General features: G+C 36.6%; 9 protein-coding genes across 27 annotated transcripts in view; 5 read left to right on the top strand and 4 right to left on the bottom strand.

The window, feature by feature from the left end:
* Positions 1 to 3,103: 3,103 nt before the first annotated feature.
* lrp3 (low density lipoprotein receptor-related protein 3) lies at positions 3,104 to 21,738 on the bottom strand. Of its 2 annotated transcripts, XM_083550860.1 has the most exons (9): positions 21,294 to 21,708; positions 20,952 to 21,083; positions 18,451 to 18,589; positions 15,903 to 16,108; positions 14,083 to 14,477; positions 12,694 to 12,915; positions 11,599 to 12,071; positions 7,335 to 7,467; positions 3,104 to 6,157 (listed from the first exon to the last, which is right to left on the bottom strand). In XM_083550860.1, the coding sequence occupies exons 2-9, from the start codon at positions 21,028 to 21,030 to the stop codon at positions 5,363 to 5,365; spliced, it is 2,442 nt and encodes an 813-aa protein (XP_083406986.1). In that variant the 5' UTR covers positions 21,031 to 21,083; positions 21,294 to 21,708; the 3' UTR covers positions 3,104 to 5,362. The 2 variants fall into 2 exon arrangements, with proteins under 2 accessions (XP_083406986.1, XP_083406985.1); XM_083550859.1 differs by having other exon boundaries at positions 20,952 to 21,738.
* An 856-nt stretch (positions 21,739 to 22,594) lies between these two features.
* On the bottom strand, positions 22,595 to 31,235 carry LOC310731009 (WD repeat-containing protein 88-like). The gene is made up of 11 exons (XM_083550289.1): positions 31,048 to 31,235; positions 30,181 to 30,291; positions 29,981 to 30,069; positions 28,120 to 28,183; positions 27,866 to 28,004; positions 26,608 to 26,737; positions 25,923 to 26,107; positions 25,373 to 25,455; positions 25,181 to 25,249; positions 23,734 to 23,832; positions 22,595 to 22,895 (listed from the first exon to the last, which is right to left on the bottom strand). The coding sequence occupies exons 1-11, from the start codon at positions 31,150 to 31,152 to the stop codon at positions 22,782 to 22,784; spliced, it is 1,188 nt and encodes a 395-aa protein (XP_083406415.1). The 5' UTR covers positions 31,153 to 31,235; the 3' UTR covers positions 22,595 to 22,781.
* A 1,660-nt stretch (positions 31,236 to 32,895) lies between these two features.
* On the bottom strand, positions 32,896 to 42,391 carry gpatch1 (G patch domain containing 1). Its single transcript, XM_083549718.1, has 19 exons — positions 42,257 to 42,391; positions 41,279 to 41,413; positions 41,108 to 41,193; positions 40,787 to 40,947; positions 40,318 to 40,415; positions 40,115 to 40,167; positions 39,716 to 39,958; positions 39,471 to 39,621; positions 39,207 to 39,286; positions 38,885 to 39,089; positions 38,136 to 38,465; positions 37,456 to 37,634; positions 35,542 to 35,669; positions 35,100 to 35,373; positions 34,508 to 34,787; positions 34,317 to 34,430; positions 33,559 to 33,668; positions 33,327 to 33,475; positions 32,896 to 33,224 (listed from the first exon to the last, which is right to left on the bottom strand). The coding sequence occupies exons 1-19, from the start codon at positions 42,324 to 42,326 to the stop codon at positions 33,197 to 33,199; spliced, it is 2,874 nt and encodes a 957-aa protein (XP_083405844.1). The 5' UTR covers positions 42,327 to 42,391; the 3' UTR covers positions 32,896 to 33,196.
* Positions 42,392 to 43,553: 1,162 nt separating this feature from the next.
* cln6a (CLN6 transmembrane ER protein a) lies at positions 43,554 to 50,311 on the top strand. The gene is made up of 8 exons (XM_083550945.1): positions 43,554 to 43,751; positions 44,018 to 44,132; positions 45,547 to 45,645; positions 45,829 to 46,017; positions 46,190 to 46,245; positions 47,676 to 47,795; positions 47,953 to 49,377; positions 49,423 to 50,311. The coding sequence occupies exons 1-7, from the start codon at positions 43,702 to 43,704 to the stop codon at positions 48,218 to 48,220; spliced, it is 897 nt and encodes a 298-aa protein (XP_083407071.1). The 5' UTR covers positions 43,554 to 43,701; the 3' UTR covers positions 48,221 to 49,377; positions 49,423 to 50,311.
* Positions 50,278 to 60,636, bottom strand: tex9 (testis expressed 9). Its single transcript, XM_083550937.1, has 13 exons — positions 60,569 to 60,636; positions 59,292 to 59,419; positions 59,041 to 59,104; positions 58,444 to 58,511; positions 58,296 to 58,335; positions 58,076 to 58,149; positions 57,792 to 57,958; positions 56,671 to 56,753; positions 56,421 to 56,594; positions 55,266 to 55,400; positions 54,514 to 54,648; positions 54,334 to 54,435; positions 50,278 to 51,890 (listed from the first exon to the last, which is right to left on the bottom strand). Exons 1-12 carry the CDS (start codon positions 60,599 to 60,601, stop codon positions 54,358 to 54,360), a joined length of 1,179 nt encoding a protein of 392 aa, XP_083407063.1. The 5' UTR covers positions 60,602 to 60,636; the 3' UTR covers positions 50,278 to 51,890; positions 54,334 to 54,357.
* On the top strand, positions 50,431 to 54,081 carry calml4a (calmodulin-like 4a). The gene is made up of 5 exons (XM_083550989.1): positions 50,431 to 50,537; positions 50,637 to 50,667; positions 50,821 to 50,961; positions 53,223 to 53,411; positions 53,539 to 54,081. Exons 1-5 carry the CDS (start codon positions 50,535 to 50,537, stop codon positions 53,634 to 53,636), a joined length of 462 nt encoding a protein of 153 aa, XP_083407115.1. The 5' UTR covers positions 50,431 to 50,534; the 3' UTR covers positions 53,637 to 54,081.
* A 2,171-nt stretch (positions 60,637 to 62,807) lies between the features above and the next one.
* On the top strand, positions 62,808 to 88,552 carry rfx7a (regulatory factor X7a). Of its 8 annotated transcripts, none has more exons than XM_083550822.1 (9): positions 62,808 to 63,917; positions 74,826 to 74,859; positions 79,997 to 80,085; positions 80,282 to 80,407; positions 80,691 to 80,807; positions 82,088 to 82,172; positions 82,533 to 82,740; positions 83,803 to 84,080; positions 84,193 to 88,552. In XM_083550822.1, the coding sequence occupies exons 1-9, from the start codon at positions 63,799 to 63,801 to the stop codon at positions 87,598 to 87,600; spliced, it is 4,464 nt and encodes a 1,487-aa protein (XP_083406948.1). In that variant the 5' UTR covers positions 62,808 to 63,798; the 3' UTR covers positions 87,601 to 88,552. The 8 variants fall into 8 exon arrangements, with proteins under 8 accessions (XP_083406948.1, XP_083406946.1, XP_083406944.1 ...); XM_083550820.1 differs by having other exon boundaries at positions 83,803 to 84,101; XM_083550818.1 differs by having other exon boundaries at positions 62,809 to 63,917; positions 80,285 to 80,407; positions 83,803 to 84,107.
* Positions 88,553 to 91,711: 3,159 nt separating this feature from the next.
* nap1l4b (nucleosome assembly protein 1-like 4b) lies at positions 91,712 to 104,303 on the top strand. 6 transcript variants are annotated; one of them, XM_083550941.1, is made up of 15 exons: positions 91,713 to 91,836; positions 93,389 to 93,440; positions 94,391 to 94,487; positions 94,803 to 94,944; positions 95,352 to 95,435; positions 96,101 to 96,238; positions 96,542 to 96,613; positions 98,568 to 98,707; positions 98,839 to 98,984; positions 99,097 to 99,116; positions 101,161 to 101,280; positions 101,402 to 101,437; positions 101,527 to 101,574; positions 102,088 to 102,120; positions 103,491 to 104,303. In XM_083550941.1, the coding sequence occupies exons 2-14, from the start codon at positions 93,413 to 93,415 to the stop codon at positions 102,091 to 102,093; spliced, it is 1,077 nt and encodes a 358-aa protein (XP_083407067.1). In that variant the 5' UTR covers positions 91,713 to 91,836; positions 93,389 to 93,412; the 3' UTR covers positions 102,094 to 102,120; positions 103,491 to 104,303. The 6 variants fall into 6 exon arrangements, with proteins under 6 accessions (XP_083407064.1, XP_083407066.1, XP_083407069.1 ...); XM_083550942.1 differs by having other exon boundaries at positions 91,786 to 91,895; XM_083550938.1 differs by lacking the exon at positions 102,088 to 102,120 and having other exon boundaries at positions 91,712 to 91,836.
* An 8,395-nt stretch (positions 104,304 to 112,698) lies between these two features.
* igdcc4 (immunoglobulin superfamily, DCC subclass, member 4) overlaps positions 112,699 to 122,499 on the top strand; it is a 63,174-nt gene continuing 53,373 nt past the window's right edge. For 3 of the 6 annotated variants that reach the window (XR_014535144.1, XM_083550832.1, XM_083550831.1), the window contains exon 1: positions 112,877 to 113,213. Coding sequence is in view for 4 of the 6 variants with exons in the window: in XM_083550832.1 (XP_083406958.1) it covers positions 113,144 to 113,213 (70 nt within the window). In the remaining 2 variants the exon portion in view is untranslated. Of the gene's footprint in view, positions 113,214 to 122,499 lie in introns of all 6 variants that reach the window. The other 3 variants (XR_014535145.1, XM_083550833.1, XM_083550834.1) reach the window with 2 other exon arrangements.

The raw sequence follows: 122,499 nt of genomic DNA, 5'->3' as shown, positions 1-122,499 counted from the left end.
AAGAAATGTAATCAATATTCTTGAGTGTCAAAAGGGACATTCCTCTGAAACATACTTCACATCTTAACATTCACTCTAGTCCTGATACTGCTTTTGAAATGTGCATCATGGATCATTTCATTTTGTTCTGTTTATCTTCTAATTTGTGCTTAGTGTCATGTTCAAGATTTTATGGAAGTATCTTGTATACAAGTGTGAAGACAGACAGACATTGAATTAAATGTGGACATTAAAAAACAGGCCTTGAATTGTATCTTAAGTGAAGCAGAGCATAAACCCTGCCTGGTGAGGAGACAGGAAGTCAATAGTGTTCAGTGCTCTCTTAAGTGAACTGCTCTCATGCATGCTCATGTCACTCCTTTACACCCGTGAATAACTTTGTATGCAATTCACAGTTCATTTTAAACACTGCTACTGCTCTGTGCACTCAGGTTAGTCAGCCTCCTCACTGTCACTATCAAAGTTAATATGGGACAATTTCAGATATTGTTGCCGTTGCATGCTTCTCAACTATGAATAAATCAGCAAGATATCCTTAATGGAGCATCTGTGATCTATTCCCAGAGCCTCCTGACTCACATCAGCACTTAGACTGAACTGTTTTATGACTGTACACACCAGTTTCATCCTATACCCAACTAAAGCTCTTTTATATATATATATATATATATATATATATATATATATATATATATATATATATATATATATATATATATTTTTTTTTTTTAGAACAATGATATAATTATTGGCCATTGTAGAATTTATTTAGTTTTCATTTTCAAAGGGCGAGATGCTTCTGACACCAACTCCTGTTTTCTCTGCCTCAGACACCAAGTGCTTCATTCAGACAAATAGAAACATGTAAATATTATTCCTGAAAGAGAGACAGCATTCCTGTTGCCAGCTGAGTTACACATTGAAAGTGTGTGCTATATATATGTACTTTTCCACTGTAAAAGATGGGTATGTGTAACAAACATAGCACAATAAATTTAATTCAAAAGTTTAGCTGTTGTTTGGTTATTATTGACTATAGATACACATCAATAAACTTAATATATATCTGAGAAGCATGTTATTATGAATTCAAAGTATTGCTTACAAAGAAGATTTGTTCTAATCATTTTTATTAGTGAAAACACTTTATTTGGAGCACACTGTGTCAAACAGGATTTCTTTTTAATGTAAGCACATGATTATAATCTAATTTGATTTTTATCTATTTACATGGAAATCAAAATTCAGTATTTGGATCTGAATAAATAAATTATGTGAATCAGTGCTCTTTTCCTAAATAGATTGCAGAGAGCACAGACTTATTGACACACTCCCTCTTTAAAAGGTTTACATAGGATCCATAGCCACTTTTATTTTATTGAGTTGTATGTCTGAGTGACTCATTTATTTAGGAAATGAAAAATCCTGGTAAATTTGTCTGGACATTTCACATTAATCTCTGCTGCCCTCTGCTGGCTTTTTATTTTTGTTACATGTAGTGACCCAGTGTCTATTTATGTGTGATTTGCAACTTAAGTCACTGCTGGATATTAGTTATAATTCAACAGTAGTATATTAGTAGTATAGTAATATTTTACCCTAATACAAAATATAATACACTTTTCTTTAATGGGAAATACACAATTACCTCAAAGGTAATTATTTCATTTCAGTAAAAGCTGCATAGATCAGTATCAGCATTAGATGATATTGTAACTGTTTTTGAGTGTACATTTAGCAAAAATAGGTGCTTAGCATAAATGCTAATTCTAACTAAAGAGCTCCATTATTAAAGAATACGTTTTAATTAATTTAGATCATTTAAATTTTGAGGCACCTGTAGTATAGTGTAGTGTATTGTAGTATATTTTAACAAGCATTCGATTTAACAAGATTTGCCTCTGCTTTAGAACCAGAATGAGTTTATCACTTTAAATTACCTCAAACGGTATAACAGAGATTGTTATTTTTCTTTTATCTTCATTTCGTTTTATTTTGATCGAACAAAATATAGATTTAAAAAGGAAATGTGATTAAGCATCATTAAGTTTTATCTATCAGAGGTATCATGCTGCATCAAAGAGGTCCCGCAAACATTATCTATTTAAACATCGAATTAAACTTCCGACTTCTAACAAACTGACAACTGCTTAATTATCTGAACTCTTAATTATGTTTTTCCAACTGAAGATTAAAGACTTTGTAGATTGTGTTGTTGATGATGGGTTTTTTCTAAACTTGGTGCCAGATGACAGCTTTGTTTTTAGCAATTGTTTCATCAGGACAAAAACAATCAGAAGCCTCTAAGAACACAAAATATTTCCTATTTTCCCCTCTTGCTTACTGACAGATCTGTTTTAAGTATAAAGGTTGATTTTTACAAAACAGTATCTTTACACAAGAAATAAAAGGATTTTTTATGAACTTGAAAGATGTGAAATCTGAATCAGATGCATTTGGAAATGCAAAGCTTTCAGAATGATGTGAAATCACTACCAGTCCATTATTATTGCCATCTAATTACAATTTTTGATTATTGACAATTTATATTAGAAGCATAACAAAAACGTCTAGACAATTATTTAATATGGCTAAAATGTTCATCCACTGGAAATACACACACACACACTTTTCTTGTCTTCATTCTTCTTGTAACTCCAGGATAATTTAACTCAAAGGAAGGTTAGCTCTCATCTCTCATCTTTTCTTGTCTGTTCCTCATGAAATTTTTATGAATTATTGGCACTTAAATAACCTAACCTTCCCTCCATTCTGTGTAATTATAATAATGTTGTTTTTTTGTTTTGTTTTTTTTTACAAGGTGACCTTCTGAATATTAAGAGCAACGGGGAAGTTTTTCTAGTTTATTTTTTTATTTTCTATTTATTTTAAAATCGGTTTCACTTGTAAGAATGGACTTTATAAGTGTTATCATTTTATACAATAGATTTTTGCAATAGGGGAGTAAACTGCATTTACATAAGTGTATCTTTGCTGTCATGCAAATTATCCAGACACTTGATATGCGTGATGACAGATGAAAATAGGTGAACAACAGAAAAGACAAGAAGTCTTGATGAAAGACAACTTACAAGGACGTTGGTAAAAGGCCTCGAACTCTTGAAAAAAATGTTTTAATTACATTTTTGAGTAGAATCTACGTAAAAGAGCCAAGGACAAAAAAAATCCACAAAAGTAGAGGCTTGGTCTTACGTAACTTAGCAGCAGTGGTTTCTCCAGTGGCACATCAATTCCAAAAATCTTTTCATGCTCAAAACATTCAGTATTTGGTCTGATCATTCTGTCTGTATTGGCACTTCATCTCACCATCTTTAAATTAGTAAAGGTATCATTTAACAGACAAAACAATAAAAAGAGATCAGTAATCATTAATGGCTTTCTGGATCTGATAAACAGTTCAATGTTTTCATTTAGACTAAATAGCCATGTAACTTAAAGATTCCCAGCAGATCCCCAAGATATGGCCACAATAACAAACCCACATAAAAGAGGAAACAAAAATGAAAAATGTTCCTCTCACAGTTTCAAGTCAGTCCCTTATTGCTCAACCTTTCACACTTTTTACTTCCAGAACGGTCCGGGTGGAAGAAAATCAAATCCGAGGTATATTTTTTATAGAGGGGTAACAAATAAAAAAAACAGTATAGAGTCCATCAGAACAGCTGTGATGCTCCTCTGCATCAATTCTTTGTCCTGGAAGTGTTGAACAGCATTCTTCCAAAAGATTTTCCAAGGGTGTGTTAATGATGATGATGTTGATGATGATAGTAGAGGTGGTGGAGAGTTCGAACACTAAATCTCAGCATGTTCTACTGGGTTGTAAAGCAGTAATTATGAAGACCATAGCATATCATATTCCATCATTTTAATCCTCACAAAGTGAGACTTTAGTGAGCCATCATGCCATGTATTTAGTCATCCAGACAGGGGCCACATCCATTCAGGGAGGATTGTTTTTCATCAAGCACAAACTTGGTATTGATTTCCAGTGATTTTTAATTTATTTTGAGCCAAAATGTGAAAAAAATAATAAAATACCCTCCTGAATATACACAGGCATTTTGGGACACATTTTCTCTCAAGCAGCATGTGTTGGAATGAATACTTAATAAATTAAGACAGTGTGCCAAGTTGTGTCTGCATGTCCAAGTCTGTATTTTTTGCAACAGATTCTTTTTTTTCTTCCCTCTGTGATATATGGAATTTGTCCTATTTCTAACTGCTGCTTACAAAAAAAAAAACCTGCATCCTCAAATCACCACATTTTAGCCACAAGCTGATCAGAAACACATATTGATATAAATATACATTCTTCCAGAAACCAGCACATACATCCCTGAGATCTCTGCTCCCCTAAAGAGAGTCTTACACACCACTCTTAGCCATGACTAAGCATTTTTAGAAAGATTCAGTCCTGAAACATCACTAATGGCACACGTAGTTAATCCACTTTATACACCTTTTAATAATATTCTAGATTTCAATCCTAAAACTCAAAGTGTGACCGATATAATGGCTTGTGAAAAGAATGAGCACTGCATTAAATATAATTTTTTAAGCTAATGTGCAAATTTTATTAGATTTTACTAATGCTCATGTTCCTCACACGTTCAGGTTCATGTCTGTAAACTGACGCACCTGGAGATAATTTATCTGCATCTTCAAAAACATGGTAAGCACGGCCACCTGAAACAATGATCGTGCCCTCGTATGCTTCTGTAGAAACTTTGATCCCACCATCATGCATCTGTAAAATCTATACACACTTTCTCATAAAGAAACTGTAACCACACACCTCGATATCCCTGCAGAATCAATCACCACACCCACATGCACCTGTAAAAACGACTGCACCCACTTACTTCTACACAAACAACAAACACACTCGTGTCTTGTACAAACTGGGACCACACCCACAGGTCCCTGCAACAACAATGACCACACCCAAAAGCCCCTATAGAGACATTGACCATGCCCCCCATACCCCTACAATTCTAACCATGCCCACATGCTGGAACTGTGACCCACCCAGTAGCTTCCATATTTTGTAAACACACCCCACATGCTCCTGCAGAACCAATTCATACAATCCCACACAATTCTACAGAAATCATGACCACACTCGTACTGTATGTTCCATTTTCCCCAGCACATGCCTGCACACACCTTCGACTCATCATGTCTTTACAGTTTCTGTTTGCAAAATATAGATTCTACATTGTTATGTATCTGATAAAAACAATGCCATGATAGAATTCTGCGTTGGTATGATCATTTTTTTGCACAAATTTGTTTAAGCTGGATTCCTGTGAAAGGTTTAAAAGCAGATGAAGACGGCCCTTCAACGCATAAACAGAACATTGTCCTCGTCTTCGTCATTGCTAGAGTGTCTGCTTTGTATCTCATTGTGCATTATACTTTTATCTCTAACTGCTAAATGTGTGCAGGCAGACTGTGACTGAGTGTTAAAGCAGGGATCGGTGTGTGTAGGTGAAGTTATATCCTCCTCATTCTGGCTGCTGGATGACGTCAGAGACTCAGGCGTGGACAGAGGAGATATTCCCAGTATGGAGTAGTGGGTAACTGGTGCAGCTCCCAGTTCTGCCACGAGTCCCTGGACAACCCTCCTGGATGTTTGTGATTGAAATGGTAGACGTGAGGGTCGTCGTAGAGCTCCACGTGACCTGCGCTCATCTCTGGGTCTAAGATACGATGCTTGGTTACGATCCTCATCGTCGTTACCATCATCTTCATCTTCCAGTGTGTCAGAGGTGGAGTGTGGCAGTGCTGGTGATGTGGGTGATGACTCTGGTGACCCGTTTTCAGCTAAGCACAAAGCCTCGGTGTGAGCCTGCAGGTCCACCCACTCTCCGCTCTGCCCCTCTACAGCAAACTGGTAGCTATTCCCAGTCCGAGAGCTGACGTTTGTGTGACCAGACATCAGAGGGTGTGTCTGTGAGAGAGTGTGTGCGCGCCCAGGTGGGGTAAGGAGGAGGATATGACCACGCAGCCGACTCCCACGCTGGAACAGACGGCTCCAAAGGCGACCCAGACGACGGCGCGATGCCATCCGGCGGGAAGAATGACGTCTCATCTGTCTCCGCATGGCCGATCGAAGACTGTGAAGAACGGATGCCTGAGACAGAGGGAGAAAAAGTTTACATACAAATATTTGTAAATAGCTAATTATTAATTTCAGAAGCATAATCAAGCAAACTAATAAAGATAAACAGAATAGATTTGTGTGCTTATGTTCATAATAATAAGTGTCAAATCACCTGTTTTAAAATTTCTTACAAAAATACAAATTTATCTAAACATGTATCCTCCATCCCACTATATGATGCGAATTGGACCTGAAGGCATGCAAGACCATACAGTATTGCTCCAATGAATCATCTAAGTGTTCTAACTGCATTGAGCAGGGAGATGGAAGAGTGTAAAACCAACAACATGGCTGGAGGACACTAACAAGCACCAGCTGGAACACATGAGGCCTTGTTAGCACTGTACCATGAAAAAATGAAACAAGTCTGAGGAAGTAAAATCGACTCAGTGAGAACTTGAAGTCCATGTGATGAACTGTAGGGTGCTAATTATGCTAAGAGAGATCTTCTCAGTGCAGAACTGTTGCACGCAAACATGACCACTACTACTTCCAGCTGAACCTCTTCATTAAGTCAGTTAAAATATATATAAATATATATACCAGTATAAAAACTGGTCTTTGAGCGTTGTCCTTTCATGATCCAGACACACATGTTTATGTGTCTTGACTTAACACTATGGAAAATTTTTGTGTCCATTAGTCACTCTTCTGTCCACTGAGAGAACCTGTCAATCAATTGGCAATACATCTTCCGTTTCCATAGAGACAGTCTCTGCCTACTCATCGTGAATGCAAATCAGTCAGTAAGGAGATAAATGTTCAATCCTGCAGCATTCAGAGGTGATACAATTTGGCACTATAGAAAGCTCTGATGGCTGTAACTTAATAAAACACAATTATAAGATTACATCATTTAATTTCTTTGACCTTCACCACTCTTTCTCTTTCACAATAGCCAGTCGGAGTTGGTGTTTATGTTAGTACAATGGCAGCAAACATTAATTGCTGTTTTTTTTACTTGCCAAAAATATTTAATTAGAATGTTGGGCAATTTCATTTCATATTTATTGTTTACCTTGATGTAGTTTAGTTAAACTGCTAACTGCTACTATATAACCCTGGAGGGTTTTGGTTGTCTAGATGCATGTGTTTGTGTGTGCATTTTGAACATGTAGATGTGTGTAGCTGGGTATAAATTATTTACCTGAGCAGGATTATAAGCAGGAAAATCCTCTACAGGTGGGATAAGACCCTGTGCAATCAGCTGACCATATGAGGGTGGAGCTTCCCTTTGAACAAATTCCGCCTCCAACTGAGTCATTTGGGTTTCAAAAGCTCTGTGGAGATACATAGACCCATGTTTTATCTAGAAATTAGTTCATGAAATGCAACAGCAATTTTTTATTCAGGTCTCAATCTTCCATTTTCCTTACTGAAACTTATATATTACAGCTTATATTTACAACTCTTATCTAAATTACAGAGCTTGACAGGTTGATGGACGAGGTCAGACAGGAGTCTCCATGGACTATGATGTTTGTGGATGATATTTTAATTTGTAGTGAGAGTAGGAAGCAGGTTTAGAAGAACCTGGAATGTTGGAGGTACGTGTAAAAGAGTGTCAGGAGTGATTTGTGATAGAAGAGTATCTGCAAGAGTGAAAGGGAAAGTTTATAGGACTGTGGTGAGACCTGCGAAGTTGTATGGTTTAGAGACAGTGGTATTGAGTAAAAGACAGGAGGTGGAGCTGGAGGTAGCAGAGCTGAAGATGTTGAGGTTTTCGTTGGGACTGACAACGATGGACAGGATTAGAAATTAGTTTATTAGAGGGACAGCGCATGTAGGACGTTTTGGAGACAAGATGAGGGAGGCGAGATTGAGATGGTTTGGACATGTGCAGAGGAGGGACATGGGGTATATCAGTAGGAGAATGCTGAGGATGGAGCCACCAGGAAGGAGAAAAAGAGGAAGACCAAGGAGGAGGTTTATGGATGTGGTGAGGGAAGACATGCAGGTAGTTGGTTTGAAAGAGGCAGATGTGGAGGACAGAGGGGTATGGAGATGGATGATCCACTTTGGCGACCTCTAATGGGAGCAGCCGAAAAAAGATCTAAATTACAGAGCCTGCACTGGTTAAAGAAATAAATGCCTCTAATCAGGGCAGTGTCTCTTTACTTGTGTTTCTTAGTGTTGCTTCTGACACCACCGATGAGAATATTCCCTTTGATAATATAGAAAATATTGTTGGAGATAAGGGAACAGTCCTGAATCAGGTCTTATATGACTGATCAATCAGTTTGTACATGTAAGTGCTGACTTGTCTACAGTTACTAAGGTAAAGTTTGATGCTCTGCAGGGATCTGTTTTATGCTTCATTCTTTAGTCTATAAATAATTTTATTAGATTCCACTGTTGTGCTGATGATACACAGTTGTATATTTCAGCATAGACAGATGATAGACACCAGCTTATTAATGTTGAGGAATGTGTAAAGGATATTTGACAGTGGAGGCTTGTTAACTTCCTTTTATTTCATTTTGATAAGTTTCCTTTCTGATTAGATAATATCTCTAGATGGTCTTTGTTTCATGTGCAGCAGTAAAAGACCTTGATATGATTATGGACTTCAGTCTCTCCTTCCAAGCACATGTAGATCTATTTTATTAGGATATCATGTCAGAAATGTTGCTAAAAATATGATGTCATCACATGCTAAAAAAATTGTTCATGCTCTTGTTAGCTTTAGGTTGGAAATGTAAATAGTAATACCTTTCTGCCTGGATATTCTAGTAAGTGCATAAACAAGCTCCAATTAGTCCCGAAAGCAGCATCAAGATTCTTTACTAAAACCAGAAGATATTACCATTGCCTTGGTTTTTTAACCACTCTACATTGACCCCCAATGTAATTACACAAGATATAAAATGCCTCTAAATTTATTTTTAGCATTGAAATCCACAGAATTGTTTATCTCTTATGATCTGCAACACCTACTTTAAGATGAAGGTGCAGGCAATTTGTTGGTACCTCAAATAGGAGTTTCTAGAATGGATTTAAACTAATGAATATAAATGATTTGCCTCGTTTGACCACAATTGCCATGAACCATTTTGCATTCAAGTGTCCATCAGGAAACAGTTGATGATGGAACTATAATGAACGGACATTTATTCTCACCCAGATGAGGATGTGTTCACTTTTGAATCGGTTCCTCTCAAGGTTTCTTTCTCATAAATTCTCACAGAGCTTTTCCCTGCCACTGTTACATCTGGCTTGCTCATTATAGATAAACCTAAGGTCTAATTTATGAATTAAAAATGTATATTCACAATTTATTTATTTATCTAAAGCTGCTTTGGGACAATGTTCAGTGTCAAAAGTGCAATACATAAATTTTTTTTATTGAATTTATTTATCCCATCATTTGGACCTCCGATTATTCATATAAATATCCTTTACTAGTTTATGCTGTGTTCACATTTAGCGGTTGCTTAGCAACGGTGCTCTCAGGACATTAACCAATTGTGTTGTTGCACTGTGAATTAGTCTTTCTGTTTCCATATGAAACCAAAAGACAAAATTTTATATCAATGTCCAAATTCGCAGTGAATTCAATCTGTGTCTCAGGCCACATTTTATTTTGTGTGTGTTTTTAGTCATGTTTGACTTCCTTCTCTGTCTCTTTATTTCCATCTCTCATATGTTCTATGTTTCTAAATTTTTTTTATAATTGTCTCTCTCCATATCTCACTCTACCTCTCTCTGTTTCTCAGTCTGCCAAGAAATCAATGTGTGCTTCATTGGCATGACAGTTTTGTATTGTGATTGCAACATACAACTACAGAGCAACAAAAATAGAACAAAACATAAAATTAAAAAAAAAAAAGCATATGGTCAATAAATATGTAATAAAACTTTCTTTCGGCTTCTCCCATTAGGGGTCGCCACAGCGGATCCTCCGCATGTTTAATTTGGCACATGTTTTTACGCTGGATGCCCTTCATAATGCAACCCTCCCCATTTATCCGGGCTTGGGACCGGCACTGAGAGTGGCTGAGGTTGGTTCCCTGACCGGGGATCGAACCCGGGCCGCAGCGGTGAGAGCGCCGCATCCTAACCACTAGACCACCAGGGAACATTGATAAATATGTAATAAAAAGAATAAATAAATAAAACATCATATACAATAATGGGAGAACAGGGAGTTCTCTCTCATTTATTTTTTGTGTTTCTCACTGAGATGAGTGAGTGAGTGAGTGAGTGAGTGAGTGAGTGAGTGAGTGAGTGAGTGAGTGAGTGAGTGAGTGAGTGAGTGAGTGAGTGAGTGAGTGAGTGAGTGAGTGAGTGAGTGAGTGAGTGAGTCAGAGGGAAAAAAGAACTTGTGTGTATTTTTTCTCTCTTTACACAAATTGAATCAACAGGAAAAAAAGGATGATGAAAGAGGAGAGGTGATGTGAACAGATGGTAAGAAGAGAGAAGAGTGATGTAATGATAGAAAGAGAGCGGAAGAGAGTGGGAGATGAGAGTGAGTGTAATTGTGAGATAGAGAGACAGAAACAGACTTTAGACACACTATACAAGTTAAATGTTTGAAACTGCAAATACAGCCTATTATATTGAAAAAAAAAAAGTCATAATTAAATGTCTATCAGTCAAATCTATTTTTTTAGTTGTGATGAGTTACCGGTCACATGTCACCTGACCTTATCTAAAATAGTCTGGTGCTTAATATTACTTTTTACTGATTTATTTATTTATTTATTTATTTATTTATTTGTTTGTTTGTTTGTTTGTTTGTTTATTTATTTATATTTTTTACCCTTTTCTCAATTCTGGTTATAAGTCCTTGATTAATTTGTCCCTATTAGCAACTCAGACAGTATCTCCCACTGCAAATCACATGATTTGTATTTATGAATTCACTCAAATTGTTGCTTTCATAGAGAGATAAGAGATAGGCATTGCTTGTAGATGCTATAACATAAGTGATAACAGGAGCTAACTTGTTTTTCCTATTGTTCCAGAATACTAAACTACCAGAAATTGATAAAAAATGAGTAATGTCATTTTTTTTTAAATAATTCTAACATTACAGTTCTAACAGCCATTTTTTTGGTCATGGTCATAGAGAACATCATGGTCTGTTCTCTATATGTGATGCTAATCATCAAATTTAAATAACAAAGCAATAGACTGGCTAATATGTATAATAGTTTGATCACATAACAGTCCTCTTGCTGTGGTATATGAAGACGTCAATAGAACACATCAGGATGTGCCATTATAGGAAAATAATCAGATGTAGTAACAGAAACTTGATTAATCACACTTTGACGACATTAAGTTAATTTATATACAGTATCTAAATATACATGTTGGTTATGTCACTTTATGCATCTTCATAAGATTTGTAAATGGGAACCTGACTAAGAGCCTAAGAACTAAGAACTGAACAGATGGTGTCTCACCGATACTCCCTCGTTCTGAGTGAGTAGAGTTTGAAAGCGCAACCGAGGGCGATGACGAGCAGCAAGCCACACGCGAGGCTTCCGATCAACGCTGCCGTGATCACTTTGCGTGGCACTGCAGCCTGGCACTCGTGTTCGTCACTGCCATCAGCACAGTCCTCCTGGCCATCACAGCGCCATGTCTCCAGGATGCACAGGTTAGTGGCACAGTGGAATGTTCCCGGCTGGCAGGTGAAACAGTTTTTCTCATCCGAGCCATCTGGGCACTGCTTCTGATTGTCGCAGCGCTCGTGAGCCGAGTAACACACACCTCCGGCCCCCTGGCATGGGTACTGACCTGAAGCACACAGAGCACACCCTTCCTCATCTCTGCCACTCGGGCAATGCCAGTAACCATCACAGTGCTGATGCTGAGAGTAACAGCCCTCGTCCGGACCACACGGGAATTCACCGGGGAAGCAGTAACCTTTCACCTGAAGGACAGAGAAGAGTCAAAGTTCAATAACAGGTTATCATGGTCTGTTCTCTATATGTGATGCTAATCAAATTTAAATAACAACGCATTAACGTAGACTGTCTAATATTTAAATTAGTTTGATGATCTGAAACATTGAAGAAACATGCAAAAAAAATTACAAATCAGGAAGGGGCAAACACTTTTTCACACCACTGTATGTGAATCTAACAAAGTGACAACAAAACGGAAAGAGCTGCAAATATTTTGGCTTCAGGAAGACAGACATACTTCTACCTCTGGCTGCTAAATGTGCCAAAAAACCTCTTGTGGTAAAAACACAAATTTATACCACCATCTCAGAACTTACAACAAATCACAACCTGATACATTTTTAGCTAATTAGAAATCCAGAGCACAGCCCTGAGCCTGTAATCACTCAGGAATAAACGTACATTTAGAGTTTAAAACTTTTATGTCTATGCATTCTGCCAAGTTAAATGGCTTTCAACTATAGATTTTATTATTACCTAACCCCTCCTCCACCACAGTCTAAGAAAAACAATACATTCTTTTTTTAAATATTTCCCACACACTCGTTTATCTCCACAGTTAAAGAGGAAGGTGCCCCTGGATGTCACCTGGTATGAGGCGTTGAAGCCATGCCCCTGGCTGTGTGGTTTGGCATGGTACAGGACACTCATCTGCCCCTGCGAGGACTCCAACACAGCTGAACGTTGGTTGTTGTGGTGTGTGAGACTCTGCAGCAGACGCTCGGCTCGTTCCCCGAGACCGTCATACACACGCACAGAGTCTCCTGCTCCCAACTGCAGGTCCAACCGCAGCAGCAGAGGCTTTGGGTCCTGCACACAATGTGTGTGCGCATGTGTGTATACACAAGAGTGAATGAATACTAAAAGAGGTGAATGTAAGAACACGTGATAATAAATAATTGTCTGAAAAACAGCTAAATTTATAGTAAATGTGTATCAAAATGAACTACAAGATACAGCATCCACACCATGTATCAAAATTAAAACTACTTTTCGTATTTAAAAAATAAGAAAAACTTGTACATAGGAGAATGAAATTTTTTGGTAAACCTTCCATCAATTGGAAATTTGCTCTATTCCTTCACCATTACACAGATAGCAACAACTTTTCTCAGGCAGAGTCACGCACATATGCAACCAGTTAATGGATCAGAAATTTACATACATTTCCCTGTGATCTCCCAGATTAGGGTTAGTTTTAATGTAACCAACAGTTTAATGTTGAACAGTTTGCTAATGACTCATAATTGTATACTAATTCAGTTACTTTGGTGTTTGGCAACAAAGAGCTACTTCGCATCAGCAACACTGAGTCAATGACAAACAAGTCATTCACAAGAAGGCATCTGATGGCATCTGCATTCATAGCAAATAGTTTCTAACTAATTAATCATTTGACTGTTAATCATAAATATAATAATATATTTGGTGTGATTAATGAAATGGTGTGCAAAATCATGATCCTACTAAATTGCTACTTTAATTAGGGTACAATATTCGACAGTTAAAAAATGTATTAATGATTGGACATCTATTTAAAAGCTGGCAGCCTGCACGTTTCTTAACTTCGCCATCTTTTTCCATATGGATCAATTTCCTGGTTTGATCTCAAAAGTCTGAGTATGCAGCAATCAGAGGCCAATTTTTTATGATGTCATCATGTGGACATTTTACAGTAATTTAAAACTATAAAAATAAAAAACACTACAGTATTTTGATACAAAAAGCTATTTTTGTCAACCCTATTAAATACAAATTACAAAATCCTATTTTATATTTGAAATACGTATTTGAAATACATGTATCATAAATACTGCCCATCCCTGGATACATAGATACATAGGAGAAGATTTATATATAATTCCTATTTATTTTAGGGTTTAGTCCCCAAATGTCCCTGATTTATATAAAATAAACATAAATGTAAAATATTTGTTACATTCATGTGATTATTTTGTGATGTATAATTAAAATAACCTGTGTGTCCAGGAACCAGGTGCAGTAGAGGTCTGTGCCAGTGCTGCGGTTTGCCCTGAAGAAATCAGGTGAGGCAAACATGCCATAGAAGTTGGCTAGCCGTTTTCCACACACCATGTCAGGACACTGAGCTTCGTCAGAGCCATCAGGGCAGTCATGTACACCGTTACAGCGCAATGCTGAGGGCAGGCAACGGGTCGACTGGGCGAGGCTGCACTCTACCGTACCCGGGGCGCACAGGCTGGTCCGTGCAGGTGTGGGTGGGCCAATGCAGTTTCTCTCATCTGTGTTGTCTCCACATTCGTCCAGACTGTTACAGCGCCAGGAACGTGGCACACATTTCCCATTACCACACAGATACTCATCACTCTCACAGCTGCTCTCTCCCAGACGACCTGCGCGCGCACACACACACACACACACACACACACACACACACACAGTAAATACACTGCATAATCTGTACACCACAAAGTCATTTCAATTCAGCAATGCTTTATTTGTACAAAAATAACCTGGTAATTAAACTGTTTCACAAGATCATGGCACGTTTTACAAGAAGCAAGGTACAGTGTTTCAGCTGAATGTTTGGAGAAACAAACTGTCTGGATGCCAAGAGTGTGTAAAGCTGTTATTCGTGCTAAGGGAGGATTTTTCAATAAAAATACTTTATACCACATTTATATTAAATGTGTTTGTTCAAAGTAAATATTTATACCTTTGAATGGCTTTGTTGTGTAAAAAGGAACATCTCTCAAAAATGGTACAGTCTAGGCCAGGGGTTACCAACCTTTTTGAAACTGAGAGCTACTTCTTGGGTACCGATTAATGTGAAGGGCTACCAGTTTGATACACACATCTGAAATAACAAATTTGCTCAATTTACCTTTAATTATATGTTATTAATAAAAATTAATGATATTCATCTATGTGAAGACACTAAACATGTTAATGATTTCTCACAATAATTATCAATAATGATTTAACAAGGTAGGAAACAGATCAATATCAATATGCAAAACTTTATTTCTATAAATCTCTGCAAGTATTTACATTTTCAAATGATCACTTCTACAACATGTTCACTAGCCACTACAAATTTTTAACAAATCATGCACTACGTTGCATCATATTTGTACAGATGATAAATTTTTTTTATTTTTATTTATTTTATTTTTTTTAAGTTTTTTTATATATATATATATATATATATATATATATATATATATATATATATATATATATATATATATATATATATATATATTGTCATTTTCTAATTCACACCAATGCAAGTGTGATTTAAAAAAGAATAGCAACAAAAACAATTTGTTGCAGCTCACTGGTAAGTGGCGCTATGTTGAGCTATTTTTAGAAAAGGCCCGCGGGCGACTCATGTGGTCCTTGCGGGCGGGCACCATGTCGGTGACCCCTGGTCTAGGCATTTCCAAAACTTTTTCCAGTAGAAGTCACGACTAAGGCTATGTATAAGGCATGGCTTTATGTACATTCATTGTAAAAAGAAAAGAAATCACTTTAATATGTTTGTGTATAAATTAAATCCAATCATTGTGGAAGGAATAATATGTAGATATAATGTTTTGGACACACGGATTTTGAACACAATACAGATTTCTTTAGCAATTTTTGAAGTTTCTTTTTGAATTTTACTTTGAACATTCCTATTGAAGTGTTGGTCATTTATACAAATATAAAAATTAAAACCTTTACATTTTTGGGTTTACTCTGTTGAACCTTTTAAGCTAGTTTCCTCTAACTAGCTTTTCTATAACCTATAACTAGCTAATATGTTTACTTACTGCGTATGTAGGAAAGTCGGAAGCCTTGTGCCTGTCCAGAGCTGTTGGTCTGCGAGTGAAAGTGGAGCCACACTGCACCTCTGGAGGAGATGAACGGAGGGGGCAGGGCCGAGCCACATACACGATACTCCTCTTTCCACGTAGGGCCAAGCAGCAGCCAGTCTCCTCGGCATCCCCCCGACTCCTCCACATCAAAACTGTGGAAGCTGCACCACAACAGAAAACAGATCCTTTATCCAGTGAAAGAAGGACCTAGCAGTACAAACCTAAATCTGATGAATCTTAACGACATGAGATGCACCAAAAAACTACAGCTAGCATAATTTTTAACAAATACATTTTCCTAGGATGCTATAACGATCTATTTAACACCTTCTATCAAGATCGATGTGTATCTATACATAAAAAAAATATTTATATATTGACATGCTGAATGAGCAAAAAGCCACATCTACAGTAAGCACTATCATGATGTTTCAGTTGTCAAGATATAAATTACAATGCGTTGTTTTTAATGGCTGAAGTAAAGATCTGATGAAGAATGATGAAATTCAATTTCTTCCACAAACATTTGCTACATTTCAGTTTAAGGCTTAAACTGAAACAAGCCTAAAATCCCTGCTGTCCTCCTCTGTGTCCATGCTTGCGTTCTTGCACGCTGAAGCACTGGCGGCCGAGCCAAGTCCATAACAATCCATTTAACACCTTCTATCAAGATCAATGTGTATCTATACATAAAAAATATATATATTGACACGCTGAATGAGCAAAAAGCCACATCTACAGTAAGCACTATATCAGTTGAAATGGAGTATACCCTGTTAACACTGAGCATGGCGCAGGAGAATACACCCTGGTTGGGATGTCATGGAACCACACACACACGCACGCACGCGCACACACACACACACACACATTTACACGAGTACAGTAATATGGAGTCACTGATCGATCATTTAAAACATAGGAGATAACTGAAAATCTGTCTGTCTGTCTGTAAAAATTACAGCTGATTTAATGTTTAAAAAGTTCTATTATTTTGAATATTCTTATGTATAAAATTGTCAGATATTAAACAGCATTTTCAAACAAAATTAATTGTTTTTCTCTTTTTTAGTGCTAGTTAATTGTTTGTAGCCATTTAGTTTAAAAATCCATCTATAAAAAGATTTCAACTTTTATTTTTCAACAGAACAGTTATTGATTTCAGTCTTTAAATTATGTCCTCAATAAGTACAAAAGAAAACATTTTTACTGTTAAAAATAATAATAATAAATGCACATAAAGCATGAAGTTTAATGTATTAATTGCAATTAAAGTGATTAATTGTACTTACTGTGATTGTGTTTAAGGCTTATATTTACACTTTATTTTGGAAATTGTAATAAATAGAGTTATCACAGCATATCATATGACATTCAAATTATTATCTGAGTATAATTAAGGAGCTTATTAGAGTTAGTTCTAAAATTGTGACATTGATCTTGACTCCAAGGTTATACTGAAAGAGAAAAAAAGGGTGTATGAGCGTGTGTGTGTGTGTGTGTGTGTGAGTGATTGAGAGAGAGAGAGAGAGAGAGAGAGAGAGAGAGAGAGAGAGAGAGAGAGAGAGAGAGAGAGAGAGAGAGAGAGAGAGAGAGAGAGAGAGAGAGACTATAAAAAATGTGTCTGTAGTGCAGTAAAAACCAGTAATCCTATCAAACAGCTCAAAGAAAGTGCTGAGTGAACACACACACACACACACACACACACACACACACACAGGAGTTCTGCTCACTCTCCGATAAAATCACTGCTCAGCAGCAGAGCCAAAACCTTTAACAGCCTATAAATCCACACTTATATATCATTTGGAAGTGCTACATCATACACAAAAAAGAAAGAAAAAAACTTTCACAAATGTCACAATTGTATAAAAATAATTTGTATTTGTAACTGTTTAATGTTCCAAATATCCATATCTGGATCTAAACACAGGATGACAATGCTGCCTTAATAATTGCAGACTTCTAATTAACACCTCATGCCTAAAGAACATTACAATGTCACATGATGTTTCCTGGTCTAGGATCCAAGTGTCTCCATCTATGAAATTTCTAATTTGCATATTCGAAGAGATTATGTCAGCTCAAGTCTAGAGATTAAGTCTATTTCATACATACCCTCCAGATATACTCACTTGCTCTGTCCTGTATTTTGCATGTTTGATTAGAAACACCACAGATTGTATATTCATTAAAGCAAACCAGCAAAAAGATCCAGTACTTCCTACATCCAGTTAGTAAATCAGTTTGAACCGTTTTCCAGTTTTTTTAAAAACATGATTTTGATAGATGAGATCATAGTCTTGTGGTGGGCTCCAGTAAAGAGGGCATTGGCAAATATTAATTTGTAATTCATTTTTTAAATAAATAAATACATTTAAACTTGTAAACGATTACCAATTACTTATGTTATTTATTTGTATTTAATAGTTTTTGCTCATTTATATGAAAAGTGCCAAAGAGTGCAAGAATGCTGGCGTATAAAGAATTTTGAATGTGTTACCTTATAGTGATGACCTCGCCACGGTTTCCCTGGATGTTCCAGGAGCAATTGACTCCGGCAGGATAGTTTAGAGGCCAGGATGGACTGTATATCACACCTCTTCTCTCTGTGTGCAGCTCCACCTTTCCACCACAAGCAGCTGATACACACAAGAGCCAATGTTTACATTAAGCAGGCTCTTCTATCCAGCATCATAGTCAAAATAACATACCCAATTCACACTGCAGTAAAATTATTAAGTGTTAGATATTATTCTCATGCATTAGGATTAACAGGTTTATGTTTATTTATGATGTTTCAGTTGTCAAGATATAAATTACAATGCGTTGTTTTTAATGGCTGAAGTAAAGATCTGATGAAGAATGATGAAATTAAATTTCTTCCGCAAACATTTGCTACATTTTAGTTTAAGGCTTAAACTGAAACAAGCCCAAAATCCCTGCTGTCCTCCTCTGTGTCCATGCTTGCGTTCTTCCACGCTGACGCACTGGCGGCCGAGCCAAGTCACGCTTTCATCTGCGTCTGTGCATCTTTTCAGACAACATCACACTGGGATACTGGCTTTACCATTCGTTCTTTAATTCACTCTTCAGCTGTAATTAAGTGCACATTCCAGTACAAGTCGAAATTTCACGAGTGATAAAACAGTATGATGCATGCAGGGTAGCTGTATTTTGACAAATTGTGTTGTGTTTTGTGAACAACAGAGTGAAATAATGTAAAGAGCTAAAATGAGAAACTCTATTTTTTGGTCAATAAAGCAAAATGTTTGGTTTTTAATTTGTCAGATAATGCAAATACATTATAATTGTAGTTAATTAGTTAGATTTTAGTCTGCCGGTTATTGTAAGTTTTCATTAGTTCTTTTTATTTAATTTATTCTTTAAAAATCATTTGCAGTGTTTTTCGCATTTCCATTAAGGGCCTTTACTACAAACATAAATAACCTAGGTCAATTATATTTACATATATACACATATAATTATATATAGTGGTCTTATCTGTAAATATAAATGACCTAGGTTAAGGTTTAGATACAGATATATATTATATATATATATATATACAGATATATATTATATATATATACATTATATATATATATATATATATATATATATATATATATATATATATATATATATATATATATATATATATATGTATATATGTATATTTAAGGTAAGTAGGTTCTAGCACAAGAGATTTGCAGCTATGTAGACATATGTTTTTCAACCGACATGTCTAGACTAGAAATCCACTTCGTTTTTTTTGTCTCTGTGTGTGTGTGTGTGTGTGTGTGTGTGTGTGTGTGTGTGTGTGTGTGTGTGTGTGTGTGTGTGTGTGTGTGTGTGTGAAGGAGGGGGTTGAGTTAGATAAATGGTCTATTGTGTTTAAGACTCTGTGTAGGTCAGTCAGAAGGAACACTGCATCTCAGGTGTGCCACTGACATTTTTAAGGACAGACCTGTAGACACAGTTTGCAATGTTTTTTTCCAAACCTGCCCAATTGACCATGAAAGCTTTAGACAAAAATGTAGGCATCATTAAAGCTACCACATCCTACACTGTTGCCCCCAACAGTCCCTGGTGTATGTTTGTTTGGTTGTCTGACTGACCTCAGCATCTCATGTAACCAATGAAAGAGCAGCAAAAAATTTGAGGCTCGGTTTCCTCCTTGTCACAACAGATCACAGTCACCAGCCAACAATCTGGTTTGATTTCATTAACAAATTAAATCAGCCAACACCAATGTTGACTATTTTCTTATAACAGCACATCTTAAATTATGTATTCCTCTTATACCACAGCACTTTACACACAATCAATAATTTGTATTTATCACAAAATAACACATTGAACTTTTTAATCACAACAAATACAATGTTCTAAACCTGTGATTTGCCTTGAAGTAACATCACAATATCATTCCTCTGCAGCAAACTTAACTATCTTAGCTACTGTAAACCATAAATTCCTAACTTCTTATAATGCCAATAATGATGAAGTAACTGCATAACTTTTTTATCAAAACATGCAACATCTTGCATAATTTCCCAAACTAATTTAATTTGTATTACATTTACTAAATATAATTATATAAATAATTATTATAATTAATTGCAGCATGCACATTTTTTTATCCAAACATTTCAATTGATCCTAATAAACCAAAATAGCTTCATTATCTAATTAACAGCCTTCACAGCTCCAGGATTCTCTATTCGATCTGTTTGGTGGTTCACATGTTCACTTTGACCAGAGTTACTGAAAGTGCATGAAATGATTAAACTCCCAATTGTTTAAACTCCAGTTCACACTACTATAAACTCACATTCACTTCTGTGTCCTTACCTGTTTGGTCTCTTTCAACTTTTCCCTCCTTATCCTTGAGATCACTAGAGATCAGATGCCAAAGACCCAGACCTGGACCTGGGTGTCTGTAAAATCTGGTTTGATTGTGCCACGGAAAGAATCCGGATCGGATTTAAAGGTACTCACCCAAACAAAGCCATGTCCAGCGCTGGAATAATAAGCACTTCATTAAGAACAGCTTCATTCCTCCGACCTTCAGTATCATGTGGGAAGCGCAGGTGATTCCTTGGATCACATTGCAGATGTTTGCTTACACATCTGGCAGTGTGTTTGTCAACAGACCGGATTAGAAAAGTCAGATGTGTTTATTTGAAATCTCCATTTACGAAAGAACTCAGAGACACATAGTAATACAAGCTGTGACACCGGGTCGAATTAAAATGTCCAATCTTTTGCATAATTTTTCCAAGCTTCAATTTACCGTGGAATACATTTTAAAATCTTTATATTCTTCTCTGTCTTGCTCACCTTCATCCGCGTTTTTATGGCCAGTCAGCTCGCGTTTTAGTGATGCAAGCCATTGCTCCCATTCTGTCTTTATGCAATCAAACTAAAACCAGAGCAATTCATTATTGTCAAATAAAGAATCACATGCATGAAAGAAAGATGCTGATACTCTGCATTAAAGTCATGCAATGATTACTGCAGGAAAGGAAAAGAAAAGAAAATAGCAGACAAAAGCAGCACTAATCAGTCGCAGGCTGAGTGCAGAACACAGCTGAGCTCTGATTTCTCTCTCAACTCGCTCCTCTTTTTCCACTTATGCATTTGAGGGAAAAAAAACGTTCAAATGTGTCTCCTGGATGAAACGCTTCATTGTTTCCAGATCCCTTCACGTAGACACGGTCAGGTTGTTTGCACGGGTTTCATTCTGTTTAAAGAAGCCTCTCAGACCGGAGGTCAGTTTATGAGTGAAAGGGCGCCCTCTAAAGGCGGGAGGGGATTTCATACACAACAACACACAGCACATCAATACACAACATAATTATTTACAGCTAGAAAGTGCAAGAGTACCAGCAATGGCATACAATCACTTGTTACCATACCGTTTGTGTTGTAATAATAAAATAATGAGTTTTGTTCCTTTTATACAACAGCACGTTGCTAGAATACGTATTGTACAAATTGTCATCTAGTACTGAACAAAACATACATTTTATCTGCTAATAGTTACGTTTAATGTTGTCAAATGTGTACACATGTTGCAGACAAAACCATTAACTTACTACCAGTTACGGCTTTACCTCTGAATGCTATGAAGTGTTACACGGGAGACAGTCTTTATGCAAATATTTATATTTATTCTTTCATCACAGTTTACACAGGATAAAAATAAAAAGGGTGGATAAAAAGTCCTTAGTGACAGAGTGCCAACAAATCCAGACAGATATATACAAATAGAAAATACAAAGGTATAAAACAAATTACTAAATAGAATGTAGAATAACATGGTATTTTGTAATGTGAAAACATACATAATAATCATAAATTGGCATTGAATTTGTTTGTTCTTTAAATAAAATCTAATATACAAATTAATGTATTTACCTGTTGCAGTAACTATTAGGAAAATGGAACTGTATGTATTTATTTATATATATGAACCAAATTAAGAGTTGTGATTTATAGAAACATTTCTATTTGTACAACTCGCATAAATGTTGGTTTATTACTTGTAAATTTAATAAACTGGTTTTTTTAATAAAAAAGACAAAAGGCACCGCTGGGATTCGAACCCAGGATCTCCTGTTTACTAGACAGGCGCTTTAACCAACTAAGCCACGGCGCCGCTGAGTTTGAAGCAATATATTACAGCTGAAATATGACTGTCTCCCAAAAGTACAAACTACATACAAGAGTTTGTATTGTCGGTAAATTTCTCCGATGGCTCAAGAAACATATTTTCTACCTCTATTGTCTTCGTTAGCTACATTAGTTTGATCCGCTTCCTCAATGCTAAATAGGAGGAGGTGATGGTAGAGTTCTGCGAGGAGTCTTCAGTCTACAGAACACGCACACGGTGATGTTCTCCAGACGAGATCCTGAAAACGCTTTTCCACATTCCTCACACTAAAAGCAGCACAAACATATACATACAGAGTTACAAATCTAGTTTAAGGCTTTAACTCACAGGTGAAAACGGTTTCTGTTCAGAATATTGTATATTCATGAAATTGTGTATTTTGTCGTCTGCCTAATAAATTTAATGTAATGTAAAATAAATTAATAGAAAATATTACAAATCTTAGAAAACAATCTACATATAGAAAAAAAAGGCTTTATTCATAACACCACAAACACATACTGATTACATATTTATTAAAAAACTTACAAGCTGATTTTCAATAAAAGTGCAGTCAGGAAACAGACACAAAGTAAATGGTTATGAATACATTGTAAATAAAATGTAAATATTGCCCAAAAGTGAGCTCAAATTGTAGAAAATATTCAGAAGAGAAAATAAAGAAAATGATGTTCAGAGGTAAAGAAACTAGTGATCAGTGACTGATTTTTTGGAACAATGGTGATTAGTGATTTTTTTTAGAAACACTGGTGAAAAGTTATTGGGGGTTTTTTAGGAACAATGGTGATTAGTGAAAAGTTGTGAAATAATGGTAATCATTAATGGGTTTTGAGGGACAATAGTAATCAGCAATTGCTCACTGAAAAACAACTGTGATCAGTGATTGGTGGTTGGGAACTATGGTGATCAGTGATTTGTCGTTGGGAACTATGGTGATCAGTGATTGGTCGTTGGGAACTATGGTGATCAGTGGTTGGTTGTTCGTAACATTGGCTCAGACAAGAACAATTTTATCCAAAATTACATACTGTTCATAATTTGTTTGTTTTTTATGATGTGAAAGTTGACAGCACTGGCGAGACCAGAGCATTTAGGAGGCTGTACCTTAAGTATATGAGTTTCATGCCCATGCGCTCTCCTGCTCTGCCTGACTGCAGGAATGCTTTCATGCTGCTCAATGTTCCACAGACGCACTGTACAGTCCTGCAAACACACAACAAACACACCACAATTCAGAAGCAACCAGGTTTTACAGTTCTTCACAAGATCCTGAACAAAAACTTTTTTGTCTTCCTCAAAACATCAATACTTTAAGTACATTTACATTTGGATTTATATTTAAGGCATGTGTCAGATCTTCTTATCAGAGTTGCTACAAAAAATGCTTTGAAATCTTTATCAGTAAATAAATTTTTATTTTGGTTTACACAGACTATACCAGCAATCTAAACACTTTTGGAAGGCAATATAATTAGAAAAGCAGGGGGTTATTCTGATGAATATCAGAATATCTGAGAAATGCTGTAAAAGTTCGGTCTTTAGATGTTGTTTGAAGACTTCTACTGACTCATTTGTTCAGACATTAGGTGTAAGTATGTCTTCCTTGTAATCTGAGAGATGATGGAACAAGTCTAGCAGTGGTTGAGGATCTGAGGGAGCATGGTACAGTGCAGGGTATGATAAGTGCTCTGTGGTAGAGCAGTGCAGGTCCATTTTTGGCTTTGTAAGCAGGCATCAGTATTTTAAAACTAATGTGGGAAGCTGCAGAAATATATGCTGTATATATGCTGAATCGGGTGAATTAGTAGTTTGTTTACTCCATAATTAATCATCAGTTATTAAACTTTCTCTCAAAAGAGGAGGAGGTGATGGTAGAGTTCTGCGAGGAGTCATCAGTCTACAGAACACGCACACGGTGATGTTCTCCAGACGAGATCCTGAAAACGCTTTTCCACAATCCTCACACTAAAAGCAGCACAAACATATACATACATTTAGTTTCATAGAGTTACAAATCTAGTTTAGGGCTTGAACTTACAGGTGAAAAACGTTTTTTGTTCAGATGTTTGTTTAATTTGCATATTGTATATTCATGAAATTGTGCATTTTGTCGTCTGCCTAATAAATTTAATGTAATGGAAAATAAATTAATAGAAAATATTACAAATCTTAGAAAACAATCTACATATAGAAAAAAAAGGCTTTATTCATAACACCACAAACACATACTGTTTACATATTTTTTTAAACTTACAAGCTGATTTTCAATAACAGAGCAGTCAGGAAACAGACACAAAGTAAATGGTTATGAATACATTGTAAATAAAATGTACATATTGCCCAAAAGTGAGCTCAAAGTGAAGAAAATATTCAAAAGAGAAAATAAAGAAAATTATGTTCAGAGGTAAAGAAACTAGTGATCAGTGACTGATTTTTATGCTGAATCGGGTGAATTAGTAGTTTGTTTACTCCATAATTAATCATCAGTTATTAAACTTTTCTCTCAAGCTAAACATTTACTGTCTCCTAATAATGATCATGAAAGTCTTACCTTGGAGGAAGAAGCCACCCACTTCTTATCAGCACTAATGTTCACATCTGTCACCCAGTCCAGGTGACCCTGAGTTTAAAAAGATAAACTGATATGAATATTTAAAAAGGCACTCATGATTACATAAACTGTTCATTATGTCTTTTTCAAAGGAGGAAAATTCTTTCTTTCTGTAAGCTTAAATGCAGTTACCTTCAGCACCAGAGTTCTGTACAGTCCCTTCACATCCCACAATGCAACGGTCCTGTCATATGCCCCAGACACTAGAATAGAGGCTGGAGAGCAGATTGTTTTCTACAAGCCAAATCTACTCTCAAATTAAACACATATTTCATCTTATAGACTGAGTGTTACAAAAGTGGATAAATAAAGAAAAAAAAATTAAGTTAATGAATAAATAGCAATGAATTGATTTATATTAATTTGTATGTTCCATTGTGATCGTATTTAATGCATGAGAGAAAAAAATAGTGAGAAGAAACTTTAAATTGCTGTTAGAACATATGGTAAGTGATAAAAACTTGATTTGTTGGCATTCCAGAACATAAAAGAGTAACTTCAACTCTAATTAAAAAACAAGCACAGAAATCCATAATAAAAGCTGATAGAAACTCTAATTAATATATTGGAGTGTAATATCCTGTCACATGTGTTCAAAAATGACTTAAGGCCATATTTAAATTGAATGTTAGACACCCTTTTTGAGAAAGCTGAGTATTAATACATAGTTTTTTTTAAATACCATCATTGGAGAAAACACAGGAGCTGATGCTTCCTTCGTGGCCTTTGCAGAGCTTTTCTCCCCCTCTGTTACGAAACAAACCCGTTTGCACATCCCACAGCTGTAGCGTACGGTCCCATGATGCCGTGCATAAACAATGACCATTTTGTGTAAAACAGCAGCCTGAGATAACGTTTGTGTGAGTACTAGAGGTGTAAAAAAATATATAAAGAGAGACAGAGAAATGAACTAATTAAAACAATATATCTGCAATTAAAAGGTCCACATACTATGTCCTAGATTGTGTTGACAGATTTTATATTATTCCCATTTGTCACCACAATGAACTTTATAATATGTCTGATGGACAGATTAATTTTGTGATTCAATCATTCACCTTCGCCTCTATTACATGGCACTGTTTTCATTCAAATTTAGTCCTTGTTCCACCGTCCTCAATAGTACACAAGAAAACTGAAATGTCTCTTTCATTCAAAATAACAAAAATATAAGAATCACAATTTAAAGTTTTAGATTCAATTCAATGTTTAAAATTAAATTATTCATGCAAAAAAAAAAAAAAAAAAAAAAAAAGGTTTGTAGGTTCACCAATTTTCTACACAAAGAATTCAGGTTGACACCCAATATCATCATGTGGAAGAGGGTGGTTAATCTGTGCAGTCCAAATGTAGAATGATGTTAATACCTGTTAATGCTCAGAGTGGTTTTGTGAGAGTAAAGATCCCATAATTTTATGGATCTGTCGGCTGAGACGCTGGCCACATGCTGATTCTGAGCATCAAACCTACAGCTCATCACAGTGGATGTATGATGACCTGAGAGAAAGTCATTAATATTGACATTCTTTCTCAACTTCCTGAAAGCATAACAGATACAGATTGAATGGAATAAAATGTCTAATGCCTCATTTGACTAAAGTTTGTAACTTGTAATGATTAACTAAAGGAAAACGTCCCCTTAACTCCACTCTGTTTTAGGAGGAAAAAAATATATCTTTTTTACATTAACATACACGTTTTTTTCTTACAGTTCATATTGTATCATTAGAATAGACAAACATGGAGGCAGCCATGTTTTAAATGAAATATCCATACAGTAAAGTGACAACTTTATTTTCTTAGTGCAAATAGCTTCTCTATGTGCTGTCTATTTGAACTATATTTCATTTATCCTGTCTTATTAAACATGTAAATAGAAATTACAAAGAAACATAAACCTTGAATAAAAGAAAAAGATATCATTGGTGTCTCTGATGAGAGTACATAACTAGGACAGTTAGCTAATTTTGTGAAAAGCTAAAGTGAAACCTGTAATGCATACCAAACAACCCATTTTTACTTTTAAAATACTAGAATGGATTTTAATTTAGGATAAGAGATTACCAGAAGCTGAGATTTGTCTTAAAGTTGATCTGAGACAGTGTTAGTATGACCTTTAACATCAATAACTTAAAAAAATGCTTCATGACTCTGAACAAGGGTAGCTGTTATTAGTTCAATCTACCTTTTTACAATAAAATTAAACATCACAATCATTTTAAAGGCAAGTGCGAGTTCAGTGCTTGTGATGTTAGCCTTCGCCTCCAATGTTTTTGACTTCAAATTCCAGCATGTCAAATTGTCAGTGCTGGACCCTTGAGCGAGGCCCTTAACAATGAACTGCTCTCTGGTATAAATGAGATACTTGTAAGTCAATTTAAAGGGCAATTTAAAAATACAATAAATGTACATTAAAACTTTATTTCTTGATGTTGAATTGAGAGAAATGCCATTTTTCTTCATCACTCTGCATCAAATCACTCACAATGATGACTTTTTATAATTTTAGAGATTTTCAAAACTTCATTAAAAATGAACAAATGAACTCTCTGATTCACAAAAGTATAAGGATCATTCTAAACACTGCATATTTTATCTGACATTGTGAAGATAGTAAGCTTCTACCTGGAATGTAATGCAGTCTCTGTCCTGTATCTGCACAGTTGATATACAGAGCGTTCTCCATGTCTGAGGCTGATGCCACATACTCTCCGTCCCCTGACACACTGCATGACATCATCAAACCGCCCTGCATTACTGTCCACTAAACACACACACACACACACACACACACACACACACACGTGCTTCATTAATACAGGTTTTACATTTAAGATGACAAGAAAAGAAATGCAATAAGAAACATAATAATAATTCACCAGAATTTTACCAGTCTCCAGGTCCCAGGCATTAATGGTCTTGTCCCAAGAGGATGTTATTACTCTGATGTATGAAAGACCATAGTGCCATAGTCAATAATTAGCTACTCTAACCACGCTGATATAATTATTTTCCTATAACAGCACATTAAATTAAAATCAAGTATAATTTTTATTAGTCACAAACACATTCATAAACAGTATGACATGAAAAGCGTAACAGTATGACATGACGGTGAAAAGCTTTTAATGACTGATTGATGACATAAAATGGAATAATTAATGGCAAGTGTTAACAAGTTGAAAAAGAATTAAAAAAGAATTTAAAAATATATATTTTTTTTTAAGTTAAAAAAAATTGCAAATAAAAAGTTATAAATCCAAGTAATCTAACACAGAAAGAGCACTAATGTATGTGATATGAGTTTCTAATAGGACATTTTCTAGCATTGTTATAGCTGTTTCACTCCTGAGAATAAAATTTATAATTTATTGTATCATTTAAAAATGGCTGAATATAATTTTGAGAGAACTCATTATACATCAGAGCCTGTACATTTTTTATAATCTTTTTTTTTATTATTAGGATCTTTATTACTGTTACTTATTATTTGTAAGTGACTATGTAAAAGAGTTGTATTGTCAATTAAAATAGTTTTTACATTTAAATATAAATACATCTAAAAGGTATCAGTTCATGTGTGCTTCTCCATGTCAATCATTAATAACTGCATCATATTTTAATTCCCTGACTGATCTTAATTTACAAACTTAAGATCACACATTTACAAAATATGATTTCTGCTTGGTCATGACCTGGATTTCCCTCAGCTGCTGTTTTGCTAATGAGAGGAACAAAATATGTCTTTGTAGCATGACTTTAGTGCAAACACAATATGTTCTGAGGGATACAAGTCTAGTAGATCAGCTTTATATATCTATAGCTACACTACATAAATGTCCATCAGCCTTTAATGACAATAGAATTAGATGCTGCTGCAAAATAAACCTCATTAACATGGCAAGGCGGCAGGCTGCTTCCACTTAGGTTTCTTGTGTTGCCTAGCAATAGCATCCATTCACAAACAAAGAACCGTGCAGTAATAAAAGAAGCGAGAGGCAAAAGTGTAACCAGAGACATCGGTGAGTGAAAGTGTGCGTTGGTTTTTTTCTTGACAAAGCATTGAACTTGAGAACTAAATGGGTTTTGTTTAAGAAGGTTGTCTTGAGTTGCATGTATCCAAATACACTTAGTAAAAGGTAGTATTATTTAATCATATGGAATTATTTTATTATTTGATTATTTATACTCTTTCATTTGCAAAAGATTTTCCTGTGGTTGTAGAGCTTTTTTCTGGATATTTCATTAATTAATTTTTCAGTACTAATTTAGCTTCCCGTCTACATTTAGTTGATTAATTCTCAGTTATTATCTGCAGGTGAAATAAAGATTAGTGCAATAATAATTGAGCAGGTCATTTGTTTTTACTGTTCTTCTGTAGGCAAAGAAGGTTGAGATTTTCAGTTACAAAATGGCATGCCACATCATGTACTAATGAATGACTCAACATGCACACACAAACACACACACACACACACACACACACACACACACACACACACACACACACACACTTTTCTGTAAATGTGTTTGACAGCTTTGTAAGATTTATTGAGACTCAAAAAAAAAAAAGGCAAACAGTGGTTTTCCTATTAGACGTTCCTTTTCTATTATATATTGTTTTCCACAATTGTGCCATTAATGCTTTATAAATATTAAACAATATTTTGTGCTAAATGTTATACAATGTGTATATGAATTAAAATGTTATTATATTCTGTGTCTTTATGTATTCTTTACCTGTTCTTCTCCGGGACCAAACAGCATGCAGTGATAGCTCCTGAGTGTCCTCCTTTGAGCTGCATCAGTTGAGCCCTTGTCTCCACATCCTGCACAGAGGAAACAAACAGGAACCAGTGCCAGTGAATGGAAAGGGTCATTTACAATATGATATATTTTAATGTAAAGTGTGGCATGTGTGACTCTTAAAATTATCATACCCAAAATATCACTGTCTTGTCATGGGAGCTGGTGAGAAGTCGAGTGTCATGAAAACAAAAGTGACAGCTGGTGATGGAGTCAGCATGACCCCTTAACACCTTTACAGGAATCTTCAGGAGACAGCAGCATTGTGCCAATAGACAGAAAAGGATTAACACCGATTATGCATGAAGAATATATGCTGTTTATTCTACTTTCCTTCCTCCCACAGTGGTGTTTACAATTTTTTTTACCAAGCAACACACAAAACAAAAAATAGTGATGATGCAAACTAGGGCTGTAGGGCTCAAGCCTACTTGTTGAGATATGTCATGTAGACTTTTAACTGAACTAATCTCACTTTAGGAGGATTGATTATATTAAATATGGTCCTAATCTGAACTGTTATATCTCACATAGTTTAAAATGACATAAGAATGCAGGACAGAGTTGAGCTGCAGAGTTTTTGACATTGACTCACTCAAGGTACCTGGCAGTGAAGACTAAAAACAGAACATGAACAGCACAGACTTCAACACTTTTTGTACATCACATACAGATCTGTAACTCCAATAACTCATAGTGATCACATAGGCAGTAAAAAATCCTCTGGCACTAAAAAATATTGTGGATTAAATTAATCAATTAAAAATAAATTGATTATTTAAAATCATTACAATTACAATAAATCATTAAAAAATTACAATAAATTACAATTGCATATATATATATATATATATATATATATATATATATATATATATATATATATATATATATATATATATATATAAACACTGAACACTTTTGTCACGGTGGATTTTTTGAGAAACTTTTGAAACTTTCAGAAAAGTCTCTGAAATGAGTCTATGATCTCACACACACACCTGCGCGAGCGCCTCGTGTTCCCACAATGAGCTTCCGCCTGTGTCCTTCTTCTCCTCATGTATCTCCTCATCGAGAAGCAGAGGATCCAGCAGAGCCTGAGACATGCCCCTCAGATCAGATGTCTTTTAACAGTTCTTCTAAACTGAAAGAGCAAAGCGACCCTCTCACTCCGACATTCCTGCTCTAACGTTACACGGTTTGGGGACGACACCGGCAGTTTCCACGGCAACACTAAGTTCGGATCTTTTCGGCAACTCTCGTGAAAGTTCGCTCCAGAGTCGGTTCAACACAGATCTCTGTTTACTAGACCAATAAAATACACAGGGTTATAAGAAGGTCTAATAAAGTCAATTATTAAGCACATTTTCGCAATTTTTTTTGTATAGATATGTATCATATATACAGTAGCTCACAAAAGGGAGTACACCCCTCACAATTCAGCAACCATTTTTATATTTTCTCAAACGACAATACTATAAAATTTGATATATTTTAGAGTAGTCAATGTGCAGCTTGTTTAGCAGTATAGATTTACTGTCCTCTAAAAAGAACTGAACTTGCAGCCATTATTGTTACAGTAAATTGGCAACAAAAGTGAGTACTCCCAAAACTGAACAAGTCAAAATTGTGTCCAAAGTGTCAATATTTTGTGTGAGCACCATTGTTATCTTGCACTGCCTAAATCCTCCTGGACATAAAATTCACCATAGCTGCACAGGTTGTTGCTGGGATCTTTTTCCACTCCTCCATAATGACATAACAGAGCTGCTGGATGTTAGACACATGGCGGTGTGTTTGGGGTTATTATTATGTTGGAAAACTGCCATTCCGCCCAGTTTATGAAGGGAGGGCTTCACAGTACATGTTGGAATACATGCTTCCCTCAATGGACCACTGCTCCCCAGTACCAGGAGCCCTCATGCAGCCCCAGACCATGATGCTACCACCACCATGCTTGACTGTAGGCAAGACACAGCACAAGGACTTCTGTACCTCTGTATGGCCCTGGACACTGCACATTTTATATATATATATATATATATATATATATATATATATATATATATATATATATATATATATATATATATATATATATATAGTACAGACCAAAAGTTTGGACACACCTTCTCATTCAAAGAGTTTTGTTTATTTTCATGACTATGAAAATTGTAGAGTCACACTGAAGGCATCAAAACCATGAATTAACACATGTGTAATTATATACATAACAAAAAAGTGTGAAACAACTGAAAATATGTCATATTGTAGGTTCTTCAAAGTAGCCACCTTTTGCTTAGATTACTGCTTTGCACACTCTTGGCATTCTCTTGATGCCTACTTTGAAGAACATAGCATCATGGTCTGGGGCTGCATGAGGGCTCCTGGTACTGGGGAGCAGTGGTCCATTTAGGGAAGCATGTATTCCAACATGTACTGTGAAGCCCTCCCTTCAGAAACTGGGCTGAATGGCAGTTTTCCAACATAATAATAACTCCAAACACACCGCCATGTGTCTAACATCCAGCAGCTCTGTTATGTCATTATGGAGGAGTGGAAAAAGATCCCAGCAACAACCTGTGCAGCTCTGGTGAATTTTATGTCCAGGAGGATTTAGGCAGTGCAAGATAACAATGGCGCTCACACAAAATATTGACACTTTGGACACAATTTTGACTTGTTCAGTTTTGGGAGTACTCACTTTTGATGATTCTATTTCTCTTTTTGGTTGGTTAATGACCTCATTTTAATCTAAAAATGCCACTTGTGAGGTACACCAAAGTAAAATATTGAAATATATGTAATATAAATGTGCAAGATTTAAATAGCAATGTACACAAAATACATTCTTAAAAATTATTTTATTCTATTTGAGCAAATCCAACTTTTCATTCAAGGATAACATTTTAATACCTTAAGAGTAATTAATGCTGTTAATTTTTACATTATAATTACATTCTATAAGAAATTATTTTTTACCTGCATGATCAAGTAACACTTCACACAGATTCAAAGTAACTTTATTTTAGTCTAGTCTACAAAAACATGTTCTTAATTTTGCAAAACACGCATCCACAAAAACTCCTATATGTGGTAAAGCCGAATCCTCATGGAGGACAGTTCATCCACTTCATAGTCGTCATACGTTCACTTCTTCCCTCGAAGGTTTTTCAACCTGAGAGCAGAAAACAAAGTTGGTGTCATTGTCCTAATTCTAAACGCTAAAAATAATAATGAATACAAATTCCCAAGTCAAGACTCGGGTACGACTGCAGACCTCTGGAGCAGCTCCTTGTTGGATACCAATGCTGGCTTAATGACATCACTATCGTCAGAGTCATAGTCATCGGAGCTGCTGTTGGTCTCCTCTGCCTTTTTCTTCTTCTTTTTCCCTTTGTGCTTGTGCTTCTTACTCTTCTTCTTATGCTGAGAGAAAAGAAATTTGAGTGAGTCAGAAATGCAACAAGCTGAAATGATCTCAGTTACCACGGAAACCGCACTCTGTTCACCTTCTTCTCTTTATGGTGTTTGTGTTCCTTTTTGGATTTGTGTCTCTCTTTGCTTTGTTTCTTTAGTTTTTCTTCCTGTGGTGGTGATGAGGATGAGGGGAACACTTGCCCTGTTAAAATAAAAAGATATATAACACCTATTATTATAATACTGTAACCAAAGTCAGAGTGTGTCCAAATACAAGTCACTCGTGTTCATTTTAATGTAAGCGCTACAAATCAATGAATGTTTATTTGAGCACAGCATGCAACCAAACTCAACATCAGCTAGCTCAAAGTGAAAACAAATTAATATGGAAAATAATTGTAGTTGTATCATTTTCACAGATTATCAGAAAAGGATTTTAGAGCTTTAAGTCAAGACTGACTGAGCTACTATTTGCTAACTAGGTGATAATCATTTCACTCAAAGTTCTCACCAGCCTCTCTACTTTCTTTCTAATGAAATTGATAAGATAAAAAATGCTTGTCATGTTACAGTTTTTTTTTTTGTAAAGGTGCTGGAAAACATCCAGGTTTATCTCTGACTATTAAAAAAAAAAGCTATGATGATAGAGTTCTTCCCTGAATGGTAAACTTCACCATATCAACGATTACAGCATACTCTGTACATGACACTGTGACTGCACTGATACTATTAAAATGATAGTGTATTAATACAAACCTGTGATTTGCATTTACACTGCTATCTGAACTGCTGTTAGAAAATGCAAATCAACACCTTCTAAACAATCAGAATTAAGGGTTTAGTAACTAACCAGGTGGTGGTAATCTGGGTCCAAACTCCTCACTGTCAAGATCTGCTGTCTGAACAGAAGAAGCAGCAGAAGCATCTTTTTGCTCTCCTTTATCACCAATTCGAGATTCTGACTCTGTGTAGTAAATAAATTGTTAAAGTTATTGATGAACATAATTCTTTATGTATTAAATAGATAAGTCTTGTTCTTACCGGTTACATTACTCAAACGTGATGTGGAAGGAGCCTGAGCTACAGCAGGCAGAGGTGCAACAGACATCCCAGGTGTGATGACAGACGTCTGTGGCTTAGTCTCCTGCTTCTCCTCTTCATCGCTGTCTTCCTCAGATGAAGATGAACTCTTCTCATCAGATGAGCTGGCAAAGATGGCCTTAAACAGGTCCATCGGAGGTCTGACCTCTTCCTCCTCTGTCTCCTCCTCCTCCTCATCCTTCTTCGATTTCTGTTCAGAGTCAGGCTCGGATACTTCAGACTGCAATTTTTCAAATATTATAATTATGTATGATTTTGCATTATATAATAATTCATAAGCCCAACTAATAAAACTGTCTTTATTTTATAATGGCTGCAGGGAAATAATCCTTTTTACTTTTCTGCTTTTTTGGCTTTTTACAAGATGAGTGTATATTTATAAATTTTTTCATGTTTTAAATGAAGAATAAGAGTCATTTTTTAACCCATTATATATTCTAATATGTTAAAGATTTGATCTTTTCTGGATGATCTAAATAAGCAGGAGAAACCCAAACCTGTAATGTTTATTAAAAATGTATAAATAAAATACCTCAGCAGTAGGTGCTGCAGATGTCGTAACAGTAGTCTGGAGTTCTTGCTGTTGCTCAGCCTGCTGCTCTTTAACCTTCGACCCACGATCAGCTACATCCCATCTTGAGCGTTTGCCCAAGACTGCTGTGGAAGAACCGAGAGAGAGAGCAGCAGAACTCCCTGAGCTGGATGAGCTTGTGGCTTGAGAGCTCTGTTTGTCATCCATTACAGACAGAAAGTTAAATATGGAGAACTTGTCACGCTTCACTTTGGGGAGACCCACGATGCTCGAGCTGACAATCAGGAAAAAAAAAAAAAGGGGTTAAGAAAGACTTAAAAAAATATATTATTCGCTACAGGTTTAACTGTCAGATATTCTTGATTATGGGCACGTTTAGATAAATAAACTGAAGCCAAGATAGCAATAAAAATGTCAATAGAAGGGTGTAAGTGTGTCTCACCCTGGGTAAGGATCTGGAACATTAAACCTCTTGCACAGTAGTTTTTCAGGATGCCATTCCATCGTATCTCTAGTGAGTTTACCAAACATCTTCATCTTCACTGCTGCCTGCTTGTCATTCATGTCACCCTGTCAAATATACACATTCAAATATTTCACAAATTAATATCACAAACATCATTCAGTGATGCACACATACATACACACACACACACACACACACACACACACACACACACACACACACACAGGTAGTCTTCTACTTACGATGGAGATACATTACCCAGACCCCATCGTAAGTCAAAAATATTGTAATTTGGAGATGGTGCTATGACTGCAACAGTCTGAATTATAATTTATATTTTCTGTTCTAAACTGATGGCTTTCCTCTTCTTTTTTCACCACCAGCACAACCAGACATACTTGGGTGCTTGGAGGGCACGCTTTTATCACTAAAATTGCTGTTTGAAACCGAAAAAAAATACACACTGAGACACTTTACTCCGTCGACCGCTAGTGAGAGTGGGGCATCTCACAGGGCGAGAGATACGCTTATCCCAGCTGTGCATCCAACATATGCCTGTGCCTGTTGCATTAAATTTGTACAATTTTGTCGTATCGCTATCATCATCGTAAGATCGAAAAATTGCACGTCGCACCATCGTAAACTGGGGACCATCTGTATATATATATATATATATATATATATATATATATATATATATATATATATATATATATATATATATATATATATATATATAGACCAAACTTTTGGTCTGTACTGTGTATATATATATATATATATATATATATATATATATATATATATAGATATATATATATATATATAGATATATATATATATATATATATATATATATACACAGTACAGACCAAAAGTTTGGACACACCTTCTTATTCAAAGAGTTTTCTTTATTTTCATGACTATGAAAATGGTAGAGTCACACTGAAGGCATCAAGGGCTATTTGACCAAGAAGGAGAGTGATGGGGTGCTGCGCCAGATGACCTGGCCTCCACTGTCACCGGACCTGAACCCAATCGAGATGGTTTAGGGGTGAGCTGGACCGCAGAGTGAAGGCAAAAGGGCCAACAAGTGCCAAGCATCTCTTGGGGAACTCCTTCAAGACTGTTGGAAGACCATTTCAGGTGACTACCTCTTGAAGCTCATCAAGAGAATGCCAAGAGTGTGCAAAGCAGTAATCAAAGCAAAAGGTGGCTACTTTGAAGAACCTAGAATATGACATATTTCAGTTGTTTCACACTTTTTTGTTATGTATATAATTCAATATATAATTCCACATGTGTTAATTCATAGTTTTGATGCCTTCAGTGTGAATCTACAATTTTCATAGTCATGAAAATAAAGAAAACTCTTTGAATGAGAAGGTGTGTCCAAACTTTTGGTCTGTACTGTATGTATATATATATATTAGGGGTAGGACGGTACACATACAGGGCTTTCGTTTCGGTACCCAATGCAATTCTTTTTATGTGCGGAATGTAGTTGCAAGTTTGTTTAGTCTCCGCCTCGCTTTTTCAGCGCATTTTTTATTATTATTATTAAACTTGAAAACACATACACATATACATTTTATATATACTGTATATTATTATTTAATATATTTAATACTAATCACATTAATAACTCGTGAACTCGCAACTTCACACATTATCTGTTAATATGTATCTTAAATTAGTACTTTTCAAGTTTTTAATACTCTAATCAACATGGACAAATATGAATGCTTTACGCAAATGAATGTTTATTGTTAATAAAACCAAACTCAACATAGAACATGAAGACAAAAGATTCTTGTTTTAAATGTATATAAAGTCTGTGTACAAGGAAAATCATTACAAATGTAAGCATTTATAATCAGATCTACTAACCTCCTGATCTCGTGTAACCTCCACGCTGTCAGTGTCGTCCTCAGTTTTGGCGCGTGTGAAGCGGGAGGAGAGCGAGGAGTTACTCGGCTTATAGAGCACAGCAGCGCGCATGAACTCATCTCGCTCTCGGCTTCGCTCCCACTCAGTCATCGTGGGGTCCAGACTTAACTCCAGAGCATCTACATAACACACAAACAAATATGGAGTACAACAGTTCAGCAGTCACTTAATAAGAACGACTATAATAATAATAATAATATATAATAATAAAAATATAATTCCAAATAAAACTGTACAAGAATTATTTGGTATCGAGTTCATGTATGGATCATATTCACATGTGGATGCTGTTGGTGTTATATGAGCTTTATGACACTGATATTCAACCAAATTGTGGAATTATAGTAATTGTCAAAACCATAAGTGATATAAATACATTTCTTTTTATAACAGGTGAGATATTCAAATATAATATCAGAAACTAATTTAAAAAAAATTTTCCCTGTGAGTTTATTAGACCAAAGAAGGTAAATAAATTTAAATACATTTGATGAGTGGTCTTCATATAAATAATTTACAAAAGAATCATTGTGAGAAAAAAGTTAAAGTAAAATGCAACTGAATGTGCTAAAGAAGCAGAAAAATAAAGCTTCTCTGGTACTGTACTGATCGTTCCTCACCTTTGTCCCCCTGTTTCAGGTAGCTGATGTAGCGATCATAGCGTGCTTGCTTTGATGAATTTTTTTCAAACGGTTTAAAGGTCTGGCTGGTTTGGGCTGTTGGACTCGACCAGACACTGAGAGCCTGCTGTGCCGTGTCTGAAGCCTGAGGCTGGAGCTGCACATCTGTCTGAGGTCTAGAATCCAGGAGCTGGGTGTGAATACCAGATGGACTGGTGCTGGACTGGAAACGATTCTGTAAAGTTGCTCTTTTCTCTTCTGTAGCTTTACGGATCTCATTTAACCTCTCTCTGCTCTTATTGTCCAGGAGCTCAAACACAGACTGGGGACCTTTACATTAAAACACACATTTATTTATATAAATATATATATAAATTCTATCTATCTATCTATCTATCTATCTATCTATCTATCTATCTATCTATCTATCTATCTATCTATCTATCATGTTAATGTCTATCAATATCTACAGTATATTACTTTAATGTAAAATGTCTATCAATTTCTACCAAAAAACGGAGCAAATATACAACCAAAGTAACATTTCTACATGCAAAAAAACCAAAACAACTTTATCGGTATTCTAACCTAAATTCAACTCCACTTTTGCTTGCAAGTACATATGCTAATATGTGTCCTCCTCAATTACACATTTACACTAATTAATAAGGTTATTTGTATTCGTTTATAAAGTAAATAAATTGATGAGCACATTAACATGCAAGCAATTTGAGTGGAAACATCAGTACCCTGTAAACTGGTCTCTCCCAGCATCTCTCTCCTCTGGGTGGAGTCCAGGGTGTGCCGGCTCTGCTTCGGTGCATTCTGGGATAGCTGTCCACGTGAAGCCTGCAGCACCTGAGCTACCAGGGGGCTGACAGACGATGTGTCCACCACCGGGCGAAAATAATGCACTGGCCGATAATCACGAGGCAGAACGGGTGGAGGAAATACCTGGACACCAACATCACCCAATAATTATATACAATATATAAGCACACTTTATAGTAGTTTCTCTCATCCTCATCGTCATCAACAGTGTTTGAGGATTTGTGATGGATTCTCACGTACGATTTTTGTTTCTGCAGGTAGTGAACCTAACGTGAAACCTGCCAGGATTTTCCCCACATACTCAGCATCTCTGCTTGTATCTACAAAAAAATAATAATAATTGGGGAATAAAAAAAAAACTAAACACAAAGTGACACCAAAATAAAAAAAATCTTTTTTTTTTTTTTTTACTAAGTACATTAAAGTGTAACATATTTAGTTAATTCTTTTTTGTTTTATTATTATAAAATCATTGTTAAAAGCCAATACCACTCGATCACTCACCTTTCTTCTTCTGTTTGTATTGCTGAGGTGCCGTCCATCCATAAAGTCCATCCCCCGGCTCCTCCCCACCCAGAACATCATCGTAGTTTGACATGGCGTCTTTGTGGTAGATATCGTCATCCTCCTCCTCCATTGCTCCTACACCAAATGCCTGCACATACAAACAAAAGTCAGTAACTACAATTGGATGAGAAATGCTTTTTCATTTAGTCCAAGGAAGAATCTTTTACAAAACTACACCTCACCTGCCCTGAAATCCCACCCTTACGATGTTGCCCTGCCGCCTTCCTGTTACCAAACAGACCTGTCCTATCAGAGTCCAGCGTGAAGAGGTTGATATGCGATGCCCCTGAACCACCCATCAGGGCCTGCAGGGGGTTGAGGCCTCGATAGCCGAGTCCATGAACGTCGTCTTTAGGGGTGAAATCCACCGGGGTCACGTCTTTAGGGGCAAAAGTGACGTTTTCGGGAGCAAATTCATCATCGTCCTATTTGTTAGAGTATAGATTTCTTTATGAATACAGCACATTATAAAAAAACAAAAATTGTTTCACATGAAGAAAACATCTTGATAAACATCTGCTAGGAACCAGAAAATGCAATACTTTTTTTTTTTACTTTACAATAAAAAAAATTATAATTACCTCTGGTTCCTCAAATCCACTGGGAGGCAAAGGACATCCATATAGTTTAACATCTGCAATAACCAGACAAACAGAAAGATACAGCTTTAATAAGGTGTGTGTGTGTGTGTGTGTGTGTTTGAGATATAACACTGTGAATAATATGTAAGATCTAGGTTGATCTTTATTTCAAAGTAAACTTTTGCACTGTAAAATAAATATACCGTGGTCTTGTTTGCGTTGTCTCCTTTTCATTCTGGGTCCGACCCCCTGGCCGTCCTTCCATCCCATCTTCCGAAGCAGCTCCACTCCTATAGATGACCTGCAGCACACACACACAGCAATTATTAGTAATGAATACTAATGCACAGTCCAGCACCCGGTATCCTTATTAGGCTGATACAGCAAAACAAAAAAAAGCTTAATCATCCGAAGAAAAAAAACATACCGTATAAAAGATCCTGTGACTAATGACAAAAATACAAATTGGATTTGAAAAAAAAAATCTTTTTGGAATTAGAACATTTTCCATATAAAGAGACTTTAAGTATTAAGTATTAAAAGATGATGATGATGATGTAAGAACAGCAAGGTTTTTCTCTACAGACTATAAGCTTTGGTGATGAGAGACAGGTTTGGTTTGTCCAAAAAAAATCCTTACTGATTAATATAAAATCAAAAGAAGAGAAATACCGTGCAGGTGCGATCAGCTCCTCCAGCAGAGTGTCTCCAGGAATGGGAGCAGTGAGGGAGCTAATGGCTCGGGCTTTGTCCCTGATCTGATCGGACCTTGCGGAGACAAAATCATCGGTGGTGGTGATCTGTTGGGGTGCGATGCCGTGCTCGCCAAAATCCTGCAGAATAAGAAGTGTGTTAATCTATAAAAGGGACTGGAACTAACTGATCTGCCTAAACATGATAACCAGCTGCTTGACACAGCAAGGACCATGGATTTGATTCACTTAACCAGTAAAAATAAAAGAAACAGAATTAAGCAAACAAGCGAACACATACTTCCTCATCCATGAAGTCCTCCGGCCTGGCATTGTGCTTCTCTGCCTTCTGATTTCGTGAGGAAACAAACACAGACGGCGTCCAACCTACGGAAAGTCAACGACAAAGATGACTGACATCTCATCATTAAAAAGAAATTGTTTACTGCTCTCTGAAGTGCTTTAGTCTGACCTTCTTTGGTGCCGACCGTGTTGAAGTAGCCAGCAGAGAAGCCACCGGTGAAGGCTCCGTGAAACCTTTTGTAGCGTCCTTTCTCATCCTTAACCGTCTGCTCTTGCACAGGTATCGGCTTTCTGATGGGCTCGTCTTCACACAAAGAGACACAAATTATTTGATTATTTACAGAAATAAAGAGAGAGCCATTTTAGGGGGAACGCATACACAATACATGTGAAGATTTTGGCCTCAATCCGCATGATTTTATGCATCATGCTGCCACCACATGATTGGCTGCTTAGATAACTGCAGAAATCTGTGGTGTACACGTTTTTACTGGAGATGACTTTGGGTGTATATCGAGTATAAAATGGTAATAATCAACTGCAAAATTAATAAAGTACAGTACAGTTGGGTCGAAACACTAAGCAGATGCACCAGTAAATACAGGCTGCTCTATAAGTTCACATTTTATATAAAGTGTAGTATAATTTGCTACGAATGTCGTATAAATAGTAAATATTATATAGTGCTTAATAGTGAATATTATTGAACATGTTCAATAAGAACAGCACGATGAAGAGTATATTCTGCTCTGATCATACCTAAAAATTCAAAAATAAGAAAAAACTATGAATGCGATTTGAATATATGCAGTGATTATAGTGAAATATGAACATGTTTAATATATATACACACATACACACTGCTAATCGTTACATTTCCATGCGTTAATTTTAACCACCCGTTTTCTGACAGGCCCAGTGTACTACCCGGATTGGCTAGTAGTTTACATCCACCCTATCAAACAATCGAACTGCGTTTGAGTAACTCACATTAACCAATCCCTGTGCAGTGGGCGGGGCTTGTACAACTACAGGTAGGAATAAAACCCTGCTCAACACTGATATGCGGCTTTTGAATTTTGCACAGGGGCAATATATTTGGCACATGCTGTTTTCTGGAAAATATTTAACTAAAATGAGTGAATACCTTCATCTAGAGGCTCCAGAGGAGTTCCATAAGTGACAAAATCTTCATTACTCTCATCGTCGGACGCCATGTTTATTTGCACGACGGTGGCCGCTGAGAGTCAAACTGTCAGAGACAGAGACAGAGTTACACAAAAAAAAATCACAAATCTCGATTTATTTTCTCATCCATTAAACCACCCCTAAGACAGACAATTATATATATATATATATATATATATATATATATATATATATATATATATATATATATATATATATATAGGTTTTAATTGCACTTTTTAATCTGTTTCATATATACTTTTTAGTTTTGAATACTATAATGGACAGGGAGAAATTTGGATGCTTTATGCAAATGTATTTTTATTATTATTGAAACCAAATTCAAGATGGAACATGAAGACAGAGTGTTCTTGTTAATGTTCTGAAGTAAATATTGTTTTTAATTACATAAATCATCGGGACACCAAATTGAACTTTTGCTATGTTTTTATACGGATGTTTTTAATTGCTGCACTTTTGGTTCTGGTGATTTTGATGTTTGATTTGAGACTTGACCCATCAGTAAAACAAATGTATAGAAATTAAAAATTAATTTTCAGTAGACTTTTTTATTAATTTATATCTAAGTAAAGAAAGGACGTTGTTAAATGTGTTTCATTAAAGGCTTTAATTTCACCTTTTTTTACATTTATTTATTTATATTTTATATTTTTATTAAAAATGGTCAGAAATGCACCCTGCATTAATCGCGTGTTAATAAATCGGTGCTGCTAAAATTAATTTAATTTAATTTTTTAATTTGCGTTAATGCGTTATTAACACGTTAATTTTGACAGCCCCAGTAAATATGTGTACCACAAATAAATATATAAAAGGCTACAGGCAGTAAAACAAATACAAAAGCAGAAAAATAAATAAAGATGTGTTTTAACAATGTTATTAGATAAATAAATGTTTATTTTACTGTAAGATCTACAGATAGTATATAGCTGATGATCTAGGATATGCTGTGAATTTACAATGATATACAGTTATAATTATACAGATATGATAAAGAAAGCAAAGGTTCGAGCTGAACTACGTGGTTCTGGTGTGTATGTCATGGGCATCTTCTTCTCCTTCTGGATGAAGGTTAAAAGGTTTGGGACTGTGATTTGAGTCCATGCTGATGTTTGCTGTTTTACTGTAATATACACAGGGCAGTTTATTTGTTACATTTTGCTAGTTTTGTTAACCATCCATAAGAGGGCGCCAAACCAACACGCGTCTGAGAGTGGAAAAAAATAGAACTTGAAAGTTGCGGATATGACGTCACTAGGCGGGAAGTGGTGTTTGTTTACGGAAGAAATGCAGGTTCTTTGCACCAGAGTCACAAGACTGATGACTGCAATAATTAAGGGAAGACTAATTTAAGGAGTATTTATTCTTAAAAATTAAAATAAAATGAACCGGAAACGGACAAGAGGAGATTGCATGGCGCCGCCATATTTAAGGTTTATTTCATTCAAACCAATTTTTTGTATATTATTATAAAGGCCAATAAGTAGGTCAACAGTGCACCTAGTCAATCTTCATTTTTTTGTGTTTTATATAAAAAAAACTATAAATACATATGTATAAATTTACTGAGAGTAAGATGGATGTTTATGTATCACACAGACTAAGTTTTAGTTGTTTATGCAATGCTGCTTTGCGAAAAAGAGATTATTTACAAGCCTTGTGAATTATTTATAACTCTGTTTTGTCTCTTTTTGAACAGCATGATCGGGAGAGAAAAGACAGCTCCTCCTGCTCGATCCCAGTTCCACCTGGACCTCTGGTTCTCTTTCACTGTACAGAACTGGATCCTGGACTTTGGGAGACCGATAGTGATGGTGATTAAGGAAATGGTTATAAAACACTGATACACTCTATTAGTGTTCAGTCATGTTTTAAAATGCTTTAAAGTGTGATCATAAAACTACTTCAAAGGGATAGGAATAAAACTCTGGATCAAAATCAGATCAGAAATCAGTCTAAAGATCCATGAATTTACAGAGCAAATTAATTCAGGGATGGATTTGAATTGAAATTAATATAAGAAAGTCAACTACAGTGGCTTAAGACTGCAATTTGCATGACCAGTTCTGTATTGAATGTCCCATTTTTGAACCTTAACAATGATGGAACTGTAATTAATGGACTTAAGGTACCACCCAGATGAGTATTGGTTCCCTTTCGAAGTCTACTCAAGGTTTCTTCCTCTTACTACCTCAGTGAGTTTTTCCTTGCCACAGTCGCCACTGAATTACTTAGTCACATCTTACAAGGGATCAATTTATATGCAATAAACCTATAAAATCAAATTTTATAACCTATTTATCTTAATAAAGCTGCTTTGGGGCAATGTTCATTGTTAAAAGTGATATACAAATACATCCAAATTGAATGAAGTTGACGTTATTGAAATTGAAGTTATTTCCAAATATATCTAAATTTTGATCTACTGGAGTACTTTGTGATATAAGAGTGTGCCATATTAACTGAAATGACACAGGTCTTGCTTTTAAACTCCTTAAAGTACCAAAAGCCCCAGAAGCAGACAAAGTCTGTTCTCTGTTACAGTGAACTACATTTGTAGTAAAAAGCATATTTGAGTTTATACTGTGAAAGTGGAGACAATCAAAACATTAATGGCACAAAAAGGGAAACTTTTATTCTTGAACAAGCTACACAGTAACATGAAATATGTTAAAATCTTGACAATTTATTAACTGATTCATTTAATCTTCTTTTTCTTTCGGCTTCTCCCATTAAGGGTCGCCACAGCGGATCACCTGTCTTCATACCCCCCTGTCCTCCACATTTGCCTCTTTCAACCGAACTACCTGCATGTCTTCCCTCACCACATCCATTAACCTCCTCCTTGGTCTTCCTCTTATCCTCCTTCCTGGTGGCTCCATTCTCAGCATTCTTCTACCGATATACCCCATGTCCCTCCTCTGCACATGTCCAAACCATCTAAATTTTGCCTTCCTCACCTTGTCTCCAAAACGTCCTACATGCGCTGTCCCTCTAATAAACTCATTTCTAATCCTCCATAATTGATTAACTTACACATAAAAAAAGAAAAGAATAAACCAACCTAATGAGGGCCATTTGGGACTAGAGTACCAATGATTAGCATTTTTAATCAATAAAATATGAGAGAAGCAATTCTCTGAAACACGAGCTCAGTATAAACAAAACACAGAATAATATGTCGTGCAGACATACTATAAATGTCTCTAATTGTCCTCTTCACCACAGATTATCTTACCTCTGGAATGGTTTCCTCTGAACAAACCCAGCGCTGGGGATTACTTTCACATGGCCTACAACGTCATTACACCATTTCTGCTGCTAAAGGTATGAGCTCTGTTTTCTGCACACACCCAAGAATCAAAACAATATTATTTAAAAGAATCCACTAACGACATGATTGTAAAATGAAGTCACGGTGAGCTGTGCTCAGACCCTCAGTGTCTAATATCTAACTAATAAAGATAAATAAATAGAAATCGATTGACTCTTGGCTGGTGTGTGTTGTAGCTGATTGAGAGAAGTTCTACCACCCTGCCACGCACTGCTGTATACCTGAGCATCATCACATTCGTCATGGGTGCCAGCATCCACCTGGTGGGGGATTCCATCAACCACCGCCTGATCCTCAGTGGCTACCAGCTCCATCTGTCTGTCCGGGACAATCCCATCATTAAGGACCTCAACCCTCCATCACTGGTGATGTATATGAGAATAATATGAAATTTAAGCCGTGTGTGTCTGTGTGTGTGTTTGTGTCTATGTTTTTATTTCTTTTTGATATTTTATGTAGTATCTTTATTCATTAAGTATATATACATATATAAATATGCAGGTCCCTAATATATATATATTTTTTTCTTATCTTTAGATTGATTCCTTTGAGCTCCTTTATTACTATGATGAGCATTTAGGACATTCCATGTGGTACGTACACAGATCTGTGTGATCTTTCAGAGCCTCTTAAAGGTTTGGAAACAATTAGTCTTTTACGTTTTTTTTTTTTTTTTTTAGAGGCACGTGAACGTTTCTTTTGTTTATATGCAACAAACAAGGTAGAGGGCAAAAACACACATGAATTGGCTGCAAGAAGGTTTTGTGGACAGATGAGTCCAAATATGACATTTTTTGGTTCTTACAGATGAACTTATTTAAGATGGAGAACAGGAGATGTAAGATGTTAGCAGGCTGCCTCACGCCCACAGTCAAACATGGAGGTGAAAGCTTAATGGTTTGGGCTTGTTTTGGAGTAGGGAATGTTGTAGATTTCTTCTGGGTGAAAAGAAAACTGAAACAAACATGGCTACTATTCCATACTTCAATACCATGTCATTCTGTTTGGACTAATTGGAACCGACTTCACCATACAACAAGAAAATGAGCCGAAGCGTATGTCTAAGCCATGTAAGTGTTATTTAAACAGTTAACAGTCGGCTGGAGTGTTATTTATCATGGAATGGCCTGCCCAGTCAACACACCTAAATCCTATGTCTGGTATGAATGTCAGAAAGAAATCCCAGCTAAATGCTTAGAGAAACGAACTGTCCAGATGTCAAGAGTGTGTAAAACGGAGCATTTTACAATAAAAATAAAGTTTAACATCTGCACAATCACATGTTTGTTTGTTTAAAGTAAATCTGCATACATATTAAATGACCTAGTTAACAAAAAATGTATTTTAAATTTATTCTTTAACTTTATGAACTTTTGTTTAAAACAATCTAAAAAATACTCTTCTACTTCTGCATCTTAATGTATAATTGATATATTGTTTTTGTTAGAATAATAGTAATAATTGTTTTATATTGCTATACTGTTTTGGTTTTATTATAATAATTCATAAAATGACAATATCTTTCTAACACAGGTAAAATACTTGCCATTGTTTTGTCATTTTCTTCGATTTGCTCCAACCTCAGAAAAAGCGAAACAGCAGCCGCTGTGTTCTGTCTGTAGTTGTCTATTTGAAACAGGTCCAGCATTTCTGTAGAAAGCTTTCAGAAAATCATTATTTGTAGGTGTTTGTAAATTAAATGAGTATGATATCAGGTTCTTTAATACATAAAAAATTGTAATTGGTGGAATGAGAAACACATACACATGCTGTACTTTCAGGAAGTTAAACTTAACTACACCTCACCCTGTTATTTTCCTGTAACACTACATTGTTCTACATATTTGGTCACACCTATTAAGATATTAGCTGTTAGTTCTTTATCAAAAAAATATATAAAACAAAAACAAAAGGAAGAAAGCTGGTTATATTTGATATTTGAACATACAGAATAGTAGGTGATAAAAGTTATAACTGGATCGCACATCTGTGATTAAAATTGTAGGTATTAATGTTGTTGCAGGTACGTCCCATTCTTCCTCATCCTCTTTCTCTACTTCACTGGTTGCTTCACACAGTCCAAAGAAGAGAAGATGCCGCACTCAGGTTGGCTGCTCCTGGGTCCTAGTGCTCTCTATTACTGGTCAGTACACAGATCAATGCAAATTGAGTCTTGTGAAAAGTGATAAAAGTCTGCAGGTCCAGCTTAATGCCAGTATAAATGCAATTCCCATTAAATAAGATACGGGAAGTTGATGTAGCTCTTAAAATAGAAAATGTATTTTCTATTTAATGTCTAGGTACCTGGTAACCGAAGGGCAGATATTTGTTCTGTACGTCTTCACCTTCTTCGCCATGGCTGCCACAGTCATGCGTCAGAAACGAAAAGGCTATGTGCTGGATAGTAACGGTCGTTTCCTGCTTTACAACTTCATTATCACACTGGTCCTGGTGATCGTTTGGGTCGTCTATCTGTGGAATGACACCGTCCTGCGCAAAAAGTACCCCGGTATCATCTACGTCCCAGAACCGTGGTCTTATTACACGTTACATATCAAGGGCAGTTAGTATGAGATAACAGGAACAAAGTTAAAAGTCGCATTGCTGAAGTGAAAATATAGTTTTAAAGGTCATAGAAGTGGTCAATTAAGAAAAAGTGTTCTCTAATGAAAGACACACCGAAATGAAATACACATTGCATTTTGAACATTTTTGATCATCTACAAAGTTTTGCTTTCTTTCCTCATCGATCTGTTTGAAATCAGCCAATCACATGCTTCTGAGAGATAACGTATATAAATCTGAGCTGTCATAACTTACAGGATTTGCATTATATCAGGAGGAGGAATAAACAAATTTGGGAGAACGTATCAGAAAAACGTGTCAGTGTTTACTGAGGTTGTTATTTTACTTTTTTCTTTTTTTATTACAGTATTTTTTTTTTTACATCAGATACAAGCAGAAGGTTCTTTATTGCTGCTATTGGTCAGTATTATAGCAAGTGATTATTTGTCTTAAAGGAGATCTATGTGTTTCATTTTACTGATATTGATTTTGCTGTTTGCAAAACTTTGTAAAAGCAAAATAAACAGCGCAAGAGTGTAAATAGAAGTGTAAAATAACATGTTTGCAGTGATCTATTTAGTGATATGAAAATCACAGTAATTACAATTTTGTATTTATGAAAGGGCACCATATTTTTTTTAATCCTCCTGCACCATGATGCGAGGAGGAATATGGCAAGAGTCTTATGGTTTACATTCCGTTTCCGTAACGGTTTTGTTACAGGGTCGGGTTGCTAGCCCAACGCCCACCCTCCTCCTTTCACAGCTGAGCCTGGGACCTTCCATAGCAGAGTACTTTATCCCCATTCCCACAACTGAGCACCCATGGAGGTTAAGGGCCTCGCTTAAGGACCCCCAGAGGGGCAGCCTGGTATAGCCAGGACTCGAACCCACAACCCCTGGATCCAAAGTACAACGCTTTAACCACCATACTCATCTTAAAAAAGAATAATTTTTATTTTTTTTTTTTTTACATTTAGTACACTTGGTTTAGATCTTAATTTACAAACACCTTCAAATAATGATTTTAAAGGAAATTGTGAGAGGAATGTAACAGCTGTTGGGATCCAAACGGCGGTTTTGAGAATGCAAAGATGCATTCAGCAGTTAAACAGGTTTGAACTTTAGAATATTTGTGTAATACTTATTAAAAGGATACCTGTGAAAATGTCTAGTATAAATTATATTCAATAAAATATAACAAAGGGTGTGCAAACTTTCACAATCCATCAGTGAGGTCTGATTGTTGTGTGTTCTGTGTGTTTAATGACTAATTTAATGTAGTTTACAGATGATCATTTTAAGTTAATCATTCTTATTTTTGTAGAACCTGAATCACTCAACACTTTCTTTAATTGTAAAAAAAAAAAAAAAAGAAGAAGATATTTTCCTTTCCTTGTGTGTTCAAAGTTGTGTCTATAATTTATCTGTTCTATTGGAACATAGTCAAAATATAAGTGATTACTTGATAAATTGAATACAGAAATGAATGAATTAAAAATTAAATTAATGTATACATACAAAGTGTTTTTCTTTAGATTACAGGTTATTTTATGGTGATTATTATTATTATTATTATTTTTGCTACTGCTCTGTAGAATATTTATGTACACTCACTGTTCTGTCTTTTTTTGTATATATTTTATTAAGTATACTGTACTGCTGTACTGTAATAAACTGTATGATGATTTTATGTTCATGTACAGTGGATATAAAAAACAATCATACACACATTAAAGGGCGCAATGTAAACATTATTTTTTTCCTTTTAAAGACACATCAAATCACATCAAAAATGTTCACACACTTAAATTAAGAGTATTTATCACAAATACCTGCAATTCTATTTCCAATTGTATTGTATTTTGATAAAAAAAAAAAAAAAAATTTACATAAAATTGTTATTGACGTACTGTATGTTTCTCTAAAATGGGCTGTGATTGAAACGTAAATTTTGACAACCATTTTACATTTCCTACAAATGTTCTGTCAAATTCAGCATAGTGTTTCTAATTGTCAAATTATATTTGCGGTAAATAAACAAACAGAATGCACGTTATGACCATTTTGACCTTTTTATGTTCAATATATATGCATATCACACAAAAAAAGTATGCACCGAAAGTATTTATCACCTGTTGTTAAAGCCAACACTGGAGAGCGCACAATATGATAGGTGGTGTCGTATAATGCTGTCTCTATGGCAACAAGGCTATCAATTACGTCATGAGCCTGGTGGACTTTAGATCGTGTTCGCAGGTCTGAGGGAGAGACGTTCCAAGAAGCCACCCGAGTAAGGCAGAGACGGATGATACACAATGGTAAAGATAAAAATCTATATTTCTTATTCTTAACTAGTTGGATCTTGTGTACATACTAACATTGAAGTATTGTGTGTTTATCGCTTCTTTTCTTTTCAGGCCAAGTTTCTGTCTCAGACTCAGATAAATGGTGAGTCTTATTAATCACTTCATGACTAACAGGCCTGATGTAATTTCTAATGATTATACTATAATTAAAGCTAACAAGTGTAGTGAACCACAAATCAGACACTTTTCTGGAAGTCACAGTAATAAACCTGAACTTATGTTCTTCATCTTGCAGAATTTAAAGAATGCTTCTCCCTGTATGATAAGAAGCGGAAGGGCAAAATTGAAGCCAAGGACCTGATTACAGTGATGCGTTCTTTAGGCACCAGTCCCACGTTCAACGAGGTGGACAGACACCTTCAGGTCCATAAAATAGGTAGATTTTACTGCAGTGTCCATTTATTATGTAGTATACAAAGAAAAGTCCATAGATACACTTGAGCATAACTTGTTTACCTGTTTCGCTTTACAAAAAAGACAACTTTTATTCAATAGAAAAACACAGGAGAATTAGACAGTCTAGGATTATTACATTTCACATTAGGAACACTAAGTTTTCTTCATTTAATGATATGAATGTGGGTCAGATATTTTTTTAAAGCATGGATGTGGAAATGTTGCATTGGTCATAGCAGCATTTTGATTATCACCTTAATGTTTTGTGCATCACTAAAGCTGAATTGGTTTACAGTGCATCCGGAAAGTATTCACAATGCTTCCCTTTTTGCCTTATTCCAAAATGGATTAAATTCATATTTTTCCTCAATATTTTACAAACAATACCCCATAATAACATAATATAAGTTTGTTAAAAATCTTCTTAAAAATTTCTTAAAAATAAAAAACAAAACAAAAAAATCACAAATATTCACAGCCTTTGCCATTTGATTCATTTCATTGGACATGATTTGGAAAGGCACACGTGTCTATAATAGGTCTCATGCTTAACAGTGCATGTCGGAGCACAAACCAAGCCATGAAGTCCAAGTTATTGTCTGGAGACCTCAGAGACATGATTGTATCAAGGCATAGATATGGGGAAGGGTAGAGAAAAAGTTTTGCAGCATTGAAGGTCTTAATCCGTAAATCCGTAATTTATCATCCGTAAATAAGAGAAGTTTGGAACCACCCGGACTCTATCAAGACTGGCCGCCCGGCCAAACTGAGCGATCAGGAGAAGGGCCTTAGTCAGGGAGTTGACCAAGAACCTGATGGTCACTCTGAAAGAGCTTCTGCGTTTTTTCTGTGGAGAGAGGAGAGCCTTCCAGAAGAACAACCATCTCTCCAGCACTTCACCAATCAGGCCTATATGTTAAAGTGGTAAGACAGAAGCCACTCCTCAGTGAAAGGCAAATGACAGCCTGCCTGAGTTTGCCAAAAGGCACCTGAAAAACTCTTAGACAATGAAAAACAAAGATGGAACTCTTTTCCTAAATGCCAAGCTGGAAGTAACCAGGCACCGCTCATCTCCTGGCCAATACCTTCCCTACAATGAAGCATGGTGGTGACAGCATCATGCTGTGGGGATGTTTTTTAACGGCAGTAACTGGGAGACTAGTCCGGGGAGAAAATTTCATGCAATAATGTACAGAGCAAATTTGCAATGATTTCCATTTAATCCATTTTGGAATAAATCTGTAACATAACAAAATGTGGAAAAAGTGAAGAGCTGTGAATACTTTCCAGATGCACTCAAATTCAATTCTTTAAGAAAAAAAAACATCTGGGTTCTAAGTCTCTTTATATGTATAAATGAAAGAAATGTACAATTTATATGTATGTATTTATCTTTTAGTATCAAAAGCTATTGTCAAAGTAAACAGTATAAATGATCATAAAGTGGTCTGAAAAGTGTTCAGTAAGATACTAAATATATGCGGAAATGATATTCAGAGTAGTGTTATCTCCTGTAGCTCTGGGAAAGGGCAGTATCTCCTGGTTTGGTTTGTATGGTGGCGGTTTCCTGAGCGACTCTAACCCTAACTGCAGCAAATTGTATGACAATATAAGATATTTACTTAAGTAAGACTTAAACATGTGTTTTTAACCAAATAGACACTTTACTGAAGAATATTGAAATAAAATATGATCAGGGATGCTCAAACTGTTTAGAAACTGTAATTACAAAATATTTAATACAAAATATCTAAAAGCCTTTCAGCACAAACCTATTTTACAAACTGTATTGAAAAAATTAGACAGATAGAATATAATTTTAGGTGTATTATTTCTAAAAAATGTACGACTGATTTTTATATTTAAGAAAATGATTATATTCCAGTTAACTTTATTTATAGGTGACCTTATTTTAATAATGGTTTGGTGTGTACCATTGCAACAACATTCAGAATATCACAGACCTCCTGGACCCAGCTCTGAACTAGTGAGTCAATGGGGATCCAAACCTTTAACCTTCATAAAGACTAAGTAGCTGTGATACTTAAACTGTGAGTTGTGATGGATTTTAACCAGAAACACCAAGTACTGATACATTTCTTCAAGCACATACGTTTGACTGGGTGTTGAAACTTTTCCACTTAAATCTGTTTTGTCTACTGTTACATTATTATTAAAATATTTACAGCCATCTTGAATATTAACATGAAACATCCTTAACCTGCGTATTTTGTGGCTCAGATAAAATGGGCGAGCTGGATTTCTCTACTTTCCTGACCATCATGCACAGACAGATGCAGCAGGAAGAACCTAAGTCAGAGATCCTTGAGGCCATGCGCATGACAGACAAACAGAAGAAGGGCTACATCCTGGCATCTGAGCTCCGAGCCAAACTCACAAGCCTGGGAGAGAAGCTCACTGATAAAGAAGGTACAGCAAAATCATATTAATGTATTATTACCTTCATTAAAGTATGTTAAGGAACTTCATTCTGCGAGAATTGGAAGGTTAGCAGGTTATGTGCTTTAAAATCATCTTTTCTCTGTCAAAATTCCAGTGGACGAACTGTTTAAGGAGGCCCATGTAGGCCCCGATGGCCTTGTTCACTATGAGGAGTTTACCAGGATGGTCACACTGCCTCCTGCCGACTACTGATGGACCAAACAAGACGTGCCTGGACTTGTCCATTAACCAATTTCTGTATGTCAGTTATGTTCAACAGTCATAAAAACATGCTTTCATATTAATTCAGAGTTTTGTTTCTTTTTCTTCAAAATCCTTTCATATTTTAGTTTTAAGGTTGTTAACGATAAAAGAAAAGTAAAACCAAGTACCATGATCTAATATTTCATTTAAAAATGGTAAAACAAATATTAGGTTATTATGTCTATTAGTATTTAATCATATATTTATAGAAATACTTTAAATATCTTGATTTCTAGATCTTACTGTGTATCATTTTTATAGTATACAATTATAACAACACATTTATTTTACCATAAAGACAAAAATAAATTCTGGTAAATAATTGTTTTTAGCTACTATAATAAAACAGGAACTTTCAGTAAGGTATGGCATGATTTAAATAAAAAAATGACTGTGGAATAAATTCATATAACAGCAGAACACCGAGTTTAATTCCTTAAATATATACAGATTTTAATGCATTTTTCTTTTCTTTTCTTTGTTCAAAATGTATACAGGCTATACAAATTCCCTGTTTTCCAGACCTGCTCAATAATCCTGAATTTTATATGAAGAAAAAAATAAAAATTTTTTTCGAAATGATCAATAACTTTTTAAAACGCTCTCAGAGACTTTGACAGAACAGATGAGTTTATCTGAAGTGCACCATGTGCATGTACGTGTGTACGCGTTACATTTTGCCCCAGTCGAGAGCCTTCATAAACTCATCCTCAGTAAAGGACATCATTCTTGCTGCTTCAAAATGTATCTGGAAACATTATCAACAGAGTTAAAATTAGCTTTGAGCTCATGCTATGATGAGGTAATGAGTTTTATGCAAACTCACCTTTTGCCTTTTTAAAATATCGATGAGCTTGAGCTGCTTTTTAAAGCCTGTGATGAGTTCGTCTTTCTGTTTTTCCAGCCTTTTATTCTCTGCCTGAAGAGCTTCGATCCTCTGCTGCTCCTGATTCACTGAGTCCTTTAAAAGAAAATATAAACCATTTGAATAACTAACTTGGGCTAAAAGTAAGGCTGGGAAATGTGGTGATTTATACCACAGCGCTTTTGAATTCTGAATGGTGATCCCTTACACAGTGCACGTTTTAATAGTTTATAATCAGAACTTGAGAAATGAGTTAGTTCCTGTTATCACTTAGATTACAGCAATAATAAACAATCATTCATTCACAAGCATCTCATTTTCTCTATCTCTCTGTTTGCTTGTATTGTTTGTTTTTTATATAATAATTTTACAGAGAAAACTGACCATCCACATTCCAGAATTGAACTGTACTGTAAATGTAGATGGGAAGTGTATTATTTAGAATGTTCTGATTGCTCCTGGGTGTTTAAGTTTAATGTTTCATTTAAATATTTCAATGATTCATTTAGCATAAGTGAACTTTTTTAACATGGAATTATGTGAATTATAACATGAATTATTTAAACATGGCTCTGTTCATCTTCAAGTATAATTATGGAAGAGTTTACCATATTATACTGCTCACACTTTGAACATAAAGTGAAATGTGGTTTCAATGAAACAGTTTGTTATTACAGTAAAATAAATCTGCCAGGGTTTAAATTAATTGGTACCTTGCTGCTCTGTTTAAGCTTGACGAGTTCAGCTTTGCTCCTCTCGGCCTCCTCCAGAGCTCGGTTAAGTCTCACCTCTGTGGCATTGTGGCTACTGGACGCCTGCTTCTGAGCCCTTTTTATTCCCTCCACCTCCTGCATTTTAGACACAGCCACAGATTTGTGGTTAATTACATATCACACACACATATATATATATATATATATATATATATATATATATATATATATATATATATATAAAACAACACTGGTGCTCCCCTGCCTACTCTCCAGGACTACACAACTTTTTTCACCAAAACTGCTGGACACGAACAGTTTCTTTCCCGAGGCAATCAGCCTCATTAACAACTCACCATAAATATATTCCCTGCTTCATATCATATCTATAAGTACTGCACTATCATGTCTATATTGTCTCACATTGTCTGTATTGTCTTGTATATTCCAAGCTGAATTTATAGTTTTATTTATGTCTGTACTTTGAGAGTCACTAACAGCTAGAACCAAATTCCTTATGTGTGTGTGAACACACTTGGCTAATAAACCTGATTCTGATAACCAAAGAAAAAATTTGTTTTCTTCTGTAACTTGTGAAAAAACCCGACTTGACAACTGCTTTCTCAAAATAGCACCTTTTGTATATATTTTCTATTCAGAACCAAAAGTTCAGTTTAAATGTATGTAATTTTATTTATTTATTTACATCGCTATTTAAAAGGATATTAGTGAGGAATTTCCTGAGATTTTGACAATTTGTGATGGATTTGATAAAAAAAATAAAAAAATCTAATAAATTATATAGCTTTCATATTTTAAATTGTAGGTCATTCAAAAAACTACATTTCTGGTTTAATTGCATATGCAATTTTTGCCAATAAAAGAAATTGTAATTACCTGAGATAGAGTTTTTAAATAACACTATTAAGTGGTAGCTCAGTTGTTTTCAACAAATTCAAATCCCAGGACCACCAAACTGTCACTGCTGGGCCCCTGAGCATGGCCCTTAAACCTCAATTGTAAGTGACTCTGCATAATATGAGTGTCACCATACTGTAAATGAAATATGCAATATTTCTTATAAAATCACTATCAAACCACTGAATTACTGAAACCGATGAATGGTTAAGTGAATTAATTAGGCATCAGCCTCGCCTTCTGTAATGCGGTAACTTGTTGGCGCAGGCTGTCACAGTTCCTGTTAGCGTCTTCAGCCAGTGCTCGGTGCTTCTCTAACTGCGTCTGCAGCAAGCTGGTCATCCTCTGCAGTCTGACTCGATCCTCCTCCACCTCCTTTAGCTTACTGCTCAACACACCATTCTCCTCGTCCTAAATGAGGAGAAAGAAAATTCTAGTCCCTTTTCACACTAGACACACTTTATCACATGTAACTTCCATTTCCTACCTTCTTGTTGCATTCGTGTGAGAGTCTGTTTAACTCTTCCTGCACCACTCGGAGTTTGGCCTTCAAAAAGCGAATCTGAGCCTCTGTGAATATTAAAAGCGAGAAACTCGTTGATCTGACTGAAATATATCAAGAAATAGTTCTATGAATTTCAGTAATTAAACATTTTTATTTTGAAAACAATGCAAAAGTTTACTGAATTCCTTAAACAACACTCCAGTTCAGGTTTAGTTTTAATTCCTCTGATCTATTTATAATGACACTAAAACAAGTTCGCTCCTGTTCTTACTTATAGTACGGCAGTTATAAACTGTGTTTCCCTCACTGGTTTCTTTATTTTTGTCAGCTTGCCATGTTATAGAGAAACCACAAAGAGTAAAGTCCTTTGTCTTGAATCTTACTGTCACAAAGCACTGACAATGGAGACTCCATAAAATGTAAATACATTTTTACCACATAAATAATTACATGCTTAAAAAATATATTTTAACTGAAACCTGTTTCAGGCACATTAAAACCAAAGTGTGATTTGCAACTGCACTACTGTCAGAACTACACTGTAGATCAGTGGTCCCCAACATTTTTTTGCACCACGGACCGGTTTAATGTCAGACAGTATTTTCATGGACCGGCCTTTTAGGTGTGGTGGATAAATACAACAAAATAAAATGATACGACCATAAAAACTGGTATTTTCTAAATATTATAATAAACATGAATCCACTGTGTTGTGTTTTGTTCATTTTGCTCGCTTGGGGTTTTAAATTTAGTGGTAATGTATTATGTGTTAGCGGCCGGAGCAGCCCCTTTAAAGGAGGTAGCGTATGTAGGTAAGACATGTGACCGATGCATCATGACATGCATCAAGAGTGAGTCATAGACAGATGTGGAGGAGAGAATTCGATAATTTTCCAAAATAGAACATCGTTTAGAATCAGATAATATGAAATGGAAATAATGTAAGTGATGTATTCTTTCTGTGCAGCCTGGTACCAATTGACCCACGGCCCGGGGGCTGGGGACCACATAGAGTATGAACCCACACCATCTGACCAATCAGAATCCAAAATTTATCTTCACTGTGGTGTAGATAATGTTGTAGTTCATTATTAAGAACATACCTGCACCCATCTCTACCCCGGTGCTTGGCATAACATCATCCTCCAGCTGCTCGCCCGTGGCATCATCGTTTACTTCATCCTCTATTTTGCTTATCGTCTTGGCCAGCGAGAAATCTGTAAAATCCTCCAGCACTGAAACGTCATCCACGACTGTTTGTTTCTTCTTTCTGTTATCAAACACGTTCAGCAATTAAGTAAAATGAAGCTGTGGTGAGTTAAATGAGAACTATGTAGAATCTAGAAAATCTTTCTATTTAGAAAGTGTAGAATGGTTTTTAACATACTGTGCTGTCTTTCTGGGAGTTGATGGAGGTCTGGTCAGTTTGCCTGCTTTTACATGCATTTTTTCTTTCACTGCCTGTATAATGAATGAGAAATATTAAAGTTATGGCCCTGTTTAACATCTGTCTCTGTCACAGACAGCCACAAGTCTGGCAACTTTTGTCTTCTTATTATTAAATCACAGAAGACATGTGCATCATCAAACTGAGGTTATACTTTAACCTTTGCTGTAGATTGTTTCCCAGCAGGCATGGGGACATTACTGTTTTATAAAAAAGAAGAAAAAAAAAGAAAAAAACAGTATTTAATGAAACCAGTTTGGATGTTTTTGAACTTTATATAGTGTGTACAATTACTGACACATGTTTACCTAAATTCCTCAGAGTCGAGGTTCAGGTGAGTTGAGATGGGCTTTGACAGCACCTCGTTTTGTTCTCTCTGAAAACACAGGAATAAATATACAGAAAGAAATTCCCTAAATGTTAAAAAATTTATATATCTATATCTATCTCTATATCTATCTATATATCTATATCTATATATATATCTATATATATATATATATATATATATATATATATATATATATATATATATATATATATATATATATACAAAGAGAGAGAGAGAGAGAGAGAGAGAGAGAGAGAGAGATAAAAACCTTTTTCTTTTTTTATTTAATGTTTAAGTGGGTTGAGTTGTGTGCTATTGTGTGCTATATATATATATATATATATATATATATATATATATATATATATATATATATATATATATATATATATATATAAATATATATATATATACATATATATATTTATATATATATGTATATATATATATATATATACATACACACACACATGTATATATTGTTCTTTCATTTAAATCTTCATTTGTAAATTCTTAACAGCATCATTTTGTAAAGGAACCTAAAATGCAAAATGCATGCAAGTAAGTTCCTCACCATAACTTCCTCTGCCTGCCTCACCAGCTCAGCTGTTTTAGCCTCCAGTTCTGCATTAAGTCTCCTAAAACCACAGGAGTCATCTCAATTAAGCAAGCTGGGGATATGATTGTGTGTGTGTGTGTGTGTGTGTGTGTGTGTGTGTGTGTGTGTGTGTGTGTGTGTGTGTGTGTGTGTGCATGAAACACAGTAGGTACATGATTGTGATGAGCAGGAAATAAAAACGTCGCTGTTAAAAAAAACCCACATACTTGTATTCCTCTTCTTTCGCTAGCAGGTCCATTTGAGCTGATTTCTTTGTTGGGGCAGAAGCAGGACGATTTGTAGGTCTAGTTGCGGAAGAAGGTCTCTGAGAAGCAGAGCTCTGAGGTTTTTTGGCCTGATGTAAAATTCACAGGGTAGTAGCTTATTGTAGGTAGTAACTTTTTTGCATTTATCACATTTCTACTTTATTGCTTATTATTTTAAAATTTAACAGTAACCAGGCTTTATTTGAAGCTAATATTGGAAGAGAATGCTGCTGATCTTTCAAGCAAGTTTGCTGAGAAATAAAATTTCATTAAAATGTGATGTCATTAAAAAACAAAAAACAACAGTCCGGTCTCAAGTTTTTGTAAATTACTTTACTTGTAACATTGATTAAAGTTAAATTCGTTCTTTCCATTTCCCAGCAATGTTAGGAAGCTGGTGTCACAGGGTAAGCCGTGATACAGTGTCCCTGAAGCAGAGAGGGTTAAGGACCTTAATCAAGGGCCCAAGAGTGGCAGCTTTTTTGCTCACTGCTTTACTGGGGCTCGAATCCCAGACCTTCCAATCAGAAACCCAGAGCTTACTGACCTAGAACTTTCCAATTTTTTTTTTGTTTTTTAACTGAACTAAATTAAAAATTAAGTTAATCAGGATAGTTGTATAAGTATAATTGATAAGCAATGCACTGGATCAAGTTATCAAGTAAGCTTATATGAAATATCTACAGTGTGTGTGTATAATAAGATGTATATTTCTCTTTTCTGAGACAGGAATTGATGTAGCATGTGAACAGTATTTCTCGGTCTGCGTACTTCCATCTTCGGAACAACAGCCATCTTCGTCCGTTTCTCACATCCAATTCCACAGCTGTTCTTGTACATGCTTTAGTTACCTCTTCTACCTCTTCTGTTTGGGTTTTCCTCACAAACTCCTTCATAAACTTCAATTGGTCCAGAATTTAGCTGCCTGTATAACTACTAGAACCTCCTCTATCTTTTGAAAGGCGCCTTTAAATATAATGTATTATTATTATTAGTAGTAGTAGTAGTAGTAGTATTAGTATTAGTATTATTACTACTACTATAAACTCTAGCACTTCCCAACATGGCGGATGTCCTACACGTCTGTGAATTGTTTTCTTTCACACCACTCATTTTTATTTTCATTAAACCATCAATTGTAATGTAAGCTAACAAACAGAATGCAACAATTTTTATAATATTAAAAGAAAAATTGTGCCCAATTTATCAAATGTATATAAAGTTTGTTTGTAGCTTACCCCCTGTGACACGGGTCTCGGTCTGTCCGCCATGATGGTTTTTAGAATGCAGAGCCGTCGCTTAGCAACCGCTTTCACCAGCGTCCCTATGTGCATATAACTCTCTGTATAATATAATATAATATAATATAATATAATATAATATAATATAATATTACATAATATGATATATATATATATATATATATATATATATATATATATATATATATATATATATATATATATAATATTATGTTATATTGTATTATATAGAAAGTGATAGATATATTATATAGAATTATATAGAGAGAGTGATTATGATAAGATATATCATATTATATTATATAGACACACATTTTATATAATATAATACAGTTAATATGTACTGAGAGAAAGAGAGAGACATCGTTAGTATATAATATATAAATTAAAGAATTTCTAGTTCAGTGTGGAGAAAGATAATGACGAGTATCACACGTGTGTCTTATGTCTATATTTATTTGTTTATTATTCTCCCCATTCTGATTCAGTCTCGTGTTTTTGTTGGCTCTGTAGTGCGCATGCGCGATCCTTGACACGCTGCAGGACGGTTCGTTTGCTGTAGTTTTGGATTCGACTCTGATTCTGAGTCGAGATTTTGGGAATCAAATAAATCGATTCCAAGAAGTGATTCTAAAGAACATATACTGCATTTTTCATTCAGGAAAACAAATTTTAAGACATGTAATGTTTATTATAAATGAATTGCAAAATATATTCACATGATTTACTTTAATGACAAATATAATTTATAATATTTGTTCAAATATATGTTTTTTATAGCTCTGCTTTATATGTAAATTAAAGTGCAGGTAAATTACCCTTACCTGTATCTGAAATATACATTAATAAATATTTTAATGATGCAGCAATTAATAAATTAATGTTAATAATATATAATATAAAGTTTATTCTTTCTATTATTATTATTATTTTATTTAATTTATTTGGTCATAATACACTGACTGTCAACTTCTTCAGATGGATAACTTCAGAGCATATGATGTTTTATCAAAAACTAGATTGTTGTCTCAAATTTTTCATTATGCTTTATTACTTGTTACCGTAAGGGATAAACCTATAGACACTTATGTATAAATTCAGCTTTGGTACAATGTCCACTGCTAAAAGGGCTATATAAATAAAACTGAATTGATTTGTGTTAATTTAGTTATAATTACAGAAAAAAATGGGATCTTTCAGAATATTGGAGGTTTAGGCCTTAATTATCTTATTCGCCTTGATAAGAATTGCATAGTGTAATACACAGTCACCAGCAGTGTTGTGCTAGTTACTAAAAAATAGTAACTAGTTACAGTTACTAGTTACTTCATTCAAAAAGAAACTCAATTACTTTGTTGATTACTTACACCAAAAAGTAATGCGTTACTGTTAAAAGTAACTTTTTAGTTACTTTTTAAAGAACCTTCTTTAATGTTCCCATTAATGCCCTTTTATGCGTTATGGTCTTTACAAACACAAAACTGACTTAAACAAGTAATTTAAACACTATTTTATTAAAGTCAGACCAGCACAAACTGAATATATCACAAGGATTTCTGAAATAAATAACAAAACAAGCTGAATAATATATTCACAATCAAAAACTAAAGTGGCTTCTGCATCATAAAAGCTGTTGTGTTGAGCCCTTAAAATGTTTCTTTCACAGCTTAAGTATGAAAACTATCAACAATGTACAACATAACACAAAACATTTTGAAATAAATAAATTAAAGCAATCTGAATTATTTAGAATCAATTTGGAGAAACTCAGCACAAAAAAAACTGCTATTATTGACAACCATAAATGATATGCATTAAAAAACACAACATAAAAAATATAAAAGCTGTTTAAAAATGAAATCTATGAGCAATTTTCAACCTAACCATAAAATTAAGAGTTGCATGTCACCAACTTATGTAAAGTAAGCTGTGTGTATTCAAAGTGCAAAATCTGCTATTGTATATGGCCATAAAAATGAACAAACAAAAAAAAAATTTTTCGCACAGACTTGAATAAACGGAAACACTCCCACAGTGCATCTTCTTCGTGTTTATGGTGGTTCATTCACCAATCCCAATGCATCGCTGCTGTAAACAGGTTAAAGTGTAGGCTACACTTCAGCCAAAATTAATTCATTTAAAAAAGTAACTGACAACGCACCATACGGTAATGGTAACGGAGTTACTTTATTTAAAAAGTTAACACGTTACAGTATTAGTTACTGTCAAAAGTAACTGCGTTACAGTTCAGCAGTGGCGAGCCATGCATTTCACACCTAGGCCGTCATTGGTGTCCAACCTGAGTCAATCCGCCGCTTAATACAGAGCACTACATAAAAAAAAAAAAGTTTTTCTTCTAAGTGTATCTTTGACCAAATTCTCTGTCAGCCATTGTGGAATAAAAAACAGCTATTAAATCCACATGGATATATATGAGCTTGTGCAGTTTGCTACAGATGTGGGTTGCTACTGGAGAGAAATGTGGCGTAAATAAAAGGGAGATAATTAAATAAGTATTCATGGAGAAAAATATATGTATGTATATATGTATAAATAATATATAAAATGTGTGTCAGTGATTTGGATAGAGTTTAGGCCAGAAGAGAAGGCCTTGCTGGCCCTGATGGCCTGCCACATTCAGTAATGATTGTGATTGCTCAAGCAGTAAAGGTTCAGCCTGCATAGATTTGATGACCTATGATGCCTTTGTAGCTGTTTATTATTAAATGTATTACTGAATTTCATGTTTCATGTGTCCCTTGAATTGTTGGAGTTGGAGAACTTTATGGAGAACCCCTATGCGGAATCGACTCCACTGGAATTAGAATCGATGCTTTAATGGGAATCGACTCGTTCCTGTTCGGAGAAGGTGCGTGACAGTGAAATGAAGCAGGTTGTATTGAGGGCTTCAGTCCGTCCCTCTGATCGTCTGCCTGCCTACTGGGTTTTAAAAAGCCACGCTGGAGGAAAATCCGTGCTGAAGCCATGAATCGGAAGCGCTCGGCAGCGGTCGGGAGCAGGAGTTCGGAGGAGCGACCAGGTTCCCCATCAGGACCGTAATGTAAATACCCAGGACAGTGCTGCTTCACCGTGGGGTTTCTCCGTGGTTCAGGTCGTGGCCTGTTTGTTAGGGATCTTCCCCCCCCACACTCTTTTATTCCTCATCTTCATCATCTTCTTTCTCCGTCCCGAATCTCATCACTGTGATGGCTGATGAGCAGCAACAGCAGGGACAGCACCCTCAGCCCGGATCTTCTCTGCTTCCTACAGGACTGCAAGGAACAGAAAGCAGCGCACTCCAACTAAAAATAAAGAACTCGATCTGGTGAGTGCACCTGCTAAGGTCAGTCGGATTTCGAGGATCTGCCATGTGAACTCACGTGAAGTGTGTTTCTGTTTCTGTACCTAATTAACTACCCCGCTAACTAACCAGTAACTAATGAACCAACTAACCAGTAACTAACTAACTTACTAACTTCAGATGTTCTCGTTTCAGTTAAACTTTCTTCATGAGGATTAGGGACTCATGTTGTTGCATTGCTGTGTTCACAAGTCATGCACGACCTCCTAGGCTTTATTTATGAAGGTGTGTGTGTGTGTGTGTGTGTGTGTGTGTGTGTGTGAAGTCAAGTCAAGTCAAGTTTATTTCTATTGCGCTTTTCACAACATTGTCTCAAAGCAGCTTTACAGAATTTAAGAGTTAAGGTAAATGGTGTGTATTTATCCCTGATGAGCAGCCATGGTGACTGTGGCAAGGAAAAACTCCCTTAGATGTTATGAGGTAGAAACCTTGAGAGTAACCAGACTCAAAAGGGAACCCATCCTCATTTGGGTGACATCAAGAGTGTGATTATAGTCTTTAAACAATACAGAACACCGGAGAGTGAGAACTAACATGAGCACTGAAGTGTAAGATTATGAGTCATGATCTTTCTACAGTTTTATACAATCATTTGTGGTTATAAAACTAGGAGCTACTGAGCAACTCAATGTGTGTGTGTGTGTGTGTATGTGTGTGTGTGTGTGTGTGTGTGTGTGTGTGTGTGTGTTAACTTAGACAAGCTGCATGTTTTGGTCTTGACAGAACTGCTTCGTGCTCATGTCATGTTTGTCAGTGCAGGCTCACTAAGTCTCTAGACACCAGATGACGTCAACTCTTATTTGCTTATGCATTGATTCGTCAGGCTCATTTGCATAGCCAAAGACTTAACTTTAAAAGATAAAGATTTTTTTTTTTTTTTTTTTTTTGTATTCGATAAGAATACAGTTATTTTAAAATGTACAGAATGCTTGTTTTTCTGTTTTCCTGTAATCTGATTGAATTGTGTAACACTGTGTTGAAATTGTGCAGTGCCAACCAATATACAGAGATTTTAAAATATATATTTATAACACATTTATAACATGTGAGTGTGCCATTTTTAGAAATATTCATAAATTAAGCAAAAAAAACCAACAATAAAATCATTGTGAACAGCTCCATCCATCCATCTTCTCCCGCTTATCCGAGGCCGGGTCGCGGGGGCAGCAGTCTAAGCAGAGATGCCTAAACTTCCCTCTCCCTAGACACTTCTTCCAGCTCTTCCGGGGGGACACCGAGGCGTTCCCAGGCCAGCCGGGAGACATAGTCTCTCCAGCGTGTCCTAGGTCTTCCCCGGGGTCTCCTCCCAGTGGGACGCACCCAGAACACATTCCCAGGAAGGCGTCCAGGAGGCATCCGGAACAGATGCCCGAGCCACCTCAGCTGACCCCTCTCGATGTGGAGGAGCAGCGGCTCTACTCTGAGCTCCTACCGAGTGACCGAGCTTCTCACCCTATCTCTAAGGGATCGCCCAGCCACCCTGTGTCCGGGATCTTGTCCTTTCGGTCATGACCCAGAGCTCATGACCATAGGTGAGAGTAGGAATGTAGATTGACCGGTAAATCGAGAGTTTCGCCTTGCGGCTCAGCTCTTTCTTCACCACGACAGACCGGTACATCGACCGCATTACTGCAGAAGCTGCACCGATCCGTCTGTCAATCTCCCGTTCCACCCTTCCCTCACTCGTGAACAAAACCCCAAGATACTTAAACTCCTCCACTTGCGGCAGGAACTCTCCACCAACCTGAAGTGGGCAAGCCACCCTTTTCCGACTGAGGACCATGGCCTCGGATTTGGAGGTGCTAATTCTCATCCCAGCCGCTTCACACTCGGCTGCAAACCATCCCAGTGCGTGCTGAAGGTCCTGGTCTGATGAAGCCAACACGACAACATCATCTGCAAAGAGCAGAGACGAAATCGTGTTGTTACCAAACCGGACACCCTCCGGCCCCTGGCTGCGCCTAGAAATTCTGTCCTTAAAAATTATGAACAGAACCGGTGACAAAGGGCAGCCCTGCCGGAGTCCAACACGCACCGGGAACAAGTCTGACTTACTGCTGGCAATGCGAACCAAGCTCCTGCTTCGGTCGTACAGGGACCGGACAGCCCTTAGTAAAGTGCCCCGGACCCCATACTCCCGGAGCACCCTCCACAGGCCGCCGCAAGGCCTGGACGAAAACCACACTGTTCCTCCTGAATCCGAGGTTCTACTATCGACCGTATTCTCTTCTCCAGTACCCTGGCATAGACTTTCCCAGGTAGGCTGAGAAGTGTGATCCCCCTATAGTTGGAACACACCCCCCGGTCCCCCTTCTTAAAAAGAGGGACCACCACCCCGGTCTGCCATTCCAGAGGCACTGTCCCCGACCGCCACGCGATGCTGCAGAGGCGTGTCAGCCAGAGACTTGAGGTACTCAGGGTGGATCTCATCCACCCCCGGTGCCCTGCCACCGAGGAGTTTCTTTACTACCTCGGGGACTTCAGCTTGGGTGATGGACGAGTCCACCTCTGAGCCCTCAGCCTATGCTTCCTCAATGGAAGACGTGACATCCCCAGTTGAGGTCAACAGCTCCCCACCTCCACTGTAAACAGCATTGGTAGGGCACTGCTTCCCTCTCCTGAGGCGCCGGACGGTTTGCCAGAATCTCTTCGAGGCCAGCCGATAGTCCTTCTCCATGGCCTCACCGAACTCCTCCCGGGCCCGAGTTTTTGCCTCCACAACCACCCAGGCTGCAGTTCGCTTGGCCTGCCGGTACCCGTCAGCTGCCTCAGGAGTCCCACAAGCCAACCAGGCCCGATAGGACTCCTTCTTCAGCTTGACGGCATCCCTTACTTCCGGTTTCCACCACCGGGTTCGGAGATTGCCGCCTCGACAGGCACCGGAGACCTTACGGCCACAGCTCCGAGCGGCCGCTTCGACAATGGAGGTGGAGAACATGGTCCACTCGGACTCAATATCTCCGGCTTCCCTCGGGATCCGGTCAAAGCTCCGCCGGAGGTGGCAGTTGAAGATCTCTCTGACAGGAGACTCGGCCAAACGTTCTCAGCAGACCCTGACAGTACGCTTGGGTCTGCCGAGTCTGTCCAGCTTCCTCCCCCGCCATCGGATCCAACTCACCACCAGGTGGTGATCAGTTGACAGCTCCGCCCCTCTCTTTACCCAAGTGTCCAAGACATACGGCCGCAGGTCAGATGAAACGACCACAAAGTCGATCATCGACCTACGGCCTAGGGTGTCCTGGTGCCACGTGCACTGATGGACACCCTTATGCTTGAACATGGTGTTAGTTATAGACAAACTGTAACTAGCACAGAAGTCCAATAACTGAACACCGCTCGGGTTCAGATCAGGGGGGCCGTTCCTCCCAATCAATCCCTCCAGGTGTCACTGTCGCTGCCCATGTGGGCATTGAAGTCTCCCAGTAGAACGACGGAGTCCCCAGTCGGAGCACTGTCCAGCACCCCTTCCAGAGACCCCAAGAAGGCCGGGTACTCTACACTGCCGTTTGGCCCGTAGAAAACTCCAACACATGGCGGCTGAGCTGGGGGGCTATAAGCAAACCCACACCAGCCCGCCGCCTTTCACCATGGGCAACTCCAGAGTGGTGAAGAGTCCATCCTCTCTCGAGGAGTGTGGTTCCAGAGCCCAAGCCGTGCGTAGAGGTGATCCCGACTATCTCTAGTCGGAACCTCTCAACCTCACGCACAATCTCAGGCTCCTTCCCCGCCAGCGAGGTGACATTCCACGTCCCTAGAGCTAGCTTCCGTGTCCAGGGATCGGGTTGTTGAGGCCCCCACCTTCGACTGCTGCCCGATCCTCTCAGCACCGGCCCCTTACGGTCCCTCCTGCAGGTGGTGAGCCCACAGGAAGGCGGCCCCACGTCGCTCCTTCGGGCTGAGCCAGGCCGGACCCCGTGGGGGAAGGCCCGGCCACCAGGCGCTCGCATACGAGCCCCAACCCCGGGCCTGGCTCCAGGGTGGGGCCCCGGCTGCGCCATACCGGGTGACGTCACGGTCCTTGGTCTGTTTTTTCTCATAAGGGTTTTGTGAACAGCTGTGATGAGTAATTGTTAGTTGGGAACAGTAATGAGTCATTGTGAACTTTGGTGATGTGTGTTTGGTCATTGTGAACATTGGTGATGTGTGTTTGGTCATTGGGAACTTTGGTGATGTGTGTTTGGTCATTGGGAACAGTGATGAGTGTTGTACATTGGGAACTTTGGTGATGTGTGTTTGGTCATTGGGAACAGTGATGAGTGTTGTACATTGGGAACTTTGGTGATGTGTGATTGGTCATTGGGAACATTGGTGACGTGTGTTTGGTCATTGGGAACATTGGTGATGTGTGTTTGGTCATTGGGAACTTTGGTGATGTGTGTTTGGTCATTGGGAACATTAGTGACGTGTGTTTGGTCATTGGGAACATTGGTGATGTGTGTTTGGTCATAGGCAACAATGGAGATTGGTCTTTGTTGAAAACAATAGTGATGAGTTTTTGGTTGTTGAAAACAATAGTGATGAGTGATTGGACATAAAGATCAATGATGATGAATTGGTGGCTTTTGCAAAACTTTTCAGGGGGCCACAACCCAGAAAAAAAATCTGTAATTTATACCTAACAGTATATGTGGACACTGACTTACTGATAATTATGGCAGTTGTTTAAAAAGATCAGCAGTTAGATTTTTTCAATGTGCACTTGAATACAGGGATCAGTTTTTCTGCAGCCTCCACCCAGTTCCAGCAGCAGCTTTGATTTTACATGTCGAGGCATGTTTCCAGTCTACAGCTGTGTAGTGCTTTAAGGCCAGCACACACTCTCCATCCTTTAACTCTGTTACATCGAGATTATTTATACATCCTATACTAGTATTCATATACAACATTCACGGACAGTGTAAAAAGAAATTATCTTTATGTTTTGTAGAAAAGTGAAATTGTGGCTCGGCACATAGAATGAAGTGAATATTTGTACTCCCCTTTACGAGAGGAAAAAAGTGAGTGTATTGTGTACTGTGATGTGATTAATGTGGACATCTTTGGACATCTGTGATTCCGGTCTTAATTTTGCGTTTTTGGTATTTATTCCTTATATATAAATATGACGGCATGTTTTGAAAGACTCAACGGTAGTCAAGTGGAATTATTTACCCTGTGCAGTGGTAGTTAAAGGTCAGCTAAAGCCCCAGTGTTAATTGATAGCCCTGTTCCGCATTTGGCATGCTGGCACGTCTGCCCGGGTGGCTGGGAATGAGGGGCCATTTAGCACGTTCTAAACAATCCTGAAGAGCTTGCTAGGAAAGATAAGGCAGCATGCCAGGTCATCTTTACACATTTCTATACACATCTCCACGGGTCTGCACACATCTGTACAACTCTACATATCTTTGCACACCTCTACACATCTCTGCAAACCTCTACATATGTCTGCACCTACACACACCTCTATACTATACACATCTGCACAAGTCACCTCTATACATCTCTCACATCTCTATTCCCCCTCTTTATACCTTTTTACAGCTATACACATTACACCTCTACATATGATTGAACTGCTCTCTTTCTTTTGCATGTTTCTTCAAATTTTATTCTCATTTTTTGTAATTTTTTTGCTATTGCATTTTCTAATATTTTAAATGCTTTTAGTTTTTTCTTGCTTTTTCTGACTGATTCCTTTAATTAAAAAGTTCATTATTTTTTAATAATTGTATTAAAAACAAAGTAGTCAGACTGCTGTATTTAGTTAATTGTAGTTATTGTAAATTTTTCATGCATTTGGTTTAGGGTACAAAATCGTATATCCATCAGAAGAAATGTATGAAGGTTTTTATTTCATGTGTGCTGTGTGTGAGCATTTATTATCATATAGGGAGAAATTAGGCTGAAATAGAAAATTATTATTATTATTATTATTATTATTATTATTATTATTATTATTATTATTATTATTAGGGGTGTAATGGAACATGTATTCATACCAAAATATTCCGGTACAGGGCTACACACGTGTAATTAAAACAAAACATTTTACGTGTGTAACATAGTTAAAATCTAAGTTTCCTAAGGAACGAATAAAGTAGCGGACCGCAAGTTTGTTTGGTATCCGCCTCACACTTTAAGCACATTTCGTTTTAATTATTTTTAAACTTAAAAGACATTCCCAACAATGCCTGGGGTATAAAAAAGAAAGTGTGGCCACTCACTTACCGGAAATAAGATTTGTTTAGCACATCAATATTGCTAGTGTTACCTGCTAACAGGAAGTTGCTAGTTGCTAACACTCAAGATTTTTTATTTGTTACAAACAGTTATATGCAGCATACAACTTGCAGTCAAATGAAAAGTTCTGAAATCTATAGCGCTAGCATTAGCCGCTAGCCACTTCCTCGTTGGCAAACTACCACTAGCGCTATTGATTCTTACGTGTTTTATGTCCAAATTCAAGAATTCCTCTTAAGAGGAGAAAATCCTGACAATTCCACATATTGAGGGAGTGAATGAATGAAGAATGGAAGGAATAGTACATTTGTTGAATTATGCTAAAATAAGTAAAACAGTTAAGTAGCTCATATCTTTAGAAAATTAAATATTAATTGTAATACACACACACACACACACACACACACACACACACACACACATTATTTATATATATATATATATATATATATATATATATATATATATATATATATATATATATATATATATATATATATATACAGTATTGTTCAAAATAATAGCAGTACAATGTGCCTAACCAGAATAATCCAGGTTTTTAGTATATTTTTTATTGCTACGTGGCAAACAAGTTACCAGTAGGTGCAGTAGATTCTTAGAAAACAAACAAGACCCAGCATTCATGATATGCAAAGGCTGTGCAATTGGGCAATTAGTTGAAAGGGGTGTGTTCAAAAAAATAGCAGTGTATGCCGTTGACTGTACAAACTCAAAACTATTTTGAACAAACATTTTTGTTTCTAGGATTTAGCAATCCTGTGAATCACTAAACTAATATTTAGTTGTATGACCACAGTTTTTTAAAACTGCTTCACATCTGTGTGGCATGGAGTCATCCAACTTGTGGCACCTCTCAGCTGTTATTCCACTCCATGATTCTTTAACAACATTCCACAATTCATTTACATTTATTGGTTTTACTTCAGAAACAGCATTTTTAATATCACCCCACAAGTTCTCGATTGGATTAAGGTCCGGGGATTGGGCTGGCCACTCCATAACATTAATTTTGTTGGTTTGGAACCAAGACTTTGCTCGTTTACTAGTGTGTTTGGGGTCATTGTCTTGTTCAAACAACCATTTCAAGGGCATGTCCTCTTCAGCATAAGGCAACATGACCTCTTCAAGTATTTTGACATATGCAAACTGATCCATGATCCCTGGTATGCGATAAATAGGCCCAACACCATAGTAGGAGAAACATGCCAATATCATGATGCTTGCACCACCATGCGTCACTGTCTTCACTGTGTACTGTGGCTTGAATTCAGAGTTTGAGGGTCGTCTCACAAACTGTCTGTGGCCCTTGGACCCAAAAAGAAAAATTTTACTCTCATCAGTCCACAAAATGTTCCTCCATTTCTCTTTAGGCCAGTTGATGTGTTCTTTGGCAAATTTTTCACCTCTTCTGCACATGCCTTTTTTTTAACAGAGGGACTTTGCGGGGGATTCTTGAAAATAGATTAGCTTCACACAGACGTCTTCTAACTGTCACAGTACTTACAGGTAACTCCAGACTGTCTTTCATCATCCTGGAGCTGATCATTGGCTGAGCCTTTGCCATTCTGGTTATTCTTCGCTCCATTTTGATGGTTGTCTTCCGTTTTCTTCCACGTCTCTCTGGTTTTGCTCTCCATTTTAAGGCATTGGAGATCATTTTAGCTGAACAGCCTATAATTTTTTGCACCTCTTTATAGGTTTTCCCCTCTCCAATCAACTTTTTAATCAAAGTACGCTGTTCTTCTGAACAATGTCTTGAACGACCCATTTTCCTCAGGCTTTCAAATGCATGTTCAACAAGTGCTGGCTTCATCCTTAAATAGGGGCCACCTGATTCACACCTGTTTTTTCACAAAATTGATGACCTCAGTGATTGAATGCCACACTGCTATTTTTTTTTTAACACACCCCTTTCAACTAATTGCCCAATTGCACAGCCTTAAGAGCGTGTATATCATGAATGCTGGGTCTTGTTTGTTTTCTGAGAATCTACTGTACCTACTGTTAACTTGTTTACCACGTAGCAATAAAAAATATACTAAAAACCTGGATTATTCTGGTTAGTCACATTGTACTGCTATTATTTTGAACAATACTGTATATATATATATATATATATATATATATATATATATATATATATATATATATATATATATATACATATATATATATATATATATATATATATATATATATATATATATATATATATATATATATATATATATATATATATATATATATACAGTACAGACCAAAAGTTTGGACACACCTTCTCATTCAAAGAGTTTTCTTTATTTTCATGACTATGAAAATTGTAGATTCACACTGAAGGCATCAAAACTATGAATTAACATGTGGAATTATATATGGAATTATATACATAACAAAAAAGTGTGAAACAACTGAAATATGTCATATTCTAGGTTCTTCAAAGTAGCCACCTTTTGCTTTGATTACTGCTTTGCACACTCTGGCATTCTCTTGATGAGCTTCAAGAGGTAGTCACCTGAAATGGTCTTCCAATAGTCTTGAAGGAGTTCCCCGAGAGATGCTTGGCACTTGTTGGCCCTTTTGCCTTCACTCTGTGGTCCAGCTCACCCCTAAACCATCTCGATTGGGTTCAGGTCCGGTGACTGTGGAGGCCAGGTCATCTGGTGCAGCACCCCATCACTCTCCTTCTTGGTCAAATAGCCCTTGATGCCTTCAGTGTGACTCTACCATTTTCATAGTCATGAAAATAAAGAAAACTCTTTGAATGAGAAGGTGTGTCCAAACTTTTGGTCTGTACTGTGTATATATATATATATATATATATATATATATATATATATATATATATATATATATATATATATATATATATATATATATATATATATATATACATATATATATATATATATATATATATATATATATATATATATATATATATATACACACACACACACACACACACACACACACACACACACACACACACACACACCTGTATTACTCAAATGGGGTCTAACAAATGTAAATTATTACATTTTTGTTATTTATATAATTTTATTTAATTTAGTTAAATTTTAATTAAATTGATTACTGAATGTAATCAATATAAAACAATATTTAATCTTAAATTTAAACAATCTAAATGTAATCTAATAATATTATATTATATCTTATATAATATCCTAAAAAAGTTTATTGCATTAATTTTGATTTATTAATTTTTTTTGTAAAAATATAATAAAATATTGTTTAATATATTATTTTAACCATAAGTTTTGTGTACTGTTACACCCCTTATATATACAGTGGGGCAAAAAAGTTTTTATTCAGCCACCAATTGTGCAAGTTCTCCCACTTAAAGAGATGAGAGAGGCCTGTAATTTTCATCATAGGTACACTTCAACTATGAGAGACAAAATGAGAAAAAAATCCCGAAAATCATATTGTCTGATTTTTAAAGAATTTATTTGCAAATTATGGTGGAAAAGAAGTATTTGGTCACCTACAAAAAAGCAAGATTTCTGGCTCTCACATATATATATATATCAGAATTTAAAGAGAATTTAATTGTTGGTTTATATATATATATATATATATATATATATATATATATATATATATATATATATATATATATATATATATAAACAATTAAATTCTCTTTAAATTCTGATTATATACCCTAGATTAAATATGCACAATAAAAGTTATGCAACTTTGATATCAGTATTGATATCATATTTGGTACAGTCATTGATATCACCCCAGCAACATGGAGCGGTAAAGTGTGGTACATTTATTTCCGTGAGTTTCACTACATAAATGACCCAGAACATTGGTTTTCAATGAAAAGTGATATTTGAAAGCAGCTTTTCATAATTCTCTGCAAATAGCGTATGATGGTGTGAAGCAACGAATACAAATGATTGGTTTGAATGATTCCTCAGACCAATCTTATGGCATGTTGGTTTTCCATGCACATTTTTACTTCAGATTGGTTTTAATTTTTGTATTCTCAGAAAAATATCCTGTTATGAACAACATTTAAAAAGCAAAATGAAGCTTGAAAGAAAGTAGAAGAGATTATTGGTTCTGTTGGTTTAATGTTTGACTTAACAAAAGATGTAATGGGATGAAGTGTAATGGGATGTAATGGAATGAAGTTGATATTTTTAATGCCAATTTGTTTACAAACAATATGAATGAGCTGCATAAAGGTTTTTTTTTTTTGCTTTACACACCAGTCCTAGAAGTTGTTATTTGCACTTAAACCACATTGCATGATTAAATAAACTTTAAAAAACACATTAGACTCCTTAGTCTCCACTTGTCTTATGTTACCATAAATCCACATTAAACCATGTGCCATTCCACAACTGTATATAGATTGTATACAAGTTTATACCGGTTCCAGCCTCATCATGTATGACTGCTGGGGTCTTACTGTTTTGCAACTCTTTTTTTTGTTCCAGCATGTGTTCCTGTGATTATATATCGGCCAGGGCTCGATTGGCAGCTGGGAGCATATTTCACATGCCACCAGCTTATTAATAAAGAGGGCTTTAAGTGTTACTTCTGTTACACTTGTGTCATTACTAATATACTTTTTCTGTCTCTTTTTCCCAGCAAATCTATACAGTCGAAGGTGGACAGCATCTTGGTGAGTTTCTATTAATTTCAGATAATTAAACACGATGATAACGTGGAACTAAAAAAGCAAATGAATAAATTAATCAATAAATTTAAACTGGTTAGATCCCCAGTCAGGGAACCAACCCCAGCCACTCTTAGTGCCGGTCCCAAGCCCGGATAAATGGGAAGGGTTGCGTTAGTAAGGGCATCCAGCGTAAAAAACATGCCAAATCGAACGTGCGGCTCCACTGTGGCGACCCCTAATGGGAGAAGCCGAAATAAAGTTTATTGAACAATGGATTCAAGAATAATCATATAGATATATGGTGTGTGTAAGTGTTAAAAGATAGTATTTAAAGGTAAAATTAGGTAGGTAAAGTTAAGCTTTAAATTCTTTGCAAATTGAAATTGTGAAAAAGTGTAAGAACCCAATAATCATTAAGGCATTGTACCACACACAAACATGTAAAATGGACCAAATCTACAGAAGAAAAAGGGAAGAAATACATTAATAAATGGTCTGCTAGGGCTGAAAATGAACACATTTGTCTAAAACAAATGTTTAAAATTACAATTTTACTAAATCTATAAAATAAATGAAATATGACTGAAAACCACCAGATGTTAAAAATCACTGCTTTCTTTATAATTTTGGAAATACACAGGCTATAGTATGCTTCTCCTCAAATCACATAATACAACTTATGAACAAAACAATTGTGTAGGAAAATAAATACAAATCGGAAAAAGACTACTGTGCTTTTATACCCCGAAACATTGTCAGAACGATCCTGTGAATATGTCAGGATCTGTGCTATTACCAGCTCCATCTACATGATTCTTGGTTGTTTTGGCACCTTGGTTAAAAAAAAGCTGTACCAAATTCAGCATCTGTGATTAGTTTAGATGCATTTGATGTGTAGGATTGTAGGTATTTCACTTCACTGTCTGGTAGAGACACTCTGTATGCGATTGTATGTGTATGACATAAAGTGAAATGCTTTTTACAACTGTCCAACTTGTAAACATGAAAGAAATACAATATAAGATAAAAATAAAAGAGTAAAGTCACGTAAAAATAAATAAAATAAGTATAAAAGTATATTAAAACACACACTCTAGCAAAAAAGTATACAGATGTATAAATATATATGAATAAACAGAAGGGATGGATGGACAGGTATGACAGATTAAAGTGAATCAGTGTGATGTAATTGTCATTAAAGTGTTCTAAGATGTAAGTTCAAAGTGAAGTGACGCTGTGCTAGTCCAGTCCAGTTAGAGTTACACTAGTGCAAGTGTGTGTGTGTGTGTGTGTGTGTGTGTGTGTGTGTGTGTGTATGTGTGTGTGTGTGTGTGTGTGTGTGTGTGTGTGTGTGTGTGTGTGTGTGTGTGTGTGTGTGTGTGTGTGTGTTTTTCATCACATCTTTGCTTACCATCTACAAAAATAGGCAGAATGTTTGGCTCCGAGATGTCTGCATCCAGGGGCCATTTTTATTTATTTTTTTTAACCCCCGCTACACCCATATGAGGTCAGCGGGAGATAAATTTAGGCTTTCGCTGTCTATCAGCCCTTTATGTAGAGACAAATAAAAAAACCTGAGATGGAACACCACACTAATTTAAAAAAGATACATTTGGGGCAGCATGCCTTCTTACTCACAGGAGAATTACTTGGCTGCACTGATAGAAGAATAAAGAGCCTTTGGATTGTGTGTATAAAATGTGTGAATAAACTGACATGAGACCCATTTAAAGAGAAACACTCCAGACCATAATGCAGGTTTAAACACATTTCTCCTTCATTATTATTTATTCGTCATTTGTACAGGCAAGATGTAAAAAAAATAAAAAAAAGACATTTGCACACACACACATTCAGTTTATACAGTACTTCCTATTAACTATGCACATGCAAGATGGGTTTATTCCGCATGTGATTGTGTATATTCAATAAAAATGAACATGAAGCTCTGGTGTGGTGAAACGGCCAGCATAGTGCAATGTATGAGGGTGTGTGCAAAGTAGAGCTGCATTATCTAGAGTACTAATATCAAAGGTTTCCCTTATTGCACTTACTGTGTAAAATTCCACGTAGCTCTCCAATGCAGCTCTTCAATGGTGCTCTTCATGTTGCATACCAATAACCTTGATTTTGCAAAATAGCCTATTCTTTATAAGGTCACTGGATTGGTTCGATACGTGCAAGCTTAAACGTTTTTGGTACATAACCAATTTTGTGGGGGAAAAAATCATGAAAACATCGCTGATGTTCTTTTAGGGTAGGCGAGATAATGTTGATCTAGCATCACTAGTGACTTTTTTATAGCTCAAGAGGCTGTTCGTCCATGCCATTTAAATACTACCAATTTGTTTTGATGCCATTTGTGTTTTAATTTTCGGCTGGTTCGTTTTAAGGTGTGTCTCTGACACAACAGATTTTTCTCTCTGATCGAATACTGTATGGGCAGAAAGTGATCATAGTTGATAACACTTTAAGATCGCACATTTATTAATAGCTTAATGGAATTGCATTTGACACAGTAATGTGGCGAGGTGCATGTATTATGACAGGAATATTTTAAAGGAGATGAGTAAATGATCCAAAATAACTTCAGGTTTTGGAACTATGATTATATTTCCTATATTTGATCCGAGTGTTACTATTAGATCTAGAGTGTGTCCACCATAACGAGTGAGCCCTATTACATTCTGATCTCTGCTAATCTAGAACAGACACTATCACTGTTGTCAAAGGGTCTTTAGGATTATTTAAATAAATATAAACATCACAGACATTCAATACTAATCTAAAGAAAGAAAAATGTCATTCCAAATTCACCAAGTAATTTCGGCATTTAAAAAAAAATACTGTTTTAGCAGAATTTAATGGGTAGACTTTTTTTTTTCTGGCTACATTTATCATGTTAGTGTAAAGATCTTCAAACGTTGAATTTATGTCTAGGTCTTTGTTTGACACTTACATTATCGTTATAAATAACTGCGACACCTCTTCCTCTGCCAGTTGGACAGGGCAGATGCCTGTAACAGCAGACAGGGAAGTGAAAGATAACAAAGATAGCAGAAAATGATTGATGTAGTCCAAATATATAGCAGTAACCGAGGCAAGACACTCTCTGCAAATTATTCTTACTGCATTCACAAAATATAAATGCCCTTGAATGCTTTTGAAATGAAACGACATGAAATAATTTTCTGTTTATTCATAATGTGTCCAATCCCTGACCCTGAGACACTTTAAAACCCTTTAATATCAGCATCAATGTCTTCTTTTCATGATTAAGTTACTGAATACTGAACGTTTTTCCAAATAGTGAAGACCTGTGTGTTGATGCTGTTTCGTTCTTTAGACGATCAATAACAGCAAGTCTTTATTGTAGTGATTTGTGGAGTGAGAGTGTGTGTCATGTGCTGGAGAGAAATGCGACGAGAGAGAGAGAGAGAGAGAGAGAGAGAGAGAGAGAGAGAGAGTTTGTGTGCATGTGTTTGTGTGTGTGTGTGTGTGTGTGTGTGTGTGTGTGTGTGTACACGCACTACCTTTTACTCACACAGAATTTCAATCAGCTCTGCTGCACCATGCCATCTTTCAAATTCCCTTTGAAGAGGAGTAAAGTCGGGGGAGAGGACGAAGATGTAGAGACGGCTCTTACATTTTTAATGCCATTACAAACCTCTAAACAGGCGTGTGTGAAAGACAGAGATAAAGAGGGATAACTGTTCATTTCCTTGGGCTGAACTCTCTGCCTGTGTGTGTGTTTGTGTGTGTTTTTATTCCTTGTTTTGGTCCTATTCATATAGGAAGCCGGAAAGATTTTCTTAAGTAGTATGTGCTTTCCATACAAAACAGTGATTTAACAATAATTGGCACGTTCAATATAAATATTTGGGGTAGCGTTCCCTCTTCTACCATCAGAGTCTCTTTCTTTAATATCAAACATGATTTCAGAGACCCGTGAATAACCTTTAAAGATCCTTCACCCTGTGTAAGAAAAATGCACATAATGGGATTAACAGATACAAGCATTTGCATCATCTGCACAGAAAATACAGCAGAAATCTAACTCCATGCCCTCTGGTTATGCCTAGCTATAGACATCTTTGTAAATATATATACACTTTTTTGTGTATTCTGCATGTATAAATAGTGCTTATTTATACATACAGTATATATCCACCACTCTGTATACTTCAGTATTCCTTAAACATTAATCTTCCAAACAGAAATCTGGCATTGTTATATGTTGTGCTGCCTGTTGCCAAGAAGACTATCTGCTAAATTGGAAAACTCACAATACAATGAGCATCAGACTACTGGCTAACATTTTGAAGGATTGATATCCAAAGTACAATCTTTATCCACTATTTATTTTTATAGTGTTTCACAGTTTCTTCCAGATCCTTTAATTGCTTTCATTTTGTGCACACATCTGGTGATTAAGACATTTATTTATGAGTTAATCCCCCTGTGGATGTATGTTGTGGTCATTATCCGGGGCTACGTATCAACCTCACGGCAGAGGCAACCATGTTTTAGATCATAACATCCTGGTGCTTATTGTGTTTGTTTATTATAAATGATAATGATATTCATATTGTAGTGACAAATAGGTTTTTTATTTTATATATATATATATATATATATATATATATATATATATATATATATATATATATATATATATATATAAAGTAAGGTTTATTTTACTCCACCTCTTGCCAGAAACACTAGTAAGGCTGTAAAAAAAAAAAAAAAAAGAAAATACAGCTTTTTACAACTATATATTAAAAGACAATATTACAATATTAAAAAGACACTTAATTAACCAAAAGTTATTTTCAGCATGATGTTAAAAAATGTAAAATATACATTAACTTATATTATATCAAATTTCTTAATTTTCTGTTGTCTGGATTTTGCTTATCTTATTACTCCAGATTTTCAAAATCAAAATTTTGGACTTGTGTTTTTGTTAGATTACATTTGCTATAAATAGATAAATAAAGAGACATATATTAAAATATAAGCATTTTACTGTAGATATTAGATATTGTTATACTGTAAATATTTAATGTACATATCAAAAAGGGACAAAAATGATCACATTCTCCTTTTCACTCTCTCTTCATTCTATGTCCTTTTGCAGCAAGATGTGGAGAGGTTTACAGACATTGAGAAACTTTACCTCTACCTCAAGCTGCCCTCAGGCCCCAGCAGCTGTGGCAGTGACAAAATGTGAGTGTTTTCACAAAAGTACAGTTACACATTGTGACAATGTTAAATACATTTTACTGTTTGATCAACACTCAGGTGGTTCTTATATTAATATATTAACATGCAACTCATGATGCAGGTGTGTGCTGAATGACATGATGTCTGTTAGAACCACAACAAAAAAAAAAGTAAAACAGCGATGATGTTGTTTCTCCAGCAGTGAACAAAGCTGTGTTTCTTCGAGCCGGATGCAGCAGATGCATGCGTTCAGCTGGATTCGGAATCACCTGGAAGAGCATGCAGATACCTCGCTTCCCAAACAGGAAGTCTTCGATGAATACAAGTGAGGAATTATCACAAAACAAATGATTTAAATAAATATCATTAATAAATGAATAACAGGTTATAAGGAGGAGATATTTTAATATATAAAAGATTCCTAACATTTCTCTATATTGATGTTTTTATATACGTCATGGTTCTGGTAAACCATGAGAGACAATGTTACGATAAAGAATGTAATGGCTCATTCAATTATTCAAGATGTTTTGTTAAACATCAAAAAGTTTGTTTAGTCAGGTTTTATTTCTATATATTTTTTCAAACTACGTACATATATTTTTCAGGAGCTATTGTGACAATCTGGGCTATCACGCTCTCAGTGCTGCCGACTTTGGAAAAATCATGAAGAATGTTTTTCCCAACATGAAGGCGCGCCGGCTCGGCATGAGGGGCAAATCCAAATATCCTTCTCTGAAACTGTTTGTTACCATCCTTTTGAACTGTCAGACATCTGTTGTTGTAGTTCATGCACTTCCTAAATATAGATGAGGAAAATTGAATAAAGCGTCAACGTGCTGCTGTCAGACAGAGTGGCAGTAGGAATGTTTCTGACCTTCAGGAAGCGTTCTCTACTGCGGCTCCTCTTTCACATATGACACTCTTGGGCATTTCACAGATTATTTATATATTCTTCCTTAAAAACCCCAAACAGCTTTAGACCCTGAATTATCAATGCATGTTTTTTTAAATCCTTTGAACAATAATGATCAGATACGTGTGCGATAACATCAGGTTTAAAAGTGCATACACGAATAGAGACTATTTATAATTCCTCAGTGGTGCTGTTCCAAAATAATTCTAGTTTGTTGATGACGGTTGCCAGAGAAACGGATATCTAATACATGTAGCTTCCCCCCTTAACCCCCTTTACGAAATCAAACCCATCTTCATACCAACACAGAACATTTTGAACTTTTCTTTCTGTAAAGAGCTTACACATTTCCATTTTTTCATTCTGCGTTTCTATTTCCGAGTACTGCATGGAGCTACGGAGTAATAAAGTTACATATTGCGTAATACAAAAACAGAAGCAAGTGTGACAAGAGTCTCCAGAGAAACTGTGACGGGTTTTCATGATGCTCTGAAATACAGGGCAATTCATTTATTTACCTTTCCTGCACACTAATAAGGTTTTTAAAAAGCAAGTAGTTGTCACACCAAATATTGACTCTGGGTATTAGTTTTTACTGTTCTTTATAATGGACTCTTATATGGTGCAATTTTTAATTTGTTCGTTTTTTAACTTTGCTTCTAGGCGTTTCTTTACATTTTGTACATTACTAATATATATGTAAGAATTGTCCTGTAAATTTCCAAGCCTTGATGTTGTCAGCCAGTAGAAGACTTGAAAGCAGACACACAGGATCTCTTGTGTCTGTATAGATAATCCTAACTGATGTACACATTTAAAAAAAATAAACACCATCCTGACCAATAAATTATAGACAATCATGTTACCAGTTAGGTTTAGCACAGAGGTTTGTCTCGTCTTAATTACAATGAGGTATACAAAGTTTGCATTCAGTGAGCAATTTTTTTTTTATTTTGGAGTATTCCAATGGTGTGCTCTTTAAAGCTAACTTTATATAACCTTTTTTTTGTTGTCACATGCATATCATGCAGTGAAAATGTGCAGAAACTGAGAAAATATTTCACATTTTTTGCCTTAACACCTGCTCACATACTGCTATAGTGGCCTGAGGAAAAAGCCATTCATTCACATGCCGTCTCTTCCAAATCTGGATGTACACAAAACAGGAGATGGGGTGAGAGTGTTTGTGCATTGATATAAAAAAAAAATAAATAAATAAAAAAAAAGTATAAAGCCCTTAATTTAATCTTTAAAATTGTATCTTAATTATTTAGCAGTGTAATATTAAGAGTTTAGATTAGAATATATTCATCTTGGTAAGTACACGAGTATAGGTACTAGTACTAGTAGTTAACTGCCGAGTAAGCAGATAAAGGCAATGTATGTAAAATATATCAAGGAATATACACAATGAGATTAAGTGCAAAAATATAAATTTGGTAATCAACATTTTCTACATTTCTGATTCATTCTATTCAGTTCATGTCTATGTTCACTTCATTGTATGTCTGTCTTTCTTTTTTTCATGTGGCAGTGTGAGGGGTTTGAACCTACTGGGCAGAACTCCAGCGGGGAGGATGAGGTTCGCTCTGCAGCCTGTGATCTGGTGTGTGAGTGGGCTCAGAAAGTGCTGAGTCGGCAGTTTGTTAGTGTGGAGGACCTGGCACGCTTCCTGCTGAACAGCCACTACATCAGCACCAAGTCTGTTGCTGCTCTCACTGTAATGACAGGATCTCCTTTAGGTATGGAGCACTTGTCTAAGACTAAGATTTACCTCTATACAATACTTCCCTCTGTTGGTGTGAAACACAATATCGGTATATAGGGTTGTATGTTTTTCCCTAATTATTTCATAGCCAATATGCTGATATTTTAAATTTACCACTTAAAATGAATCCAATGAACACCAAACACTAATAAATATTATTATTATAACTATAATATTATTAGTTTTTATTGTCACAGATCATCACATATTTCAATTAATTCAAATATGTACCATTTTATTCATTTATTAGAACCATTTTGTTTCATAACCCATGTCAGCTGTGAACTTGCCACCAAAAAAACCCAAACCAGGTGCCAAAAGTTTTTTTTTAAGGGTAAAAGAAGGGGGTTAAAGTTAACAATAGGAATACAATTATAACATATATAACAAAGACGGTGCAGTGTTGCAGTGAATTGCTGGTCTCAGTTCCTAAAATGAACAGAAATTATACACAAATGTTGAAATGTTGAATTTCTCTCTACACATGTTTAAATACTGGAAAGGGAAAATTAAAATGAACCAGGATCCTAGTCTTTCAAAGATAATCGATTTTACTGCTTCCAAAAAATTCTATGAAATAACAAATTGATTATTTTACAGTTTTCCAAAATAAAACCAAAAAAACCAAGGGATATTTCTGTACACCTTGCAGGCAAGGTATCTTTGTGTAAATAAAATTAAAATTACCTTTTTTACGCTTGCTACTTAACTTCTATTATGAGGTCAAGCTGTCTGATGTGATTCATTGCTCATTTTATTTAGCATTGCAAATGTGAAAACATTTTAAAACTGCTTTGTGATCACGTACATTGTACAGATTTCCTCGTTTTGGAGAACCGCCTGTCCAGCACACTTGTTTTAACAATCTGCTAATTAACAGTCCTTTATACGTTGAAGTGGTTGAATTATAGCAGGGAAAATATCTTCAATTGCAAGACATGGGGTTCCCCAACAGGGACAGAGGGTTTTGTAACCATTGTGTGTTAATTGTGAATTCCAACATGATTCCAACATGAGCTTATCTTGATGTCCGTAGGGGCCCCAATGTCTGCTCAGTCGTCTGCATTCATGCCCACAGCTGATGCACACTCATTCCAGCCTCAGGTGAAAACACTGACATCCCCTTCTATCGATGCCAAGCAGCAGCTCCAGAGAAAGATCCAGAAAAAGCAGCAGGAACAGAAACTTCACTCCCCGCTTCCTCCTGAAGCTCAGGGAAGAAGGGCAGAAAGGGTCACTACTCCATGTGCAAGCACAGGAATCCCATGTGGAAGCCCTGCCTTACTTTCACCGCAGCCCACCATCGGCATTGTGGTAACCACAGTTCCTAGCCCAGTTACGGTAACTACAAGTTGCATAGCCAACTGCATAGACATACAATTTATTCACATTATTGATCTAATGTTCATTCTGCTTTGTTGTATAGGTTCAAGGAAGTAGACAGCTAATGTCTCCCAGCCCTGTTCCGGTGGCAACAGCGGAAAGCAAGGTGCTCCCTGTCAATTTTCAGGTGGTTACCCAATCTGTGCAGCCAGTGAACCGTTGTCCAAAGACCCCTCAGAATGTCACTGCAAGTCCTGTTGGTGATCGTCCAACTCGCCATCGCTACCCCCAAATACTGCCTAAACCAGTGACAACTAGCGCAATCACGCTACGTTCACCTTCTGCACTTCTTATCACTAAAAGCTCCATTAAAACTGTTGTACCAACACCTAAGGACAGTTCCATGAACCTTGTGAAAATGACTGCCATATCTCTGGGGCCCAGCAACAGCACCACCAGCACTACTGCCACCACAGCTAGGCCTGCCTCTGCTGGAATCACCAGCCATAGTGATGACCTACAACCTCTTACACGTGTCCATAGTGGCTCCATAGCCGCAATGCCATTGACACTATCAAAGCCAGGACAAACAACCACAACACCAGCAGTCAACATCAAGATGGATGTTGTTGATGCTGCAGTGCACTGCAGTGCTAGAGAAGCACAGGGTGGGACAACTGCTGGGGGTACTCAAGTAGAAGGAGTACTTAAACCCAGAGCTGCAAGTGTGCCTACACCTCTAGCTAAAATGTCTGCAGAATTGGACAGGCAATCAGGGAACAAAGTTAATGGTCTTATGCTCCCTAATAGGAACAATTTGGTGGCTGCCAGCAATAACAATCCAATTAACAGCACCATATATAAAGACCTAGGCGGTCAAAGAACCAGCAGTGTTTCAACAACAAGTAGTAGCACATACATGACACCACCCAAGGATGCACCACACAAGGAGATGCCGTCTCCCAGCCCTCGCAAGAGACAAGGATTATATCCAGATCCAAGTCTGACACCTGTCAAAAAAATATATATTTCGGAGGGAAATGAAGATGCACAATTGTCTATGAATATTGCAGAAAAGAATGTTTCCAGGTCAGAGAGTCCTGTTGAACCAGAAAGTGAACTTTCTTCAGCTGCTGGAAAGGTTATGGTGAAGCATACCTCCAGTGATACTACCCATATTCCTGCATTTTCTGATAGTCCAATTGGAAATACTGGCTTCAAGACTGTTGGCAGTTCCCAAAGCATCTTGCAGGGACAATGGGAAGGGTCCTTGGCTAATGTAAAAAATACCACTATGGGTACCACAGCTGTGAGTGGCCCTTGCCAAGATTGTCAAGTAAGGAATACAAGCTTTCAGACCTTTAACAGACCACGAAGCATTTCCCAAGGACAGTGGCAAGGGTCTTCAACTAACATGAACAGCAAGCCAATAGCTTCTCGCACTGTTAGCGCCCCAGGTCAGGCATTGCTACAAAACAAAAATACTCAATTCATGCAGTCTAGCTCCTCTGCAGTATGTGATCTGAATGCTGTGCTTTGGAATAATGATCAGCATAATGTCAATCAGCAACAAATTTATTCACAGCAGGGCGCTGTAAAAAACAAGCACCACATGTCCAGTGCTGTTATGGAGCCTCTTGTGATATCTCAACCTACTGCCACAGGCCAATTGATACAGATGACTTCTGATATGGTGCGACATGTCTCATCTCAGCCCCATATGGGTTACTTCCCATTTAATGATGATGATATGACTCAGGACAGTATTGTAGAAGAACTAGTTCAGATGGAAGAACAGATGAAAATGCACAGTTCCATGCAGAGCTTTGACAACTGTGTGGATATGGCAATGCCAAGTCAACAGCCTGCAATGCAGAACATGATATCCAGTCATCGGGCCACCCCTTCTTGCTACAATTTGGCCAACACTAGCAGGACACCTATCCACACCCCCACCCAAGGCACAGAGATGATAGGAGTGGGGCAGGGTTTGACCCGTGAGAGCCCCTGTTCACATTTTGCACCTACCACCCCTGTGGACAGTGCTCTGGGAAGCAGCTGCCAAACCCCAATTGGAACACCACATTCAAACTGCAGTAGTGGTGTTCCACCCAGTCCTGTTGAGTGTAGGAACCCATTTGCCTTCACTCCTATCAACTCCAGCATCACAAGTTACCATGATGGAAGCACTATTTCATCCAGTCCAGTCAAGCCGATGCAAAGACCAATGGCCACCCACCCAGATAAAGCGAAGTTGGACTGGATGAATAATAACTACAATAGCAGTAGTAGCAATTCTAGCAATGGAATTAGTATTCTGCCAAACTACCAGAATCTGGTGGATAACCAGTTCAGGAAACCTCACGCTTTTGCCATTCCTGGCCAGGCATATCCATCACCAGTCAGGCACCATGACATACACATAAGTCGCTTGACACCTATTTCACCAGTCCAGCAGCAGGTGGCTAGCATGGCAAACCTTAACAAACAGGAGGGATTTGCTGTTCCAGCCCCTCTTGATAACAAAACCAGTACTTCCTCTGCGTCATTCCGCTGCCGCAGTGTCAGCCCAGCAGTCAGGCAGCGAAACCTAAGTGGAACCCCAAATCCCAATGTCCGCCGTTATGTGGTCTCTCCTTTCAATTCACCAGTGACACCGGAAGTGCTGAATATCTTTGCTAACAGTCAAGCAAATACTAGTGTTAGCAGCATGGCGCAGAGGAGTCAGTCAGTGCCACTTACTGTGATGATGCAGACAGAAGTGATGCCTATGCAAGCCAGTGGACAGACAAACAACCCTAAAAACATTACGAATGTCCTGCTCAACAAGATGGATAGTGATGGAGATAATGTCGTACGTGGACTTGGCATGAACAATATGCCATCCAGTTACACTGCTCGTATGAACCTCTCACAAATTCTGGAAGCATCCACCGTTCCTGGTTTTCCTTCCAGTGCCATTAACCCGGCTGGCTCCTCGGCTTACAAATACACAAATCCTGCTTATCTCATGAAGAACAATGGAGGGGAGCAAATAAGCTTCTCAAGGGAGACTCAAGAGCAGTCAGTCTTAGAAGAGAACAAGCAGCTGTTTGAAGACCAGCAAAATCAGGTCTTGATGGTTCCACCACAGCATGGCCTCCAGCAACATCAGCACCAGCAGTCTTTCCTTTTCAGTACTACTGATAAAGACTTGTTAGATGAAGACTTAAACACTGTCTCACAGCTTTCAGGCCAGGGAACCAAACTTGGCGCTGGGGGTTCAGAGTTTCCGAGTGATATGCAACTGAACTCTGAACTCTCCAGTAGTATGAATGATTTAAACTCTTTAGATGCAAACCTTCTTTTTGATCCAGCATCAAGTCAGCAGCAAGTACAGTATGAAGAACAGACACTGGAAGAACTAAAGAATGACCCAATTTTTCAACAGATTTGCAGCGACACTGTGAATTCTGCTAGTTTTGATTGGTTGGAGAGCAAGGACCAGGCAACAGTGGAAATGTTGGGTTAAATAGTAGTTTGCATTGTTTTAATAGCTAATGTTTTTATTTATCTATAAGTGTTTCAGTTTACACAAAGCAGTGTTGCAGTGAATTGCTGGTCTCAGTTCCTGAAATGAACAGAAATTATCCACACATGCTGTCTTTTTCCTAAGTTCTTATGTGCACCTTTTGATCAAATTAAGGTGTTGAATTTCTCTCTACACATGTTTAAATACTGGAAAGGGAAAATTTAAATGAACCAGGATTCTAGTCTTCGAAAGATAATCAATTTTACTGCTTCCAAAAAATTCTATTAAATAACAAATTGATTATTTTACAGTTTTCCAAAATAAAACAAAAACAAAAAACCCAAGGGATATTTCTGCACACCTTGCAGGCAAGGTATCTTTGTGTAAATAAAATTAAAATAACTTTTTTTTTAACGCTTGCTACTTAACAAACTTCTATTAAGAGGTCAAGCTGTCTGATGTACTGTGATTCAATTGCTCATTTTATTTAGCATTGCAAATGTGAAATAGGTGCTTCCAGGTACATAAATGAATTACAATATAGTAATAAAAAAATATAGTAATGAAAAAATAAATGTATCATAAAAGGTAGGAATATAACATATAAGATGATTATGCCTGTTGTCTTTTATTAAATGTAACTATATTGTGAAACTTACATATAAATATTTAACAGTGGGAATTGGCATTTAAACAAAATACAGTGCGTAGTTTTAACGATTTAAAGTCCAAAAATAATGGCCTTATAATAATAATTGCCATTCTGATCATTGTAATTTCATTATTTATTTGAATTCATGCATGTTACATTAATTTTATATCTCAGGGTTCCCTAAGTTCTAGCTGAGAGATTCAATTCAATAAATGATGCATTTAACCAGTGGGGTTTTATTAACAATCATTAAGATGCTTAAATGTTGTTCATTTTTAAGGCATGAAAGAAAAAGAAAAATTTAATGTTCTTAAAGTTTTAATCCGGACTTTTAACACTGGAGCATGTGGAACATGACTGTTGGTCATTTTATTATGTGCAGTCACACAATAAATGTTTTTATTTTTTTTTTTTTTGTAAAACCCTTATACTTATAACAAGTTTTTCGAGGTCCTCTCGAGTAGCAAATCCAGTCTAGATCCAGTTTGGATAAAATGCAAAATTAAGTCTCAAATAAAGTTAAAGAATTTAAAATGTTTTTATTTTGGATGTGATCAGTCTAGAAATTGTATTACCTATGCATTTTAAATCAGTTGATTTCTTACTTTTTTTTTACAATTGAATACATAAACTTTACATTTTTTGTAAACTTCTTTACATCTTCAATGTTTTGCAAAAGAAAAAAAAAACATTTATATCAAGTGGATTGATTTGTCATTATAAGAAGTGCAATGTTTGCTGAATATTTTTTAATGTTACCAATTTGTGACTTTTGGTTTAGTTACTATGTTTGCACTCTTACAGAAATAAGATTTAATGATTACCACTGTGTCAAGCTGTGAACCCTGGAATTTGAGCATAATCATAGATAACAAAATTACTGGGCTCAAATAATGCCAATGCTTATATACACTCTGGAGAAGATTGTGTAGAATTGGTATATAGCATGCAGCTAATTTTCTTGTGCCTGATGTAAAAATACAGTATAATTTTTTTTGCTCACCATATTACATCTCAGCCTTACTGCCCCTCCAAACCAAAGAAAAGATCTGGAAATTAAGGGGATTTTTTAATTTGGAGATTTTATACCTTTTAATCATAATTTAAAAAATTTAAACATTAGTTTTGCTGCGTTTTTATAGGCACTCGATTGTTTTTGTAATTTGTAACATGAACTCTGCCATGCACTGAAACTTATTAAAAGAATGTGTAAAGAACACACTACTTATATATTAACTAGTATAAAAAATTTGCAGTGCAGAAGACTGTTAAAGTAATCCAATAATTTTAAGCGTGTTTGTATATATCAAACTTGTATGTGAAGAATTACAGGCACTGTTTAATGTTATATGTAGATGTGGTTATCGTTGTGGTCGTCGTAGTTATTATACTTGTATTTATCAGAAGCCAGCAATTATGCAGCGTGCCAGAGGATTTAATCTTCATGTACAAAAGTTTATTGCATGTTTCTATGTAGTTTTTTTGTTTGTTTATACTATGTATATTTAGAACAATGAGAAAACACAGTGTATGATTAAAGGTGTTATGTCAGGATACATATCTTTCTGTCACGGACAAGGATATGAATCTGGAAATCCAACATCTTAAATTGGTCCAAGCTTTAGAGGTACATTATTATATTGCACTAATTTGTTTCTTCGAAACGATAAAAAAAAAAGACCCCAAAAGTTTATTCTAAGTGCTTTTAAACCCCAAGATTAAAATAACAAAAAATGTGATTTGAACAATAACTAAATATCACCCCGATGTGTAATAAAACACAGGGCAATTTCTTTTCTTACTATTTTCTGTAACTTTTTAAAAGACTCAGTGAGTTTATGATTTCTGTCTCTATTCTCTCTTTTCTTTCGGCTTCTCCCGTTAGGGGTCGCCACAGCGGATCCTCCGCACGTTTGATTTGGCATATGTTTTACGCTGGATGCCCTTCCTAACGCAACCCTCCCCAATTTATCCGGGCTTGGGACCGGCACTGAGAGTGGCTGGGGATGGTTCCCTGACCGGGAATCGAACCCGGGTCGATTTCTGTCTCTATAATCCTCATTATATATGATTACATTTATTATTATTATTATCAGTGTAGCCAATGTTTATTTGATCCAGAAGTGTGGCTATTATTCTGTGATCTAACTTCTTTTATCTTTACCTTTTTGTGGTGTTAAACTTTGTACATCAGACTTCCTTTATTTGACATTTTGGAAAGTTTTTTTTTTCCTCTTCATTTTTGCATTGAAAGCAGTCACTGACTTATTTTATGTGACTAATAAACATTTTGTAAAGTATCATAAAAAAGTGATTTGTGCTTTTTCCCTCCGGTGTTAAAAAAATCATTACTTTATTCAAAAGTAAGGTAATTAAAAAAAAAAAAATTTTTTTAAAGACATTTAAAGAATGTGTTGTCTAATTCAGTCGAACTCATGCATTGAACAGGGATCTGAATTTCAAACATGTTTGGGTTTTTTACACTTTTAGAGTACGGTTATCTTTTTGTAAGAGCTTTTAAAATGCATGATTTATTTACTTATTATATTTGTAAATATGGACAAGTCCACCCCAGAAACACTGGTTGTGATGTAAGAATATGTGTTGTAATACAACACTATATACATACTCACTCATTCATCAGGGTAAACTAGCATCATCCATCTGCATACCAAAATTTTTTTGGAAAGTGAGAGGTAACTGTAGAACATGGAGGAAACCCATATGAAATGTTTCACAATACCACAATGGATTTATTCTGATTGCTAAATTTTTAGGGACCATTCACTCCTACCGTATGTCATGTTATGTAATCACAGGTGGACAACCATAATGCATAGCCATCATTTTCAAAAGGGAACAACTGCATACAGATTTTTATGCATTATTTCAGGGTACTGCTTACACATTAATTACATCAGTCTTCAACTACAGGAAGAAATGTCCTGCTAATGCTATTTCATTAACCACTATGGGCTGTCTTAAATGTTTTATTAGTCTGGTGTGTGGGGGAGAAATGCATAAAATATATGAAAAATCAGCCAGCATCATCTCTGTTGTTCTACCATCGTCTTTACACATTAGCCGAGCCCATTATACGAAGATCATATCTGGCAAAAACAATGAGGCCTCTTCGATGCTCTACAGGAATCTTTTTACTTTCAGACTACAAATCTAAGGTGGACATTTGCACCTTTGATCAACTGGATCACAGTCACACACAATCTAATCAATTTTCTATCAAGTGTTATGCATTCTGATCAAACTTTATTCTAAACATAATCCAAAAAAATGCTTATGCAAATGAATGCAACAATTAATATGTGCATAATAATCTATCACATGATCTGGTCTCATTTTGAGCATGACTTGGCTATTTGATCCTGGAAAAGAATGGCCAGCACTATTGATCACTGCAATCTATTGTGTTAGGACACAAACGTGGCCGAAAAAAACGCTTTTATACACGCTGATTGTGCTGCATTTACTAATGCCGACACCAGGTGGCGCCAGCTATCAGCTGGCTGTAGCATTGACACAAAGTACTGAAAGTATCCATGTGAAGAATAACAGCTCTGTGTAAGGTAAGAAAGCTGGAAGCTCCGAAATACACATTTTTGATAACTGGATTTTCCTCGGAAAGGTATAAAATTGTACTGTACGTCGTTCTTTGCGTTATCGGGTTGTTTTCTGTTCTCTTTGACAGAGCTCTTTGTATTGTTAGTGCTGTATTAGCCGAGTTCGCTAGCTAGGGTTAGTCTCTTGAAGTAACTGTGTGGATCTTTGCTAGCTCACTTTGGCTGAGTGTAAATAGTAAAGCGGATCATTTGTTAGCACATAAACAACTGGACGACTTGTACAATTTCAAACTAGGTTTGGACTCGTCACGGCTGTTCGTTTAGCGTTTATAATTGAATGTAAACCGGTTAGTTAGGCTTCATTCCTAAATGTTGTAATACAGGAAAGAGAAATAAATCAGTGGAGTAACTAGCTAGCTGGTGAGGTGAAATCCTGCGGTGCCGCCCTGAAGCTTATTATTTGGTTTTGACGTTAGAGTGAAATATTAGCCAGTTGTAATAACCGGTGACGTAAACAAACACTCGATGCACATTCTCGCCTTTTTGTCCACACAACTATAATAAACTTCTAGAGTATTTGTAACCGTATGCTGAACAGAACGGTTCTAGCTCTAGCCTTGAGCTAACTTCGAGAGCTAGCGGAGTTGGTTGAGTTGCGTCATAGGATTGAGTTAGCGGTTTCCTGTGATGTAAATATTTCCGAAAATAAACGCTCATCCTTTTGGAGAAAATTCACAAAAAACGGTAATAATATAACACTAATTTGCCGATTCGCAGTGAATTGTTTGTTTTTTTTTTTTTTTTTTTTTTTGCGTGTTTTGTTTCCTTCACCAGACGTCAACACGGCTGCGCAGGTCGAGGGGTGTGTTGCTAGGCAACTGAGAAAACGCTGGACGCTGCGTGCCCACTAGCTAGTGTTTTAGCTAGCTAGCTAATTAACAATGATCTGACGTGCAGAGGTGTTTCACATGGTGACATTTCTCTCAGATGGGTGTTTAATTTGCCAAAGCCTCCACATATCTTAACATGATGCGGTGATCAAATCTCAGTTGTTGACTGAAGTTTTGTGTTTAGTGATGTTTTCATATTGGGAACACATTGAGGCCAATTACATTTTTCGACTGGTGGCTTAGTAGTTAAGTCTCTGGTTTAGTGATCATAAGGGTTGGGGTTCAAGCTCCAGCACCAATAAGTTGCTATTGTTTAGCCCCTGAGCAAAGGCACTTAAACCCCTTCTGCTCCTGGGGCATCGTACCATGGCCGACCCTGTGCTCAGGCTCCAGCTTCCTAACAAATTGGGATATGTAATAATCACAATTTCCCTTTGGGATTAATAAAGTTCTCTTAAAAATGTTATGTAGTCTTTAGTTTGTTTTTAAGATGGATTGTTGCCTAAATTGTCACTCAGATTTTGTATTCACTTCAAGTTTTTTCTTTCTCATGCAGTTTATTTTCCTTTTTAAAATAACAAAAATTTTATATTTTTATATTTGACATAAAAAATGTATTTTTATGATGACATACTTAATATAAAAACAAAAACTTGTCCTCTTCACAGATCATTCGAGCTGTGTATTATAAGATGGACAGTGATAAGGCTGAAGCCAAAGGTAAAGTAACCGTGATGTCGAAGGCTGAAATATTTATCAGCTGGTGGACTGTTGTTCTTTCTGTAAAGTCGTGCGACGTGTGATTATTTTGAGATTGTATTCTGTCACAGGGTGGTATAACGTTTCAGTCTAAAACTTTTATGAAGAATTGGATTCCTTTCCAATCTGTCTTTCACACAGACTTCGGGGGTACATCTGAAATCTGTACACTGCAGCATTGTAACAAAATTCCGTATCATTCAAAAGAGCAGAATATGATCCCTCACTATCTGACAGGCCAAAAGCTAATTAGTCTTTAGAAAATGTTCTAGCTGGTATAATGGTGAATAAAGGGGCAGAGAAAGCTGTTCAACTAGTCTCAGGTAAAAAAAAAAAAAAAGTGTGCATGTCTGTAGTCCTGCTACTTTTATGCATTGTATATAAGAGCTACAGAATTTAATGTTGGGAAGACAAATTAAAATGTCAACTGTAATATATCTCTTTGGAATGACTTCTAGTATAGACCAAAATGACCTGATATCCCTAAGAAGCCTTAGCCATCCCTTCCCCACATCCCACATTGTTAATGTTTTGCCTGGTGTGCTGATCTTGACTCGATTTCCAACTTGAAAAAGGTGCTGATAGTAGTGACTTTCACTTATTAATTTACTTAACCTTCTCACATTTCCATATCTTCAGTCAAAAATAATAAAGACTGCCTCAACATTTTATTGTTCAATTTGTTCCTGTAAATGGTTAAACACAATGATGGTTTTTTTTTGTATTGCATGTTTTTCTTTTTACAAACTTTAGAAAGCTCACACAAAGGGAAACATTTATTTGATTCAAAAGGTAATGTTTTGTGCCTGGTGTCACTTGACCTTCACTGCTGCTTTGAATAACAAACTGGGCCGAATTTCCCAGATAAAAGGCTGTTTTTCTGGGTGCTGATAACCACCTTTTGTTTGCAGGTACGGTGGGCGATCTGGTGATGCAGAACCCACAGGCACTGGCAGCTCTTCAGGACAGACTAGACAACTTAACACAGAGTCCTTCAATCATGGAGAGGTCAGGATAATGTTACCCACTGTAATGTAAAAAAAACCTTTTTTTTTTAATTTAAGTTTACAAATAAGGAAGTTGATAGGAAATATTTCACATTTCCACCTAACATAGCATTACTGCATCGTTTGGTTACTAAAGGGAATAATTGTATTTTCACCAAGGCACTCCTTGTCCTAGTTATACATGGCTTTATTTATTCAGCACATGTTCTGGTGTCCAAGAAACTTCTTGCTGCTGGAAAATCTTTTGGTCCAGCTCTACAGAACCAGATGTTTATCCATTCATAAACCACCCCTCCTCTCTTTCATGTCCCTGTAGCTTACCAGTGTCCGTCAGGAGAAGAGTCAACGCCTTAAAAAATCTGCAAGTCAAGAGTGCACACATAGAAGCCAAATTTTACGAGGAGGTACACGAGCTGGAAAGAAAGTACGCTGCTTTATACCAACCACTGTTTGACAAGGTGAGTCCCAGCGTTGAAAGTTAACTATAGCAGACAGAAGGCATGTTTAGTTCACAGCTTTATTCAGATTGAAGTTTGCACAATTCTAATAGGGTGAATCAGGAGCCAGTAGGAACTTGTCCTCTTGTGGTTTAGGTAGTTGAAGTCTTAATAGTTCTACAGCTGAGATGAAATGTTAAGGTTGCTGGTACTCCAAAAGGAGATCAGTTTTATCCTGTCGATGGTGAAAATATATCAATACGAAACACTCCGAACACATTTTGTTTGTTTTTTTGTTTTTTATTTAGACACAGTTTAAAACGTTATCATCTGAAACACAGTGAACGAGTGTTTGAAAGCTTTAAATAACCCATTTCCTGTTTTACTGTGGTGTGTTTATTTTTTTCCTCCACTTTGTTTGGCTGCAGAGGAAAAGCATTGTAACTGGTGCAGTGGAGCCCACTGATGAGGAATGTGAATGGCAGAGTGATCACGAGGATGAAGAGCTGGCAGTGAGTAAAACTGCATGGCATATGTTACAGCAGGCTCATCATGACATGTTGCAACGTCTCTACAAATTTTTCTCATAGTTTATACCTGAGCGGAGCGTTCATTTAAAAAATAATAAACGACCAGGTCTAAGTTCTGACTGCATGCGTTATGACTGTATATTATTATCACCCTGGGAGGCAACGAATGTCACGTTAATGGTGGAATAAAGCACTTCACGGGTGTTTAGACTTGATATCCTTTGTGTATGAGCTCCCAGATGCAAACATTATTGGTTATCTTTGCTTTAAATAACAGGGGAGAGCGTTGACAGCATCCCACTGAGAAAACACACACACACACACACACACACACACACACACACACACACACACACACCAGATTTGAATTTGTGTCTTTCTGATGAAAGCAGTGTTCACACCACATTCTTACCAGTAATGGTATAAAATGGTCCAAATGTGTATTTTGTATTGTGTTTTCATTTATTCTGTCATCAACTTTTTTTTTTTCTTTCTTACTTTTGTATTTTTTTTTATTTCGAAATACAGATAATAATCAGGAGTAAGTCTCTGACATTCCTGCTCAAAACAGTATGTAACGGCTGATGTTTCTGAACTCAACAAAGAGGGTTGTAATCTTGTAATCAGAGCCTGACTGGTGTTTTCAGGATGAGCTTCAGAAGAAAGCCTCCATAGACGAGAAGAAAGCCCAAGAGGAGGGCAGTGCCGAGGAAAATCCCAAAGGAATTCCTGAATTCTGGCTCACTATATTCCGCAGTGTGGACATGCTGAGTGATATGCTACAGGTGAGTCAGCAAGCTTTTTCTGCCGATGACGTCATTCGTTTTTCACGTTGTCTTTATTTTAAGTGATCTTTGATAAAAGGACAAAATGTGGTTTATAGTCCAAAATGCCAGACCAGCACACTGCCTCACAGGTTTGTCAAGAAGTAAAGTAAAGTTGGTGCTGAATATTTGTTTATGAAAAGGAAAGTGTGTGAGAGAGAGCATTTGGTTTGAAGGAGGGATCATTTAGTGTTTGCATGTATATAAATAACTCTTAGTTCTTTGGGGTTTTTAATGCAACATGTAATGGTTTTCTCTCATTAGGAAGCCGATGAGCCAATCTTGAAACATCTACAAGATATTAAAGTGATGTTTTCTGGATCCAATGAAGCAATGGTAAATAAGCACTAAAGTCTACTCGTTTTACTGAGTTATAGTGATTTTTTATTTTTATTTATTTTTTTTTTAAGAAAAATCGCTCATATTGACTGTCATTTGTTTATTTGAAAGTGTGGCCTGCTACCATTTTTCACCATGCAAGATTAGGCAAAATAAATTAGAACATCATTAAAAAGTTGATTTATTTTAGTAATTCAATACAAAAAGTAAAACACGTATATTCTTTAGATTCATCACACACAAACTGATATATTTCAGGTGTTTATTTCTTTTAATCTTGATGATTTATGGCTTACAGCTAATGAAAACCCAAAAATTCAGTACCTCAGAAAATTTGAATATTGTAAAAAACGTTCAATATTGGAGACTCGTGGTATCACACTCTAATCAGCTCATTAAATCCAAGCACCTGCAAAGGTTTCCTGAGCCTTTAAATGGTGTCTCAGTCTGGTTCGGGCTACATGGGGGAAGACTGCTGACTTGACAGTTATACAGAAGGCACAAAAGACACAAAAGGTCATCGCTAAAGAAGCTGCTGTTCACAGATTGCTGTATCCAAGCACATTAATGGAACGTTGAATCGAAGGGAAAAATGTAGTAGAAAAAAGTGAAACGAAGCCCATTTAAGAATTTGGGGGTGAATCACGAAGAGTGGACTGCAGCTGGAGTCAGTGCTTTAAGAGCCACCACGCACAGACGTATCCATGGGCTACAACTGATGCATTCATGTTGTCAAGACACTCCTAAACCAGAGACAACGTCAGAGGTGTCTTACCTGACAAAACATTTTGCATTTCATTTGGAAATCAAGGTCCCAGAGTCTGGAAGAAGAGCGAGGAGGAACAGAATCCAAGTTACTTGAGGTCCAGTGTAATGTTTGCACAGTCAGTGGTGGTTTGGGGAGTCATGTCATCTGCTGGTTTTGGTTCACCGTGTTTTATCAGCACAGCCGTCTACCAGGAAGTTTTAGAGCACTTCATGCTTCCCTCTGCTGACCAGCTTTATGGAGATGCTAATTTCCTTTTTCCAGCAGGATTTGGCACCTGCCCACACTGCCAAAAGCACCAAAAGTTGGTTAAATGAGCATGGTGTTGATGTGCTTAACTGGCCAGCAAACTTACCAGATTTGAGATCCATAGAGAATCTATGGGGTATTGTCAAGAGGAAAATGAGAAACAAGAGACCAAAAAAGGCCACTGTCAAAGAAACCTGGGCTTCCATACCACTTTAGCAGTGCCACAGACTGATCACCTCCATGCCATGCTGAATTGAGGCAATAATTAAAGGAACATACTTTCCAGAAGGCCAACAATTCACTAAACATGTTTTTTTTTTATTAGTCTTATTAAGTATACATTTTTTTTTTGAGATTGGTGGGTTTATAATAAATGAAATCATCTAAATGAAAAGAAATAAACACTTGAAGTGTTTGATGAATCTATATAATATACGAGTTTCACTTTTTGTATTGAATTACTAAAATAAATCAACTTTTTAATGATTATTCAAATTTATTGAGATGTACCTGTATACTTTGTATTCTGAGTTTTAGTTTGGGTTAAAACAATTGAATTGGTTTTCTGTAACACAAAGTTCTGACTGTAGCTCATCTGCAGCCTGTGGGTTTATTATTAAGATGCTCGTTCTAAAATCATTGTAGCAGGATCAAAAATACGACCTGCTGTTTTTAAATGCGAAATTATCACACTGACGAATTGTTCAAGAATGAAAAAGCTTCATGATGTGATGTAATTGGAAAAAGAATCTATTCTGAGGTGGCAAATCAGATTCATCACAGCTTTTTGTTGATTATTTCCTAATAATAGTACAACCCAGTGTTTTACCCTGTCATAAGATACTCATAAGGCTGTTTGTCAGTTATTGAAACAAGTGGAGCATATTGCATTGTTGTAAAATTTTATGTGCCTTCTTTTTTTTCTTCCCCTTCTAGAGTTTCACTTTAGAGTTTCACTTTGAGCCTAACAGCTACTTTAAAAACACGGTTCTCACAAAAGTCTATAAGATGAAGTCGGAACCTGATGCCGATGATCCGTTCTCTTTCGAAGGCCCGGAGATCATTGACTGTGAGGGGTATGTAATAGGAGAGTCGTTTAAGATGCAAAAAATGCAATTTAACATGCATTTTCTGTGGCTCAGGTGGAAGAAAAAGAAACAAACAGGAATTCTTTGCATCACCCCCCCCCCCCCTTATCATATTGCAGATGTGAGATTGAATGGTACAAAGGGAAAGATGTTACCGTCAAAACGATTAAGAAAAAACAGAAGCACAAGGGCAGGGGTATCGTGAGGACGGTCACTAAACAAGTGCCCACTGACTCCTTTTTTAACTTTTTCAACCCAATTAAAGGTAAAAACCTTTTATGTCTGATTGGAAATCATGATTTAGAAAATATATGCATTAAGTTCCTAAATGGTCACTTTCAGTTGAACTATAATACTTTTTTGTCTTCCTTCCACAGTTTCCCCAGACAGTGAATTGGTGAGTCCCCATGTCTTTTTAAATGACGGTGCTTTTAGAAGTTTAGCATTTTTTTTCTTGTATTGTCAGTAAAAGTGTAAGCATTTTAAAGAGCCCCTGAACATACCAGAATAATAATATAAATAAAAAAAAATAATCCATGTAGAAAAGTTTTATTTATTTTTTTGTTTTTTCAATGTTTGAAGAAACTATTAGAAATTGTTCTAGAAATATTTCTACATTTTTACTGCAATCATCAAATGTGCTGATTACTTGCTAATAAAATTAATCCAGACACATTTGAAAACATCATGTTTTTGCCCTCATGCCATTATGAGATGGTTATTTTTTGTCTAGCAAGCTAAAAAAAAAAGGGGACAATTTTGAAAATGCTGCAAAAACAGATATTCAAAAGCTTTTTGGAAAAAAATTAATTGAAAAAAAAACGTTTTTGAAAAAATATTTAGGAATTCTTTTTAGTTAAATGACAGTCATGTGACCCATTTACATACAAGATGGTCAACAATGTTGTACAGAGTTCAGAACGATTAGGTTTTCATCGTGTTGTTAACATTGGGAAAGAATATTTTCAATTCAAGGAGACTAAACATTTCGAAGCTTTTACGTGTGCAGTACATGGATGTAAGAGTTTTCGAAAACACCAGTGTACATGGAGAGCATTTTAAAAGGAAAATGCTGTTTTCAGGTCTATCTGGATTCATGTGGCTGTCAACTGTTACTTTTAGATTATTATTAAAGGTTAATCATTAATTAATGCTTTATTGTCTGCATGGATTGTTTGTATTGATTTTAACTGGTTTAAACTTCGAAACTTGTCATTTAAATGAAAACATTTAAAAATGCAACATCATTTAGAGGAACAGTACATTTAATATGCAGTTTGTGATGCCTATTTGTAATAATAAATAGGGCTGTAACGATTCCTACAGTAACTTGAGTACTTTGATTACAAAATATTTATTTAGTCCGTTTAAATAAACACAGAGCACAGTGTTTCCCACGGACCATTATTACTGACGCACCACCTGGTAAACTCTGAAGCGCTCTGGACAGGTAACATAGAAAACGCTGCAGAATGAGAGAATGGAGGAACCAAAGAACACGACAGAAAGTTTCCAAAGTTTGGGATAATTTCACACTAAAACATAAAGAAAACTCTGTACAGTGCAGTTAGCATTTTTGAAGTCATTCAAAATGTATTTGTATATTTTTATTTATGTACAGCGTGTTAAAGTCCCTGGGCAGCGGCCATATAGAGCAGGTCGAGTAGCATGTTTTTAAAGCTGGTGATTAACACTGATTTAGTGTATTAGTGGAAAATTTTGAGCAGCTTTTCCTGAGACCAGAAAACCACATCACGATACTGTAAGATTTAATACATAAATACAAGTGAATAATTGAGTTTCATTAAACGAATAGTTTCCCATAACCTGCTCTACACTGCTACTGCACAGGGACTTTTTAACACAACCGTATTTTTGTTTTGATGTAATAATGGCTATTAAATGCACTAAATGGCTTTATTTTTCCCAAATATTCTTGTGTGCAATTTCAGCAATAGAAATGTACATTTGTTCTAAAAAGAAAAAAACAAATGACTTGTTCGTTTTAAGAGACCCGTCTTATTTTCTCTCTGATATTTAGTATTGTTCTTTAATAAAGAAAAAATACTACTTATACGATGGAATCATTTTTAGACTAGTCGATTACTGATATAATCGATAGCAGCAGCCTTAATAATAATAATAATAATAAACTTCTAAACTTTCATTCAATGAAAATATTGATTTACTTATTTATAATTAAATGAGTGTATTGAATAAAATACAAGCATGATTTATAAAATTGTTTTCTATTTTTTAAAATTGTTTTCTATTTTTTAATCGTTATTTATTTATGTTTCGTAATTAGCTTTTGATGGCAAATTTATTCCTGTTGAATTGTGGCCTTACAAAAAAAAAAAAAACTAATTTGTTCAAACGGCATCTTGTATTTTTTCTGGCCTACTGAGGCATGACTGTGAAATTTATTTGTGTGCTAACAGGATGAGGACTCTGAAATTACTCTAGCCACAGATTTCGAAATCGGCCATTTCTTCAGAGAGAGGATAGTACCTAGAGCCGTTCTGTACTTCACTGGAGAGGCGCTGGAGGACGACGAGAGCGTAAGTCAGACATCCACCTTGTACAACAATGCATGCGGTTTTCATGATATTGCACACCACAAACATCGAGCATGTATCAGTGCACATAATTATTTGTATCCGCGTCATTGTGTTCTCGCAGTTCGAGGAAGAAGAGCTCGACGAAGGTGAAGAGGAGGCAAGTTGAGATTCTTTTTTGTATTGCACACTTTTCTGTTTTTGAGTGGATAAAGAAGTGAATAATAAATACATGTTTGTGTGAAATAGGATCAAGAGGATGATCTCGAGGAAGATGATGAGGAGGGAGATACAAAGGTCAGTACTGATTTCTCTGTTGAGGGAACATATGAATGTGTAAGCATTCTCTCCAGAGTTAGGTGAAGCAGAACAGAGAGCATTCAAGCTCAAGGCTCAATGTCGAAAAATGATGTTGCATCCATATTACTCACATTTTTCCTCTGAACAACTAGTTGTGTAGCTTAAGATAATAATACATTGGAAAAACATAAACAAAGCTAAATAAAATGTTCCATGATGCCCTTTAATAATTAATACTCATTGTTAGTTATTTCAGTGTCTATATCAATGTATACCATTAAAAAAGGTCCTCCTATGAAACCAATAAGTTTGACGCATCCCTTCTGCCCACAAGGCCAAGAGAAGTCTACTTTAAAAGGAATCTTACATTTTTTATTATTATAATTTTTTTCTTTTCAGATTTGTTCTGTTGTGTTTGTAGCTGTTTACATCCATCTTGTTTGTGTTAATTGTTTGATTTAATTGCCATTGTGGTTGTTGTCTCTCCTTCCTCCGCCCCTCCAATTACAGGCATAAGTCATTTCTCACTTCATGCATTTCTAGGTAAGTTAGAAATGTCATGAGCACACACACACACACACACACACACACACACACACACACACACTACTGTGATTCTCTTGCTTGCCCTATCTTGTTACATTAGTCTGCCTGCATTCATGTACATATCATCATGTAAATTCCCACCCGCCATGCTTTTATTTATTGCATGTATATTGTTTACTTAAATGTGATTGAGAAGTCACGATCTCCTGAGTGCCCCTTAGGAAATCCCAATACTTTTAGATGAAAATAATTCACTTTTAGTGCAAACATATAATTCTGGATTTCCCTTTACCTCTGCCCTCTGCTGGTTGTATTTAGATATTACACATAAATCCAGCTGCAACATTCTCTTTCTGTCCTGAGTAATTGGTGATTGTTTCATTGATTTGTTGGATCTATGTAAAGTTTAGTTTTTATAATTGTAAAATTTGCTGATTCTTGGCCAAAGATATGAAAAACTGTATATACTGTATGTATATTTCATTTATGTATTTTTTTTTTAATTCCTGACAACAAGTATGACTTTCATCAGTCTTAGCTATATCTAAACAAGTACATCTTGTCACATTAGATCAGGGGTCACCAACCTTTTTGAAACTGAGAGCTACTTCTTGGGTACCGATTAATGTGAAGGGCTGCTAGTCTGATATACACTTCTGAAATAACAAATTTGCTCAATTTACCTATAATTATATGTTATTAATAATTAATGATATTCATCTATGTGAAGACACTAAACATGTTAATGATTTCTCACAATAATTATCAATAATGATTTAACAAGGTAGGAAACAGATCAATATCAATATGCAAAACTTTATTTCTATAAATCTCTGCAAGTTATTTACATTTTCAAATGATCACATTTACAACATTGGCCACTAACAATTTTTAGCAAATCATGCACTCCGTTGCATCATGTTTGAACAGATTATCAATTACGTAACATACAAAAATCAACTTGGAGACCAGCTAGCTCTAATCTAATATGAAATCTTTTTTTATATTTTAATATTGTCATTTTCAAATTTACACCAATGCAAGTGTGATTTAAAAAGGAATAGCAAAAAAAAAATTAGATGCAGTTCACTGGTAAGTGGCTCTATGGTGAGCTTTTTTTTTATTTATTTATTTATTTTTTTTAGAAAAGACTCTCAGGTGACTCCTGTGGTCCTTGCGGGCGACCTGGTGCCCACAGGCACCATGTTGGTGACCCCTGCATTAGATGGTGATCTGTGCTAAAAAAATATATATATATTATTATTTATTAGATATTTAATTATTGAATACTTATTTCCTCCTTCCAGTTTTTTTTTTATTGACTTTTCAATTTTGTCTTCCCATTTTGCCCCACCCCCACCTCTTAGAGCGGAGAAGCCCAACCTGCAGAGTGCAAACAGCAGTAACAGACTAGCGCCACCTACAGCAAGTCAGTTTTTTGCTCGACGTCACCTGATTTCTGCAGAACTGAAGTCATTTTAACCAAACAGCAGCATCAACCGAGTAACATTGTGCATGGCATCTATTTTTATTTAATTTTTTTCTTTCCCTTCTTTCCCTCCCCCCCTCCCCCCCCCCCAAAAAAAAAAAAAAAAAACTGGTACCAAAAATTGGAGGATAGCAAAAGAACAACAAAATTTCTGTTTTATCACTGTGGGTTATTTCATTCTAAACAAACTGGAAATCGGTTTATGTTCTAAAATTGTTGTAGGATTTCTTTTTTTTTTTTTTTTCTGAACTCGCATTCTGAAAACCCTTGTATTTTGAAAGTTGGAATGACATTAATTCCAACTTTAACTCATTTTAACATTTTTGACTTAATAGTTTACTCAGGGTTTTTTATGGTGAGAATACATGCACACACTCTGTTGTAAAACCGCTGATAAGAAACAGATCCCACTTCTTTATTTTTATTTTTTATTGTTTTGTTTGTCTTAGGTTTCTAACAATTATTGTTACTATTACAACTTTTTAGATCTATTTCAAATGATTCTGATGTTATTTATATAAACATTGCTTTTTTTTAATGGTGTTAAACTAAACATGTACCTGTTCGCCTCTTGTTGGATTTCAGAGAGTGGAAGAGTTTGGTTCTTTGTCTTGTGTCTCCACCTTTATCTACAAAATTGCTTTACTGCCCCGAGCGCTTACTAAAGAATAAAATATCAATATTGCCAAAAGATCTTTTGCTTTTTGTTCTTCATTTTTCAATGTAAAAAAATGACCCAGTGATGACTTTGGTTTGTGCTGAATTATAACCAGCTGAGGGCAGTGCAAGAGGATTTCAAATTATATTACTGTATAAAAAAAAAGAACTTTTTTATTATAACGAAATCAAATGTAATAGACACTGAAACACACTTTTATAGAAAGACTGTAAGACGAATGTCCTCTTGAAGCTTTTTGACGACTCGTTATGACTGCAGCAGACACCATAAGGCTTTTTAAGACATATAAATTGTAAAGCACTCACAAATATAGGGCCCAGACCTCATCAAAAAACAACAAAGCAAAACAAGGCACGTCGTTGCAGAAACCAGAAAGCGTCATGCAGAGAGACTGCAACCTATACACCATCACAGTGAGATTAGAGCCCATGCTGTACATCATCACAAAGAAAACGGCACACCACTGCAGAGAGACCAGAACCCATACACATTTACAAAGAAACCAAGACACCATTTTAGACAAACTGGAATGCGTACACCATCACAAAGACAACAGGACCAGTACAAGAGTAAAATGAACAGAACAAACCATTGCAGAGGAAGACTCTGTAAACAATTCAAACCCACAAGATTATAAGGTAATAATTTGATCATATACACCTGTTATATGATTTATATATTCTTAAATGAGTGAGTAATCATCTAAGTGTAAATGCATCAGTAATGTCAGATAAAATATTTTGAATTGCTTGTATTTGACACTGTGATACATTTCCACATTTTGCATATCCAGGTTTTTTTTTTTTTTTTTTTTTTAACAGTAAATAATTGAAGTGAAGTCTCGATACTGTGTGCATTTTTACACCCTTAAGCCAGTTTACACCCACACCATCTCCATCAGTAATCTTTCATTTTATTTGTTAAAAACGTCCACTGTACCTGAGAAATTCTGAGCACCACCTCCCTAAATAACTGAATAACTCGATGTCTTCTTAGCTCATCTCCCAGTTCTGGGCTTCCTGCCAGTCTGCACACTGGCTGGCATTGCAGCTCACACCACAGCCAGTCAGAAACAACAGCTCCGCCTATGTGTCACTCAAATCTAAGCTTCAGTAACCATGGAGATCCTGCCTGTCATGCCAAGTGTTCAGTGTTCTCCCAGAGGCACAGAGATAGGCGGGTAAATGAGCAGGATAGGTGCAGCTCTTCCTTACAAGTTCAAATGAAAAGTCTTAGTTTTTTATATGCAATATTGAATTTAGATTTTTTTTTTTCTTCATGTACAAATATTACAGATTTATCCACAAATTACATTAACGTGGAAAAATAACTGTCGCATTTCCGCAATTCTCCATAAGAGGGCGCTGTGACGTTTTACCATTAAGGTCAAATATATGTACATGTTATTTTACCATTTACTTTATGTTCATACATGTTGTATAGCCACTTAATTCTTCTCAGCGTTGCAACTTTGGATTTGGACCTGGATTTTAAACCCTGGGACACCAGTGCACACACATTTGCTCCTAGAGGCAGTCGAGCATAGCTAATCCACCTATCTGCATGTATATATATATATATATATATATATATATATATATATATATATATATATATATATATATATATATATATATATATATATATAAAAGTTGGACAAATACTTTGCAGTAGAGACACTCAATGATCATTTGAAAGAACTCTTTAGCCTTAAATGATATCTTTTACACTGACTCCTCACCCAGTCAATATTTCTTCATAGTTACAAATTGTAACAAGGTGTTAATCTGACATCTGGGTAATGGCAGCAAGTTCTAAGAATTCTTTTTTTAAACTGTTATTGACTTTTCAAATTCAGATATTGTGTGCTTCAAGAATCTTCAAATTAGATTTTCCCAATTAAATGCATTACATCAGAAGATATTCACCAGCTCTATACCAAAATTAAGAGACCAGCTTATGTAAAGATGATGATTAAAGGGTGAAGGGAGAGATAAGAGAGTAACACTCCTAAGCAGATAGTACGTTTCCTCTGACCTTGGTGTCTTCTAAAACACAAGGAATGAGAAATATGACATTCACTATGTTTATTATAGAGAGTCAGATATGAACATAACATTTCAGAAAATAAATAAAGATCTAGCAATTAAAGGCAAATGTTTCCTTTACTTTCATGTCTTTTGATGATGAGATAATTTTTTCTGTGTTTTTTTAGAAACCTGACATTTTTAACACTCAATGGATGTTGGTTTTGTGTTAAACAAATGTTATTCTGACAGAATCTCTAAGTTATGTTAGCAGCTATTATTGCTACTTTACAACTTACAACCACCTTACAACTATACCACAATGTTAAGTTGGACAAATACTTTGCAGTAGAGACACTCAATGATCATTTGAAAGAACTCTCTAGCCTGAAGGTATAGTATGACCAAAGCTTATCAATGTATAATAGATGAACTAACTGCTTTCATCTCTATTTCCTCAGGCTCTGTTTGACCCCTACAGCTTTTTTTCTTTCTTTTGGGGTCTGTGTGGAAGATGGCCAACACATGGGTCAGGGTCAGTATGTGTCTAAGACTCCCTGAAATGGGCCCCCTAAGTGCACAGCACTGTCTGGCCATGCATGTATATGAAGCAGTCAGTCAGAGGGATCTGTGTGTGTGTGTTAGAGAGAGAGAGAGAGAGAGAGAGAGAGAGAGAGAGAGAGAGAGAGAGAGAGAGAGATCCCATCTGTGGGCCTCAATAGCTGAAAACTGAATAGGGCTTCTCATGAAATTAACTTACCTGTGTGTGTGTGTGTGTGTGTGTGTGTGTGTGTGTGTGTGTGTGTGTGTGTGTGTGTGTGTGTGTGTGTGTGTGTGTGTGTGTGTGTGTGTGTGTGTGTGAGAGGGTTTGTTTGGTGTTGGGGGGGGGGATTGTTGGGCTCAGATAACAAAAATGGTGCATTTACATAACAGAGGCATTTATATAGCAATTTGTAGCTTCACTTGTTAACCACTTTAGCCCCACTTTCAATCATTAAATCATTAGACATCATAATTTTGCCTTTTAAATGTCATACTGGCCATATTTTTGAATGTGAGTAATGTGAATGTGAGTAAATGTGAGTAATTTTTGAATGTGAGTAAATATATATATACAGTGGGTACGGAAAGTATTCAGACCCCCTTAAATTTTTCACTCTTTGTTATATTGCAGCCATTTGCTAAAATCATTTAGGTTCATTCTTCTTCCTCATGAATGTACACACAGCTCCCCATACTGACAGAAAAACACAGAATTGTTGACATTGTTGCAGATTTATTGAAAAAGAAAAACTGAAATATCACATGGTCCTAAGTATTCAGACCCTTTGCTCAGTATTTAGTAGAAGCCCCCTTTTGATCTAATACAGCCAGGAGTCTTTTTGGGAAAGATGCAACAAGTCTTTCACACCTGGATTTGGGGATCCTCTGCCATTCCTCCTTGCAGATCCTCTCCAGTTCTGTCAGGTTGGATGGTAAACGTTGGTGGACAGCCATTTTGAGGTCTCTCCAGAGATGCTCAATTGGGTTTAAGTCAGGGCTCTGGCTGGGCCATTCAAGAACAGTCACGGAGTTGTTGTGAAGCCACTCCTTCGTTATTTTAGCTGTGTGCTTAGGGTCATTGTCTTGTTGGAAGGTAAACCTTCGGCCCAGTCTGAGGTCCAGAGCACTCTGGAGAAGGTTTTTGTCCAGGATATCCCTGTACTTGGCCGCATTCATCTTTCCCTCGATTGCAGCCAGTCGTCCTGTCCCTGCAGCTGAAAAACACCCCCACAGCATGATGCTGCCACCACCATGCTTCACTGTTGGGACTGTATTGGAAAGGTGATGAGCAGTGCCTGGTTTTCTCCACACATACCGCTTAAAATAAAGGCCAAAAAGTTCTATTTTGGTCTCATCAGACCAGAGAATCTTATTTCTCACCATCTTGGAGTCCTTCAGGTGTTTTTTAGCAAACTCCATGCGGGCTTTCATGTGTCTTACACTGAGGAGAGGCTTCCGTCGGGCCACTCTGCCATAAAGCCCCGACTGGTGGAGGGCTGCAGTGATGGTTGACTTTCTACAACTTTCTCCCATCTCCTGACTGCATCTCTGGAGCTCAGCCACAGTGACCTTTGGGTTCTTCTTTATCTCTCTCACCAAGGCTCTTCTCCCCCGATAGCTCAGTTTGGCCGGACGGCCAGCTCTAGGAAGGGTTCTGGTCGTCCCAAACGTCTTCCATTTGAGGATTATGGAGGCCACTGTGCTCTTAGGAACCTTAAGTGCAGCAGAAATCTTTTTGTAACCTTGGCCAGATCTGTGCCTTGCCACAATTCTGTCTCTGAGCTCTTCAGGCAGTTCCTTTGACCTCATGATTCTCATTTGCTCTGACATGCATTGTGATCTGGAAGGTCTTATATAGACAGGTGTGTGGCTTTCCTAATCAAGTCCAATCAGTATAATCAAACACAGCTGGACTCAAATGAAGGTGTAGAACCATCTCAAGGATGATCAGAAGAAATGGAAAGCACCTGAGTTAAACATATGAGTGTCACAGCAAAGGGTCTGAATACTTAGAACCATGTGATATTTCAGTTTTTCTTTTTTAATAAATCTGCAACAATGTCAACAATTCTGTGTTTTTCTGTCAGTATGGGGAGCTGTGTGTACATTCATGAGGAAGAATAATGAACTTAAATGATTTTAGCAAATGGCTGCAATATAACAAAGAGTGAAAAATTTAAGGGGGTCTGAATACTTTCCGTACCCACTGTATATATATATATATTGCATTGACTTTTATGTCAGTCTCTATAAGAAATAAATTAGTTTTTTTCAACCAACCAGTTAGATCTGAGTTAGACTTTTATGCCTACAAAAGAAAGAAAATTGATTTGGTCTCGGACATTTATAAAAATCCATTTTGAAGAAAAGCTAGACGCTTGGAGAGGTCGGGCAACCCCAAAGCTAGCTAGCTTGTCTCAGCCTGGGAAAGGGTTTGTTCGCCACCTCCAGACCAGTGAATACGAGCGGTACCACTGGCTTACAGCCTCTGAGGAGCGGTGCAAATTATGAGTATGCATCTCTAGTGAGTAGGGTGTATTTTATTTTTCCCATGTTATTAGAAAAATATTGATTCTGAACTGCTCCAGATGATGTAGGTGGCACAGTTGCGGTTTGGAGGTTTGGAGTCTTAACTGTGTTTCTTGCTTTAGTAAAATGGTATTCACCCTCCATATGTAAAATTCATCTCTCTCTGTAATGCTACGCGTTGTTATATTGCATTTTTGTATTGCATTGATGGTTTCTATAATTGCAACGTGATAGTGGTGGTATTAAAAGGCACAGGTACCAAATGCACAGCCCGCCACTGTTATTTATATATATATATATATATATATATATATATATATATATATATATATATATATATATATATATATATATATATATATATACACAAACCCGATTCCAAAAAAGTTGGGACACTGAACAAATTGTGAAAAAAAACCAGAATGCAATAATGTGGAAGTTTCAAATTTCAATATTTTATTCAGAATACAACATAGATGACATATCAAATGTTTAAACTGAGAAAATGTATAATTTTAAGGGAAACCATCAAAAGGCACTTGGAAACTGGAGATAATTTTGCCATGAAGAGGTCTGGCAGACTCAAAGCCACACAGAAGACAAGTTTCTAAAAGTCAACAGCTTGAATTATAGGTGGCTGATGGAACAACAGCTTCAGGCATTGCTTGACACTTTTTGCAGTAAGCAAGTCTCTGTTTTGTCTTTAAAGTGAAGACTTGAAAAGACCTGCAGGTTTGACAGATTGAGTGGCAGGAAGAAAGGAATTGCTTTAGATGACAAAACAAGAGAAAGAGGCATGCCCGGGTGGTGAAGAACCACCAGTGAACTACTAAAGAATGAAAAAGAAAGTCTTATGAACTAATAAATCACAATTTGAAATCTTTAGTTCACATCACACAGGGTTTTTGTATGCCATTAAACAGCAGAATAATGGTTTCTTAGTGTGTGACACCAACTTTCATATATGATGGTCTGGGGCACTTTGAGTCACACCCTGAACCAAAACTACTACCACAGCATTTTACAGTGCCACCTAGAATACTAATGGTATAAGCCTAGTTGGTCAGAGGTTCATCCTCCAATTAGATAATGACCCAAAACATATTTTCAGACTGTTTCTGCTACAATAGCATGGAACGGCTAGCGCAGTTTTTAGACTTCAAGACTTCAAACTGGTTTGGGATGAACTGGACAGAAAGGTGAATGCAAAGCAGCAGAGAAGTGCAACACATTTGTGGGAACTTTGCAACAGTTTTGGGGGAAAAAAATTAATTCATGCTAGAAGTGTGTATAACTGTTATATTTAGTTAAACAAAATAATTTCATGGATTCTTTTTATTTGACCAGTTGTTTGTTTGTTCTATGTATTTTTGTTCATAATAAAATGTTACATATATATATGTTCTATAAAAAAATTCTATTTTCATTAGTAACAATAGGTCATATAGTAATTTATGTCAGAGAACCACCAGCCACGCCTCCCTTCAATGCTCACACTCTCACTCAGCCTCTCCCTGCTACTAATTACCTGCACCTGTCCTACTCCTACTAATCACCTACACCTGTTCCCCATTTACCTATCCCCTTTATAAGGTCACCATTCCCCTTCACTCGCGGTCCGATCTGCCAGTTACGACCATAGATCACCTGGATTCCCTACCTCTCTGGTTTCCTGTGCTTCCAGGCTTCCAGGCTTACATAATCCTTGTGCTTCCATGCTTCCATGCTCCTGGCTACGCTTCTAAGGAAGCATTCAGTTAAGTTTACCATTTGCTCCAGACACCTCTCTCGTGTGTGTATATGTTGAGACAATAAAAGACTTTCTGTTTTACTCCCGGGTTCTGATGCCTGGTGACAGAAGATCAGACCTCAAAAAATTTACCTCGATGGATCCCCAACCAGCTCCAATCAAGGATCCATGCGAGGTACTCGTCCCCTCTTTTTTGCATTTGCACTGGCTCCAGCTCATGCTAGCGCGGCTGCACCGCTCGCCTTCTACAGCCCAATGGTACTTCCAGCTTCCTACTCCGGCGAACCGGCCGGAGTGCAGCGGCTTCCTGCGACACATCAACCTTTATGTTGAAATGCAACCTGCCAGATTCCCCTCCGAACGCTCCAAGGTCGCGTTCCTAATCTCGCTACTAACCGGGAAGGCTCTATCATGGGCCAGCGCGGTGTGGAATGCCAATTTGGACATCATCGGTGCATACTCCAGTTTCACCAGGCACTTCACTGAGGTGTTTGGTGTTGCAACGGCTAACCACCATTACAGCCTCCACCACTCTGGGAAGGCCCCGGACTAGATTGCAGATGTCTTGGGCGCCAGAGTACCTTATGCGCAGGCTATCCAGAGTTTCCCCAGGAGCCCGTGTTCCAGTTTGGCTGTTCCTGCAGCTTACCTAATCCCCAGTCTCCAAGCCCCACTGCGTACCTTACCCAGTCTCCAAGCCCTGCTGGGGGAATTGCCCAGCCGTTGTTCCTCTGTGGGTATTGCTTCGCCTGGGGTTTTTTCTGGGGATGCCGCGGTGTCCAAGCCTCGACCTCAGACCTCCGCTGAGGGCCTCGCCCAGCCCCAGACCTCTGCAGAGGGCATCGCTCCTCCCCAGACCTCTGCAGAGGGCGACGCTCCGCCCCAGACATCCACCGAGAGTGTCGCTCTGCCACAGACCTCCGCCGAGGGCCTTTCCTGGCCTTAAAGGTGTTCCACCCAGTGGCAGTTTGCAGCAACTTCCGCTGTGTCCGCCGCTGGCACTTGACCTTCCTCATGCCCCAGGTTTTGCGTGCCTATCCAAGAATTTGTTCTTGTTCTTGTTGTTGACAGAAGATCTCAAGCTAAGCTGCTCAAGTGTGTACTTGCTGCGAATGGATAAACTTGAACTAAATAAAATTATCAAGCAGATTTGCATTGCTGATTTGAGTTCTAGAGTTATACTGTAGGAGTAGTAATAAAATAGCAATTTTATAAAAGTAATTAAATTTATGCTTCACCTGTGAAAACTTAAATATTTTTAGGCAGAGTAATAATCACGAGAGCATATGCCACACTCCTGCCCAGACTATTTGTCTTCCGTACCCTGTGGAGAAATAAAATCATAATTATGTGTTCTAACAACCTGTAATTAGTATCTTGTGACTGAATACATCTAAGGTGTGCTGTCATGGTCACTGCATCAATGTGAAGTACTGAGTAAAAGCGTAACTCATAAGTTTTGACCTTGTGAGGACATTTGAATCGTCCACTGGTTATGTGACATGAAAAGTGCACTGGCTGAAAGTTATAATAATAATAATAATAATAATAATAATAATAGTCGTAAGAATAGTTCACACTCTTCGCCGGAGGGTCCTTCCAAAGACAAAAGGGGGTGTGCATTTGTGTGTGTTCGCACGTGAGTGTGTTCAGTAAAAGGTACAGGGAAATTGACTCTGTGTGTTCAGTGAAAGAACAGGGGACTTGAATGCGTGTGTGTGTGTGTGTGTGTGTGAGAGAGAGAGAGAGAGAGAGCGAGAGAGAGAGCAGCAGCTCGCACGCGTTTAACATTCGCTCACAACATGGCGATGAGGCGCGCAGAGACACGACGGCTCTCCCCCGACTGAAAAGCGGGGACCGTGTTTTTATGCTGCCTATAGGAGACCTCCTGCGTTTCCCGGGACACGAGGACTTTATTACGGATAGTGTCTATTTGAACGCATGTAGCTTTGCTTGTTTTTTTTTTTATTTCCTCTTGGCTGGAAAAAAAAATCAAAAGGAGGATGTCTATGGCGCTGAATACCTGGCTTCTCTGTCTGCTTTCGTTATTCTGCTGTGGACTGGCCGTGCAAGGTACACCATAATAAAGCATAATGAACATCATTTTCTTTATATACATGCACAACAGATTTATAGCTTAATATAGGCTGGTGCATATTTGACTGCATTTTCATGCTTCAGTCTGGGTTAAACTGCTCAGAGTCATTTCGCATTTGTTGCAGAGGGATATTTCGTCTTATATCTATTACAGAAACGTGGTCCATACTTAAAGGACAATTTGATCAGTACAGGATGAATGTGTGATGTGTTTTTGCAAGCATGCATGCATCATATTAGTTATTCAGTTATTCAGACACTTTACAGTGTAGGGGTCCTCATGTGGACTTCATAGCTGCACTGGGCTTATATTGATCTTAAATGATGTAAAAGTAGTTATGCATTCTTTGTAGTCTTTTTTGATGTAAACATATTCCAAAATCATAATTTATGATGCATGAGGCTCTGATTTTCCTGACATGGATTTGCCTATCACACTTTTCCTCTGACCTATTTTTCGTGTTTGCAGCTTGAGAGTTGAAGTTTGGAGTGTTGAAAGGGCACAGTAAAAAATGTGGCAACCAATTAAGCTTTACTAAAAATATAATGATATACATAGCTGCAAGTCGAACTGTTGAATCACATTAGTTATAAAAAAAAAACAACAACAACAATCCAGTCAGGCTTTCACATTGTTTTTTTTTTTTAATGTGCTTATTTTTTTTCAAGTATTTGAAACACATTGCACATGGCCTGTGCATCTATAAATTAAAATCCAGGCAGTCATTTAACTGTCACCCTGCAGAAAGAAAGACTCTTATTGGCTGAATTATGCAGATTAGGGAAGAAAAGATTGTGTTGACTGAGAAATAGAGATTAGGCACCTAATTTGCATGACAAAGAGTCGGGTTAAAATCTGTCCTCTGTTCTTCTCTCACCTTTTACCCGTCAAACACAAACCACTGCTGGCAAAGCACTTCTGAGTAACTTTGCCTATGTAGTCCGGTTTCTCTTTTTCTCCTAACAATCTATATTACAAGTCCCAAATAAGTAGTTGAATAAGTCACCGCTTACCCATAATTAATAAGTTATTAAGCTTTAATTACTACAAGTTTTGCAAGTGATAGCTAAAGTGTTTTACAGTAAATCTGGGGCTAAAATGTTTTTTAGCTAAAATGTTTAGCTAAAATGTTTTTTTTGTTTTGAATTTCTGCTGAATGTTTTCAAATATTAATTAAGGATAAGAAAAGATTAAAAACATCATTTATAAAAAGAAAACAAAAACACCCAATTACATCAAAATACTTCAAAAAATTTAAACATAGATTTTAAATCTAGATAGATTGAAAAATCTTTCTGCCCACAACTTCATACAGTTTGTAAGTGACAGGAATGACCTGAGGTTAACAAACTGTTCAGACCACAAGGATAAAGGTAAAAAAATGGATTAAAATGTTTGTGGCATTTTTATCGTTTTTCATCAATAGAGGATAAATTAGTGCGCATTGAATTGTTGTGCAGTGGCTGAATTATAAAACATTTTTTGTATTGTCTTTGTATTTTTCACTGAATTCTCAGAATTCATTGCTGCGAAGAAATTTTGGAATCTTAAATAGCCTCGTTGCTATTACATTTCTTAAATCGGAACCTGATATTGATTTTGTTGCTTTCTATGCAGATAAAAAGTGTGGTGTTTTGCCTAACACGAGGAGGTGAAGACAGTTATTAAGAGTTCTCTCCATGCAATTTGGAAATGATATTCAGATTATTGTAGAAGGTTATCTATGACTGCTGAAGCTGTGAGAGGTGTAAGTACCCTAATCACTGTACACCTTACCTAAGCAAGATGTTGTGCCAGAATTTGTACACATAATGAAACCTATAAAACTTAAGAACTTGTTGCAACTATTTAGCTTTGCTCAGCTGAAACAATATTCTACAAGAGACTGTATAAAACATATTTATTACTTCTGATAAAAAAAATATAAAAGACCCTAATTTTTTCTTAAGTATGATCCGATGTTTATTTTATTGAAATAGACAAACCAGAAAGAACTTCATATAGGACAATTGTAAGAACTTTGTTCATATTCATGCTAAAATGATATGACATTATGAGTAATACACCAGCATCATGCAAAAAGGTAATTTTCATTCTTCCTGTACTTCAATACTAAAATCAGCAACAATTACCTCTTTTTTGCTTAGAAAAAAAATATTAAAATGGTAAAGAATACTATTCCTGAACTATTCAGTGTATGGGACAGGAGCAGTAAATGTAAATAGATTTTGTTTCCCAGAAGTAGAATTTTTTAAACCAAAAAATCGAGTACTAATTCTAGTACCTGTGTTTTTCTCTATAATGCTAAACACTGCGTAATAAAGCTTTTCCCGGGTGGTTTTCATAAGCACTCACTTAGAAAACACTATAATCATGTATTTGCCATGTTTTTGTTAACTCAAGACATTTTTACAGTAGATAATATGCATATGATTATTATTGCTTTGATAACAAAGTGCAGTGTGCATATGAATTAAAATTAAAAAAATATTAAGGTGTAATTTTATTTAAACAAATAAAAAAGATATCCAATTTACTGTGGACGGCAAGTGAAGATATAATGATTGGTATAAAAATAGATGTTATTGTTGTATTAGTTACTTGGTACATTAAGTAACAATGAAGAGTGGATAATAATATTGATATCATATCGTCATAAGCCATAAGCTAGAAGGCAAGGTACAGTGGAACCTCGGAGCGAGGGTTAGGGACCAAGACCGGTCGCGAGTTCCGAATTTTCGCGACCATTTGATACGCCCCTTCCAACCCAGTAAAAACCCAAAGAACACTATACGAAATCGATTTAAAGGAGTAAATAACACTATTTCACTCCACAACACTTAATTATTAGACAATTTGAATGAGATAAACCTTGATTAGAAATGTTAAAACTAGCGTTTTGAGCAGCTCGCGGTTGCTCACGACCCGATCTGAATGAGAATCGCCGGTCGGAATGAAAGTCGTGAGCATGCGAGGTCGCGAGCGCTGAGGCCGCGAGCTCCGAGGTTCCACTGTATTGCCTATGCTTGTTATCCTGGTTTAGATAGGAAAATGATTCTGTGGGTTGTCATCCACAATAGAGATAAGAGTATAACTGTGGCAAAATCTATATATTATCTGCACATTTAAATTTTACTGGCGCCACAACGTGTTAAAATGTTCGAACACATTGTCTGGCAGTGAGTTTGCGGAAGGAGTTTAAAGGTAATAGGAAGAGTGCTGATCATTTAAATAATTTTATCATCAGGTTAATTATTTAATTGAAATAAAATTGAACATTGATTTATCATTACTTAATAGTTTATATGCTCGCTGTCTGCAGACTTCTAGTTTCAATAGCAAAAACAAATTTACGTGTAGGAAGTAATCTATAGCTTCCCTTTAGTGTAATGCTGTATTAGCAAGATTTCTTCCTACTAAGATTTCTGATATTCATAGAGCAAAAACTTACTGTAGATGCTAAACTTAAACTTCCAGTGAAAGGTTTTTTAACCCTTTGCACAAAAATGTTTGGTTTAAGCTGTTATTGCTTGCTATCTGACTTTTTTTTTTAATTTCTTTTTATCGTAGTGCAAACTTTGTATGTTGGTTTTAATTTACAACATAGTTTGGATAAAAACTACAAGTTTGTAGAGTAGTAACTACAATCTCACTGTAGTACAAATTTCACAAAGGTCAAAAATACACTAGATACATGCATATCTTACAGAAATGTTATACGTTACTCAAAAACCCAACCAAGGGTTAAAAAACACTTTTAACCTTATAAAGTTATATTTATTGGTAATCTTAATCGTGTGAAGTTTTTTTTGTTCTCATTTACCTCATACTTTAGCTAAACAGACAACATGGGCTCTCATTTGATTTTACTTTGTATTTAAAAAAGGCAAAAATACACCTTGTAATGTTACAGAGAAAAACAGAAAGCTTTGAGAAACTTCTGACACTGGAGGCTTCTTTCATAAATGTTAAGCAAATTCCTATCAGAAACTGAACCAAATCAAGTCAAATCAAATCAAGTCAAGTCAATAAGCTTTTATTGTCATTTCAACAATATATAGCTGATGCAATACACAATGAAATGAAATAATGTTTCTCCAGAACCCTGGTGCTACAGAACACAGAGCTAAGGACTAAAGTAAATTGTCCTCGCCACATAAAGTGCATCGTGCGCAACCGAGTGCAAACAGTGCAAGACAAAAGACAAAGCAAGACAGTGTGGGACAAATACACAAAACACATAATAGCACTGACCAGTAAACCTACTATATATCTTATACAGTACAATGTGCAAAAGAGAACTATAAACGAGTGTATTTGTAAACATAAACGCAATGTTGTACTAAAACAGAAAGAGCAGCAATCAAGAGGTGCAAAACAGCATGTAAACAGTATATTATGATTATAATGTAATATGGGTGGTGCTGAAGACATGGCTGTGTATGAATTGAAATGAGTATTAAGTGTGTGTTTGAGTTCAGGTTGTTACAGTAACACACAGTTGAGTGAGTGTGTGTGAGTTTGGTACAGTTTAGTTCTGGGTGTTGAGGAGCCTGATGGCTTGAGACTTTTCTGATGGCAGGAGACTAAAGAGTGTGTGTGTGAGGGGCGTGTGGGGTCATCCACAATGCTGTTGGGTTTGAGGATGCAGCGTGTGATGTAAATGTCCGTGATAAAGGGGGGAGAGACTTATTTCGCCCGTCTTCACTACCCTCTGTAGGGTCCTGCAATCCAAGACGGTGCAGTTCCCAAACTAGGCAGTGATGCACCTGCTCTCTGTATAGCATGGTCAAAATAAGGGGGAAAAAAAAGCCTTTTCAGGATGTAGAGATGCTGCTGGGCGTTCTTGCTGATGGAGCTGTGTTGAGTGACCAGGTGAAATTCTCCACCAGATGAAAATCAAGGAATTTAGTGCTCTTGACATTCTCCACGGAGGATCCATGGATGTTCAGTGGAGAATAGCCGCTCTGTGCTCTCCTAAAGTCAACAACCATCGGTTTTGGTTTTGTCAAAGTTCAGAGACAGGTTGTTGGTTCTACACCAGGCTGCATCTGTTGCACCTCCTCTCTGTATGCTGACTCGCTCTTGCTGATGAGACCCACCACAGTCATGTCATTGGCGAACTTGATGTGGTTTGGGCTGTGCATTGCTACACAGTCGTGGGTCAGCAGAGTGAACAGCAGTGGACTGAGCACACAGCCTTGAGGGACCCCAGCAAATAAAACTAAGCATAGAAGTTGTTCAGTGCACCCGGGAGGGAGGCGTCACTGTCACAAGCAGGTAAAGTTGTCTTGTAGTTGGTGGTCGCCTGGATGCCCTGCCACATATGTCGGTTGTCTCCGGTGTCCTGGAAGTGGCCGTGGATTCTCACAAGCGTGTGCATGCTTCACCTTTCTGATGGCTCAGGTCAGTTTGGCCCTTGCTGTTCTTAAGGCCGTCTTGACCTCTGCTCTGAAGGTCGAGTCTTAAGACTTTTTAATAGCGAACGCACCTTTGCGGTCGTCCACGGCTTCAGGTTGGAGTGTGTAGTGATGGTCTTGGATATGGTCACGTCATCAACGCACTTGCTGATCTTGCTGGTCACTGTGTACTCCTTCAAGTTTGTTATCAATGACTACAATGAATACACTTTTCTTTGTAAAACTACATGAATTGTTTATTGTCATCTTTAGATAATGTGGCACTATCAGTCCCTGTGAATCATCTGTTACTATAGAAACATATCTGAATCTATAATATAAAACCATTTATGTTGAAACTAGAACTACTCTCACAGCTTTGCTTTAACAAAAGAATTATATGCACACTTTGATTGAGAATAAAGCCATGCTGTGCTATTACACGCTTTACTTGTATATGAAATATTTTTTGACTTCTACGTAGAAGTAAATGGTTATTTGTAGCATTGAGTTTGTGTGCCATATCTTTTCACATTAGTGCCTATATATTTCCAAATTGTGACAAACTACATATTTACCAATTATATTTCTTGTAGCACATTTATTATTGCAGTGTAATAGCGTCAGTGTAAATGTCTTAGTGTTTCCTATTTAAGTGCAAGGGTCTTATCTGAGGTCATCATTGAACACACATGTTGTTCTGTTTTATATAGTTCTCTGTCTGTTCTGGCTTTCAGTCTTATTATATTTCAGATTAGGAAAAAAGGTCATGAAGCTGATCACCGCTGTGTCATTTAGAGCTAAAAGCAAACAAAGAGTCTGTGTCAGATGTGAAGCCAAACACAGCACAGTTAAACTAAGAATGTCTCTTTCATTTCCCTAGCCCTGAAGGGAAAATTTTAGATTTACCTACCTCTTGTGATTGCAAAACAGGAAGATAAAAAAGACATGATAAAAGTTAGATCCAAAATCCAGTCATTAAAAAAATGTTTCTGGCTGATCAAAAACCTTAAGACAGATGAGATCAGTTGTATCTAAGCACATCTTAATGAGAATTTTAATTAAAAACGTGAATTCTTCACATAAATCAGTTGATTTAAGGTTTCTATATTTTGTTTTGAAATGCCTTTAAATTTTTAGTTACATCCAGAATACGGCTGGGGGTATATGATGACGTAATATTGATATTGTGGTAAGTTATTTTGCCATAAACAATATGCAGAAAATATGGTGATTATTGTTATATCTTCTTATTAATATCTATTTTAAAGTATTTCAAATTTCTATTACAAACTGATATATATTTCATTATTAATTAATTAATATTATATTTAATTAATTAATAATTGTAATAATAATAATAATAATAATACTTAATCATTAATTAATTAATAATTTATATGCTTTTGCCTCACAAAATTAATTAATTATTAATGAATAATATCTATTTTAAAGTATTTCAAAATTTTTATTACAAACTGATGGGAAGAGCAGATATTATGTTAAGAGTTTGCATTTAAGCCTTAAAATGTTTACATTTCAGTGTGAATAAAAAAAAAAAAAAAAAAAAAATCATATTGCCTATTCAGGCTACTAACACATGAGGAGAAGATAAACAAATTAGGGGCTTAACGCCCTCAGGCTTTAACCAGGTAAAATATTTTTTTTTTTCCCATCAACAGCAGCAAACATTGTGAAAAGGTGCTTTAGTTATCATTCAGTGTGAGTTAACATTCAGTAATTGCTTTTTTTTTTTTTTGCTGATCACATGCTAACAGGGCCATGCATACCTGTTTACACCAGTTTACGGAGGTGCCAAAATATATCTTCTAAGACGTTTTTTTACATTGCAAAGGCGATATGGGAGAAACATGAATATTAAGAACAATAAAATTCTAGGACACAGGACATGACACATCCATTTGTCACTTTTACTTTGCGCATACTTCATCTAAGGTGAACTTGAATGGTGAAAATTGTGAGCTAACCGAAACCAAGTAGGTGGGACTGTATTAGCTTTAATTAATAAAAATGCAAATATTTAAAATGGTTGTACAATGGAGTGGCTGTACTTACAATATTTACCAACATTTAAAAATAAGTTTCCATCTTGCAGGAATCTTTAGTTTCGAAAAGAACCATTTTAGATAATATTCCAAACATAACATTTTTAGAAAGTGTCCAATCTGGAACATCAATAATTTGATGACCTTGTAGAAAAAAACTTAAACTACATAGTTATATGTCGGTAGATCTTTAATTTGTTTTTCACTTGTAAAGAACTGCAACCTCACAAGTTTTATACTTAGAAAGCATCTACCTTTTAAACTCCAACTCCAAGGAATCGTTACAACCCTTTATTCTGTTTATCAGCAAATCTCCCCCTCCTGCTAAATGCGGCTAGCAGGAGTTTACATAGCATTGCTTTCATGAAGCACGTACTGGCTCACATTGCTATGGACTTCCGCATTCCCAACATTGTGTTTGTTGCCACAGGTGTTTGTTTTTGTAATGTCTCTGCCCCTGTATCGTCACTGATTCTTGTGTTCACGTGTTTTCCCAGTCACAGCTGTGTCCACTTTTGTGTCTTATTCATGTGTATATTCATGTACACGTGTGTATACCCATGTTCACGTTTAGATAAGAATTATATTTAGTTATCTGCCGTATACCATGCAGTTTTTAACTATTTTGATAGCCTAGTTTTCATGTCTCATTTTAGTTTCCTTGATTTTGTTTTTGCTACACTCTAGTTTTTTTATTTGTTATATCTTGGATGCAATAGGCGAGAACAAAAATAATCAGCATGCTTGCTTCTGAGTCTTGATGGCTTGGGGGAACCACCTAAAACAAGGTTAGGGACCAATGAGAGGGCCACTCAATTTAAGATCCTGCCAGAGGCTGATGTTGGGACCTCTCACTTCTCATTCCTACCCAAGTCAGTCTCCCAAGACCTGCTTATCCCTGAGGATGACATGCCTCCTTCGATGGTCTGCCAATTCCAGGGGCGACATCCTTACATCACCTGTCCACAGCAGGGGTCAATATCAGGCATTCTTCCATGAAATGCTAACACCAGGTAGGGGACGATGGCACGGCCTCTCTTTCTTGACCTGCTTGCGCCAGGGGTCAACGCAACTGCCTCCTTCCACTCTCTGCTCAGGTCAAGGGACCTCACAAAGTATGTTCCGGCCTTACAAGAGAGATAATACCTGCCTCCCAACCAAGTGCCTAGCGTGGACATTTGGCCCACAAGAGCCAGACTTCCAGGGAGGGACTTTTTTTTAGGCACAATGAAAGTAGTGGCTTATGGGGGGTTATTTTAGAAAATATATCCCCTCTTTTTTGTAGTGAGGGCTTGCTGCCACAAAGTGAATACTAGCAGTCAATGCAATGGACTTTGCATTCTTGTCAATTTGTCCATTGCTAAATGTGTTTGTTTTTGTAATATCTCCACCCTGTCATGACACTGGATCTTGTGTTCACATAGCTTTTTAGTCACGGCTGTTTTCACTTTCATGTCTAATTCATGTGTGTTTATATATACCCCTGTATATATATGCACCTGTATAAATGCACCTGTTTGCATTTAGCTTCGGCAAAGTATTTTGTTCAGTCTTACTAATGATTATCAAGCCATTTTGTTCATTAATCCATATTTCTCATTTACCTGGTTTCCCGATCTCGTATTTTGTTTATTGTTTCTTGCTGTAGTCTTGCCCAGGTAATGCTGTTTGCCAATCACCCAACGTTAGCCTGGTTTACATTTCTGATTATGAATGATGTTTCAGATTTGTTTGCTTATTTATTTTAATAAACATTATTACCTAGCACTTGCATCCGCCTCCGCTTCCAAGTTTCG

The sequence above is a fragment of the Silurus aristotelis genome, assembly GCF_946808225.1.
Source record: "Silurus aristotelis genome assembly, chromosome: 9".
In the NCBI taxonomy this organism is placed as follows: Eukaryota; Metazoa; Chordata; class Actinopteri; order Siluriformes; family Siluridae; genus Silurus; species Silurus aristotelis.
Note: the sequence above shows the minus strand (reverse complement) of the source record. Positions and strands in the feature narration are given on the sequence as shown.

Coding starts and splice junctions, on each gene's coding strand:
- lrp3 (XM_083550859.1), bottom strand. CDS start 21,030: ATGATACTGAAGGTCGGAGGAATGAAGCTGTTCTTAATGAAGTGCTTA. Junction 16,109..18,450: donor GGCGAGGTCATCACTATAAG/GTAACACATTCA, acceptor GTTGTGGTGCAG/CTTCCACAGTTTTGATGTGG. Junction 7,468..11,598: donor CTCAGAACGAGGGAGTATCG/GTGAGACACCAT, acceptor GTATCTCCACAG/AGCTTTTGAAACCCAAATGA.
- LOC310731009 (XM_083550289.1), bottom strand. CDS start 31,152: ATGTCTCAGGCTCTGCTGGATCCTCTGCTTCTCGATGAGGAGATACAT. Junction 30,070..30,180: donor ACAAGACAGTGATATTTTGG/GTATGATAATTT, acceptor TCCTCTGTGCAG/GATGTGGAGACAAGGGCTCA. Junction 26,738..27,865: donor GAGACTGCATTACATTCCAG/GTAGAAGCTTAC, acceptor ACTTTCTCTCAG/GTCATCATACATCCACTGTG.
- gpatch1 (XM_083549718.1), bottom strand. CDS start 42,326: ATGGCGTCCGACGATGAGAGTAATGAAGATTTTGTCACTTATGGAACT. Junction 41,414..42,256: donor TCTGGAGCCTCTAGATGAAG/GTATTCACTCAT, acceptor CTTTGTGTGAAG/ACGAGCCCATCAGAAAGCCG. Junction 40,948..41,107: donor AGGACTTCATGGATGAGGAA/GTATGTGTTCGC, acceptor CTTATTCTGCAG/GATTTTGGCGAGCACGGCAT.
- cln6a (XM_083550945.1), top strand. CDS start 43,702: ATGAACCGGAAACGGACAAGAGGAGATTGCATGGCGCCGCCATATTTA. Junction 46,246..47,675: donor CATTTAGGACATTCCATGTG/GTACGTACACAG, acceptor ATGTTGTTGCAG/GTACGTCCCATTCTTCCTCA. Junction 47,796..47,952: donor CCTAGTGCTCTCTATTACTG/GTCAGTACACAG, acceptor TTTAATGTCTAG/GTACCTGGTAACCGAAGGGC.
- calml4a (XM_083550989.1), top strand. Junction 50,668..50,820: donor GTCTCAGACTCAGATAAATG/GTGAGTCTTATT, acceptor TTCATCTTGCAG/AATTTAAAGAATGCTTCTCC. Junction 50,962..53,222: donor CCTTCAGGTCCATAAAATAG/GTAGATTTTACT, acceptor TTTGTGGCTCAG/ATAAAATGGGCGAGCTGGAT.
- tex9 (XM_083550937.1), bottom strand. CDS start 60,601: ATGGCGGACAGACCGAGACCCGTGTCACAGGGG. Junction 56,595..56,670: donor CACACGAATGCAACAAGAAG/GTAGGAAATGGA, acceptor CTCCTCATTTAG/GACGAGGAGAATGGTGTGTT. Junction 54,436..54,513: donor ATATTTTAAAAAGGCAAAAG/GTGAGTTTGCAT, acceptor TAATGTTTCCAG/ATACATTTTGAAGCAGCAAG.
- rfx7a (XM_083550815.1), top strand. CDS start 63,799: ATGGCTGATGAGCAGCAACAGCAGGGACAGCACCCTCAGCCCGGATCT. Junction 74,860..79,996: donor CGAAGGTGGACAGCATCTTG/GTGAGTTTCTAT, acceptor GTCCTTTTGCAG/CAAGATGTGGAGAGGTTTAC. Junction 84,108..84,192: donor CAGTTCCTAGCCCAGTTACG/GTAACTACAAGT, acceptor TTTGTTGTATAG/GTTCAAGGAAGTAGACAGCT.
- nap1l4b (XM_083550938.1), top strand. CDS start 93,413: ATGGACAGTGATAAGGCTGAAGCCAAAG. Junction 93,441..94,390: donor TGATAAGGCTGAAGCCAAAG/GTAAAGTAACCG, acceptor TTTTGTTTGCAG/GTACGGTGGGCGATCTGGTG. Junction 101,575..103,490: donor ATGAGGAGGGAGATACAAAG/GTCAGTACTGAT, acceptor CCCACCTCTTAG/AGCGGAGAAGCCCAACCTGC.